Source organism: Tursiops truncatus, chromosome 3, assembly GCF_011762595.2.
Source record: "Tursiops truncatus isolate mTurTru1 chromosome 3, mTurTru1.mat.Y, whole genome shotgun sequence".
Taxonomy (NCBI): Eukaryota; Metazoa; Chordata; class Mammalia; order Artiodactyla; family Delphinidae; genus Tursiops; species Tursiops truncatus.
The window spans coordinates 132,837,173-132,981,351 of NC_047036.1; the positions used below are offsets into that span (position 1 = coordinate 132,837,173).

At 38.2% G+C, this 144,179-nt stretch overlaps 2 protein-coding genes and 1 pseudogene across 6 annotated transcripts in view; 2 read left to right on the forward strand and 1 right to left on the reverse strand.

Moving 5' to 3' along the window:
* LSM11 (LSM11, U7 small nuclear RNA associated) overlaps positions 1-3,833 on the forward strand; it is an 11,166-nt gene extending 7,333 nt beyond the window's left edge. The window contains exons 3-4 of the mRNA XM_019924830.3: positions 340-423; positions 1,113-3,833. Coding sequence (XP_019780389.1) covers positions 340-423; positions 1,113-1,523 — 495 coding nt within the window. The 3' untranslated portion in view covers positions 1,524-3,833. The remainder of the gene's footprint in view (positions 1-339; positions 424-1,112) is intronic.
* Positions 3,834-46,018: 42,185 nt separating this feature from the next.
* Positions 46,019-111,909, reverse strand: CLINT1 (clathrin interactor 1). Of its 5 annotated transcripts, XM_019924833.3 has the most exons (13): positions 111,688-111,909; positions 88,559-88,613; positions 75,335-75,439; positions 74,701-74,797; positions 73,031-73,139; positions 71,920-72,084; positions 68,903-69,080; positions 65,085-65,331; positions 62,939-63,008; positions 55,634-55,708; positions 51,572-51,864; positions 49,492-49,696; positions 46,019-48,285 (listed from the first exon to the last, which is right to left on the reverse strand). In XM_019924833.3, the coding sequence occupies exons 3-13, from the start codon at positions 75,424-75,426 to the stop codon at positions 47,939-47,941; spliced, it is 1,878 nt and encodes a 625-aa protein (XP_019780392.1). In that variant the 5' UTR covers positions 75,427-75,439; positions 88,559-88,613; positions 111,688-111,909; the 3' UTR covers positions 46,019-47,938. The 5 variants fall into 5 exon arrangements, with proteins under 5 accessions (XP_019780392.1, XP_019780391.1, XP_019780390.1 ...); XM_019924832.3 differs by lacking the exon at positions 88,559-88,613 and having other exon boundaries at positions 49,492-49,642; positions 111,688-111,908; XM_019924831.3 differs by lacking the exon at positions 88,559-88,613 and having other exon boundaries at positions 111,688-111,908.
* On the forward strand, positions 68,276-68,477 carry LOC117312001 (U6 spliceosomal RNA; annotated as a pseudogene).
* Positions 111,910-144,179: the final 32,270 nt, after the last annotated feature.

The window sequence follows — 144,179 nt, forward strand, 5'->3', positions numbered from 1 at the left end:
TCCCAGGATGAAGAATCTCTAGGAGGATAGCCTTAGATTTGTATTTTAATAAACTTCCTAGATATTCATGCTCCCTGAAATTTATGAACCTCTACCCTGCGTTGGTAAAGTCACCTTACCATAGGGGAAACCCATCTTACATGGTCATAGCCGCTTGGAATTCCTATTCAGAGGGTGCCACGTATAACCATTTGTTTCTGCCCAAGAGCTGAGTCACCTGTTAAGGTTAGTTCTGCTATAATTAGATGTTATTCTGCCTTTTAAATTTTTTCCTGAAAGCTATAAAAATAATATTTGAATGCTACCTTATTTTCCCCACTTTGGTCTGTTTTTCTCTAGGCACTTACTGATGTGGATGAGACCTACCGAAAACCTGTTCTAGGCAAAGCATATGAACGGGATTCTTCATTGACTCTCACTAGGGTAGGCGGTTTCCCCTGACTTTCTGAGTACCCAACATGCTTTCAAGCTTAGGAATTAAGATCACTGAGCCCAGGGACCAGGGTTTCCAAGTGGAAAAGCCCTATTGCTATCAACCAGGTGTGCCTGGACCACGGTCTTCATTAGTCTCTTCCCATGCATCCAGCGAATCAAAAATGAGTCTGTGCTTCTTACCTGCATATTGTTTGAACAACAAGTTACCTCTTATAAGGTTTAAAAGTCTTTCAGTTTTATACCATAGAAAAAGTGGGTGCCTTTTCTCTTGACATATTTATTGATTTATCTGAGTTACGGCTAGAAATAGAAAATTCGTTACTAACTTTCTTTTTTTTTTTTTTTTTTTTTGCGGTACATGGGCCTCTCACTGCCGTGGCCTCTCCCGTTGTAGAGCACAGGCTCCAGATGCGCAGGCTCAGCGGCCATGGCTCACGGGCCCAGCCGCTCCGCAGCATGTGGGATCTTTCCAGACGGGGGCACAAAACCGTGTCCCCTGCATTGGCAGGTGGACTGTCAACCACTGCGCCACCAGGGAAGCCCACTAAATTTTTAAAAATTGCAAAGCAAGCAGTCCACAGAGCATGATAAAGGAATCTAGTCTTTCTTCTACATATTGGAAGAGGGATGTTGTAAGCTAAAGGGAAGGCTAATACTTGTCATTGCTTTCCTTATAGCTCTTTGATCGACTAAAACTGCAGGATTCCTCCAAGAAGGAAACAGATTCCAAGTCTGCAGTTGAAGACTCCACTCTGTCCAGATACTCCCAGACATCCACCTGGAAGGTGGCTTCAGTGTGGGGACGAGGAGACACTGACCGGGGTTCACGCAAGCGTTCCCGCTCCGTCCCTTCTTCCCTGCAGGCATCGGCAAGGGAGGAGTCCAGGTCAGAGCTGTCAGGGAGGACTACACAGACAGAAGGGTCGAGTGCGGGAGGTACCTTTTCCAGGGCTACCACCCTTTCCAGGGGCCAGCCCCGTAAGAAAAAGCGAAAGCCCAAAGTGGATTACCAGCAGGTATTCACTCGACACATAAATCAGATTTTCATTCGAGGCGAGAATGTCCTGCTGGTTCATCTTGCACAGTGACCAGCTCGGCCTCACTTGAGCTTTGGTTTTTCGAAATAAGATGCATGAATCGCTGCTATGCTATATCCTAGTATCCCAGTGAAGCTATGAGTTGGAATGATTCCCTCTGGTCTGCCATGTGCAGAGCATAGAGCCAGGCTCGGGCCTTCTGGGAGATGAGGTCCCTGAAGGGGAAATAGGCCTTGAGAGGGTGGGTGGGTGTGTGCATTAATATCAAGTCAAAAGCTGTACAGAGGTACATGCATCTTATTTGGTATCTTGGTCTACTTCAGACACTCAAACCAAATACTAGATTTGAATTAGGGAGCATGGTATGAATTGAATTCACTCCACAGACACTATAGCACAGTGAAGAAAAAAAACACCTCAAAAAGAATGATCTCATTTCTAAAAGCTAGTGCCCTGAGTACTCATAAATTTGTTTCTAAGAGTAGCAGTATAAATCACCCTGAGCCCTGAACCCACATCTTGTAAATGACCTTTGAATTTTGCTCTACACCATTCTCTCTTGATCAAGAAATGTAATTTGTTATCTTTTAATATCTATAAGATATAAGAAGCCCACCAGTTTATGTAAGAGTGAAATTTGGGTAGGTGGTATGCTCAAAGCATCTAGCAATGAATGCTGTGTTTTTATGCCTCTCCACTTTATGGAAAAAAATATGGGACCTCGTTGTTGGTCTTCCTCTTGCCAGAGATAGCTTCTGCAGATGGTGTACCAGATGGGACTATGAGATGCTCTTGTCCTTCTCTTTCACTTCTGTGGCATGGTGCTAGTGCATGTACCCTGTGTATTGCCCCTCTGTATATAGTGTGACCTGTCCTGTGAGCTTTATGTCAGGAGACTGTGACCTTCATGTCTGGCTTCAAAGAGTTCTGCGTGGACTCAATAATACACACTCATCATGTGGCCGAGAGTACTCTTTCCAGGCAGGGCTGGCCCCTGTCTAGAGTATCTTTTAGGATGGTTTCCATGAAACAGGGGTGGAGTTTTATTCCCTTGTTTCAGACCAAAGAGGTTCTCACAAAGTACAGCGGTGGTGTCTGTAAGGGACACTTTACTCAGCCTGGCTTGAGTAACAGGAACACTAGACCACCTGCTACTACTTCTACTTGAACCATATGCTTTTCCAATCACCAGTGCAAAATAGGCTATATCTTGACACAGACTGTTAGGCAATGTTGACCTTTTGTTTTGTTAGTTTATACATTATTTGGTTTTATTTTAGATAACTTAGGTTCAAAGTGAGAATGATAAATAGCTAACTAGTTAAAACGTTTGAAAAGAAAAACTTCCTCTGCTGTATTTGTCGTGTTACTTAAATAAGCCTTCTGAGAAGCTGGTGAATCAAGTTCAAGGAGCTGGGACTCTGGCTCATCATGTAGTGAGAGGAGAGCAGACTAACCCCTCTGTGCCTCAGTTTTTTCCCACCAGACACCTACCTCACAGAGGCACTGAGTAAAAGAATTTGGGGAAGGCATTTTAAAGTCTTTTAACACGTGTAAGTGCCATGAGTGATTTTTACTCACCCTGTTTCATAGCTTGGTAAAAGTTCAGTGTTTCATGAGCAAGGTAGGTGCTATATAATATCAGAGAGTAATCTCCATAGGTGTCACAGTTACGATCTTGTTATCAAAAAGCAGTGATATCTTCAGGAACTGTTTTCCATATTCCGTTCCTTCCTCCTAAGGGACAATGGAAGTGTTCAGAAGAGTATCTTCAGTAAAGGAAGAGGGGCATTTCGTTGCTGCCCGCCCCCCCCCCCCCGTATCCCAGCCCCCACCCTCTGCTGGTCAGGATGAGGGGGAATTCCACTGCACTTTCTGAGGGGTTTCTATGACAGCACCGAAGGAAGGATGCGCACCTAAAAACAACGCATCCCCAAAGAGGCATCTGTGGAAGTTGTTTTGTTTTGTTTATTTGATTTTGTTTCAAAATGCATTTTAAATATACTCTTTAGAGCCAGATTAGGTGCACTAAACATTTAGAGAAGTTCTAGGTTACAAACGCTCGTGAACAATTATCTTTGGAATCTGCCAGTCTAAATCTCTTCTAAACAGTATGGCTAAAATCTCAGTTCCCCAATTAGTAGTTGTCTTGTTTAATCATCAGGCACCCCTGCCTCTACCTCTTTACCAGTCCTCCCTGTTTGGCAGTCGCCATCTGTCTGTCCTCTTGTCCCTCAGCTAGAAGGTGTAATGGTTACTAGATTTTCCCAATAAAGTGGAAATTTGGAATCAAAAGGAATATAATCAATTTCCATTCATTGTAGTGCCTGATTAAATCTAACCTGATTTATTTTAAACACATGCTCGTTTTCTAGTTTGCATTTAATTTTCATGTATCCATATAAGGATTGATTTACTGCTTTTCTGCCCAAGTTACTAATTCTGGATCTGAAAATTATTTTAAAACTGTGTGTCGGGCTTCCCTGGTGGCGCAGTGGTTGAGAGTCCGCCTGCCGATGCAGGGGACACAGGTTCGTGCTCCGGTCCGGGAAGATCCCACATGCCGCGGAGCCGCTGGGCCCGTGAGCCATGGCCGCTGAGCCTGCGCGTCCAGAGCCTGTGCTCCGCAACAGGAGTGGCCACAGCAGTGAGAGGCCCGCGTACCGCAAAAAAACAAAAAAAACAAAACTGTGTGTCATCTGTCTTATGTGCCCATATACCCCCATTTATTTGTTTGGTTTGGACAGTGATTCTGGAATGAGTATTATCTAGTAAATGTGCTGTTGTGTACAAAGCACGATAACCATATTTTTAGAGAAGTAATTTTTTTTGATTATTGCTTTTTCTTTATTATGGGAGAAATTGTTCAAAAGGAATGAAAAATATGTCCTAAAAATGTATATGCTGCTCAAAAATGTGGTCATCTAGGACATTTAAATAAGTTGCTATGGAAATAGCTGAAGTCTTCCTCAGAAGGCAAGAAAAAAAAGGGGAAAGTAAAAGCCAGAATGGTAGATTTCTGGAGGCCCCCCATCAACTCGTCGAGGGGGTCCTAAGCAGCCAAAACACAGCAAAACTGGCTTCTGGTATTCTCTAGGGATTTGGGCTTGAGACACTCGTACTTATTTTTGAACATTCTACTTTGATTCTTCAAAGTAATCTCTAGACATGGCAGTGTGTTTTCAGGGCAGTTCACAGGGCAGACCTGTACACTTGTTGAGGTCTTCTCAGGAGTATCCAGCTTTGTTAGGAAGTAACAAGGGATCGAGAAATGGAAGGTGTGGCTGCACCCCCAGAACGATTTCATGAGCCATTCTTTGTACACAGAGATGGTTCTACTGCTTCACCACTAGGAGAGACTGTACTTTTGGTTGTTTGTGCTAGTATTTGGAAAGTATTTCTGCTTCCTCTGAGAGACCATTTACAACAGGTGGGCCGTTTGTGCGATGGTTAGCTGGAGTTATCAGTGTTTAAGGCAGGTGGCCTTGGACTGGTTGGTTCCTTGCTCTCCGTGCATGGCGCATGTCAAGTCAGAAAGCCTAGAAACCATTAGCGTTAAAGTCTAGGTGCGTAGAATCCTTGCTAGAGTCGTTAGCGAATGAAGAAGGGCTTTACCTATCCTCATGGTGAAATAGTCCAGGAGTACTTTTCGAGATTGTCAGGCCATGAGCTGTGAGCTGCCCTTCATCCTCAGAAGGCTTACAGAAACCTAGGTGTACTGCTTCTATCCCTTGAGAAAAAATGGAAACCTAACTTGATGTAGAGTGGCTATTTGTATTTCTGTTTGTACTGTTTCCATAGCAGCTGACATGGGCAAAACCATGAAATAGAATCTGTTCTGTAAATTACTTCTTTAAGTTTCTCTTAATTTTGCGTTTAGGAAAAAATTAAAATTATTCAAAGACAGCTAGCTGTCACTGGTGCTGCCCCAAAGCTTTCTAAGCCTTTGTGTATTTTTTATGAAAGAAATGGTTGCTGAGGGAAGGTAAAGATTCACCTAAGAGTATCGTGGTATAAATGTAATGGTTTCCAGATGTTTTAATTTTCGTTTTCCTGTGCCAGATATAGAATGCGGTCGACCCCTTTTCAGTAGCTTCTGTTCATCAGCCTGTGTTCTTCTGGGCAATAACTCCCAGAAGGCTTTTCTTAGTGATTGTAAAGAAGGAAAATCCCATCTAGGCCTGTGTGGCAACGGTGAGTGGTCTGTCATGACTTTCTGGCAAATTGAGTTGATGGATTTAAGATAAGCCTTTGGGGTTCCTGCCACAGTTTTCTGGGCTCTGAGGAAGGGTTGGGCCTCCTTTACTGTCGGTGTTTCGAGTATTTTTCACATGTTTGTAAGTTCTTTTGCACTCCTCTAATAAAAATGAAAGCTCTCTGTCAAGAAATGGCTTTGGATGGTTTGGAGATCTGGGGGAGGGGGTGTGTGTGGAAGAAGTACACCCGAGACCTTCAGTTGGTCTTATTTATTTAGAATAAAGAGTAGTTTGATAAGCTACCAGAGTTAGTGCTTCTTTAAAAACATTCTCTGAAGAGATAGGAACTGTCCCTCAGGAAAGCCGTAAAAGCTGTTCCGAATACACTGCAATTGATTTTGATTTTTAGTCCTTCCGAGCAAATGTCTGATGTTATGTTTTTAGAGCTGTCGGTGGGGGGGGGGGGGGGATGTGTTTTAAAAAAATTTAGGGGTGATTGAAACAATGATTGTCTGGCTGAATTATGTGTGAGCTAAGTTCTAGGGCAGCAGTCCAGTTCTTGTTCTGTTGTCCTGACAGCAAAGCAGATAGTAAGCAGTGTCTTGAAAAGTGATTTGCTTATTTCATACTGACATCTAAAGGCATTAGCCTTCTGTTTGGCAACCCTGGGGATACCCCTCTGCACCGTGACTTATTAATGTTTTTTAGACAAAGCTAAACCTGGATGACTCTCTGTATTTATAGTTTCACTGTTCATATACCAGCTGCTAAAAGAAAAAACATGACTTTTATTCTTGTCTTGAAATTACTCCTCATTGTTAAATTCACCTAAACCCTTCCTCCCAGGAAGGGTTTAGGTGGGTTGCTGCTAGTAACGTCAGCTTGCAGTGTTCTTCTGCTTTAGGTATTTGTCATATGGAAGTCTGGAAACTGTAATAAATATGATTAATACAATATACTGGCTGCTTTGTGTCTGCTGATTGGAGAGGGGTGGGTGCAGAGAAGGAGGCAGAGGAGTCTGTTACTAAGGGAAGACACTGATCTAGAAAGCTGAAACATCTCAGGCTTTCTGCAGTCTTATTGTTGTAACCTTGTGCCTTCTCTTTACCAGAGCTCACACACCTACATCACTATCCTTGAGCTTGCTTTGTTGTTCCAAGTTTATTTGAAGTTCACGCTTAGAAAAGGAAATTGGCCCACGTTGTGAATTATCTCCTCTAAGCCCCAAGCAGTGGTAATTGCTCTGTGAATTTATTCTACCTAATAGCTCACTGGCATTAATCCACTCTCTTCACAACCTGCTGAGATCACCATTGACTCTGCTCACCTCGGAGGATTTTACTGCGTTTGACTCGTTGATCCTCATATGCTTCCAGGAATATCTGAATTTGCCACCAGCTCCTCTGTGCATGTACAGGAAATTGATCTGCAGAGATTTGCCACATTGATTACTTGATCTCCTCTGTGTGCTTCTAGCTCTGAGTCACCTGAGTAAGGTGGAGAAGCAAAAATGACGTTGATTCTTAGAGGGGGAAACCTCAAGTTAATTGTCAAGACCCGATTCCCTACTTTCAAAGAACACATTAAGTTGGGCGCAGCTGACATCAGGAAGTTTCTAACCACCACGGTGGAGGAAAGGGAGGCAAGACCCAGGTGCTCCAGTTCTGGCCCTTGCTTGTTTGTTTTATATCTCAAAGGCTTGTGATTAAATGAAAATGTCCTCATTAGTCAAAATAAAGTCAGAAGAGTCCGCTAGCTTGACATATAAAATGTACAGTGATGGTTAAACATTGGCAGGGAGTGGAGGCCAGTGGAATGAGATTCATCTTCTGTCACTTCTTTCCCTATGCTTCCTGGGTAGGGTGGCAGGGAAAAAACAAGTTCCTTTTTGCCCATCCCCATTCTCTTGTTGGACATAAGTGAAGCGCATTTCAGTCTGCTCAGTTACCACTAGGTGGCAGTGGTTTAAAGAGAACTGTTTAACTACAGAGTCCCAGGGGGGGATCTGAGTCTCCAGATCTCCAGGCACTGCTACAATTTATTGTTAAATGCTCACCAGTCTGGACTGAGATAATCAAGAAAAACAAACTATAGTCAACCCAAGTGGCAATATAAACATCTCTTACCACTACTGAATTTACATAATGTGAAGTTAAGGAAGCCTGACCGATGGCAATCAGCCAGCCAACGTGCCCGCGGAAGAGTGATGAAGAGAGAGACAGCCCGCTGTCCGCTATGTTAGGGAGTCTGTTGCTGTTCTCACATTGTGGGCTCCTCATTTCTTCTCAGAATACTGTCCGCTCCGCCTGGCCTCTTCCCACTGGGTAGGAGATTACTCCAGGAAAACTGTCTTGATACCCTTATTTCTTAGCCGCTGTCTCGCTTTTGGAAACAATTCAGTTTCCTCCAGTGTTGATGCCTGAGAGCCCATTTATGAGAGAGGTTGCAGTTCTCTCACAATTCTGTGACCAGAATTAAGCCTCCACTCCAAGGCTGCAAGCAAGAAAAGTTTCTAATAGACACAGAAAAGTGTGTTGTTTTAGGCTGGGCACTGGGGGCAGGAGGGGTGGGTGGGCAGTGCTGGTAAGTCTTCTAAGCACTTCACATCAAGGCCTTCAAAAGACCTTCCCCTCTCTATGTCAAGGAATAATTTCCCAGCAGCCTGTGGTGAAGAGGAATACAGTATGTGAAATAACTAGACGCTGGTCTTCAAATAAACAACTAAAAATAAGATGATAATAAGGAGTTTTATTTCATGCCTTTTTGGACCATGACAACTTGCATCACATTTCACTCAGTTGCGCTCCGTGAGGGGGCAGAGGACAGAGCATGCGATAAGAAGTACTGTCATTCTTGAGCATTAGAGCCCTGTGTGCCAAGTGTATTACACACATTGCCTTGTTGAGATACAGCCACTGTGAGGGGAAGATTTTATCCCCAGTATATATGTGAGGGAACTGAAACAGGTTAAATAACTTACCAACATCTCTCCTGCTAATAAATGTCAAATTTGGGACTCTGTCTCTATCTATTGATTAGATATCTATCTATCTGTTGATTGTTAGCCAGTTGCACCTTAAAAATATCAAATTTCTCAGACATTGAGTAGGAAGCTTTGAGGACAAGCTGAGTCATCCCCTTAGACTAATCAGAAAACAGAGGGCTGAGTTAAACTAGGGCTTTTGTTTTGTGCCAAGTGTCTCTAGTTCCTTTTGCCCTGATCTTCGGCTGGAAGTGGATACTCACATGGGCCTTCATGGCTCCCAGAAAGGACTGTGGCAGTGGGCAGCCCCAGGGCAGTGGGCCAGCTGCGACTCTGGTTAAGAGTGGCTGCCAAGTGAGGGCCACTTGGTATTTCATTTCACCCACCAGTTAGTTTGGCCCTGGAAGGGGTATCAATCCAATAGTCTTGTTAAAAAAGCAGGGGGAGTGGCTAGTGGGCTTTCCCAGGTCTTCAGAATGCATATAGAAAGGCTGCCATCCCTTTCTTTCCAGTGTTCTCCAACACCTGGGAAGAATGCTTTCCCTAGGCCTTGCCTTCTTAATCTTATTATTCATCTTATTAAAAAAAAACTTTTCTAAAGGCTACACTGTGGATGTGCTAAAGCAACAGAAAAATAAAGATTACCTGAAGGCCTACAGTCTTTACCCTGAGACCTAAAAGGGGGCACAAGCAGAAAGGTTTGGCAAGCTGTCTGTCTGGTAATATTTCCCTTCTACTTGGTGATGTATTAATTTCCACAATATGGCAATCCTAGGAGGAGTGCCTATCTTAGATGCTTACTAGTGACTTCTGAGCCTCGGTTTCCTGATCTCTAAAATAGGGATAATACCACCTACCTTATAGGGTTGGTGACAGGAAGTGCTCAGCCCAGACAGCAAGCACTTACTGTCATTTATGCTATGATAAACTTGCTGTGTGATGCTCAGCTGCTTTCTTCACTTCCCTGTGCTTGCATTTCATGTCCTGAGGCCAGGCCTTTTTCTAACACACAGATGTTTGAAAGATTGTTCCCAGGCTTCCTGAGTTCTCCGTGCCGCCTCAGTTGGTTCTCCCTAGGTTAAAACTTCAGCATGTCATCAACTTCTTCACTGCTGGGAGAGCTGTGTGCTCCCCCGGGAATGACATTAGGCTCCACGGGACATTGATTAGTTGGGGTTACGAGAGGACCACAGGGCACTGGAATGGTAATTTCCTACATGGGACCCCAGTGACCCAGAGCGAGCTAGCTCAGCTGGTCTGAGCATGTGGCTAATGAGGGAAGGGTCATGGTTTCACTCCTGTGTGGGCCAATTAGTGTCACGTGGAAAAGCACGCTCCTGGGGCATCAGGCAGCAGCTTTACGTGTGTATGGCACTGGTCTCCAGGATGAATGTGTGGCCATCATCGCTATCAGAAATGCAACCCAAAGCCTACATCTTCCTTCTTATTATTACCTAGCCCATGGTTTCCAAGACTTGGGTCATTTGCAGAGCATCTCCATGATTTTTGCCTTATCCCAAATAGACCACTGCATTTTTATTTATTTGATATGTTTTATACATTGACTCACTTTTTAGCTAACACTTAAAAAGAAGCTATGCATCACTACCATTAGTGCAAAATAGGGAAATTTGCCTTAAATTGAAAGTATACATGAAAATAAATAGGCAACTATTGAAATTAAAATGTTTATCTTCAGACTATAGGCAAAGACCTCCTGAGCCACAAGTGGTCAGTGTCCTCCTGTGTGTTATGAAATGCATGGATATAAGCTGCATGTGTTACGTAATACACACTATGTTCTGTAATAAAATGGTCACGTCAGCAAAAACAATATTCTAAAGCAGTTGCTTCCATGGGAGAAGTTGGAGTGAGTGACTAGGGAGTTTCACACTTGAAGTGATGAAATTATTCTTGCAGGAATTTCAACACTAAAGATCTTTCTAATAGCCATAAACGTGTAGCTATAAAACCTATAGTCTGGGGTTTAATTTACATCCAGCTCTTTCTCAGAAGTCATGGCTTTTGTTCACACTCTCCATCGGCACTGTCATTAACACTGTGCTTCTTACACATCCTTATCATTATCGCCCATTTTATGATAAACAAAGCACAAACGTGCAAAGCAGATGTGTTGACCGCACATCTTTGTTCCCCTCCAGTCATGAGCCAATGCACGCTAATCTCCCCAGTTGGCCAGTTCCTTATGGAGATCAAGATATAACCGTTAGTGGTGTTGGTAATAAAAATGTATTCCTTAATTAATTGAACATGTTACATCCAATCCACTTATGAAAATGTGCACTGGAGGACAAATACACATAAAAAGACACACACAGAGACACACACGGGCCTCTTCAGGGTAGAGAGAGAGCCTGGCCATTTCCATTATTTGAGGCTTGCAATACATGAAAATAGTGAAGAAATGTCAAAGAGTCATAAATGTGGTGTATTTGTAAAATTCAGGCTGAATGACGTACAACTTCCAATCCTCACTGTGTACCTGTGAGTGGGTGCATAGCCTCATTTGGAGGTAGAGCCACAGTCTGTATGTGAGGCGTTTGTGAATGTGAAGTCCAAAGAGTCCTCTCTCCCTGCTTCCAGGTCCAGAGATGAGCCCCAACCAGGAAAATTGTCTCATATAGGAATCTGGATTCAAATATACCATAAGGCAGAGTGTAACATTTTAGCGGTATGGAAACACGAAGTTGTCAGGGCCGTAGAAGTGTCAGCAGGTGAATAGCTTTTCCTTTTCTTTTCATGTCTCCCTTACCTTGTGGGTTCTTGCTGCACAAGAACAGCCCACAAGAATAACTCCTGTTGTTTCAGTGCTGCTTGGGTTATCCCACTTTTGTAGCTTTCTCATCCTTGGAAAGCCATGAATTAGTAACAAAAGGGCCAGACCATTTTATAAGTGCCAGAAGACTTACTCAGATTAGAAAATCAAAATGTTAAGAAGTGGGAATGCAGTTGTATCAGCTTTCTTCCCTTGTGTGTGGACCTGATGACTACTTTAACCACAAGAACTACTTTGAACGACTGCGTGCGCGTGCACACACACACTTTAAATATGACTCAAAAGTTGTAAAAAATTTGGAAGGATGTCAGAAGAATTTTTACTTTTATTTATATCACTTGTGTGAACAAAATTTATTGTTAGTGATGACTATCAAGAATTTGAAGAGACCGTGATTAGTAAGTATTGATTGGATTAAAACTCTTCAGGAATTGCTATTTCAAGCATAAAATCTGATATTAAAAAACTATATTCATAAAAAACAAATTTTTCATTAAAAATCAAAGATTATTTTTTAGAAATTTTACACAAATTCAGTATTTAATATCTTCCCTAAATTTTGAATTTTATTTTCTTATAATTATATAATAAAGAGTAGTGAAGGCTTTTGCCCGAGTCCCCTCGCATTTACCCCAGTGTGTGCTTTAATATTATAATTTTCTATGTGTGCTATGAAATGAAAAATGTTAGGAGCAGCAGTCTAGCCAGCAGCTTTCCCAAGGAGTCTGAAGCAAGTCATCTGCTTTTGCCCACTGGTGGCTATAGAGGATATTGGGATTTGACTTGATAAATCAAGGCATGACTGAAACAGGATTCAACCATGGTGAAAACTAATAGTACTTCATAAAGTTGTTGAACTGGTTACATGAGATGCTGCATGTAAAGTGCTCAGAATAATGCCTGGAACATAGGAAATACTCAGTGAATGGCAGTTACCATTACCTGGTACCTTGGATACTAGTAAGTTGACAAATTCTGTTGATTCTGTGTCCACAATGCCTCAGCTCTGTTCTTTTATTTTTTGATAAATTTATTTATTTATTTAGTTATTGGCTGCGTTGGGTCTTTGTTGCTGTGCGTGGGCTTTCTCTAGTTGCAGTGAGCGAGGGCTACTCTTTGTTGCGGTGCACGGGCTTGTCATTGTGTTGGCTGGCTTCTCTTTGTTGCAGAGCAAAGGCTCTAGGCACCCGGGCTGCAGTAGTGGTGGCACGTGGGCTCAGTAGTTGTGGCTCACGGGCTCTAGAGCACAGGCTCAGTAGTTGTGGTCCATGGGCTTAGCTGCTCCGTGGCATGTGGGATCTTCCCAGACTAGGGCTCGAACCCATATCCCCTGCATTGGCAGGTGGATTCTTAACCACTGTGCCACCAGGGAAGCCCCTCAACTCCATTCTTGACTTTACTTTCCATTCGTCTTGTTCCACCCTACCATGCTTAGCATTTTATCACTGCTCACCTGACAGTTATATTTGCCTCTTAATTTGCCTTTCAGCTTCCAGTATCTTCATTTTTGACTCCTCTGGTTCAGTTAAGATGCTTTAGGCAGCACGTAACAGAATATTCAACTTAAATTTATTCTTTCAGATTTTAAGACATCCAAAGTTTCTAGAGTTGGTTCAGCAATTCAACAATATTAGGCCTCAGGCTTAGGGAGTATGTTTGTGTATGTATGTGTGTGGCTTTGTTCGTTTGTTTTGTCTTCCCCCTCATGGTGTCAGTATGGCTGCTATAGCTCCAAGTAGCACCACCACTCATGCTAACATCCAAAAGCATAGAGGAAAGGAGTGTTCTCCTTGTATATTTCCTTTTCCATTCTTCAGAAAGCCTCTTTGAGTTCCTCAGAACACATCTACCTTAAACCAATCATAGACAAAGGGCAATGGGATTACAACAATTGATTTGGACTTCTCATCATTTATCCCTGGGCCTTGGCCTACTTTCCCTGAGCATAGTACTAGTGCTATACCCAAATAGAACTGGGATTCTGATAGCCAGGAAAGAGTGATGGCTGTTGGGTAAACAACCAGCATTTCCAGCCAGTCCTTCCTACATACCACTGGCAGGTTCATCAGGGATTTCCTGCTTGAACAAGAGCTCACAGCCTGCTGGGTGAAGTCCCAGCCCCTTCACCTGGAATTAAGTGTTTGATCCCTAATCTAGCTGATGAGGTCAGATTTCACCAGCAAAATCCTGTACTTTTCCTTCATAGCTCCTTATTACCTTTTGTAATTATACATGAGTTTAGGGAAGTTTATGACTAGTGTCTCTGCCCAACTAACTCCAGAATATAAACGCCATTAGGACCATGTCTGTTTTCCTCACCATTATACTCAACACCTAACAATTCTTGGACAATTCATTCTTGAGTGAATGAATGTCTGTACCTGTCAAAAGGGAGCAAGCAGCAATTTCAACAGTTAGATATTTAATCTGGCAGAAACAGGTTTCTATGCAGCTATCAACAGAAGTTGAAAGAATTTGGTACCTCAGCATCACCAACATTTTGTTAAAGGAATAATTGCCAAGCCCCATGTGCACGTGGGACCATTAGTAATTCTGTAGCTATGCAAATTAAAACAGTGATGTATGATTTATAGCTTTAATAACATTCTGAAGACTCTTAAATTTTAATCACCTGCAACATCCTTTTTAATATTCAATTACTTTATTAACTAATTAGGTCACTTGCTGAAAAAGCACATAAGGCTGGTGCTATTTTAATATCAGCTGAGCCTCACAAAATACCTTTGAAATGGTGCAAATGGTTTATTTATTTTAAACAGATCATTAAGATGTTATAATTAATAAACCAATTACTAAAAAAAGGCCAGATAGTGATAGATGCACAAGTACAATAGCAGTGTCCAATGGATTAGTCATTTTTATACACATACATCAAGGGGCAAAACTTAAATGAAAACCCACTGTAAAAAGTGCTTTCCTAAATAATTAATTTGTGCAATGACTGATAACCCTATCACAGCAAACCTGACTTGAGGCTTGTTCATTACGAAAACCTGTACTGTGTACTTTCATTTCATCCAATGACACTCACGATGGAAAACCCACAGCACACTAAGCCTGGTGTTCCTTGATTACTTATGAGGGGCTTAATTTGCAGACCAAGCTGGGCACTTCATGACTTATCAGTGTGTCAGAGTGAGCCAAGCCTCCCGGAGGAGAATCAGAAGGAGATACACGCAGGGTTGGCAGCATCCCTGCTTATTGATTTCTCAGCACCGTGTTAAGGTCTTCAAAGCAAACAGTGTGAACAAAGAAAGCTGAGGCCAAGGCTGTGGGGATTTTTCACCCAATATTCTCAAAGGAGACTGGATCGTAGCACTAAGCCTGCTTTTTTTTTTTTTTTTTTTTGGCGGTACGCGGGCCTCTCACTGTTGTGGCCTCTCCCGTCGCGGAGCACAGGCCCCGGCCGCGCAGTGAGCCTGCTTTTGAGGGCACAGAGGTGTTGGGACTATGGCTGAGGATGGGTAGGATGCAGCTCTGAGGCCTGGGGACAAATTTTATTTCTAGGATCAGGGTGAGGCAAGAGGAACCAGATTCTTTTGCTGGCCTGGGAAAGAATGTGGTCAAATCCTAGAGGCCAGGTAATTTTTCTGGCTAACAGCAGTATAATAATAAAACCATAATAACCACCATGTATTGAGTCCTTACTATCTACTTCCTAGAAACTGTTGGTTGCCCATGTCATCTGTTGGATATTTCAGGGTATTTGTTGAGTCAACATTTATTAACTGAGCGCCTCCTGGGACCAGGCACTGTTCTGGGCACTGGAGATCTTGGAATGAACTGGACAGGCAAATCCCCCGCTCTCATGGTGTTTACATTCTATTAGGGAAGAGAAATAAAAATCATACATCACGAGAAAACAAAATACAAACAACTACTTTAGACAATGCAAAGTGCTAGGGAAAAAAGTCAACCAGGAGAATGGGAGAGTGTGATGACGGTGACTGGGGCAGCTCTTTGTGACTGAGTCATCAGGGGAGGCCTCTCTGAGGAAAGTAACATGGCAAATAGACAGGGGAGTCTTGAACAACTCAGAGTTTCCACCCCCCCAGCCACCCCATTTCACCAGTTGTTCAGTTCTTTTCTGCTTTGTGTCCTGTTCATGTTAGAGCAGGAGGATGGCGAAGGCAACCAGGGAGACAGACAGGGAGGCAGGGTGGGAGTGAGAGTGGAAGGTGAGAGAGACTGAAAGAAAATGGAGATGGCATCATTACGCTGCCATCATTAGCATTACTGTTCTTTTGCAAGTGCGGGCTCTTTTTTGCAATCAGACCCCAATATGAACTTGTGTGCATTTTGTTGTTAGTGTGTGTACGTGAGAAACTGCAGAGAGAGCTATTTCTCTTCCCTTATGTCTTCCTGCCACTGTCATCCTCTGCAAGTGGTTACAGCTATGTTTTATGTATTTCCAATCTGTTTTAGCGCCTTCATGATGTGTTGATGAAACTTTAAAATATTCATAAATTTCCACATTGTCCCATGGATTCTAAGTTCTTTGGGAAAAGCGACCTAGCCCAAACAATAAATCTGATGTGTGTGCTCCTCAGATACGTGGAAAAAGTATCATCCTGCCTGGGTCCTTAAGAGAAAGCCTCAGAAAGGACCCCCATAATCTCTGTCAATTGTAAACTAAACAGTGGTCCAGTAAAGTGGAACCTTAGCTCGTGAACCATTGGGCCTTTTTTTTTTTTTTTTTAACACCCATGAAGAGCAGTATATACCCAACTCCCAACACCAGCTGAATTATCTCTGAGAGGTGTGTTGAGAACATAATATTTTAATGAGACAAGAAAAGGTTAAATATAAGCAGACCCTTATATTAATGAATAATTACTTTGGTGGGTGAAGTTCTGTCGGAGTCAAATGAATCTTTGTTCTTTCCGTCTTTACCAACCCAAGATGGATGCTAATCATGAATGTAAGTGAAAGGAGTATACTAGTGATACTCTAGTATTAAGGAAGAGAGGCTCTGTGAGTTTTGCAGTGAACTTGGACAAGAAAAAGCCAGTTCTGTGTATCTTTCATGTCCTCGAAGGAGACTAGAAGCCATTTTCCAAGTCTTCATGAAAGTCTCTATTTTTCATTCTCATGGTTTTCTCTACCTACAACATGGTTCAAAATACATTATTCAATTTTTGTTCCATTAATCACTAGTATTGTAACAGCATTATAATCTGTAAATTGTCATTGCAAATGTCTATTTCTGCCATATTGAGTATTAAATAGATCTCTTCTAAGAAAATGAATTACTATAAGCCATTTTTATAGAAAAATTAATTCTGAGTTATAGATGAATACTAAGAAGATTTGGGAACCCAGTCCATTTGTGGCTTGGGTCTTCTTTCCTTTTTGAAATTTGGAACTGGAACAAGATGGTTGGGTTTTGAGATCTCCAAAGGACTGTAAAAAACAGCATATGATCCTTCACATGTGAGGGTGACCTCTTGGACACACATCTTTTATTCAAGGGTGGCTTCTTCAGGGTCTTCTGCCCTCTCTCACTTCACCCTTCCTCAGGGATAGATAGGGGGGGAGAGAACAAGCCTGCCTAGAGAAAACAGGTCGCAAATACACCAATAGTGCAAGTCCTAGATCTAATCAACCCCTTTCTCACATCTGGTAGTAATCATACCTTTTTGATTGAATGTCCTATTTGTAAAATGGTGTTTAGTGTCCCACTCCCAAATGTGTACACTTATAAAATAGACATCTGCTCTATTGTCAGTCTGTGTATTAATCATTAGCAAATTTATTTTTCTGTATTTTATTTTATTTTTTATTTTTTTTTGCGGTACACAGGCCTGTCACTGCTGTGGCCTCTCCCATTGTGGAGCACAGGCTCCGGACGCGCAGGCTCAGCGGCCATGGCTCACGGGCCCAGCCGCTCTGCGGCATATGGGATCCTCCTGGACCGGGGCATGAACCCACGTCCCCTGCATCGGCAGGCAGACTCTCAACAACTGCGCCATCAGGGAAGCCCTGTATTTTAGATTAAAAAAATACAAATAGATATTCCAGCCTTGTCATGCCTTGCAGATCCTCTGGCATTCACCCAGGGCCTGTGTAAACCTACCTTTGAAGATCACTGCACTGAACAATTGACGTAACTTGTGGTAAATAACCAAGGGTTCTTGAAGAAATGTGCCTTATGTTGATGGGGAACAGATCTACTGCTAGGAGCACCTTAAGAAGATTCGGGGTATTTCTTGCATAAGAATCTGGATGGAAAGTGCATTAAACAGAACATTCTGGCCTTTGACCTTCCCTGGAGTTTCTTTTGGGATCACTGGTCAAAGCTTTCAGAGATATGCAGTTATTTCATATGCCAGTGTTTCCCCAAGTTCTGCCCTGCTCATATTACCATCACAATTTTTACCTTGTCAAAGTACCATGGTATTATTATTTTAGAAATACTTGTCTTTAAATTTTCTCATTTTCACTTAATATATTCAAAAAGTTTTTTATATCACTGCCATAAATGGAATGCCAACCTTACTTGCCATAAATAGGAAGAAATTTTTTAAAACAACTAAGTGTGTAATTATTAAATGTTTTAAAACCACAATGAGATGTCCCCTCACACCTATCAGAGTGGCTATTATCAAAAAGACATGAGATAACAAGTGTTGTCGAGGGTATGGAGGAAAGGGAACCCTCGTGCACTGTTGGCGGGAATATAAATTTGTGAAGCCACTGTGGAGAACAGTATGGAGGTTCCTCAGAAAATTAAGAACAGAACTACTGTATGATCCAGCAATTCTGCTTCTGGTATATATCCAAAGGAAATGAAAATAAGATGTTAAAGAGAGAGCTGCGCTCCCATGTTCACTGCAATATTATTCATAATAGCCAAGATATGAAAACAACCTAAGTGTCTATCAATGGATAAAGAAGATGTGGAATATATATACAATGGAATATTATTCAGCCACAAGAAAGAAGGAAATCCTGCCATTTTGAAAGCATGCATGGAGCTTGAGGACATTATGCTAAGTGAAGTAAGTCAGACAGAGGAAGACAAAACTGCATGGTATCACTTATATGTGGAATAAAAAAAAAAGTCAAACTCATAAAAACGAAGAGTAGAAAAGTGAGTGACAGGTGCAAGAAACAGGGAGAGATTGGTAAAAGAGTATAAACTTTCGCCTATATGGAGAATAAGGTCTGAGGATCTGATGTAAAACATGGTGTCTGTAGTTGATAACATTGTAAAATTGAAGTTGCTAAGAGAGTAGAACTTAAATGGTCTCACCAAAAAAAAAAAAAGTTAAATATGTGAGGTGATGGATGTGTTAATGAACTAGATGGGAGAGAATCCTTTCACAATGTATATGTGTATCAAATCACCATAATGAACACTTTATATAACTTACAATTTTGTCAGTTATACCTCAATAAAGCTGGGGGGAAAAGGCTTTAAAAATGCCCCCCGCAAAAAAAAAATCTTCCGTGTGCTACCCCAAATCACCAAACCAACTCAAACAAGCAAAAAACCCAAAGCACCACATGTTGGGAAAGATTGCCTTAAGCTATTTAAAAACTAACAATGTATCTGCTAGACCTTCTTTAAAGGGTTTTGCTGGCTATCTTGACACGTGTAATCAAGCAACAGATTATATCCTCAGCTCCATGAGGAGCTTTCCTCTTCCATTTGGAGGCTGTAAAATTTAGTTCTCAGGCTCCTCCTAGCTCTGCCATTGATTGACGTGCTGTGTGATGCAGGACCTCGCTTCCCCCAGCCATTCACTGATCTGAATCACTGAGAAGTCAATATTCTCAGCTCTGTCAATGCCGATGGTTCTCCTCCCATATCATAGATTTCTGTTTAAAAAAATGATCTCATTTGGTGTTAGCAGTGCTAAATATTTGAGAATTCACTTGTATATTCTCTGGAAATATTTAGTCCCAGGTTTTCTCCTAGCTCTATTAAGAACGTTATGGGACCTCAGTTTCTCCTTCTGGAAAAGGAAGTTAACTTACTAGTCAGCCTAGGGTAACAAGCATGATGGGCAGAAGAGTCCCTTTTTTAAAAAAAATGTTATTTTATTTATTTATTTTTGGCTGCGTTGGGTCTTTGTTGCTGCGTGCGGGCTTTCTCTAGTTGCGGTGAGCGGGGGCTACTCTTTGTTGCGGTGCACAGGCTTCTCATTGCAGTGGCTTCTCTTGTTGCAGAGCACGGGCTCTAGGTGCGCAGGCTTCAGTAGCTGTGGCACGCAGGCTCAGTAGTTGTGGCACACGGGCTTAGTTGCTCTGTGGCATGTGGGATCTTCCTGGACCAGGGCTCGAACCCGTGTACCTTGCATTGGCAGGCGGATTCTTAACCACTGCGCCACCAGGGAAGCCCCGTTTTTTTTTGAAAAGAAAAAAGTATGCTGCCTGGTGACGGAAGAACCAATCTACATAACACCCAAACACCCAGACAGGCATGAATTCTGGCAGCCCAGCCATCACATTTCCTCAGGGCTGTGTCCCGAGTGCCGTGGCAGGCCAAGTCAACAGGGCCTGTACGCTCCACACATTCAGTATTGTGGAGGAAAGACGATGGATAGCCACAAGTCAAGGCAGCATGTGGGAAACATACTCAAGCGCAGCTAGAAGGGGCCACACTCCACACCTTCAGCAGCCTGGTTAGCAGCGTGAGCTTGGGAGTTAGATCTGGTGCAACTGCGGGGGCTGCCAGGACCGTGAGCCATTTTCTCCAGCCCTGCTGAGCCCCAGTTTGCTCCTAATCTGGAAAATAAGGCGTACACTGTGGATTTGCATGTTACTTCAGTAGCACTTGAAAGAGTATAGGCTCTTTCAAGGCCCTTTCTTCTTCGTGCATGTTTGGCCTGGAAGGGATGATGGGAGACCCAAGTCTGCTGTTTCCTCTGCTGGGTTCAATTTCCACCTGACTCTCATGTGAACTTCGAGTGTGTCCTAGTGTTTAAAGACGTAGGGCCGGGAATTCCCAGATGGTCCAGTCGTTAGAACTCCACGCTTCCGCTGCCAGGGCCTGGTTTCAATCCATGGTCAGGATTATGCTCCACTTACATATGTTTATTATATGCTGTATATAACGCTATATGTTTATGCATATATAGTTATGTAGGTTTATGTACACAAAACCATGTACAATTTAAGGGATTTTCAAGGGCAATTCTGACCCTACCCAACATCTACCATATTCCTGCTTCTACAGTCAGACCTCCACAGGAGCTGTAACTTCATTGTAAGACCAGCTGACAGGACATCATGAGAATTCAATAGGAGAATGTATATAAACTTTTTAGCATAGTGCCTGACACATAGCTAATACTAAAGGTTAATAGAACCATGATTATAATGTTATTATTGTTTTCCATCCAGAGAGGGAAATATCAGCTGTAAGTGCCTACTGGTTATTATTAATATAATTATCTAAGGAAAGAGAGACAGAAATCACTTCCCCTGGGGTTACTCAGTCTTCTCAGAGAAGTATGGGTATTTCAACTGATAGACACTGAGTCCAGGTGAAGGCCTCTAGGGTCCTGGTTCAGGAGTGGCCTGGAGCAGCAATGGGGAGGAGAACAGGCACTGAGTGTGCCAGGACTGGGGAGCAGTTTCCTTTGGTTGGCACGTGAGAGCAGAGCCAGTGGATAAAATCTGGAAAAGTACCCTGGGGTTAGATGGCCTTGAATATCTAGACTTGATTCATTTGGGAGTGGGGAGCCACTGATGATTTATGAGCAGGGAGAGATGCATAGGATATCTGAAGTGAAGGTTAGTGAAGTTAGAAAGTGAAGGTTAGAAACGCGGAAACCAGTTAGGAAGCTGTTACAAGGTGTTTGTGAGAAGTCTTTCTGAGCTCAAACGAGAGATGGCAGAAGGAATGGAAAAGATATTAGTTGATTCAGAGCGATTATAATCCTGTATATTTCCTGAGCAGATCTTGGATTTTTTATTGTTCTTTTTTGCTATAAATAGTTATATATTCTCATATTTTCAACCAATAACAAATTTTAAAAAATCCTTTTAAAGTATAAATATGTAATTTTGAAAGCTACAATAGGAATTTAAATAATGACTTAACATTACTGAAGAATTTTACCAACCCCAGCACCGATGGCTGAATCCTGAGAATGCAAGTGGGAAGCCCATGGAAAAATCCCCAATGTGGGGACCATACTTGCCATATAACAATAAGAATATAACATATAACCTTGGCAGAGAAAAATACCATCATCTCAGATTACACTCCTAACTGAAACCAAATGAACATATTATCTGCTCCCAAATAATTTTGTAACGTGGTGAGGTAAAGGAGGAATAAAAGAATAATAAAAGGAAGTTGCCTTGCAAATATGTTACAAGGGGTGAATGAATATTATTATTTACATTGTCTAAGTCATTTATTTGTTAGTGTTTAAGATATGCAGGTGTACGTACAAGATGCAGCACAATTTTCAAAGAAATTTTTTTCTTTAAAAACAAAAATTTAATTTTTGTAAAACTTGTATTGAAAATGCTACAGGTATGATTGCATCTGCCTAATAGTGTCAACCTGAGTATGGCCTTGGAACTCCTTCAAATAAATGTCTCCCCTCCCATTCAGAGTTAGAGAATATTATTGCATATCCAAATATATGATTTCCTACTAGTTTGTGGTATAGAATATTGTCGTAGTGACATGAACAGTACAACCTGTCCTTCCCTACAAAACTACTTCCATCCAGCACTGAGCCAGTCCACCATTTGAAATTTTTGGTGTTTGGCTTTCCAACTGTAATGTGAGCATATTAAATGGGGTGGTAGTTGTGGTGTCAATTTTTATAGAGTTTTGGGGGGAAATAGATCTTACATTCCTACAAAAAATGTTATAATTTCTGTGTAGGAATTCAAGGTGATGTTTTATTTAACAAAGGAGTCACTCATACAACTGAGAGATTACAGACTTTTACATTTGTATTTGATGTATGGGTTCTTTCAAAGACAACAAAATTCTCAGCTTATAACAGAATACCACATTTGTAATAAATCATTTTCCTGTTGCGGGCAATGGGGCTGTCTTAATTCCCATTTTTAAACTTATTCCCATGGTGTGCATTTTCATTTATTTTCCAGCCATGAAATGAGAAAAAAAATCAAAGTAAAAAGAATAAAGCCTAAGGTTGTATTGGGCTTTTTCCTTGAAAAGACCAAGGGGAGAAAATGGAACCTGATTAAGGGCCCCATATCAAGGTAAGATGAACAGAAATCCAAAATAAGCCAAATGACACTTCCTAAAACATAGAATTATTACATGATCCAGCAATTTCATTTCTGAGTGTATACCTAAAAGAATTGAAAGCAGAGATTCAAACAGGTATTTGTGCACCCATGTTCACGTTCACAATAACCAGTAAGTGGAAACAGTGTACATTTAAAATAGACTAATGGATAAACCAAATGTGGTATGTACACACTATAGAATATTATTCAGCCTTAAAAGAAATGAAATTCTGACATACTCTAAACCTTGGATGAGCTTTGAGATATGCTAAGTGAAATAAGCCAGACGCAAAAGGACAAATGGGATACGAATCCATTTATATCAGGTCTTTAGAGTGGTCAAATTCAGGCAGAAAGTAGAGTGATGGTTTCCAGAGGCTGAGGGAGGGGCGAGTGGGGAGTTAGTGTTTAATGGGTACACAGTTTTGGTTGGGGGAGATGAAAACGTTCTAGAGATGGATGGTGGTAATGGTTGCATAACAATGTGAATGTATCTACCAGAACTGGACGCTTTAAAACAGGGGTCCCCAACCCCCAGGCCGGAAACGGGTACCAATCCACAGCCTGTTAGGAACCGGGCCGCACAGCAGGAGGTGAGCAGCGGGCGAGTGAGCAAAGCTTCATCTGCCGCTCCCCGCCGCTCCCCATCACTCCCCATCGCTCGCATTACTGCCTGAACCATCCCCCCACCCCCATCCATGAAAACAGTGTCTTCCATGAAACCGGTCCCTGGTGCAAAAAAGGTTGGGGACCAATGCTTTAAAATGATGAAAATAGTAATTTTTGTGTTATTTTACCACATTTATACACATAAATTCACCACATTATACACATAAAATATGTATCTTTTACCATAATTTAAAAAGAGAAGCCAAGTGAAATAGAGAAGGTAGTTGAATTGAATTTATGAGAATTAATGTCCAATTTTCCTCATTGCCCTTAACGTTCTCCCAAAATATATATGTAAGCAAGTACTTCAGTGAGAACAGAGTGATGGGTACACATTTAGTTTTGAAAGTGCAAGCTCTTTTAGGTATAATCTCCCCTCATCTAGGATATAGTCTCAAACAAGTCTTCCATGAATATGTCCCTCAAGAAATCTCATCGATAAACTGGGGAGGTATGGTCCTGATCACACAACTATTAATATTAGGTGGGTGTACCACTTACTTGAGGGTCTCATTCAGACAGCTTATCAATATCTGACTCGCTGCCTGCACGGGGAGTGAAGGGTTCCCTTAGAGGGACCCAGCAGTACCCAGGTTACCTGCAGACACACAGAATTTTCATTCTAAATAGTTTCTAATTCACTGCAAGTCCATCTTGCACCAACTTGACCCTGATATTTCCTGCCTTTCCCATTTGGAAAAGTCTCCTTTGTTTTAAAAGAGTCTTGGCAAACGTGTTGTTTAGTGGAATAAAACGGAAGACATTTTTGAAACACAGACATTGTAAGCCTCAAATCAGGTGCGCAGGAGAAAGAACTGGTACACTGGAAACGTGGCCACCAGTTTGGAGAGAGTGTTAGCACGAGTGTACAGCTACAAAGACCTGAGTAGCTAACGGTGGATTATTAACCTCCCAAACTCGATTCAATGTGACAGTGACACTTCATAGCACATTGCATCCAATCTCATTTGAAGCTGACAAAGATTGTTTCTGCTTTACATCTATTGGTTTATTAATGGTCTACAGCCTCTTAAGCAGATGCATATTCATTAGGTAGCCAGCTGTTAGGAGGTTCCCAGGTGTCGAATGTAACTCTGTCTTGGAACATTTTTTTTTTCCTTATCATGAAACAAAGTAATTGAGGCCTTATTAAAGAACCAGTTAATTACTAAAGCGATACCTTATGGCACCTTTTTATCATTCAAATTTGAGAGCTCTTGGGACATCTAAAAAATTTGGTAAAGAGACAATATTTAAGAGCCAACCTTTATTATATAATTATAAATATAGAGAGACTGATATTGTATGTGTGGAGATATACATACACACCCTTCCGTGTTGGAGAAATTAAAAGTAAGTGAAACGTTCCTAACAACTGAAAAATTTCAGCTACAATATCCTTTCCTTGGTTCATTATAGGAATTAGGTCCAAAGGACAACACTGATGAACCTAGTAAATTAATTAAAGCTACTTTAATATTTCTTTAATCTTAATCACTTTCCTATAAAAGATGACTTAAAAATGGGTTTTGTGTAACTTATGCTTCAAACTTACTTCTTTTTAATTTAATTTAATTAATTTATATTTTATACAGCAGGTTCTTATTAGTTATCTATTTTATACATATTAGTTTATATGCATCAATCCCAATCTCCAATTCATCCTACCACCACCACCATCCCCCCCACCCCCCCGCTTCCCCCCTTTGCGTCCATACGTTTGTTCTCTACATCTGTGTCTCTATTTCTGCCTTGCAAACTGGTTCATCTGTACCATTTTTCTAGATTCCACATATATGCGTTAAGGTACAATATTTATTTTTCTCTTTCTAACTTCACTCTGTATGACAGTTTCTATGTCCATCCACATCTCTACAAATAACGCAATTTCATTCCATTTTTATGGCTGAGTAATATTCCATTGTATACATGTACCACATCTTCTTTATCCATTTGTCTGTTGATGGGCATTTAGGTTGCTTCCATGACCTGGCTATTGTAAATAGTGCTGCAATGAACATTGGGGTGCATGTGGCTTTTTGAATTATGGTTTTCTCTGGGTATATGCCCAGTAGTGGGATTGTTGGATCATATGGCAATTCTATTTTTAGTTTTTTAAGGAACCTCCATACTGTTCTCCATAGTGGCTGTATCAATTTACATTCCCACCAACAGTGCAAGAGGGTTTTCTTTTCTCCACACCCTCTCCAGCATTTGTTTTTTGTAGATTTTCTGATGATGGCCATTCTGACCGGTGTGAGGTGATACCTCACTGTAGTTTTGATTTGCATTTCTCTAATAATTAGTGATGTTGAGCAGCTTTTCATGTGCCTCTTGGCCATCTGTATATCTTCTTTGTAGAAATGTCTATTTAGGTCTTCTGCTCATTTTTTGATTGGGTTGTTTGTTTTTTTTTAATATTGAGCTGCGTGAGATGTTTATATATTTTGGAGATTAATCCTTTGTCTGTTGATTCGTCTGCAAATGTTTTCTCCCATTCTGAGGGTTGTCTTTTCGTCTTGTTTATAGTTTCCTTTGCTGTGCAAAAGCTTTCAAGTTTCATTAGGTCCCATTTGTTTATTTTTGTTTTTATTGCCATTTCTCTAAGAGGTGGGTCAAAAAGGATCAAGGATCTTGCTGTGATTTTTGTCGAAGAGTGTTCTTCCTATGTTTTCCTCTAAGAGTTTTATAGTGTCCAGTCTTGGATTTAGGTCTTTAGTCTGTTTTGAGTTTAATTTTGTGTATGGTGTTAGGAAGTCTTCTAATTTCATTGTTTTACATGTAGCTGTCCAGTTTTCCCAGCACCACTTATTGAAGAGACTGTTTTCTCCATTGTATATCTTTGCCTCCTTTGTCATAGATTAGTTGACCATAGGTGCATGGGTTTATCTCTGGGCTTTCTATCCTGTTCCACTGATCTATATTTCTGTTTTTGTGCCAGTACCATATTGTCTTGATTACTGTAGCTTTGTAGTATAGTCTGAAGTCAGGGAGTCTGATTCCTCCAGCTCCGTTTTTTCCCTTCAAGATTGCTTTGGCTATTCAGGGTCTTTTGTGCTTCCATACAAATTTTAAGATATTTTGTTCTAGTTCTGTAAAAAATGCTACTGGTAATTTGATAGGGATTGCATTGAATCTGTAGATTGCTTTGGGTAGTATAGTTATTTTCACAATGTTGATTCTTCCAATCCAAGAACATGGTATATCTCTCCATTTGTTTGTGTCATCTTTGATTTCTTTCATCAGTGTCTTATAGTTTTCTGAATACAGGTCTTTTGTCTCCTTAGGTAGGTTTATTCCTGGGTATTTTATTCTTTTTGTTGCAGTGGTGAATGGGATTTTTTCCTTAATTTCCTTTGCTGATATTTTGTTGCTAGTGTATAGGAATGCAAGAGATTTCTGTGCATTAATTTTGTATCCTGCTACTTTACCAAATTCATTGATTAGCTCTAGTAGTTTTCTGGTGGCATCTTTAGGATTCTCTATGTACAGTATCATGTCATCTGCAAACAGTGACAGTTTTCCTTCTTCTTTTCCAATTTGTATTCCTTTTATTTCTTTTTCTTCTCTGATTGCTGTGGCTAAGACTTCCAAAACTATGCTGAATAATAGTAGCAAGAGTGGACATCCTTGTCTTGTTCCTGATCTTAGAGGAAATGCTTTCAGTTTTTCACCACTGAGAATGATGTTTGCTGTGGGTTTGTCATATATGGCCTTTATTATGTTGAGGTAGGTTCCCTCTATGCCTACTTTCTGGAGAGCTTTTATCATTAATGGGTGTTGAATTTTGTCAAAAGCTTTTCCTGCATCTATTGAGCTGATCATATGGTTTTCATTCCTCAATTTGTTAATATGGTGTATCACATTGATGGATTTGCATATATTGAAGAAACCTCGCATCCCTGGGATAAACCCCACTTGATCATGGTGTATGATCCTTTTAATGTGTTGTTGGATTCTGTTTGCTAGTATATTTTTGAGGATTTTTGCATCTATATCCATGAGTGATATTGATCTGTAATTTTCTTTTTTTGTCGTGTCTCTCATTTTGGTATCAGGGTGATGGTGGCCTCGTAGAATGAGTTTGGGAGTGTTCCTTCCTCTGCAATTTTGGAAGAGTTTGAGAAGGATGGGTGTTAGCTCTTCTCTAAATGTTTGATAGAATTCACCTGTGAAGCCCTCTGGTCCTGGACTTTTGTTTGTTGGAAGATTTTTAATCACATTTTCAACTTCATTACTTGTGACTGGTCTGTTCATATTTTCTATTTCTTCCTGATTCAGTCTTCGAAGGTTATTATACCTTTCTAAGAATTCGTCCATTTCTTCCAGGTTGTCCATTTTATTGGCATAGAGTTGCTTGTAGTAGTCTCTTATGATGCTTTGTATTTCTGCAGTGTCTGTTGCAACTTCCCCTTTTTCATTTCTAATTTTACTGATTTGAGTCCTTTCCCTCTTTTTCTTGATGAGTCTGGCTAAAGGTTTATCAATTTTTTTTATCTTCTCAAAGAACCAGCTTTTAGTTTTATTGATCTTTGCTATTGTTTTCTTTGTTTCTCTTTCATCTATTTCTGCTCTGATCTCTATAATTTCTTTCCTTCTACTAACTTTGGGTTTTGTTTGTTCTTCTTTCTCTAGTTCCTTTAGGTGTAAGGTTTGATTGTTTATTTGAGATGCTTCTTGTTTCTTGAGGTAGGATTGTATTGCTATAAACTTCCCTCTTAGAACTGATTTTGCTGAATCCCGTACATTTTGGATCGTCGTGTTTTCATTATCATTTGTCTCTAGGTATTTTTTGATTTCCTCCTTGATCTCTTGGTTATTTAGTAGCATATTGTTTAGCCTCCATGTGTTTGTGTTTTTTACATTTTTTTCCTTGTAATTTATTTGTAATCTCATAACGTTGTGGTCGGAAAAGATGCTTGATATGATTTCAATTTTCTTAAATTTACTGAGGCTTGATTTGTGACCCAAGATGTGATCTATCCTGGAGAATGTTCTGTGTGCACTTGAGAAGAAAGTGTAATCTGCTGTTTTGGGATGGAATGTCCTATAAATATTAATTAAATCTATCTGGTCTATTGTGTCATTTAAAGCTAGTGTTTCATTATTAATTTTCTGTCTGGATGATCTGTCCATTGGTGTAAGTCAGGTTTTAAAGTCTCCCACTATTATTGTGTTACTATCGATTTCCTCTTTTATAGCTGTTAGCATCTGCCTTATGTATTGAGGTGCTCCTATGTTGGGTGCATAGATATTTATAATTGTTATATCTTCTTCTTGTATTGATCCCTTGATCATTATGTAGTGTGCTTCCTTGTCTCTTGTAACATTCTTTATTTTAAAGTCTATTTTGTCTGATGTGAGTATTGCTACTGCAGCTTACTTTTGATTTCCATTTGCATGGAATATCTTTTTCTATCCCCTCACTTTCACTCTGTATGTGTCTCTAGGTCTGAAGTGGGTCTCTTATAGACAGCATATATATGGGTCTTGTTTTTGTATCCATTCAGCGAGCCTGTGTCTTTTGGTTGGAGCATTTAATCCATTCACATTTAAGGTAGTTATCGATACGTATTTTCCTATTACCATTTTCTTAATTGTTTTGGGTTTGTTTTTGTGGGCCTTTTTCTTTTGTGTTTCCTGCCTAGAGAAGTCTCTTTAGCATTTGTTGTAGAGCTGGTTTGGTTGTGTTGAATTCTCTTAGCTTTTGCTTGTCTGAAAAGCTTTTGATTCCAGTGTCTTCCTGTCAATGATTGTTCAGCAGTTAGTTGTGATTCCGTTGCTCTTGCAAGAGGGAGCCCAAACTTACTTTTATATTTTCATTAAAATTAGTATTTTTTTCCCTGTCAAAAATAAGATAGTTCAGGGCTTCCCTGGTGGCCCAGTGGTTGAGAGTCCGCCTGCTGATGCAGGGGACACGAGTTCATGCCCTGGTCTGGGAAGATCCCACGTGCTGTGGAGCAGCTGGGCCCGTGAGCTGTGGCCGCTGAGCCTGCGCATCCGGAACCTGTGCTCCGCAACGGGAGAGGCCACAACAGTGAGAGGCCCACGTAACGCAAAAAAAAAAAAAAAAAAAGATAGTTCAATTACTGGCAAACAAACTAGTGTTTTCAAATTGCCAAGTATTTCTAAATGCCCTTTATAGCAGTGTGTGTGGAAACAGACACTGCAGAAATACAAAGCATCATAAGAGACTCCTACAAGCAACACTATGACAATAAAATGGACAACCTGGAAGAAATGGACAAATTCTTAGAAAGGTATAATAACCTTCGAAGACTGAATCAGGAAGAAATAGAAAATATGAACAGACCAGTCACAAGTAATGAAGTTGAAAATGTGATTTTGAATGTGCCCTTTAAGAGTGAAGTCTCTATTTCCACCAGTCCTGTTGGACTCCCCAAACTAAGCGCCTCTGGCCTTCAAAGCCAAATGCTCTGGGGGCTCATCTTCTTGGTGCATGACCTCCAGTCTGGGGAGCCCGACTTGGGGCTCAGAATTCTCACTCCTGTGGGAGAACCTCTGCAATTATATTTATTCTGCAGTTTGTGGGTTGCTTACATAGAGGAATGGGACTTGATTATATTGTGAGTCTGCCACTCCTACACATCTCATTGCGGTTCCTTCTTTATGTCTTTAGTTGTAGAAGATCTTTTCTGGGAGGTTCCAGTCTTTTTTTATCGATGGCTGTTCTGCAGATAGTTGTGATATTGGTGTGCTCGTGAGAGGAGGTAAGCACACCAAGACTCAGGGTCTTTCTACTCTGCCATCTTAACCCCTGAATGTCTCTAAATGCCCTTTAAAAATCCTATTCTAAAGATGTCAATTCAAATATTCCCTTAAGAGCACCTTAAATCTACAATCTCCACTTCTACTTTTATTTGGTGACTGGGCATCTCAATTCTATTTCTCAAGTGCAAGAATCACAGGAGCAAATTAAAAATAGCCTAGAGCACATAATCTTTAGAAAACATTGCAGTACTCTTTTTAAAATGGATTTCCTAAACAAGTAATCCAAGACCATCCAACTGTACTGTGGCTTGCTCTTAATATGTCTTCCCATCCCTTGAGGAGCCATTGTATTACACTAGTCCAAATCTGCTGGAATTTTCTGCCTTTGAGATTTTTTTTTTTTTTTTTTTTTTTGCAGTACGCGGGCCTCTCGCTGCTGCGGCCTTTTGCGTTGTGGAGCACAGGCTCCGTACACGCAGGCTCAGCGGCCATGGCTCACGGGCCCAGCCGCTCCGCGGCATGTGGGATCTTCCCAGACTGGGGCACAAACCCGTGTCCCCTGCATCGGCAGGCGGACTCCCAACCACTGCACTACCAGGGAAGCCCTGCCTTTGAGATTTTTTACACATTATTTAGTTAATTTATTTTTGACTGTGTTGGGTCTTCATTGCTGCACATGGCTTTCTCTAGTTGTGGCAGGCGGGGGCTACTCTTCGTTGTGGTGCGTGGGCTTCTCATTGTGGTGCCTTCTCTTGTTGTAGAGCACGGGCTCTAGGTGCACGGGCTTCATAGTTGTGGCACGTGGACTCAGTAGTTGTGGCTCAAAGGCTCTAGAGCGCAGGCTCAGTAGTTGTGGTGCCTGGGCTTAGCTGCTCCGCAACATGTGGGATTGTCCTGGACCAGGGATTGAACCGATGTCCCCTACATTGGCAGACAGATTCTTAACCACTGCACCTCCAGGGAAATCCCTGACTTTGAGATTTGGTTAATGTCCTGTGCAAGTTATATCACCATTCCTGCAAAAGAAATCAAAGGTTTACTCTTCAGAATAGATCAGTTTTTATTCGCTCTGTGGCTCATCTCCAGCTGGTAACCTTTAGAAAATGTAAAAAGACTTCATAAACATTCAGTGCTTACTTAAAAAACATAATAGTTAACCATCTACTAATGGTCTACTATGTGTGGCATCTGGGACAGTGTGGTCAGAGATCAGGGATATGTAACAAAAAGCTGACAGTACATCTGTATGGCATGTACAGTCTTTAAATTGAAAGGTCTGAAATATTAATAGAGGAGTAATGAGGGATAGTAGAATAAAACTGGATTTGGATTCCAAAAACCTATCCTAGGAGACATGGCTTCACTGACAGCTTTGCTCTCTTGGAGCCTGTTTCCTCATCTTTAACAAGGGGATAATAACTGTTTTACCTTCTTAGCTTAGGGCTATTGTGAATATCAGGGAGGAAATGAGTGTGAATCCATTCTGTAAACTAATATGCAAAGGCAAGTTATGACTTTGAAATACTCAACTTGTCTTTATAAATGCCCCTTAGATACCAAAAATATATATTTCACATATAAATTCACTATTAATGTATTTCAGGTTCAACAATAAATATCAAACTTTTGCCATACAATTTTCCACTCAAGTTTTTAAAGTCCAAGTAAAGTTTTTAAACGGAGCCCTGTGATACTCTGTAATGACCTATATGGGAAAAGAATCTAAAAAAGAATAGATATATGTATATGTATAACTGATTCATTTTGCTGTACAGCAGAAACTAATACAACATTGTAATCAAATATACTCCAATAAAAATTTAAATATAAATAAATAAAGTGAGCCGTATGACAACCATGGCAATGAAAGCAAGCCATGCCTTTAGAACAAACCACCTCTGGTGGTCATAGTTCCCTCTGAGGAACTTTTGAGGACAGTGGAGTAATCATTTACCTCAGTCCCCAAAGCAGCGATTATTTCTTTTAAGCTTTTAAACTCTAGTACAAATTATTAAGAGTATAGGAGACCTTCAAGACGGCAGAGGAGTAAGATGTGGAGATCACCTTTCTCCCCACGAATACATCAGAGATACATCTACATGTGGAACAACTCCTACAGAACACCTGAACGCTGGCAGAAGACCTCAGACCTCCCAAAAGGCAAGAAACTCCCCACGTACCTCGGTAGGGCAAAAGAAAAAAGAAAAAACAGAGACAAAAGGATAGGGACGGGACCTGCACCAGTGGGAGAGAGCTGTGAAGGAGGAAAGGTTTCCACACACTAGGAAGCCCCTTCACTGGCAGAGACTGCAGATGGCAGGGGGTGGAAGCTTTGGAGCCACGGAGGAGAGCACAGCAACAGGGGTGTGGAGGGCAAAGCGGAGAGATTCCCGCACAGAGGATCGGTGCCAACCGGCACTCACCAGCCCAAGAGGCTTGTCTGCTCACCCGCCAGGGCGGGTGGGGGCCGGGAGCTGAGGCTCAGGCTTCAGTCCAATCCCAGGGAGAGGACTGGGGTTGGCTGCGTGAACACAGCCTGAAGGGGGCTAGTGCACTGCAGCTAGCCAGGAGGGCATTCGGGAAAAAGTCTGGAGCTGCCTAAGAGGCAATAGACCATTGTTTTGGGGTGCGCGAGGAGAGGGGATTCAGAGCACCGCCTAAACGAGCTCCAGAGACCAGTATGAGCCGTGACTATCAGCATGGACACCAGAGACAGGCACGAGATGCTAAGGCTGCTGCTGCAGCCACCAAGAAGCCTGTGTGCGAGTACAGTTCACTATCCACACCTCCCCTCCCAGGAGCCCGTGCAGCCCGCCACTGCCAGGGTCCCGTGATCCAGGGACAACTTCCCCAGGAGAACACACGGCGCACCTCAGGCTGTTGCAACATCACACTGGCCTCTGCTGCTGCAGACTCGCCCCACATTCCATACCCCTCCCTCCCCCCGGCCTGAGTGAGCCTGAGCCCCCTAATCAGCTGCTACTTTAACTCTGCCCTGTCTGGGTGAAGAACAGATGCCCTAAGGCAACCTACATGCTGAGGCGGGGCCAAATCCAAAACTGAACCCCGGGAGCTGTGCGAACAGAGAAGAGAAAGGGAAATCTCTTCCAGCAGCCTCAGGAGCAACGGATTAAATCTCCACAATCAACTTGATGTACCCTGCATCTCTGGAATACCTGAATAGACAACGAGTCATCCCAAAATTGAGGCGGTGGACTTTGGGAGCAACTGTAGACTTGGGGTTTGCTTTCTGCATCTAATTTGTTTCTGGTTTTATGTTTATCTTAGTTTAGTTTTTAGAGTTCATTATCATTGGTAGATTATTCTATTGGTTTGGTTGCTCTCTTCTTCCTTTTTTTTCTGTTTTTTATTACTTTTTAATTTTTTATTTTAATAAATTTATTTTGTTTTTTTCTTTCTTTTCTTCTCCCTTTCCTTCTGAGCCATGTGACTGACAGGGTCTTGGTGCTCCAGCTGGTGTCAGGCCTGTGCCTCTGAGGTGAGAGAGCCGAGTTTAGGACACTGGCCCACCAGAGACCTCCCGGCTCCACGTAATATCAGGTGGCGAAAGCTCTCCTAGATATCTCCATCTAAACGCTAAGACCCAGCTCCACTCAACGACCTGCAAGCTACAGTGCTGGACACCCTGTGCCAAACAACTAGCAAGACAGGAACACAACCCCACCATTAGCAGAGAGGCTACCTAAAACCATAATAAGGCCACAGACACCCCAAAACACACCACCAGACGTGGACCTGCCCATCAGAGAGATAAGATCCAGCCTCATCCACCAGAACACAGGCACTAGTCCCCTCCACCAGGAAGCCTATACAACCCACTGAACCAAGCTTAGCCACTGGGGACAGACACCAAAAACAACAGGAACTACGAATCTGCAGCCTGTGAAAAGGAGACCCCAAACACAGTAAGTTAAGCAAAATGACAAGACAGAGAAACACAGAGCAGATGAAGGAGCAAGGTAAAAACCCACCAGACCAAACAAATGAAGAGGAAATAGGCAGTCTACCTGAAAAAGAATTCAGAATAATGATAGCAAAGATGATCCAAAATCTTGGAAATAGAATGGAGAAAATACAAGAAATGTTTAACAAGGACCTAGAAGAACTAAACAGCAAACAAACAGTGATGAACACCACAATAAATGAAATTAAAAATTCTCTAGAAGGAATCAATAGCAGATTAACTGAGGCAGAAGAACAGATAAGTGACCTGGAAGACAAAATGGTTGAAATAACTACTGCAGAGCAGAATAAAGAAAAAAGAATGAAAAGAATTGAAGATAGTCTCAGAGACCTCTGGAACAACATTAAACACACCAACATTCGAATTATAGGGGTCCCAGAAGAAGAAGAGAAAAAGAAAGCGACTGAGGAAATATTTGAAGAGATTATAGTTGAAAACTTCCCTAATATGGGAAAGGAAATATTCAATAAAGTCCAGGAAGTGCAGAGAGTCCCATACAGCATAAATCCAAGGAGAAGCACGCCAAGGCACATATTAATCAAACTATCAAAAATTAAATACAAAGAAAAAATATTAAAAGCAGCAAGGGAAAAACAACAAATAACACACAAGGGAGTCCCCATAAGGTTAACAGCTGATCTCTCAGCAGAAACTCTGCAAACCAGAAGGGAGTGGCAGGACATATTTAAAGTGATGAAAGGGAAAAACCTACAACCACGATTAGTCTACCCAGCAAGGATCTCATTCAGATCTGACGGAGAAATTAAAAGTTTTACAGACAAGCAAAAGCTAAGAGAATTCAGCACCACCAAACCAGCTTTACAACAAATGCTAAAGGAACTTCTCTAGGCAGGAAACACAAGAGAAGGAAAAGACCCACAATAACAAACCCAAAGCAATTAGGAAAATGGTAATAGAAACATACATATTGATAATCACCTTAAATGTAAATAGATTAAATTCTCCAACCAAAAGACATAAACTGGCTGAATGTATACAAAAACAAGACCCTGGGCTTCCCTGGTGGCGCAGTGGTTGAGAGTCCTCCTGCCAATGCAGGGGACGCGGGTTTGTGCCCTGGTCCGGTAAGATCCCACATGCCGCGGAGCGGCTGGGCCCGTGAGCCATGGCCGCTGAGCCTGCACGTCCGGAGCCTGTGCTCCACAACGGGAGAGGCCACAAGAGTGAGAGGCCAGCATACAACAACAACAAAAAATAAATAAAATAAACCAAGACCCATATATATGCTGTCTGCAAGAGACCCACTTAAGACCTAGGAACACATAGAGATTGAAAGTCGGGATGGAAAAAGATATTCCATGCAAATGGAAATCAAAAGAAACCTGGACTAGCAATTCTCATATGAGACAAAGTAGACTTTAAAATAAAGATGATTACATGAGACAAAGAAGGACACTACATAATGATAAAGGGATCGATCCAAGAAGAAGATATAACAATTGTAAATATTTACGCACCCAACATAGGAACACCTCAATACATAAGGCAAATGCTAACAGCCATAAAAGGAGAAATCGACAGTAACACAATCATAGTAGGGGACTTTAACACCCCACTTTCACTAATTGACAGATCATCCAAAATGAAAATAAATAAGGAAACACAAGCTTTAAATGATACATTAAACAAGATGGACTTAATTGATATTTATAGGATATTCCATCCAAAAACAACAGAATAAACTTTCTTCTCAAGTGGTCGTGTAACATTCTCCAAGTTAGATCATATCTTGGGTCACAAGCCTTGGTAAATTTAAGAAAATTGAAATCGTATCAGTTATGTTTTCCGACCACAATGCTATGAGACTAGATATCAATTACAGGAAAAAATCTTTAAAAAATACAAACATATGGAGGCTAAACAATACACTATTTAATAACCAAGAGATCACTGAAGAAATCAAAGAGGAAATAAAAAAATACGTAGAAGCAAATGACAATGAAAACATGACAACCCAAAACCCATGGGATGCAGCAAAAGCAGTTCTAAAAGGGAAGTTTATAGCAATACAATCCTACCTCAAGAAACAAGAAACATCTCAAATAAACAACCTAACCTTACACCTAAAGCAATTAGAGAAAGAAGAATAAAAATAACCCCAAAGTTAGCAGAAGGAAAGAAATCATAAAGATCAGATCAGAAGTAAATGAAAAAGAAATGAAGGAAACAATAGCAGAGATCAGTAAAAGTAAAAGCTGGTTCTTTGAGAAGATAAAATTGATAAACCATTAGCCAGACTCATCAGGAAAAAAGCAGAGAAGAATTCTATTGAAATCAATAGAATTAGAAATGGAAAAGTAGAAGTAACAACTGATAGTGCAGAAATACAAAGGATCATGAGAGATTACTACAAGCAACTATATGCCAGTAAAATGGACAACCTGGAAGAAATGCACAAATTCTTAGAAACTTCCAAGGCTGAACCCAGAAGAAATAGAAAATATAAACAGACCAATCACAATCACTGAAATTGAGACTGTGATTAAAAATCTTCCAACAAACAAAAGCCCAGGACCAGATGGCTTCACAGGCGAATTCTATCAAACATTTAGAGAAGAGCTAACACCTATCCTTCTCAAACTCTTCCAAAATATAGCAGAGGGAGGAACACTCCCAAACTCATTCTATGAGGCCACCATCACCCTGATACCAAAACCAGACAAAGATGTCACAAAGAAAGAAAACTATAGGCCCATATCACTGATGAACATAGATGCAAAAATCCTCAGCAAAATACTAAGAAAGAGAATCCAGCAGCACATTAAAAGGATCATACACCATGATCAAGTGGGGTTTATCCCAGGAATGCAAGGATTCTTCAATATACGCAAATCAGTCAATGTGATAAACCATATTAACAAATTGAAGGAGAAAAACCATATAGGATCATCTCAATAGATGCAGAAAAAGCTTTTGACAAAATTCAACACCCATTTATGATAAAAACCCTCCAGAAAGTAGGCATAGAGGGAACTTACCTCAACATAATAAAGGCTAAATATGACAAACCCACAGCCACCATCGTTCTCAATGGTGAAAAACTGAAACCATTTCCACTAAGATCAGGAGCAAGGGCTTCCCTGGTGGTGCAGTGGTTGAGAGTCCACCTGCCGATGCAGGGGTTTGTGCCCTGGTCTGGGAGGGTCCCACATGCCGCAGAGCGGCTGGGCCCGTGAGCCATGGCCACTGAGCCTGCGCATCCAGAGCCTGTGCTCCGCAACGGGAGAGGCCACGGCAGTGAGAGGCCCGCATACTGCAAAAAAAAAAAAAAAAAGATCAGGAGCAAGACAAGGTTGCCCACTCTTACCACTCTTATTCAACATAGTTTTGGAAGTTTTAGCCACAGCAATCAGAGAAGAAACAGAAATAAAAGGAATCCAAATTGGAAAAGAAGGAGTAAAGCTGTCACTGTTTGCAGATGACATGATACTATACATAGAGAATCCTGAAGATGCTACCAGAAAACTACTAGAGCTAATCAATCAATTTGGTAAAGTAGCAGGATACAAAATTAATGCACAGAAATCTCTTGCATTCCCATACACTGATGATGAAAAATGTGAAAGGGAAATTAAGGAAACACTGCCATTTACCATTGCAAGCAAAAGAATAAAATACCCAGGAATAAACCTACCTAAGGAGACAAAAGACCTGTATTCAGAAAACTGTAAGACACTTATGAAAGAAATTAAAGGTGATACAAACAGATGGAGAGATATACCATGTTCTTGGATTGGAACAATCAACATTGTGAAAATGACTATACTATCCAAAGCAATCTACTGATTCAATGCAATCCCTATGAAACTACCAATGGCATCTTTCAGAAAACTAGAACAAAAAATTTCACAATTTGTATGGAAACACAAAAGACCCCAAATAGCCAAAGCAATCTTGAGAAAGAAAAACGGAGCTGTAGGAATCAGACTCCCTGACTTCAGGCTATACTACAAAGCTACAGTAATCAAGACAGTATTGTACTGGCACAAAAACAGAAATATAGATCAATGGAACAGGATAGAAAGCCCAGAGATAAACCCACGCACCTATGGTCAGCTTATTTTTTGATAAAGGAGGCAAGAATATACAGTGGAGAAAAGACAGCCTCTTCAATAAGTGGTGCTAGGAAAACTAGACAGCTACATGTAAAAGAATGAAATTAGAACACTCCCTAATACCATACACAAAAATAAACTCAAAATGGACTAAAGATCTAAATGTAAGACCAGACAGTATAAAACTCCTTAGAGGCAAACATAGGTAGAACACTATGACATAAATCACAGCAAGATCCTTTTTGACCCACCTCCTAGAAAAATGGAAATAAAAACAAAAATAAACAAATGGAACCTAATGATACTTAAAAGCTTTTGCACAGCAAAGGTAACTGTAAACAAGACAAAAAGACAACCCTCAGAATGGAAGAAAATATTTGCAAATGAAGCAACTGACAAAGAATTAGTCTTCAAAATTTACAAGCAGCTCATGCAGCTCAGTATGAAAAAAAAAAAAAAAACCCAATCCAAAAACGGGCAGAAGACCTAAATAGACATTTCTCCAAAGCAGATATACAGACTGCCAACAAACACATGAAAGGATGCTCAACATCACTAATTATTAGAGAAATGCAAATCAAAACTACAATGAGGTATCACTTCACACCAGTCAGAATGGCCATCATCAAAAAATCTACAAACAACAAATGCTGGAGAGGGTGTGGAGAAAAGGGAACACTCTTGCACTGTTGGTGGGAATGTAAGTTGATATGGCCACTATGGAGATTCCTTAAAAACCTAAAAATTAGAACTATCATAGGACCCAGCAGTCCCACTACTGGGCATATACCCTGAGAAAACCATAATTCAAAAAGAGTCATGTACCACAATGTTCTTTGCAGCTCTATTTACAATAGCCAGGACATGGAAGCAACCTAAGTGTCCATCGAGAGATGAATGGATAAAGAAGATGTGGCACATGTATACAATGGAATATTACTCAGCCATAAAAAGAAACGAAATTGAGTTATTTGTAGTGAGGTGGATGGACCTAGAGTCTGTCATACAGAGTGAAGTAAGTCAGAAAGAGAAAAACAAATACCATACGCTAACACATATATATGGAATCTACAAAAAAAAAAAAAGGTCCTGAAGAACCTAGGGACAGGACAGGAATAAAGACACAGTTGTAGGGAATGGACTTGAGGACATGGGGAGGGGGAAGGGTAAGCTGAGACGAAGTGAGAAAGTGGCATGGACATATATACACTACCAAATGTAAAATAGATAGCTAGTGAGAAGCAGCCGCATAGCATAGAGAGATCAGCTCGGGGCTTTGTGACTGCCTAGAGGGGTGGGATAGGGAGGGTGCGAGGGAGACGCTAAAGGGAGGAGATATGGGGATATATGTATATGTATAGCTGATTCACTTTGTTATAAGGCAGTAACACACCATTGTAAAGCAATTATAATCCAATAAAGATGTTAAAAAAAAGAGTATAAAGTGTTTGTGCATTTTTAAAGGGAGGGACTGTGACTCCTTTTTTAAAATTGAAGTATAGTTGATTTACAATGTTGTGTTAATTACTGCTGTACAGCAAAGTGATTCTGTTATACACATATATACATTCCTTCTTTAAAATATGTATTTTTTTCCATTATGTTTTATCATGGGATATTGAATATAGTTCTCTGTGCTATTCAGTAGGACCTTGTTGTTTATCCATTCTATATATAAAAGCTTACATCTGCTAACCCCAACCTCCTACTCCATCACTCCTCTGACCCCCTCCCCCTTGGCAACCACCAGTCTCTTCTCTATGTTAGTGATTCTGTTTCTGTTTCATAGATAAGTTCATTTGTGTCATATTTTAGATTCCACATATAAGTGGTATTATATGGTATTTGCCTTTATCTTTCTGACTTACTTCACTTAGTATGATAATCTCTAGTTGCATCCATGTTGCTACAAATGACATCATTTTGTTCTTTTTTATGGGTGAATAGTATTCCATTGTTTATAGGTACCACATCTTCTTTATCCATTCATCTGTTGATGGACATTTAGGTTATTTTCATGTCTTGGCTATTGTGAATAGTGCTGTTATGAACATAGGAGTGCGTGTATCTTTTTGAATTATATATTTATCCAGATATATGCCCAGGAGTGGGATTGCTGGATCATATGGTAATTCTAATTTTAGGTTTCTGAGGAACCTCCATACTGTTTTCTACAGTGATTGCACCAACTTACATTCTCACCAATGGTTAGGAAGTTTCCCTTTTCTCCACACCCTCTCCAGCATTTGTTGTTTGTAGACGTTTTAATAATGGCCATTATGACTGGTGTGAGGTGGTACCTCACTGTAGTTTTGATTTGCATTTCTCTAATAATTAGTGATGTTGAGCATCTTTTCTTGTGCCTGCTGGCCATCTGTATATCTTCTTTGAAGAAATGTCTGTTTATGTCACCTGTCCATTTTTGGATTGGGTTGTTTGTTTTTTTGTTGTTGAGTTGTATGAGCTGTTTATATATTTTGGAAATTAAGCCTCTGTCCGTTGCATTGTTTGCAAATATTTTATCCCATTCTGTAAGTTGTCTTTTGGTTTTGTTTATGGTTTCCTTTCCTGTGCAAAAGCGTGTAAGTTTGATTAGGTCCCATTTGTTTATTTTTGTTTTATTTTTATTGCCTTGGGAGGCTGACCTAAGAAAACATCGGTACCATTTATGTGAGAGAATGTTTTGCCTATGTTCTCTTCTAGGAGTTTTATGATGTCATGTAATATGTTTAAGTCTTTAAGCCATTTTGAGTTTATTTTTGTGTATGGTGAGAGAGTGTGCTCTCACTTCACTGATTTACAGGTAGCTGTCCAGGTTTCCCAACACCACTTGCTGAAGAGACTTTTTTCCCATTGACCCCTTTGTCGAAGATTAATTGACCATAGGTGTGTGGGTTTATCTCTGGGCTCTCTATTCTGTTCCATTGATCCATATGTCTGTTTTCTGCCAGTACCACACTGTTTTGATTACTGTAGCTTTGTAGTATTGGCTGAAGTCTGGGAGCATTATGCTTCCTGCTTTGTTCTTTTTCTTCAGGAATAGCTTTGGCATTTGTGGGTCTTTTATGGTTCCATATGAATTTTAGGACTATTTGTTCTAGTTCTGTGAAAAATGTCATGGGTAATTTGATAAGGATTGCATGAAATCTGTAGATTGCCCAAAGCACCTATTATTACCATGTCCTTGCTTATCTCCCCAGTCCCACTCCTTCTACATCAAGTTCTGGACACACCCTACTAAACTTCTGATGTTTCTTGTCCACTTGGGGTGTTCACATGTGTAGTTCACAGGGATGGCTCCTTCTCATCATTCTTCAGATCTCTGCGTGCATAAACACATGGAAGAACGTGTGGGTGGTGGTCCTCTGGTTTAGTGGCTCATTACCACGTTGTAGTCTTGTTTCGTAGCTGGGAGTGTTTGGACTTTACACTTTTATCATGACTGTTTTGTGATTGTTTTCCTAGATTTAAAATTTTGATGACGGAGAAGTGAAATATCATGAAAAAAATCTAGGAATACTGGAACTCAGTCTACTACCTAATATTTTAGCTACATTTTAGAAAATACAGTCCAATAAAACTGGTTTTTAAATTACCAGACACAAAAGATCAAATCTTCAACACTTCATTCATTAACAAAAGCTGATCTGTGACTACTGTATGCATGTTTCTAAAACAGAGCTCTTCCGATATGGGAAGGAATTCTGCCTAGGATTTCCTTCCTATTTCCATGATTAAAACTCTGCCAGGGGCTTCCCTGGTGGCGCAGTGGTTGAGGGTCCGCCTGCCGATGCAGGGGATGCAGGTTCATGCCCCGGTCCGGGAAGATCCCACATGCTGCGGAGCGGCTGGGCCCGTGAGCCATGGCCGCTGAGCCTGCGCATCCGGAACCTGTGCTCCGCAACGGGAGAGGCCACAACAGCGAGAAGCCCGCGTACCGTGAAGAAAAAAAAAAAAAAAAAAAACTCTGCCAGGCATACTTACTGAAGGCTGATCAGGGTGATCAGTTACTGGAAATCTGTTTTGGGGACCCTGCACAACAATCTTTGCAAAGCTACTTTTGGTTAATTTGTTTCTGACATGCCTGTTCTTTATTTATCAGAGGGAGGTCATTGTTCCATAGGTTATGACAATGAAGGGAGCTGATGTATATAAGGACGGAGCTAGCTACCGCCATTTCATGAAGAGGATGGAAATTTTGCTGGATTCCTCCTCTGTTAGGGATAAAATTTATCTAGGATTCATAAGGATTCACATGCATATGAATGTGGATGCACTATTTCTATAGCCATATCCTTCTGTGAAGTATTTGACAGAGAACAGTGTACAAAGTTGCCAGGCCCCCTTGCAAATAACTCAGAGGCCTTCAGGTTTGACTCATTTTACTCTCCCTTCTCAAAGGATAGAAAAGGAGGTTCAAAAAGTTTATAATTCACAAAGCACTCAACACCCAGTCTCTCAATCTAAGCTTTCCTAAAAAAACCTAAAATGGGTAAGAAACTCACTTCTTCATAATTATAAAAAGCTAGTAAATATGCACTATGTATCAGAAGAAATAATGTTGAAAACTGAGCAAGAGCTCTGGTGTCACCAACTTTTAATATTCAGGGTCCAGAGAGCAAGTTCATGACAGGCATTTTGCTTGTGACTGAAGTGAAAGGCAAAACTAAATTTTTTGTACCTCAAGCAGATCACCTTATAAACAGAATAAATCAAGTAAATGGATACCTAGTTACTAAGAAATACTTATCTGTTCTCAATTCTCAACAGACAGGAGCAGTTACCCGTGGCCTGAGGACAACTGGGGACCCCTGAGACCCATTCAGGGGACCTGCGAGGTTCCACCTTTTCCAACCACATATTTCTGAGGCCGGACTTTTTTCATGTATTTCCACCAAAACAACATGGCACAGCAGATCGAATGCAGAAGCAGGTAAGAGAATCCAGCTGTATTCTATTAAGCCAGGTAATAAAGAGATTTTCAGAAATGTAAAACAATGCCACTCTTCTCACAGATTTTTATTTTGAAAAAGTTTTTTAATAAAACTGTAATTTGGCAGGTGATGGGCTTGGTTACCATAAAACCAATTAATATTTTTAAAGTTTCTCAGCTTTTATTTCAAATTTTAAAGTTTCTCACCTTTTATTTCAGTTAGTATTAACAGATATGACCCACATAAACAAAAGTTCTTTGGGGTCCTCATTAGTTGTTAATGGCATTAAGGGCGTCCTGAGGTCAAACTGTTCCATATACCAACTCTAAGCACTCTTATCTCAAATGGAAGAAATGTGCTTGGAGCATTTAAAGAACACAGATGGACAGTTAAGAAAAATCAAATGGAAATGTAGGGTTCCATAGTCCAGAACTCAGTTATTTAAAGTAATGACATTTATGATTTTTATTTTTTTGGCTGCACTGCACAGCTTGCAGGATCTTAGTTCCCTGACCAGGGATTGAACCCCAGGCCATTGCAGTGAAAGCGCCGAGTCCTAACCACTGGACCTGCAAGGAATTCCTGACACTTGTTTTAAAGGGTAACAAATGAAAATTATGTTTGCCCATCAGGACTTTCAAATCCATTCAAAATCCCTGGGAAACTTAGCATCTGAATTGGCTGCATGCAGATTCTTCCCCCACTGGGGTAATCCAGTGCAGTGTGAAGGGGTGCTAGGAGTTACTTATTATGTCTGTGAGAGCAGTGCATTAGCAAGGCTGCCATTTTCATAGAAGGAAGACACATAAGAATTAAGGTCATAATGAGTTAAAAGTAAACATAAAATCTTCTTTTAGGGACTTCCCTGGTGGTCCAGTGGTTGGGACTCTGTGCTTCCACTGCAGGGGGTGTGGGGTTTGATCCCTGGTTGGGGAACTAAGATCCTGCAAGCAGCCAAAAAAAAAAAAAAAAAGAAAAGAAAAGAAAGAGAAAGAGAAAATAATCCTCTTTTATGTTTTTGTTCTTTTAGTTTTTATATCAGATTGCTTCTCTGGATATTAGAATAACAAGATCTTAGTCAAGAAAATTGCAAGAAGTCAATAGAAAAATTGAGATCTCTACTTCTAAAAGCTGAGAACATTCTGAGGGTTATTTGTGTGGCAAGTCAAGAGCTCACTTTCATAGTTCTCTCCCTCACATCTGCACTAATGTGGTAAGTATAAGTGACTCAATACATTCACAAAGCAGTTCGTTTACAATTTGCTTGTCGGTTAAAAAAAGAAAGTAGAATTAAATACAGGCAGATAGGAAAATCCTCAATTAGAAATCAGCTTAGTAACAGTCTCTCAGGCTTTCTTTTATTTTTAAACTTTTTTTTTTTAAATTTATTTTTGGCTGCATTGGGTCTTCGTTGCTGCGCGCAGGCTTTCTCTAGTTGCGGCGAGCAGGGGTTACTCTTCATTGCGGTGTGGCGGCTTCTCTTGTTGCAGAGCACGGGCTCTAGGCGTGCAGACTTCAGTAGTTGTGACATGCGGGCTCAGTATTTGTGCCTCGTGGGTTCTAGAGCACAGGCTCAGTAGTTGTGGCGCACGGGCTCTAGAGCGTAGGCTCAGTAGTTGTGGTTCACGGGCTTAGTTGCTGTACAGCATGTGGGATCTTCCTGGACCAGGGCTTGAACCCGTGTCCCCTGCATTGGCAGGTGGATTCTTAACCACTGCAACCAGGGAAGTCCCTCTCAGGCTTTCTTAACTACACACTCCTTTTAGGAGTATGAGGTTTGGGGGTTTGCTATGCAGATTAAATGACGTGCATGTGGAACGGTTAGCAGTGACTGGCACATAGGAAGTTCCTGATATGTAAGCACATTTGCATAAATAATAAAAATGAGAGGCAGAGAAACATTTACAGCATATATATGTCAGTGCTGCTGATCTCACTTATTTTAATTATCCAACACTTCCATATTTTAAGTTAATTTTAGAAAAAATGTATTAGGGCCCAGAAAAGTCAGGTCAATTGATCAAGGTGTCACACAGTGAGGGCTTGACATGGGATTAGATCTGTCTGCTTCCAAGTCCATGCTCTTTCCACAATGCAGTGCTATCTCCCAGGAGAGCTGAAACACAAAGCCAGTTTATTTCAGAAATCTATTTACCATAAGGTATGTTCTGTGCTTAGGACAGTTAGCTTTATTCTAGTGTTTCAAAAATATTTGAGAAGAAAAGGGTATTAAGCCTTCCCTCCAAATATAAGTAACTATAGGCCTCAACTTATTAGTGACTAGCTCCTAACCAACGGCATTATGGGGTATCATTCAGGCAATTTATTTTAAACAAAAAAGTAGACATCCCAAGTACTGTACAAGAACACTGTGTCTATTTATGGTTCCTGAAGATCATATCAGAGAAGTAAAAAACATTTTAAGAGGGAAAAAAATGAATCTGGAATGGCAGGGGAGATTCACACATTATATGTAAATTGCAAGAAGAGTAACTAATTCCTTCTCTCCACAAAATAGTAGGCAAAATGAAAAACAGATACAACAGAGAAGCTATTGAAAAAGGAAAGAGGTATAGGATGGGCAAAAGGGAGCCCAAAAGACTATTAAAGAAGAGTATTTTCTTGCCAGCTCCAAACTGTTTTGGGGTATACACACCTTTCTTTAGGTATCACTTAATAACCCCTTCAGAGACAAGTCATTAAATTGAATGGAACCCCAGTGAGGCAATTCTTGTTTTCTTTCAAGGGCTCTGAAACAAAAAACACTGGTAAGACAACAGACTGTATGTTGAGGTACAGTAATAACTAAGGTAGGGGTTCCCTTCTGTCTTCAGAATACAACATTGGAAGAAGGCATAGTAGTAAAGAAAATGCTTTAGAAATAAATCAGTTTTATTAGAAAGAAATTTTAAACACGAAAGTTTAGAAACAAAATATTTATTTCCTTTAAGAACCATACATATTCGAAAAGGTGATGCCATACCTCTCAATTTAAAGAAAAAATTCATTTAAGATTGCGGGTTTTAAATATCAGTGAAGATATTCTCCAAACTGCCACCAGAGCCTGGCTTGATTGCTCTGAAGTAACAACACTTGAAAGCTCCTATTCTTTGAAACTAATTTAAACACATTGAATTGTTGAAAGATTAAAAACCACAGTCAGCTAATTACACTCTCTCTCATCTCTTATTCAGCAAATGAATCACTTTTCATTACCACTTAGCTGAAGTACATGAATTTCTGCCTAATTAGAAATGTTGTAGATGGAACATTAGCAAGAATGGAGCAGGTCAGGATATCTTTGCTGCTTCATTTTTAATTCCTAACAGCAGTCTGATAGGAAGGAATAGAGAAGTCATTAAATAATTTTAAATTATTTATAAAAATTACTTTGCCCAAATTATAATTATTTCTTCCCCAAACGGTCTCTAATGTCTAACATAATGAAAGAAAAAGCAGTTCAACATTGATTTTAATGAACATTTTAATGTTATGTATAACAGAACTATATTATGAATACAATGGAAACAAAGTTTTATCAATAAAAAAAATTTCAACACAAAGTGGGGAGGTAATAATTTGATGCCTATATTATAGTATTTATTTTAAAAAATATTCCCAGCTTAAGGGTGAAACAATTTTGCATTCCAAACTCTAGAATCATGATTTTCATGTGACCTTAATGCAGAATTACAGCAGGAAAACAATTTAATTAATTTCCTTTATTTGCCATTAAATCGATAAAATCTTTGACTGCTACAGGTCTCCTTTAATAATATATATATTTAACTCCTCTCTATTGGAACCATATTGCTAATGCCATATTATATACACTCAAAACCAAAACAATACTGTATAAAATCTAAAAGCCAACATTGTTGAGTTCTAACATTTATATTGAAGGTCTTAATGGATTTTTACCCTTTTCAAAAATTTTTTGAAGACACCAAAAAAAAAAATAAATATTTTTCTTTTTGACTGTTCCTGACTATTACACGGTGGCTACAGGGATAAACACAGAAGGAAGCCTTGCCAAGTTATCACTGCAAAGTGTAAATAATGACTGCTAAGAACAAATAAAAATACTGGAGGTTTGTTTTTTCTTTTCTTTTAAAGGAAACCATAGAGCAGTCCTGAAAAAAATATTTTTCCGAGTTCTGCACAGGATAATTATAGCAGAAGAAATGGGAAAAGTCCCATAGCTATCACCAATTGCTTAAAGAGGTTTTGTTACAATAAAAATTTGGATAGTATAATAGCAGTATTGCTGGAACATTAGCAAAAGTATATACATTCCAGTTACCTTTGATTTAGCCATAATCACATATGTATGCCTTTTTTGGACAAAAATATATATTTTTATAAAAAACTGATCATCCAACTTTAATGATTTCATATATGGACTCAAGAGTGGTAGTAAAAGGAACAGACCCAATTGTGACAAGGCAATTCAGGGACAGAAAAATCAAGTTCTTCAGGAAAAGAAAAGTATAAAATTAGAGATTCAAACACATTTATTCAGCCCTATTCTAGTATTCCCACATATTATGATATTAAAATGGGCTCCTCAATTTATAAAGGCTTTCAGTGGTCTCACTGCCCCATTTGTGGTCTAAGTCTCACTGGGAAAAATGATTCTGACTGCCTCATCTGAAGCGCCCTTGCCTGGCCATCTGAAATACTAGATATTTTGCTTTTATAAAACAACCTTTTTGGTTCTTAATGTAGGTTTATTTTAATTAATTGATGAAAGAAAGGGGAGTTTACTAGCATTTTCCATCCCAACATCACCTATCTGCACCACTAAAAATCCTTCATTCAATCTGCTCCTTTACAATCTCTTACTTGCTAAAGTTGGCGAAATTTGCAAAGGCATCTTGCTTGGGTTGCACAGTTCCAGAAGTCATGGCTAAGTTGGGCATGCCCATTCCCATTGTGCCTGTCAGGCCCATCCCAGCAGTTGACATCCCTATGTTCATGTTCATGCCCATCATGCTCTGGTTCATCATTGGACTATTTCCAAGAGGGGCCATTCCCATGGTGCCAGTCATCAAACTGGGCATGCTCATAGGCATGGGTCCCCCCATCAGAGGGTTAGTTTGGGGCCGGACAGGAAGCATGTTCGATGGAGAACTGAGGTTTACAGCTCCGAAACTTTGGGTCATCACATTCATAGGCTGTTGCATATCTAACAGCAGAAAAGAGACAAAAGAACTTTATCACACTGAATTCTTAGATTCACAGAGCAGAAAAATAATACAATCTTCCTGACCATCAATACTTGTAAGCTCCAATAAAATTACTTTATAGTGATTTTTTTACAAGAGAAGTCAATTAACTTGTATTGTTTACTCTTGAGAAATATTCAGTGGCTGTTAGCTCTGATTTCCCCAAGATGTAGAAACAGTAAGAGTGGGCTGGCAGAAAACATCAGGCAATTTAAAACCATTCCTATAAAATCTATTACTGAATCCGACCTAACAAGTTGTCAAGAGCTACTGTGTATCAAAAACCTTAAAAAGTTTATATCCTTTGACTCCCTCTATTTTTAGAACATTATATTAAGGGAAAAAAATCACAAGTAAAAAGATTTATACAAAACCATGGAGTTATTTATAATAGGAAAAAAGCTGGAAACAACTGAAATAACCAGCAAGAGAGGAAATGCACACTAATATGATGGATAACTATAAAGATCCAAAAATCACGCTTTCTTTTTTTTTTTTTTTTTGCGGTATGCAGGCCTCTCACTGTTGCGGCCTCTCCCGTTGCGGAGCACAGGCTCCGGACGCGCAGGCTCAGCGGCCATGGCTCACGGGCCTAGCTGCTCCGCGGCATGTGGGATCTTCCCGGACCGGGGCACGAACCCGCATCCCCTGCATCGGCAGGCGGACTCTCCATCACTGTGCCACCAGGGAAGCCCCATGCTTTCTTTCTTTAAGAATATTCAACACAGAAAAAACAATAATGTTGAATATGAACTGCAAGAAACAAAAATATAGACAGAATGATCTCAAGTATTAAAAATGTGGTTAGAAAAGATGGACTGTGAAGAAATATGAATTAATGGTGATTATCCCTGGATTATGGAGTTCAGATGATTTTTGTTTCTTGACATATCTGCCTATATTAAAAATTTTTTCTCAACAAATACTTTTATTTTAGTGATCAGGCTCCCAAAACTCACCACCATACAATAAATGTTAACATGTCAAGAGCAGAATACAAAGCAATTCAATGTGCCAGGAGGGATACCAGGTATTATGTGAAAACAATCTTAAGTGAATACACAGTTGCTTTCAGTACAGTTTTATTTCATGGCTTGAAGTAGTCCTGGCATAAGGGCAAAGGATTACAAATACACAAAGAAATGGGATGTCTTGCAGTAACTTACTCTGTTGTTGAATCATTGTATTGAGTGATGGCTGCTGGGGTTTGGAAGGCTGCATACCAGGTAGTAAGTTGTCTAGGCTGATGTTTACGCTGGGGTCAGACCATGTAGAGGGCAGGGTTTTGCTGACTGACTTCTGGACCATATCTGTATTCTGATTATAGAGAGGATTAGGCTTCTGCAGCACTGTGCTAACATTTTGCAAAGGCTGGAAAATAGAAAAATGCTCTAAAAATTAAGCATCTGCTCTATAAAGATTACCAGACGGCAATTTAATCATAGTAACTTGAAATATATACTAAACTTTGTAATAAACTCTTGAAACCAATAAGAACAACAAATGTTCTACATTAAGGTCTTCAATATCCTGAATCACCAGCTTCCCATAATATTCCTCTGAAGTCCAAATCATGTTTGGGGTGGGGAAAAAACATATGTACACTAACAGTTATCCTCCCATCACCCCAAGTCTAGAAGCCACAATCCTGGGGCAACTATTAACTTTGGGTTAGTACAACTTTAAGGAAATATACAAGTGGAAATTTATTTGTACAAAATGGAATTTGGGGTATGATTTCTCATGTTAAAAAAACAAAACCATCAAAACAGCAAATTACATTCCACATAACCTGACTGACATATCCCTGCTCCATGTATATTTCTATTGCCTAAAGCAAGCAACACTAGTGGAATTTGGTACAGTATGGACCAATACAGAAGAAAGGAGAAATTCAGGAAAAAGCAGCAGAGGTGCCTGGTAGTTACTACCAGAATAATTGTAACAAGGACAGAAAAAGGGAAATAAATACAAATAGGAAGAATAATTTAAAATGGACCAATGCAAAGACTCACAACACAGTTGCAATTAAGATTGAAAATTAGTAGATTGGCTTTATGCTTAGACCATATGAAAGAAACAGTGAACTGGCTTGAGTTTGTTCAGTTCAATTTAATGGTACTGGTATGGCTTTCATGTCCTTTTTCTTAATGTTAGGTCTAATATCTGTTATACAGATCAGTCACCTTTCTGCTTCTTTCTTCTCTTCCTTCATCCTAACACCCAAAATAGGAGATTCTACATATTAAAATGAATAATTAGCATCATAAACAAATATTCAGAATAGCCTGAGTCAAAAATAGCAAGTTTCTGATACAACTCAGACACATATATTCTGCACTTGTTTGAATTCTAAGCTAGTATTAGGTAATTTAGATTTAATTTTAAAAAGTGAATTTAAAAGTTCCTGTTTAGTTACTTTCCTTTATGAAAATAAGAGTTGAAAAAAGAGCCTATATAAACATTATATAATGTAGAGCAGGTCCAGAATAGGGAAGAACATTCATTATTTTAGAGAATAATTTTCTATATTAGCAATATATCTCTATTCCTTCTTCTTCTTGTTTTTTTTTTTTGTTTTTTTTTTTTGCGGTACGCAGGCCTCTCACTGTTGTGGCCTCTCCCATTGCGAAGCACAGGCTCCAGACGCGCAGGCTCGGCGGCCATGGCTCACGGGTCCAGCCGCTCCTTGGCATGTGGGATCTTCCCGGACTGGGGCACAAACCCGTGTCCCCTGCATCGGCAGGTGGACTCTCAACCGCTGCGCCACCAGGGAAGCCCCTCTTCTCTTGTTTTTAATGTCTTTAATTTTTTATTTTTAGGCCGTGCAGCACGCACACGGGATCTTGGTTCCCCAACCAGGAATCGAACCCACATGCCCTGCAGTGGAAACGCAGAGTCTTAACCACTGGGCCACCAGGGAACTCCTCTATTCCTTAATCTTAAAAACAATTTTTTAAACTATTAAATTCCAACTTGTTTATTAGTTCAATAAATTTTCAACAAATGCCTCCTCTGTGCAAGGCATCACACTTGGCTTTGCATGGACAGCAAGAAGAGTGAGAAGGCCTTGCCCTGGAGAACCCAAATGACTATTCCAGGGTAGGGACACAAGGTAAACGCAATGTACAAAAGTAATCTATGTGTCACTTGCTTATTTTTCTGTTTTATGCTAATCTGCCATTAGATAGTTAGAGCATCTCAAAGATTATGAATCACAGTTTCCAAGGGAGGCAGACAACTTACCTGTGATCTTGACACGGGCAAACCCAGACCTACAGTATTAGTGCTCATCATAGAGAAATTCATACTCTGGGAAGATGTCATTGTTGCCTGCGATGAGCCCATAAGATCAAATAGGTCTGAAGAATTTGAGGCAGCTGGAGGTGGGCCTAAAGCTGGTTGTGAGCTACTGACAAGCTCTACAGCTGGCTGTGAGGCACTGCTGAAGAGCTCACCACTGGCAGCAACAGGGCCTGACGGGGCTTGGTTGAAGGCACTCCAGTCACCAAAGTCTCCATTCCCACTTGCTGCTGTTACTGAGAAAGAAAAAAAGGGTAAGAAAGTTTCTGAAATCCACAGACAATCTTCCAACTGAAACAAATTAGAGCTGATCTGTGTCCATCCAGATTAACATCTGCAGGTACCATCTCCATCTGGACATTATTCTTTCTCATGAATATTCCACCAGTGTTAACAAGGTGGCAAAGAAAAAAAACTTCCACATATCAAGTAAAATCCATCTCTTGGCATTGGCAGGTCTGAGGTGACACAAAGAAATTACAGAAACTAAAACTTTCCTTCAACCTAAGTTTGCATATCAAATACGTTTCTAGCTAAACAAATATGAACTAGCCTGAGATCCCCCAAAAACAAGAAAAAAACCTCTAAACTGGTTAAACTCTTTGCTGGGAGCTCCAGAATCTTCATGCAAGGAGTAACTCAGTAAAATCAGACAGTTCAGCTCATTTTGTTCTATCATTATTTGGAAAGGTTCAAAGAGAAATCAGACTGTGATTTATACCATCTCATGTAAATAAAACCCCAAATTCATTAAAAAGAAAAACCCAAAAACTCAATAAAATTAAGACTAGGATTACTAAATTTCTGTAAGAAGTTCTCACCCATTTGGCCATGCTTCCACTGACAACACAAAGGCTACAGAGAGCCATGATATATAACCTTAGTACATTGTTTACTTCTAATGGGACTGTTCAATCTATTTAAGTAAAAAGTGGGGTATAGTCTTAAGAGGGGAACTCATGCTAATATTTAAAAAAAGAAACAAAACTATCACTATGCTTCAAAGTATAATTGTAACAAGTTTAAGATTTAATGCATAGAAAAGATTTAATGCATTTAATAATATAAAAATTAATAGGTTAGGGCTTCCCTGGTGGCGCAATGGTTGGGAGTCTGCCTGCAGATATGCGGGACGTGGGTTCGTGCCCCGGTCCGGGAAGATCCCACATGCCGTGGAGCGGCTGGGCCCCTGAGCCATGGCCGCTGAGCCTGCGTGTCCGGAGCCTGTGCTCCGCAACGGGAGAGGCCATGGCAGTGAGAGGCCCGTATACCGTGGAAAAAAAAAAAAAATTAATAGGTTAATTAATAGACTGAAATATTTAAGAGAACGGATTTTGTATTTTACTGGCTGTGTGACCTTACTGAACCTTCTCTGTGCCTTTGTATTTTTATTTTATTTAAAGGAGAGCTTTTATTTATTTATGTGGCCACACCGTGAGGCATGCGGGATCTTAGTTCCCCAACCAGGGATCGAACCCATGCCCCTGCAGTGGAAGCATGGAGTCTTACCCACTGGACTTCCAGAGAAGTCCCCCGTGCCATACTTTTTAAAAAATCTAAGTTGCGAAGACTGAATAACTTAATATATAGTAAGTGCCATTTGAGGTTTATTGTTACTTTGGATTAATTGTGAAAAGACAGAGGAGAGGCAAAGCATCACACTTTCTTTCCTTTAGGTATGCCATATAAAAGTATAAGTCAAGCTTCTATAAATTCTGCATACATAATACTATTTGGAACACAATAAATATAAAGGCAAGTGATACTTGCAAAAAATTTTTTTTAAACTAGGCTATACTAAGTAAACAAACCTTGCTTTAAGAAAGGGACAAACAGATAAATATGAATTAATGGAAGTTGAAAAAAGCAAAGGTGAAGAAAGAGCTACATATAAACTGTCATCTGAAAGCGAACAGTATGTAGCTCAAGTTAATTTCTTTGCACTATATGTTCACTTACAACTAGGTAATACATTTTGTCTAGCCTAAAAGGTAACCACCCACTATGATAATTGTGTCTCATTATGCTAAATATCAAGAGAACAATAACATTAAGTCTTTAAAATTATATGTTCTATTACCATTTTGTAATGTAAGCACCCTCAAAAGAGAAAATAATTCACTTAGAAACCCCAAGTTCTACCAACAATTTAATATAAGAACTGGGCTGATATTCATTACTTCCGGGTTTTGCTAAAATATGTCTTTGATCTTCTTTACAAAAAGACTGAATTAAGAGTTTTACAATTAGTTCTATGTATTAAACAATTTAAACTAATTTAAGGAAGACTGCTGGATAAAGGTAAACTTTATGCTGATTTTCTATCTGCTTGATCTAGAAAACAGAATAAGAATGGAAACTGGGGCAAAATGTGTTACCCCATCTGAAAACTTTATCTGAGATGATTAATCATGGGAGGAAGAGATTTCTAGTGAGGCATATATTGTTCAGCAATCATTAATCATTGTTGCAACAGTTTCAGCCCCTTGCGTAATGGTGATCAGGTTATGTTAATCACATAAGATGAAGAGATGTTATCACTTAGCAACATTAACATATTTGAATTATTTGCATAGTAGCCAACTTTATATACATAAAAACTTTGAGAATTACACAGGCAGTCTGTAAAATTAGGGCAATGTTCATTTTCCACTTTGATTTGCCTATAGCAAGGTATTAACCCTTACAAGGTATAACCACACTTCTAAAATGAAGCAGTTCATTACTCCACAATCCTGGTTTCTGGGAAATACTTGGAATTTACACAAGTGGTCCAAATAACCCAAATCACATTAAAACCTATGCGTCTTTCTTCCTAAATCCTCACTAACCTAAACTAGGCAGTACTAAATATAAATTTTAATCCAATTAATGGGGATAGATGACTCTACTTGAAATGAATAATAAAACTAATTCAGTTAAATATTTCCTCCTTGCCTCACCTCATGTTTATGATTTTTATAGCTAAATTTTTTATATTATCTCTCAAACTTCAGACTGACCAAATTTTATGGAAAAAAACATTAGAACCAACCCCTTTACAACCTAAAAGACACTTAATAATGAACTCAGACCCTATTCTACACGTCTCTACAGACGTTACTCTATCCTTATAAAGAACCATGACAAGTAGCATTATTCCCAATTTTAGAAAGGTGGAGGCTCAGAGGCTTTCATAAAGTTAAATAGCTACCAAAGTATATGGCAGAGGTAGTAAGATAAAAATATTAATAATAAGGGGGAAAAATACAAGCCCTTCACCTCAGTCCATTATGTTAAAGCCTATATTCTGCTTGGATGTTAGCTTTTTTTTTTGCCATTTTAAAAAAACTGAGGGTGTTAATTGACACATAACATTGTATTAGTTTCAGGTGGACAACATAATGATTTGATCTTTACAAATATTGTGAAATGATCACAACAAATCTAGAGTATTTTAAAATTTCTAATTTAACATGGAATGAGGAATTCTTTTTTGCCTGAGGTTCAACTGCTCACATTTAAGGATATGCCAAAATGAAATTCAGTTATTTTTCACAGAAATTCTTTTAAGATGTCTAAATTATAAAGAAATGAATTTTGGTAAGATGGTCTGCCCAACTCCAACGTCCCTGAATTTCATTCAAGAAAATCATATAAGCTAAACATAAACCATAATATTCTTGCTGCTAAAACGAGATTTATACTTATTCACACTCCCTACGCACCTACTCCCTGCCCCCCCCCGCCCCCCAAAATAAAACAAGAGTCACTTATGAGTGAGGGCAATTTTATTTAGGTGTACCTGAGTAGTCTGCAACCAGATTAATTTGTCTGGCACATTTAGGATACTGGCCCAATAAAGTACCTTTGTGAATAAATTCTTTGGGAATTGGGAATTATAAATACTACTACAAGTAGAAAATGGCCAAAAGAAGCAGATGGGGGTGGGGTGGTGAAGGGTTGTTTTGTTTTGGTAACATTTCCACTGCCCCTAGATTTCTGGCCAATCAAATCATATCGTACCTTGGGAAGGGAAATTGCTTGATGCAGCGGCTGAGCCAAAGTCAGCAAAGCCTCCAAATAAATCAGCTGATCCTCCTAGAAATTAAGTATGAGGAAAAAAAACTGTCAGAACCACAGCACAACTGATAGCACTTTTAGGAAGCCATTTTAGCACTGCACTCAAAAAATACCCAATACTAGAGCCCCAAGACCCATCATAACAGCTAGTTAGTTGATCCAGCTTTTCATGTCACCATGTTCCCTTTAAGCTACCACAGGACAGACTCTCTTACAGTATCCCTCAGTTCTATAACTAGTAATATAATAGATACTACAACTGTGGTTACAGTTACCCCTTACTCACATTTCACGAACATAATGTAGGCATGCAGTTTATCTGGCCAATTATGCTCTTTATAAGAATCTTCAATGGATGCTAAAACCTGGGTAAAATGTTGCTGGGTAATCAAATCATCACTCCACAGATTACAAATAAAAAGAGATTAAGCTACTTTTACAGTGCAGAAATCAGACAGATACCACCTTAAACAAGTGCTCAAACTTAATGTCACTAATAATCGGACAAAATAGCACTCATGGGTCTTCTAATATAAAGGGACTAAAAAAGAAATCATCACCCAAATTCTTCCCAAAAATATTTAACCTGACTCCAGTCATGAAGAATGAATCAGACAAATGCAAATTGAGGGACATTCTGCAAAACAGCTCTCAAGACTCTTCAGAAAATGTCATCATAAAAGAAAAAGACTAGGACCACTCCAGATTAAAGAAGCCTAAAGAAACATGGCAAGTAAATGAAATGGGTGATCCTTGACTGGACTCTGGATATTTAAGTAAGTGCTATACTGAAATGACGTAATTGAGACACCAGGGAAATGTGAATATGGTCTATTATACAACAGTACTGTTTTACTGTTAAATTCCCCAAGTATGATAATTATATTATGATTGTGAAGGAGAATGTCTTTGTTGTAAGGAGATATACGCTGAAGTATCTTAGGGGCAAAATGTCATGATGTTTGCAATTCTCTCAAACGGTGCACAATAAATAAACAAAACCAAAAAAGAACTAGAGAGAGACAAAGAAAATGTGACAAATTTTCTGCAGTTTGACTTTTTTTTAAATAAAAGGGGGAAAAAAAAACCCCCAAAAACCCTTGAAGTTGATCTGCATAGTAATCAGTTTTAATAGCTATAGGAAGAAAAATGAATGCAATGATTTACGTGGACTATTTTTTCCTATTGTTTACTTGCAAATATTTGCAAAATACTTGCATTTTTAATCCTTGAAAAAAAACCAGTAGCTTTTTGCTACTTCCAGACTGGTGTTTTTAAAGGTGTGAGATTCAAATCATAAGGCTGCAGATCAATCTGCATGCATAACATCACATTCTCATACAAATTTTCATTTGTAAACACTAAATAGGTACGAATATTTACTTTTATCTATAATTTGAACAGTAACATTGTTAAATTTTATATTCCACTTCTCCTCAATTCAGTTATCAATGAAACAGCAATAGTCAAAGGATCTAAAACCTTAAATAGTTGTCCTTATTTTTGTCCTTAAAGATTTCACCTCTTAAGAGTCACAACCTTAGAAATTTAGAGCGGCAGTTCAATTATAGTGCTTTTACTGTTATGTGAACATTATATAGGTTACATCACAGCTGCTTAGCCTGCAGTGCTTAGAAACTAGCCAGGTGGGACTGGAACATCTGGGCTGCACTCAAATACCACCAGGGACAGCTTCCAACATCTGGTGCCATTTCTGAATTGTCTTATCGCTGCAAGACATTCTGTCCCATCTGCTACACTCAACTGGGTTAATTAAACTAGAACCATCTCCCCTTCTTAATAAATAGCCAGCAGTAATAAAAGGAACAAATCAGTTTCTGACACAGGTGAACTTGGTATTTCTTTTTAATGCACATTTACTGTAGTCAACTATCAGCAGGCCTAACAAATTCCTTATTCCTTCACCTCATTACAGATGCACATATTCACATATATACTCACTCACCGTGAACTAACTTTCACCAAGGCCAAGGTTCTCTACTCCTAGCAACAACTACAGCTCATATGTCTGCTTTTGCTTTATCCAAAGGAAAATATCACAGTGATTTTTCTCTTCTTTAAAGGTACATATGTCATAATAAATGTGACAATAGGTACAAAAGATCAATGAGCTATATTTTTAAACTATATAAACAAGCACATATATTAATAAAATCTAGCAGGGAAATCAATGGTGTGAACAGTTGCTGCTTAATATTCATAAGTATGTCTTCTGTAATATTCCTTCATGTTAAAAATATTGATCAAAGTATACTGTTAGGTAACAGAATGATAGTTCATCTTTTATTATAACACTAAGGGATTTGAAAATAGGGGATTATTTTCATCTTCTTCATCCAAGCAGTGAATAAACATCAATATGTAATTTATTATGCCAAATGAGTTCGGAATTTTCAAATCTTATCCAGTCTGGGCTACAAAGAAAATTCATGCTGTGGAGTATAGCACTGAATACTGTGAATCACATCTTCAAACTGGGTGACATATTTTATTTTTGTCCTATCCTGAATTTAACATTTCAAATAATTATTTTGTTATTCTATTGCTCTACATTCTAACACCTAAGCTAAAATTATACTATGTTCATAACTTGTCTATAGCAAATATTATTCTTTCCATCCACACTACAGGGAGTTTAATTTCAAACATGACTAATTTAAGAACACTGGAGGTAAAAGAGTGGAAACGCACATAAGAATTTAACAAATAGAAGCCACCTTTCCTTGAAAAGGATTTAACTTTTCTCCATCTTCTGAAGTGCCACAGATTATACTTCTACTGTGTTTTACATAATGTGATCCTCAACTTTGGAAACTATCTCAGAAATTAAAAATCTCTTATTTCATTTAGGAAAAGTTTCTCCCTCCTAGGAGGGACTATCCAAACCTATATGCATGATGTTATTCATACCAATGCCTTAAATTTAACAGACATTTTCTATACTTAAGCATTTTTCCCAGATAACTTCTATCTAAGGGAATTTAAATAAGAGTCTACCAAAAATTGCTGCATGTGGAAGACTGCTAAATTTCACAATAAGAGCTATCCTTCAAGATTCCCACATGAGAGGTGTCATTATAAATGAACCATTTCCATCTGCCTTTTCAGGGAAGCAAGGAGGTTATTTACAATCACCAGCTGGGAACATGTATTTTCCAAAGCAACACTGTGAACAGGAAAAATATAGTTGAACTAGACAGTGCTTTAACTATAAATGGAAATATTCTTTAATGAAGAATTTAATCTAGATTACGTTATAAAAACTTTTGCACAAGTTCTAATAAATACAAAATTAATAGAAATGACAAAAAATTGTAAATATATGATGAACTAATATAAATAAGTTTTTAAAAAATCGATACGGATAAACAACCCCAATTTTAAAAAAAAGGACAAAGGACATGAATAGACAAGTTACAACTAGCAATATAAAACCATGAAAAGTTTCAAAGTCAGTCATCAAACACATGCAAAATAGAATGAAATATTATTTTCTCCTTACCAAAATGGAAGATTTTGAAAGATGCTACTTCACTACTTTATAACAGAGAGAAGTTTGGAAACAAATCAAAACCTAATGTCCAAAAAATAAGAGGCTGACTGGTCAAGTAAATTACAGCATACTTACATAATGTTAAGATTATAAAGCAATTAAAAGGTCTGTAAAATACCAACTATAATAAGGAAATGGTCATGAGATTTTAGATGAAAAAGAGTTTACAAAAAAATATAATAACAATAAAATCTTTATCTAGAAGCCTGAAAAAGATTTGCAACATAATAAATGCTTAATTTACAATGCTTGGTGTCAGTTTATTTATCTCTTGTAAAAATAAAATACAGTGTGTGTGAGTTGTGAAAAATAAATAAATAAATAAATGCTTAAATAAATATACTGACTGATTATATAGAAAATGTTTAAAGAAAGACTATTCACCAAAATTATTAATAGTTAACTTTATGCACCTAAGTTACGGTGAATTACTTTCCATAAAATTTCTAAAATGAGCACATACTACTTTTATATTAGTGAAAACAGAATATGGTAAAACATTTTATTCTTAGTAAACTTAGGTTAAACTAGAGACAACGCCCATGAAAATTCTAATATGTAAGTTGGGTTGTAATAACCAGTAACTTGGCTATAACAAGGTGGTTCACATCCATGTAAATATCCTCAACTAACTTTAGCGATAACGGAGTACAAGGCAACAGGTTCAAATGTAAATGTAATGAACATTTTGGATTTTATACACGTTAATCTTAAAAGATATTTTTTAACAACCAAAAAATCAAACGATATTGCAAGCCTTGTAAAGTCTTTATATTTTCTCTTCAACCTCATTCATTGTACTAGAAACAACTTATGTAGTAGTATGTTAATCAAGATCTAAATTCCTTAATTACAAAAGGGACAAAAGGAGACAACGAAAACTCTGAAGACGAGATATACTAAAAATGAAATGGAATGGTTCTTGGCATTATATTTGTAACTGGCTTATTTTCTAAATACATTATTATTCATTTAAAAAATGTTTACTTAGAAACATACTATGTATAAATGTCACCAAAATATCATTTGAGTACAGATTTTAAAAGAACATCACCAGAGTGGGACATTTATCATCAGAGTCTCAAGAAAATCTTGATGAATGGGTTTCACATGTGTACTTTTAAACTTGGTTGATATTCCACAATGATTTTATCACATATACTTCTGAAGATGCTAACAAAAAGGATGAAATAACACATAAAAAAAGAAAATCTGAGCATTTTCTCCAAGGAGACATTTATCTGGTGAATGGTACAGAAGCTGTATCTGCTTAGGTTTACAGTTCATGTCCATATTACTTGCATGACAGCAGTATTATACATATAGGCACATATCGGAAATGACACCCAAATGGCATACCAAATAGCAATGCTGATATGGTAGATTCTTAGACTTTCTTACATGTAGGTGCTAAAGATTTAACATCCAATTTTTTTTTCCACTGCTGAATTCAATTTAAAATATATTACTACTAAAATATTTAAATAGAAATTCATAGTAATGAAATTCATCTTACTGATTGGAGGGGGTTCTACACAAAGTGGTTAAACTGTTTCAAACAGGAGTGAACTTTAAAAAATAATTATGGGGACTTCCCTGGTGGCGCAGTGGTTAAGAATTCTCCTGCCAATGCAGGGGACACGGGTTCGAGCCCTGGTCCAGAAGGATCCCACATGCCACGGAGCAACTAAGCCCATGTGCCACAACTACTGAGCCTGCACTCTAGAGCCCACAAGCCACAACTACTGAGCCCTGTGCCACAACTGCTAAAGCCCACACGTCCAGAGTCCGTGTGCCCCGCAACAAGAGAAGCCACCTTAACGAGAATGCAACGAGAAGCCCGTACACCTCAACAAAAAGCAGCCCCCGCTCGTGGCAACAAGAGAAAGCCCGCGCGCAGCAACGAAGACCCAACGCAGCCAAAAAAAAAAAAAAAAAATTAATTAAAAAAAAAGAGTGACCGTAATAATAAACAGTGAACAATTAAAAAAAAATTATGATGTCAACCCATTTTCGGTTGGTTTTTAGAAATTATTAAGATAAAAACATTAAGGCAAGAAATATTCCAAATTTCATTCAGACTTTGTCTCAATTACTGTATTAATATTAATTACTACTTGTATTTAATTAGCCAATCTACTGCTTGCACTAGAGAAGAAAAACCACTCAAAGGTTTCTTGCCAAGCAAAGGAAGCATGCTGGTATTTAATAATTCTCTCTGTTCAAAGCAATCTGGCTAACACCAAGGAAAAAAGTTAGATTCACTCATCTGACCTTCCTAGTTAATTCTTCTCTGATTGCTCCATTAAAAATTTTCACAGATGCATGAAAAGGGCTCTTTAATATTTCATACCAGGAAATCCAAAATAGTTGATATTCTGTGACACTAAGTCTGTATTATATGACTACATGCTAACTACCAGTTAATACTACTATGAAAATCTTCAATGTACAAAAAGACAGCACATAAACTGTTAAACAACTAATGTAGTTGTTTGCAAACTTGGGCATGACAGTTCAATAGAGTTTAAGGAATAATTTTACGAAGTTACATTTACAGAAAAAAGGGACTGGGAACTGAAGAATCTCAGAAATTGGATTGAACCAGACACCCTAGTAAGTTCACACCTAGTCTAAGAATTAATTTTATGATAGTAGGCATGGACAGGGAGAAAATAACAGGAGACTTTAAATTAATCATATGTACTAAACTATCAGTGAGAAGTAATTTTCATCATAAACACTAATGTAAATTTTAAAACAATTCAGTTTTGAAAAATTATTACACACAACTAGAAACAACAGATTTACTTTGACATTATTTCTATGGCAATCTCGCCAGTTACATTTTAATGTGAAATGAACTTTAAACATAAGTTTTATTTCTTAAGCTGTTTTGACTTGCAGTACAGTTTATTACGACTCCATAATCATCAAATGCAACCTAAAATAATCAATTTTCTTGAAAACAATTTATAGGGAATTACTCAAAACAATCTAGCACATACTGGACATCAAACTGAAGAAACCATTAATCTTCTCTGTGAGAAAATCTTGGTAAATGGACTATTCTTTTGCTGCAGCCCTTTTTAAAATATGTCACACTTTCACAGAATGCCCCTTTCCTCCAAAGCACTCTGTATGTTTGTAACTAGGTAACTATTTGTGACTCTTTGGTTAATGATTACTTCCTCCACTTGACCTTACCGTGAGGGCAAGAACTGTTTTACTAAGCATTATACTGCAAGCACCCAGGCCAGTGTCTGGTTCGATAAATGTTTAGTGAATAAATGAATGAAAAGTTTAAATGAACTCTAGGCGTGGGTAGTTTGACAGCCAGAATTAAGATTTATGGAAAGACAGTGAAATGGGCAGAGAAGTCCATTTTGCTTATAGAAAAAGCAAAGGGACCCCAAATACTCAGTGCTAAAGAAATTGAGAGAGATTACTGAATTACCAGTCAAATATTTAAGTGCTCACCTTCCTTATTTAAGGCAATTAAACACTTCCTCCCAAATAATGCTCAAAGTGAATTAATTTCACATTAAAAATAAATCTAATGCAAAAAATTTTTTTTTTAAATTTTCATTCCATCTTTTATTTGCCATTAAAAAAAATTACTCTGAAACCAAGAATACTATTGATAAAAAGAAAAAGCCAATATGGAAGCTTACCTGTTGATTGGCTGGTGCCATCAAACAGATCAACAAGGTCACCTGATGACTTACTGCTAGGCACTGAAGTCTGAAAACACACACAGAACTAAATAAGCTTAGAAAACATATTTCTACTATTTTTTTTAAAAAAATCTGCTCTACTCATCTTTAATTCCCAACTGAGACACAAATACCTGTAATTATCTTAATAAAGGTAGATTTCCTTTTCTGAAAAAAGAGAAGTGACCTTGAATCCTTATGGAGAGATAGTATTTTTAAATGCCTACCATTGTAAAAGTCCCTAACATCCACACTCCTCTTTTCCCTAACTCACTTCTTTTCGGAGATCAGACAAGATTAGGCATGTCCACTACTCCTGGGTTACTTTCTCATTTCTTACTGCATTTCACTCTGAAAAAACATACCTTCCAGATCCCACTCAAATGTTAACACAGAATCACTTGCGAAGCATTAAAGAAATATATACGCCCAGCTCCATGACAACATACTGAATCATAATTGCCCAGGTTGGGATCTTGGTCTGTACAGTCTTAGAAAGCTCCTTTAAGTAATTCCAATGCATAAGAAGGTATGAGATCTACTGGACTGGAGGCCAACATCCTATCTAGCTCCTATCTAGCTCAGGTCAGTATAATTCTATGTTGGTCTGATATACCTTGACATCTGTTTTATATTTAGTTCCCAAACTAAACTGTGGGGCTGGAGTTGTAATATGATTTTTCTCCTATACATAGTTCTAAGCACCCTAATGCATAGGTCCTCAATGTTCAATACATACATGTTAAATTAGAACAGAAGTGCTAGGCAACAGGAAAACACTGTAAATTCCTAGGCATGTTAATTTGAGCTTTGAAGATTAAAACACTATATACTGTGGTTCAAAAAGGCCTTGAGGTTGAAAGAGATCTGAAGCAGCTGAGTAACTTGCTGAGAACTTCAGAGTTCTATGCATTTTTTTTGGTAATAAAAACAAAGTCAAAAAGCTTACACTATAAATTTAAAGTATTTATGGCAGGGACATACATTCAGGCTGTACTACATATTGATACTTAAAATTCTTTTAAGATATAAAAGTCTCAGTTTACCGTTAAAAAAAATTATACAGGTTGGATGATTTTCCCCATGCAACCATAAATGAACTCTTCATATAACAGCCATCATGTATTATTTGGGTTTTAATTATGACTATCTACCAGATCTTAGACAGTCATCAGTAAGCAACTGTATCCACAGCAGGGGAAAACTAAGACCACAAGGAAATAACACATCCATTTCCCCCTTTTAACTACAACTAAAGTTGAGTTGTAATTTTGAGGTTTTCCTCAAAACTAAAAAGAGCACAATATGGGTGAAATTATACACCAGAAGATATGTGGGAAAACTTGACACAGTTCTTGACACTAAGTAGGACTAGCTTTATTTTTAGAGTCACCTGCAATTTGCAAGATACATTAGAAAAATATTTTCCCTAGCTTTCAGCTACATTTGATGCAAAGATATAAGCTGGGTGAATACTAGTGGGGGGAGAGTAACAAAACAACTATTGAGGCTTTCAGGGCAAACCTCCCTCTTAGGCAGATTTCTGTCCAAAAGACTAGCTTGCAGCCAGGTATCTATCAATCAGGTGGATTTCATTTCTGTGCGGAATAAAAAGTGAAGACAGTTACAAGAATTAGTGCTGCTACTAATCAATACTGACCACAGGGCAAATAAACCTCCTTTTCAGAGGAACGATCTCTGTATTAAACAAGACCAGTTCCGCTATATAACTACTTGTCATATATACAAGTGGTCATTTCTTACAATTTCCAAATACTACCATGTTTTCCTTAGTGAATCTCACACTTGGTACCAGTGGTGGTGTCTAGAAGGAAACAGATGCACTACATTCTGATTCACAGCCTTTCCCAAATGAACCAAGAGTGTTATTACTATTTTCATAGAAAGTACATAGATAATCATTCAGCAATTGGACAGGTTTCTTCCTCCAAAGAGATTTCTTATTATTAATGACTAATACATGCCAGATGATCTATAATTAATATGATTACCTAGAAATGCCTGAGACTACTAATGCAGTAATTCTAAAAGTAATTTATAAGAATAAAACTGTGTATAATGTGTAAACTCGTGCCATTCCCACCTTAACTGAAGACTGAGGTGTATGAGCTGAAGCATTCTGATCTGGACTTGCTTTGTCCCCTGTGTAATGTGCTGCTGCTCCAAGATCAATGGTTTTGGAAGGATTTGCTGTGCGCTTGTGTCTTGTGGTGGTGGTCTCTGTGGCCTGTGTGATATGGATATGTTTTGTCGTCACAGTCTCCTCTTCATCTTTGAATTCACCTTTGGGAGATCTGCCTCTTCTTGCTTTCTTTTCCTCATCACTGTCACTAAAAGATATTAAAAAAGAAGGAAAATAATAAGACTAGGGATTACTTTAAAATGGAGCCCTCAGTGATTTGAGCTAAAGAATTTCAAATGCAGTAACTCCAAAATTCCATACTTTGACTATTTGACAGGGATCAAGAGAATGTTATCTAAGCTATCTGAATAATCATATGTATGCACTGGGGAGCGGAAGTGGGAACCCATCAAATTCCCCAGGTAAGTCTAAAATACTGCTACAAAAAAGTATTTACATAAATGTGTACAAATAAAAAAGCCTGAAATAATTCAAATGCTTATTTATTATAGATTTAAAGCTTAATTAAAAAATAAAATAGCAGGGTTATTCTCATATCAGAATCAACTGATTAGAGTCTAGGAGCTCAAATAGCTGCATTTGATAACCATTTTCTTGAAATGGACTGTGCAACAACTACAGTTCCATTTATATAACATGATTCTGTCACTGACTCTCATATACTAATACAAATATATAATAAAATACTATAATTTCGATGGATATCTTTTAAATATTATCCTATCTGCATTCAAATGATTAAACTCTCATCTGTAAATGCAGAAAAATGAGGTAATGCACTTTACAAGAACTGTGCTCTATTTTACTATATAGAATCGCGAGATCAAACTTCCACAAAACTAAGAAAACTGCTTTACAGAAAATTTAAATATATTTAAAATATTTTAAAAGAATTCCTTTTCAGGCACATTCAAAGATTTTTTCTTCTTCTTAACATGTGAAAGGAAAAAAATACAGAACGAGTAAAAGAACTGTGTTTTTCATATGCCCCAAATTAAATATGTCAGTACTAGTGTGCTCTCCAGTAATGACGCATTGGGGTTTTTTTTCTGGTGCAAGTAGGACAGAGAGAGAAATTGCCTGAAATACGTTCCATTACCTATTATTTCTTAATTTCAGAGTAGGTGGTTTAAATTATAAATATTCTGAAGTAAAATACTTAAAATTCTCCTTAAACCTATGACTATTATTACTGATCAATTTAACTCGGACTAATCTAAAGCAATTTCTACTTAAATATAAATCAATTTGGAACCTGTATAAATCAAGAATCAAGAAGAATGGCTTCCCACACTGAGCAAAGGGGTTAAATGTATTTTTATCTATAAACATTTTAGGGAATCTACAAGTTCTGATCAAGTGTTCAAAACCCCTTGTCACTTACTAATTTCTCAGCAACAAATGACCTAAAAATTACCACCATCAGTCCTATATCTAAGACTGAAACTTCTTACCTTTCTGATGTCCAGTTTGATTATAGTGCAAGGTAATTTCTTTACAAGGTGAGAATATAAACCTTACTAGCACACAATGAAATGAAAGCTTCAGATATGATCAGTGTTCAAGAATTCCTGAATCTAATAATGAGCTATTAAGTCTAAAATTCTGATACCATGCCAGATAGGTCCCATGCAACTTTGTCTAAAAATCTATTCTTCTCTCACATATACTCCAAGATGTAAGTCCCTGGTTTGCTCTTTAGTTACTAAAACAAATAACATACACTACATTTTCACTCTTTTAAACCTGAATATATAAAAGATTTAGGAACTCTAGCAGATCCTGTCTTAGAGGCAAATGTAGAAAAGAAAAAATCAAGGAAGAAACAAAAAAAAAGAATAGGAAGACAAAGCAAGTAAAGAAAAATTGTGGGTGGAGGGCAAAGAAGAGAAAACAAAACAAGAAGGTACATAGTTAGATTTCTAACCAGCCTACCTACCTGATTCCCATACTTCTTCAGGAAATAGCAACAGAATATGTGGCCACTATGTTTTCTAAGTCAAACCAAAAGTGTGAACACAAAGGCCACAAGAACATTAAAGAGGGAAAAACAGCACAGAGTATTTGAGGTAGGCATCGTTTTCCATAGTTTAGTTATTTATTATTACCATATGCATACACCTTCAGTATAAAAGAGCTAGAAATATAGTTGTAAAATATATTCAAAGTATTAAAAATAAATTCTGGTTCTTCAAAGGTCATATTCCAGAAACAGACAGGAATTCCACAGATTTAATAAATATGGAAACGTAATGAGAAGGCACTAAAATATTTTAGAATCTGAATAGTTTCAAAATTATTATTTTTATTTCTTTTTAATGACCCCTAAATCTGAACTGTTAAGATTTTTTTATAAGAGAAAAAGAGATGGTACTTAGTTACAAGAACTCACTTGAAGTTTTGGTTGCATCTCTGCGTTACTTTAGGCAAGTTCCACACAGCCTGACTGGGCTTCAGTTCTTACTCCCCAAAAATAATGGTAAAATCCTTGCTCTAGACTATCTAATAGAGATACAGTGAGGCACAAATGACAAAGATCTTATAAAACTTGCTTTGCAAATTAAGTGCTACATATATTGCCCTTATAACTGGCAGAAAAACTAGTTAATAGCTATATTGGTAGGTAAGAAAAAGTGAATGCTAAAAGGTTCCTAGTACTGTTCTATGTAAAACTAAATACAAATACCCCACCATTAGAAAATGTAATCTATGAAAATATAGGTCATACTCGAAAACATTTTAGTCCAAATATCCATCTGGAGTTTTTTTTTTCTGGTATAAACTGACACAGAATCTTAATGAAATGTCACAGGAAGAATTTTCAAACCCCTAACTTTTGTTTAAATCTAATAAAATAATAAACTTCATTATCCCTCAGCAATACCTTAGATCCCTGGATCATCAGATGCCCAATTGCAAAATAAGCTATCAAAGTTCTTACTGGGAAAAAAAATTCCAATAAATGGCCTGAATAAACATACAGGAAATGTGATCAATTTTAGAAATAAATGGACACAGACAAGGAAAGTGTGTCAATACTAAATGCAAATGTCTGACACAGCATCTTATAAACAGCTGCACTGTATATATGTGTGTGTAAATACACACACACACACACACACTATATATATATGTATAAATCAGCAGCAAATATACTAAAAATGGAACAATACAGTGAAAATTCGCATGACCTGGGAATTCCCTGGCGGTCCAGTGGTTAGGACTTGGCACTTTCACTGCCATGGTCTCGGTTCAATCCCTCGTCAGGGAACTAGATTAGCCTGCCCCCCATGCAAGGCTGACATGCAAATTCATGAATTTTTCCATATTTTTGCACAAGGCATTTTTAGGGGAGTGAAACTACTCTGTATGGTTCTGTAATGGTGGATACTATGCATTTGTCAACTATACAACACAGTAAACCCTAATGCAAACTGAAGAGTTTAGTTAATAATATTGGTTATCAATTGTTAATAAATGTACCACACTAATGCAAGATGTTAATAACAGGAGAAACCGTGTGTGTGTGCATGCATTCTTGCACTCGGAGAGGTGGGGTTATGCAGCAACTCCCTGTACTTTATGCACAATTTTTCTGTGAAGCTAAAATTGCTCTAAAATATAAATTAAAGAAACAAACAAATAAAGCTGAATTTCAGATAATGCCAACACCCAAAACAAATAAAAAAACCCAAGACCCAGCTGTGTCAATTTAGTTCCCTTTCCAAGAGACCCAGGAGACAAAGTGTTAATAATACCTGCATCTTTCTGGAGAGTCTTCTCTATCTTTCCTCCGGAACTTGCTGATGGTGTCGTCAATTGTGCTTCCAATTTTATCACTCAGTTCACCTAATTTATCACTGAATGGAAAAGCACTCTTGCTTTTATCCCAGTCCTCATCCCATTTTGATTTAGGCTCAGGATCATATCGTTCACCTATATAAAGCATTAAAAAAAGAAGCAACTCTAAGGACATTAAATTCAAAAGGTGTCTATAGTCCTTATTTCTGAAACTTTTCCTCATAATAAAATAGTTTTCAAAGGAAAACAGAAAGCTCCCACAGTGCTGAATCAACACAACTGCAGCAAGGCACAGCATGTAGTGCCAGTCATTAAGTGGCAGGAATGCAGATTCAAAAGCTTTTGTTTATGAAAACTAACACAACCTTAATGCACAGCACAGCATATCAGGAAGTTCTTAAGGGCTGCTGAAAGGAGTAGAGGAAAACACAAAAACCAACACGAGCTATATAAGCAAAAGAGAAATGGAAATCTTTTGTTTTCACAAAAGTCACTTAATGCATTATATTTCATTCCCATTTCTTAATGGTTTTTCAATTATTAGAAAAGCACTGGACAGCAACAATCTCTTACAAAACACAAACTACAGGAAACACTACTCTGAATGCTACATATCCCAATATACTGTAAAGACTCATAACTGTCATTCTTTACCATCAAACTAGAAAAATAAATGTAATTCATGGCATGGGAAAGCATCCTTCAATTATTTTAAAAAGAAAAGAATATTCTAACTACCAAAAACTATACAGACTAGAATCATGAAATATGCTCAAGCAGTTCAGAACAGTGATGATCTATTCAAACACCAAGTCCAAACATTATGCTGGGACTGGCAAAACCTAGGGAGCCTCTGTGTGAATTTGATAATGGAGATAGTAGATCACTGGCAGTGAAAACAAGCCCCAAAATGTCAAGATTTGTTTTAGTCCTTGACTTTGAGGGCCTAAAGAAGAGACAGGAATTACAGGCGCTAAATGGACCCTTTTCCATTTTCATGTCCAAACTCAACAAAAGAGGCAAGAGTACAAGGTGCAGAAAAATCACGCGTGGTTAAAAAGAAGACCGAAAATTAAGGCAGGGTGCGGAGAAAAAGGAAGACCAATGAGAAACAGCAAAATAATCAAAAGGTGGATAACTGAGCTTTTGTTTAAACTTTGGTTAACAAGTTCTGATGGCATACATGCCCTTTGGAGATCGAACAAAACCATTTTGCTGAATTACTCAGTAAAACTGCAAAGCCAAAATTTTCTGTGAGAGTTTGAGGATTTAAAAATATGTCTACTAAATCTGAAAGTGACCACCAACTTAAAGAGAACATGAAAAAAATGTTTTCTAGACAAAATTTAAGCCAGGATGGTATTATAAAAATGAATGGCTCTCCAACAATGTATATGTACACTTCAATAACAATGTGATGAACTAGACTTTGAAAAGAAACAAATTTACAGGATAAATGAAAGCAGGTGAAAACTAAATTAGCACGGTGGACATCATACTAAATGAGTGCCAGAGATACTGGATATTGGCAAAACATTATCTAATGTCAAAATAAAAAGCATGTAAAATAGTTAAAGTTGATTAAGTCTCTGAATAATATATATAACATTAAAAATAATTTATAAAAGGCGGCAATGCACAGGACATTCAACTCTATCTCTAATGCAGATGATGTAATTAGTTCACTCTAAGTCTAAAAACTTATTCAATTGTCTAAATTTATCTAATTATATATTGTGCTGATTAAAAAAAGGACTACTAGCAAGTAGAATGAGGAAAGGAGTGGCGAACAGCTCTTTCTACTCAAAAACACATTAAACTGCTAAAGCTACTTAGAAAAATCTAAAGAATAAAATATTTACTTGGGTAAATAATTGAAAGACTTCTTACTCCCCTAAACAAATAAAAACTCCAAAACATATTTATGTGATTTATTTAAGAGAAACATTTTTGCCCAATTCAAGAACTGACTTAAATGTGATATGGGACATTAAAAAAAGGAATTTTTCTGCTGTTAGAAACATTAACCAATTAAGTGCAGTATTTTTAATTTGAGGGCAAGAAAGCAGAGGAGAAAAGGAGCGAAGACATTTTATAGATACTCGCAAGGTAAGAAATAGAACATTTTTACACAGTTACAATGAAGGAGTTACTAGATCTCAGTATAATTCAAATATAAACAAACTTAGATATGGTTGGGGGGCAGTTAGAGATCCCCAATATGCAGCTGCTAAGTATACGTGGCACTGGCCTGTCTGTGTATATACAAAATGACAAGGGACTGTCAGTGTTCAGAGAAGACAGAACGAGTCCAAAGGAACATGAAAGAGAGTTCTTATTTTCTGTATCTGCTTCAAGCACCTGCCTAGTGATCTATTTTAGGAAAGCCATATTATTACATTAAAAATAAACATGAGAGATGAATGTTCTAGCTGTTCTTAAATATGTTAGGAACAATACAGTGTAGGCCTAGATGAAAAACTGATGGTATTGTCAGTTACCTTTTTCTACATCAAATTAACGCAGTGCTTAATTAAGGGAACAGACTCAGGATGGACTAAACTGTAGCTCTATTTTTGGCCAAAAATAGAACTAAACTGGTTTTGAATTAGGAGGATGAATCTCTTCATCAAAACTTTTTTTTTAATGCTCTACATGGTAAGTTACAGAAATCCTTTTTTTTCTTAGAATGGGAACCCCAAGAGGAAAGGGCATATATCTATTTTATTCTCTGTATGTCAACTCAAAGTTTCGTCATTCAATAATGCTTAATGGTTAAAATCATATTCTTGAAACACAAAAGTAAAAAATAGAAAGATTCCTAAGATCCACAGGAGCCAAAATAAGTATTACATATATCTCAGTATTGTATGTATTCAAAATAGCATTTTTGTCTCCTGTATTTCAATGATTCTTAAAATACACCCAAGAAGCTAAACTGATGCTTAGGTGCCAGTCTGTCTTTGATACTCACTGTATCTGAATCCTCCAACACTGTCTGAGGAAACCCCAACATATTTGTCTTTGTTCTTCTTTGCTTTCTTTCGCTCTTCACGAAGCCTGTCATCATCCTGGGCAAATTCAACCAATTCTTTCACCTTCTGGCGAATATTTATACCTTGATCCTTGCCATGCTCATCTGTGAGGATGGTAAGGGAGAAACAAAACCTTAAGAATTCAGTTAATATGTATCAAACTCTTTAACACACACAAAAAAGACATGAAAATTTCGACACAAGAAACCAACTTCAATATTTTAAAGTGAATAAGAAGAGGCAAATTGTGTTACTGAATTTTGTCATTTCCTCATCAAATCCTAAGTCTTGAGATGCAATTTTGGCTTATAAGAGTGCAAAGATGAACTAAAAAGGACCACAGATAACAGTTCTCTGCAAAATCAATTAAAGATCCACTAAAAAGGATTACTAACAATAACCATACAAAATGGACTAATATCCAAAAATGTTTTCTTTTTCTATGGTATTTTAACAAAACAAAACAAAACGTACATTTTAATGACTGAAAAGCACCCAAACGCCTTCGTCTCCCCAATACAAGTTTGGAAACACTAATTACCAGGATTTAGTGTAGCTGAAAAACTGAATTTTTAAAATGCTTTCAACTGGGGTATGCTACAAAATGAAATGTGGTTCATTCTGTATCCGCTTTCACATTCAAAACACACTCTGGCCTTGCTGCCTTTGCACAGTAAATATTATTTGGTGGGAGGAAAAAAAACCCCCAGCTTCAAACAGATGTGTGTGTTTTGGAGCTCTAACCTTTTCTTCCCATATGATTAAAGCTATTCCTTTATGGACACCACAGGGGACCAGTCTCCAGTGCATATTTTAATATAAACCCGAACACTCATGTTGTGTTGGTTCTGTTGTTATTAGCCAGTATTTTCTGCAAGTTCTTGTCTTCACTAATTAATACTCTAGGGCCCCACGTCTTGGATTCTGCACTCGTCACACAACCAGCAACAGTCACATTCTAATTAGAGCGGAGAAGCTTCTAAGCTGGTTCAGGTGACTGACAACTCCAACTACTGTTTTAATTTGCTTATAGGTTTTTCCATTGCTCACCTACAAAGTGGTAATTTTCCAGGGATCGCAAATCATAAATGTGTTCTCTGGCACTTGTAACAACACGCTCTGATCCATTCCTTATGAGGTAAGCTAGGAGCAGCAATGACTGTAAAAATACAAAGCACCAAATGAGATTTAATGAAATAAATTCTGGTAGAGCTCTGGTAAATGGCTAAAAAAAAAAAATTCTAACATTAGCAAATAAATAATCTTTGTGTGCATATGTGTATGTGGGTTCTTTACCTTACATTAGACTTTAAAAGTACCTTTAAAAACTCTTATTATCAATTTAAAGTTCCTCTTATACCAAGCGTACTAAGTAATTATAAACTGTCCACTGGATACACGTGTCAAAAGATTAAAAAAAAAACTTAGATGTTAAATATCTGAATGTATGATATAAATGAACACTAAGCTTTTTAGAAAGCTGGTTCAGTTTTAGTGTTAGAAGCATCAGTTTAAAGAGAACAATTATTTGGTAATTATATGACCTCACAGCATTTTTCCCCAGATAAAATTTAATTTGGGAGGTTTATGATGTGGCTTTTGTTTAAAAAACTTGCTGCTTGCTTTGGAAAATATAGATATTTTCTGCTAAAAAGGTGATTTATGCTGACACGTAAAAAAAAAAAGAATCAAAGGAAAAAAAAAACTCACTGCCAACAAATATGAGAAAAGAATGTTTACGGGATTTCTTTTTGAAGTGATGAAAATTAGACATTAGTAACTACTACACAACTTTGTGAATGCACTAAAAACCAATGAATTATGAATTCTGAACTTAACTTTGTTTGGAACAAACCTCACATAAAGATGATTAGATCTATGAAAATCTAGTTAGGTTGAAGAAACTGAGGGGCAAAAAACCCTCATTCTACCAGGAGTTTATTCATTAAAAAAGTAGTTTACCCAAGAATTATTAAAACAAACAAAAAGCTCTAATTTAAAAAAATTAATTTATAGAAATTTAAACTATTTCATCACCACTACTGTATAAGCTAAAGGAATGACAGTCAATGTTTTCAGAGACAAACAACATCAAAAACATGGGACTAAATAAAGCATTGATTTTCAATACTGAAAGCCAGTATTGCTTTCAAAGTTTCAAATATAAATATAATAACACCATTTTGGAAAGCACAGAAAAACTTTCTGAGCAGCAAGAAAATATCGTGGGGATGGAAGAACAGATTACTATCTTGTTTTAGAATTCTACATTATATGATGAGATCAGTATTAAATGAAAGGAATCTAACAAAAGAGTACATATTTGCAAATTTTAAAAAGTTAGAATTTTAATGCTTTAGAATCTCCTGTTATACTTAAATTTAACACATATTTTTGGTGTACAATACTGTAATAATACTGGCAAATTTTTATGTAGAGATGACAAAGCATATTAGAGGGTGGTTTTCATCTTAATTGCTCATACACTAAACATGCATACTACTATAGATTCATTACTTTCGATATGGACAAATATATGAAGAGTGGTTTATGGTGACTAGAAAACAGAACACAAACAGCAAATCTACTTCTTTTACCTGTTTTAGAATATTCTATTCTAGGATTCAACATCCTTCATAATCACTTATGTATGTACACCTTAAAACTTCAAGCATTTGTCTTCAACATGTCAAATAATAAATACAGACTAAAACCCATACCTTATAAACTCTTCTCCAATTTTTTTTGTTGTCTTTTAACATTCGTGACCAAAGCATGTTCATAAGTTCTGGAAATTGTTCGTACATAAATGTAGCCCTGAAAAAAGAATAATTTTCCTTAAGAGTTTGCAGTGTGTTAATTCTGACAGTAGATGGCAGGCTTGTTCTGTGTTTTCCTAAAGAGCTTTAAAAAATTAATAAGCTTAATTCAAAAAACTTTAGATATGCTTCCTTAAAAATGTCTTTCTTATATTTTATACAATATTGAGCACATTCATAAGTCCCACTAATTAATATCATATTTTACAAGCCCTTCATTCACTGGCGTAATCGTCCAGATGTTCATCAGGAAAAAATTTTCCTAGCTTTATTTTAAGTCATTTTATATGCATTTGTCAAAATTTTAACAAAGTCTGTCTAAACTTCATTGAAAAAGAAAAATTTTGTTTTACTTTTCTGAGCTAATATCTAAGGGGAATGGATCCTCTGTAAAACTTCCCCCACTAATATATGAATGATTATATGCAAAATTTATATCTGGCAGTTAAACAGTTTAAAACTGAAAGCAAATTTCACATTTCTGGGTGAAGATAGCTGCATTCTTTCTGCACTGCTGAGTCAAATTATCACTTACTTGGCAATCTCTCCCATGAGTTGCCCAGAAGGTCCCCAAGGATCGTCATTCGTTGCTTCTCGAACCTTAGACTCTATCTCTGAATAATTCATAACCACATTGGTGCTGCAGAGAAAAAAAATGCATGCACATACGCACAAAGATTAGCATCAAAACTGAGAAACACATGAAAACTTAATAATGACACTACTGGGTGTCCTAATGAGATACCTCTACAGGGTGGGAAAGAAAACATCTTTTGTGCACAAGCTACCCTGAGGACACTATATAACACATTTAAGTTATCTTTAAGAAGATTTCACTATTCCATTAGGCTTCAAGAATACAGATGAGAGATTACATTAGAGCTGGCATAAGTCCAGTAAAAAATGGCTTTAGGTCAAATTAAAAAGGAAATTGAACATGCTACAGTCTATTATAAAGCTAAGTTGTCATTTTGCTGACCAGACCTGGTTTACATGCAGTCTTAGGTTTCCTGTTCACAGAAATTCTTTAATGAGCAAAATTATATAAAAGCTAAATGTTATTTATACTGTATAAAAAAAGCAATGAAAAATCAAAGATAAGTCTAAAGATGTTTAGAACCACTATGAACATTTAACTGTAGTCCTTGTCTTCTTTCACTTACTGTACCACATGTGTTTTCTATGTCACTGTGTACTCACTGTAACCCTCAGTGGTTGTTTCTTTTAAAATTAATTAATTTATATTTTGGCTGTGCTGCACAGCATGTGGGATCTTAGTTCCCCAACCAGGGACCGAACCCGTGCCCCTGCGGTGGTAGAAGCGCAGAGTCTTAACCACTGGACCGCCAGGGAAGTCTCAGCCCTCATTTCTAATGGCTACATAATATTCCATCTGGAGACTGTATGATAATGTATTTAACTTTCACTTAAGACTTCAGCAGTGGTCAAGAACATGGATTCTAGGAGTCAGAAAGATCTGACTCCAATTAACTTACATTGTGATCTTTGGCAAAATTATTTTGTGGGTTGGCCAAAAAATTCGTTCGGGTTTTTCCCATGAGATCTTGCAGAAAAATCTGAACGAACTTTTTGGCCAACCCAATACTTCTCTTAATGTTTCCTCAAATGTAAAATGGGAATAAGGAAGAAAACTACTACTATCTCAAAGGGTAACATATCAAATGATACACAATGGTACAGTGTCTGACATATATAGGAAGTGCTCAATAAAAGTTAGCTATTATTATTAGAGATAATATCACCTATTAGAATTTAAAAATATCAATATTAAGTAATATTTTTATAAGAAAGAACTAACTTTGAAAGGAATACCTTACAATTAAGAGATGAGATGGCAAATGTGTGGTTGTTAAAAAAGAATTTCTCATGCTTATATGGATTGAAGAATTCAAAGACATTCTGAGGAATACATACTGTGGAAATGTGACATATTATAGTAGTACTCATTTGACATGTAACACTCCAATTATTACTGAACAATTGTTATAACAGATGCCTGTAAATATGGTAATTCAAATCTTCCACTTAAAATTGAGTTTCAGAAATAGTGAAAAAATAAGAATTTGGTAACTCTTATTAGTTATATCTACCCCACTTTTGCTGTACGGTTCTTCAGTCATCAAAAAGTTGTTTTAAATAAGGAAGGTTTGATTATAATTGGCACTCGAATCTCTCAAATATAAATTTCATATTTATTACAAATACTTCAATTAATAAACAGTTCAAATTTTAAAGGAACCATTATGCATATATATGACTTGACAAATCACAGAATAAATATGGCTTCTAGATTTACATTCAGAATACTGTTCTATTAAGGTAGAAAAGCGAAATCCTATTACTTTCTTTCTCCTAAAATATCAACTGTTTGATAACAAATACAAATTATTTCCATGGCACTAAAATAAATCCCTGGTCTCCACTGCCTCCTTCAAAATTTAAGACTATTAATGAATGGATTTTTATAAAAACCCCATAATCATTCTATTAAAAATTTTATGTATAAATATAAAGAAATAGTAACTTTTTTTCTAATTTTGTTAACAACTGAATCAAAATAAAATTAAGGCGGGCAATGACACATTTGCAATTTAAGATGCCACAAAATAATGGATTTCAAAATGCTGTTGTTTATCTTACTGGCTGAAGAATGCACGGCTTAGGCAGTTAAAAGTGTAGCTGTGGGAATGAACAATAGCAATTAGAATTATAATTCATCCAAGCATTTCATGACCAAGAATGCACTTGAAATTGTTTGCACTGTTTAATTTGTTGGAGAACAAGATGAAGAGTTAATCTCTAGCTCATGTACATGAAATATTTTTACTAGAGCCTTCATAAATGCTGTAGCTTTCCGAACACTACTTTCCTTGTTCAAGCTACAAAAACCCATGGGTCAAATGAGAAAGGTCCTGTTTCCCTAACCCTTCGCAAGATTCTTAGCTGAAGGCCTATATGTGTTTGAGTGCTGTGTGTTTAAGAGGAAGAGGTGGCAGAGAGCCAATAGCTTAAGAATCTCCCTATTTCCTTGGTTAAGAAACAATGGGAACTATGTAGAAGGACAACTTGCCATTAAACACACAACATAAAATATAAAATGGCAACACCATGGAAAACTATGGCAACAATAGTAACAAAAGGTAACAAAGTTAGAACACCTCCATGAAGAGTATCAGGCTCTATTTTAAAACCATTTTCTAACAATACCGCTGCTTTCCAGAAACTGGAATACTCAAGATGAGATCCGATGGCATAAAGAATTCCAAAACAAAGTATTTTTAAGCTGCACTTAATTCAGAAACAAATATAAACTAAAACAAAACAACACTGTATAGTTTGGCCTTATTCCAGGTCATTTAAAAATAACTGTTTCTAAAAAGGTAGAAATGGCATTTTGATCCTTCCTTTCCCATGTTTTCTACTGCCCTCAATCCACACCCTACCCATAATTCCAGTGCCCTTTTTAAGAAAGGAAAATAACTCCTCCCCTCTCCCCCAAAAAAGAAAAGTTAAAAAAAAAAAGTTATGTCCAGATGTGAAAGGAAAAAACATTCAGCTTAATTCCTAAAACTTCTTATGATTGACACAAATGTTTTAAAATGGATAATTCAGACACTAGAGGGGGATCTCTCATCAGTTTTTTAAAACACACAAAATTCAGACAAAGGTCAAGGATCTGTTCTGCAAACAAAATTAAAGGAAATTACCAGGGAGTGACCAGAGTGAAAAATATAAGAAGCTGCTCATGTTCTGAAGATTTTTACCTTAAAGTAATATTGAACCACTGCTTTTTTTTTTTTTTTTGCGGTACGCAGGCCTCTCACTGTTGTGGCCTCTCCCATTGCAGAGCACAGGCTCCGGACGCGCAGGCTCAGCAGCCATGGCTCACGGGCCCAGCCGCTCCGCGGCATGTGGGATCCTCCCGGACCAGGGCACGAACCCGTGTCCCCTGCATCGATCGGCAGGTGGACTCTCAACCACTGTGCCACCAGGGAAGCCCGAACCACTGCTTTTTTATAAGGATAAAATCCACAATTAAAATCAAACCATAGTGTTTTCACACACTTCACGTGTGCTCCTCACAGCACCCCAGCAACAGGCAGGTAGGACAGGACTAAGAGTCCCCAAAGAGAGTACTTAACTCTGCACTACCCAGCACTACGCACTCAGTTGGATTTTTAATGCTAACTACTAAAAGTTACCATCCTCAAGTCCTGTACACATGCTTCTATGGCTATATGAACACAGCCAATATAATAAGTCAAGGGTTGATTATTCAATTTGTTAATGATTAGTGTTCATTTGGGCCCTCCTCTTTATTCCCCATTTTCTGCTTGTATCACTGGTCACTACTGATAAATATCAAGTTATTTTACTCAGTAACAGTTTGGGTCCAGGTTTTAGAGGCAAAATTGGTTGAAAGTAAAAGCTAAAATGGAGCTTTACCTACAGATGGTCAGTGATTCTTCTAATCTGCATTAAGAATAATCAGTAAAATGACTGACAAGAAAAAACTTGAATAGTCTTATGGTATTTTTTTCCTGCCAAAAGTTCAAGAATATGCTTTGCTAAACAAAACGACAGACCAGGAGAAAAGGTAAAGTACAGGTATAATCCAGTCTTAACTGCTAACAAAGGAATACGAAAATTGAAACAGATTTAGTAAGAAGCCTTTTTCCTAGCCTGCCTTTTAAATTTTACTTCTTTCTAAACAAAATGGAATCAAATGGGTCTGTATTTTTAATATGGTTTCTTTTTGTTTGTTTGGTTTTATTTTTGCGATATTTGGGCCTCTCACTTGTTGTGGCCTCTCCCGTTGGGGAGCACAGGCTCCGGACGCGCAGGCTCAACGGGCATGGCTCAAGGGCCCAGCCGCTCCACAGCATGTGGGATCTTCCCGGACCGGGGTACGAACCCGTGTCCCCTGCATCGGCAGGCGGACTCTCAACCACTGCGCCACCAGGGAAGCCCCTTCTTTTTGTTTTAAAGTTATTGTAAAGACTTTATTCATTCCGAGCTCAGGAAAAAATATTCAGCAGTATTTTCTATTAGATGGTTAAACTTGTGTTTTTTCATACGACCATCCACACTTACAAACACAGGAGAGTCAGAAAAACAGAGGCAGCAAGAGACAGAGACAAATACAGCATTCAAAGTAATGGCTTTAAATAATGTATTTTTTTTTCTTCAAACTGTGTTTTCTTTTTTTCTATATTTTCCAAAATTTCCCCTATGAACATTATATTGTAACCAAGGGAAAAGTATTAAAATGCCATTAAGAATACAAATCGAGTACTATAGCAACACTTTAACTATTTATAGGCAAATAAGCATCATGGTAGACCAAATTAGTATTATTTGTACTTCCAATGTCTTGTTATCAGGCTAGTAAGTGTAGCAAACTAGTAACTAAAATATATGTATACAAACTAAAATATGTATACCAAATGCTATGTGTGTAAAACCACAGGGACAACTTAGGTACATAATATTGAAATTAATGTGATTAAAAAAAAAAACTGTATTAGGGAAGAATAATTCCCAACATTAAAATCTATATTTAAAAGTGACCTCTTGATCTTAATGCCACAGATTTCAGAAGATACTTTTACGATATAGGTAAAACTATTACGCTCCCTCTAAAAATATCCATCTTTAAGAAGCTTTTTAAAAACAATAAAACACCCTTAAAATGAACAGTGAAAAAGACAGTTTTCTCAGGTAACAAATTACTTATGCCAGAAAAATCTGTTCCTTTTTAAAAATGTTTCTAACCAAAAGAGCAGAGAAACAGTTTTAAGAATACTTGCTCTAAAAGCTAGATAATGGACCATGTGACATTCATTTTTCATCAGGGGATGATGGTCTTCACCACATTACCCTTATCTGCAAGGTGAACATTTACAGGTTCAATACTCATACTGCTACCCATCCAAAAAAAAAAGCTTTTTCTTGATCTGAAAATGAAACACAAAGCAATGAATTATGTCTTAACACAAGCAATGGTTCAGTAGAAGAATTAATGTTGCTAAAGCAGATGTTATCATATTTGATTATACAGTAACATAGTTATATAGCTACAGTGCTAAAGCAAGGAAAAAACTACAGTACTCCATCCATATCATAAAAAGAAAACTAATGAAATATTGATAAGTACAGAAGAAACAAATAACAAATCTGATGCTTGCCACTTTCTCTCTAGTGCTACCACGCTGCCATTACTAGCAAAAGCCCCCCTACCAAAAAATAAATAATTTAAAAATTTGAGTGAGGAGAGAGGGAAAAATATTTAATAGCATCTCCTTAGTAGAGAACTTTAAATAAACTTACACTCAGGATCACATGACTAGTAAATAGCAATAGATGTCCGAATTTTGTTAGGCTTTCTAATTCTAATTAAATGTAGCCCATTTTCTATTATGCCATAATGCTCTAAAATCAGAGAATTAGTAGTATCATCTGAGCTAAAAGTCTACTAATTAATATATAAGATGACATCACAAATTGTGCTACTAAAAGAACTAAATGCTGAATTAATGTTTAAAAAGATATATTCTCGGTCATGGAAATTACATTTTCTTTGGTTTTAGTAAAATTAAAAACAAACTATCCAGTTGAAAAGAAGGAAATCAATGTACCCCCTCTTAAACATACATATTCTTAAAAGCAAGGTAAAGAAAACAGTTTAAATAGGAAAGAACTGAAATTGAAGACATCTAAAACCTGAGGCTCTCAACCATTCTTCTGCAGTAACAAGATTTCAGAAAAGAATAACCTGCTTACTTAAAAGAAAATACCCTATTTCAATCCACTTATAGGTATGTAGTATGCTCATGTGCATATTATTTATGACTTCACCTATTTACACGGAGGGCTGTGCTGGATTATGTACCTTCTGTTTTCTTCTTCACTTTTCAAGAGGGAACATTAAAATGCTAAATGCTACAATATTTAATTGCTACTTCTAAAAATAATCAACAAGAATATGCACTGAAATACTACACCTCTTCCTTTAGCTATCACAGTAAAAAAATAAATAAATAAACCCAAATAAATATTAAAGAGCAATCTGCTGCCAGGTTTTATTGAGGGAGGAAGGGGGTCCCATAGTCCTTTTTAAAGCTTCTAACTTTTAAAATATGACATTAAAACCACAGAAAATGTATTAATGTTCAAAACACCATTTTAATTGTTCCCTCCCCACATATTATTATGAAAAGTACTCCTAACTGACATAACTATTTTTGAAATTCTAATTGTTTTAAGTTGTAAGAAAATTAAGGACTTTATACTCTTTTCTTAATCAAAAGCTATTCTCACATCAATTCTACTACCAAATTCTTTGATCCATTCTGAGTGATGCTGGCCTTCAATTTCAATAAATAGTTCAGACCAGTATTATCATGGGGTGGAGAAATGAACTATAGAATTTTAATCACCTGTGATGTTTTACTATTACTGAACACTGTTGATAGATATGGCTCAATATTCTCGTAATCTTAACTCAAAATTTTACACTGCATTTGTACTACTTACAGATAAAGTGGAAAGATAAATTGTACAAAACTGTTTTCTATAAAAGTATTTTTCATTCCGGGGGGCGGCAAGGCAAACAGAGAGCAAAATAAACACTAAACACTACTCTGCAGGTAGAAGGAACTATAATAAACCCCTAGCATTCTTGAAAGATGAGCTGAAGACCTTTGTGTATCTTTAAAATTGTGAAAATAAAAATGTTAATGTAGACTCCTGACAATCTCCCAGATTCAATAAAAAATTAAAGTATCCTGTGCATATTATACTTCCTTAACACAGGGTAACCAATATTTAGATTCACTAAATTTTATTTCTTAGGTGAGAAACTTTTGCATGGCAGAACACTTTCCATACATTTCTTTTACTGATTCCATATGGATTTGATTGTGTCATCAGTCCAAGGTACTACCAAACCCTTAAATGTGTTCCTCTTTAAATACGCGTAAAACTTGTTTTCTGCCTGTGAATCATCATTTTCTTAGGCTCTGCCACATTCAATACCAGTACCAGAGGTTGGCTTTCTTTTGAGTCGTTTTTCACACACAAAAAGTTAAGGTGTTACCACAGCCCCAGAACTGGAGCACAACAGGGCTGAGCTGCAAGGTGGATGCCAGTGACTGGCTTATTAGCTAAGTGACTAATTCCCATACTGCAAGTCAGATTTGGATCATGACAAAATTATACATTATTTTCTGTTAACAAATCTTCTAAGATCTGTTATAAAAAGTCAAAACTCTGAACAGAAAAATCTATCAAGACTCTACTGTAATTTAGAAAGGAGAACGGTTACACAGTAGGAAATGTAATGTAAAAAAATTTTATCTAAGAACTTTTATCAGTAACTGACACCGGTTTATAACGTACTTTCTCTTCCCGTCTCTAAAAACAGCCATTACAGATTATCAGTATTCTAAATGATATCTTTATCTAAAGATTTCAAGCTTAAAAACCAGCATTCCAAATCTACACAATTTCACAATGTGCATTAAAAAAATACTTGGGCCCTTGCTTATGTAACAGTTTACCAAACATTCCATGAAAATTTCCAGTATTGATTCCGTATCAGTTTGCACAAGCCAAAATTAACCAGACCCACATCTAAAATTTCTGAGATTCCTAACTGACTTGTTCATCATTTAAGTATAAAGTAGTCCTAACATGTAACTAGCAGACATAATAAATCTTATGAATTTTTCCCCCCAAAAACCCCCCCAGAAAAATCATTATTTTATGGTTTATGTAGAATTCAAGGTAAGGGTACATAAGATGAATAATCATTAAAGAAGTCAATACTCCAAATTTAATTTCAAATGGCAAACTTTGTACCAGACTAGAATGTATACATAAATTGATCACTGGAAAGATAATTTACAGAAGCAGTAACTAAAATGCCTCATTTTATATGAAAGATCATTAAATATTTATAGTCCAACATAAAGTCTTTTGGGAAACACTAGAAACCACATATAATTATTTCAATTTTCAAAAAATACAGGAATTGATCCAAAACAAAAAAATACTTAAATTGGGATAGTAGTTGGATTTCTGCCCCTCCAAGTCTGTCATTTAATTCATTTTTCCAAAAGGTACCAACCCCTTGATCACTATTAAGTGTGACTTAAACTGGCAACTTTTCAAGAAAATAGTTTAGTAATTTATGTAACAGATGTGCAAAGGAAAACTACATGGATGAGATAAGCCAAGAAAAACATCCTGATGTCCACAACTAAATTATGACCTGTGGGAGAAACTATAAAACTATTTCCCTTTCCTTACAACTTCAGTGGTTAGCAATAGCAAATTACATAACCCATTTTATAGCAGCCCTTATTCAGACATTAAAATGAGCCTTGACTCCAGGAACTGTTCCAAAACACAAGGGCCACACTAGAGGAAAACATTGCACATCTATGTATTTTCATGATCTGATTCATCTTTTATGGTTATTTTGTAGAAAAGCAAAGTAATATGTATATTAATTGATCAATAATTTATTAGAAATGAATAGGGCCCATATTTTGTCTCTGATCCCTGGACAAATCAACCACTGATGTGTCTCAGTTTCCTCATCTGAAAGGTAGTTCCTGTGTATTACAGAGATTAAATGAAATGACATGTAAAGCATTTAGCACACATCGTTACTTTTCTGCCAGTATTTATCATTTTTAGTTTGAAGATATTCTTTATATGGCTCCTTAGAGTACACTGGTATTCATACTTATTACTTACCCATCTCATTCACTGCTCTGGGACTTTACAGTCATGGTAACTGGCAGCCTATCTGACCCCGGTGTGCACACTGAAATGAAGATTATTGTAACTATACAACAAGGCAGGATGGCTATTATTTAAAAACGGCCAAAGATCTGGAAATGAGTTTCACTAAGAGACAGGACAAGTATCAATACAAGCCCTAGCACAGAACTGCCATTTTATGCTTAACAGTTTGTATTTTGAAGTTCACTCTCCTTAATCTTGGTACACCACCAACCATGAGCTAGGTTTTTATTTTTACATTAAGCAGCAATTTCTCCTGTAGTGGTAATCTGACATCATCTGATAATGTCTCTAATTTTTTTGGATTCACTAAACTAACTCATAAACATCAGCTACTGAAGCCACACATCCCAAAGCAAATTACACAAAAAACAAAGACTTTTAAGCTATTATAAGAAGAAACATATTTAGCATGAAGTTTATATCTACAATTTGGGGATACTGAAAAAGTTGCAGAATTCTGAGCTTCAAAGTACCAAAAATAAGGCCCTTGTAACTCACTCCATGAGGTGTCTAGCTGAACAAAGGATGTTAGAAAAGCCATGACACCCAGTTTCTCTATCCTGTTTCCTCTGTAACAGCAAAATCATTATACTAGGAAATGTCTGGATGTTCACAGGTCTTGATGGTTTATATGGAAGCCCTTCTAATGTCTCTCTAGCATAAGCGCTGCTAACATGACCTGGGCAGCAGACGATAGGCTTAGAAAAAAGCTGTCCCAACATAGGCTTGTCCCACAATGCTAAGGAGTTATTATTTTCCAGAGAGGCACTCTGGCAGCAGTAAGGTTTGGGAAGGCTGGAAAAAGGGAAGACTTTTTGAGTGGCTCAGGGAAGCAGAATGAAAAGCTGCTCCCAAGATGTTGCAGAAATGGTGCTTGGAACAATGTAGCAACAGAACAGGCAGAGGCAGCCACCACTAGGAAATTCTTCCTTTCATGGCCATAGGAAAAAAGCTCTCACAACACAAAATTGTATGAACATTAACCACTACCAACTATATAAAAACACATGTGCATGTGGACAAAGCATAAAGGAAAAAAGCCCATAAGAAGTGTTGGGGTGGAGGCACATTTGTTTAAAATTTCACTTACACAATGAAAAAACATGATCTTTTTTTAAAGAAAAGAAAAACAGTACTTGTATATAAAACTTCTTTTCACTTGCTAGGTAAGTGTCCACTGGCTGGAGGAGGATCAGCTTGCACTCCCCTGCCTCAGCAGCCTGTGTGTTATAGCAGTGCTCTGTCTGCACAGATAAAAAGCTTTCTAAGAAAACAGCTATGGATGGAGGGCCAGAAGGTAAAGGTATCAGGTTGCTCTCTGCCCCCTGGCTCCTGCAGAACACTGCTGCCTCAACAGGAGACATACCCAAGGAATGAATGCCAGTCCCAACCCAAAACCATTTTCTTATTTCCAGCTGACTTTTTTTTATCACATAACTCTGTAACTGTTAAGATTTTCATTTTTTATTTTCTTTTGAAACAGTACTCTAGTGTTTTGTGAAAAATACTCTGGGAGACATTAATAGGTGTGTGAGAAATGTGTTACATGGTAAGGTTTAGGAAATGTTATGTAAAACAAAGGCAACTTTATTACTGCAACACTTGTTGGAGGCTTTACTATTCTCAAGTGTATTATGAATCTCCAACAGGGACTATATTAAACATTTCTAAAACTTTGGGGACAAGACACCTTTTCCCTTGGGACATTTTGAAAGTGTCCCAAGAAACCCACTTTGATGTATTTTTTTTAAAAGGCCCTTTTTTCCAAACTTCCAAAAATATTGTCAGTTGATACCTTTTACCTTACCATTATTTTTAGTATCTGTTATTTCTCATTTTTAACCTAATGAAAACTTTTATGTTTTTAAACTCTTATCTGTTGACTGGCTTTCAGCCTTTTACCTTGCTTTATTTCTTATTTTTATCACACTTAAAAAAAACTCCTGATTGAACTTTATTGTTGATCTAAGTTATACATATACTTTTTCTTTTTTTTAATTTGGCTGTGCCATGCAACTTGCAGGATCTTAGTTACCTGACCAGGGATCGAACCCAGGCCCTGGCAGTGAAAGCACTGAGTCCTAATCACTGCACCGCCAGGGAATTCCCTCAATATTATTTTAAGACTCATCTGTTTTACTCTTTTTGTAAAGTCCTTTCTGCATTGGGTTTTAAAAAACTTTAAAACTTTATTCCAACCCCTTCAAAGTTCTCACTTTATTTCAGCTTCAAGTTTTAATTTCTTAATCCTCATTTAATAACCATATGTTAAACATCTTTATTTCCTATATATTTTACTTATTTTATGATATTTTATAATGCACAGCTGAACAAGAAGAACCACAGCAAAGAGCTCAGGAAAAGCGATGGATGGCCTCTCCCCATGGCCCCTTACTCTCACACTGGTAGCTGCTTTTCTAGGTTCCCTCATGCAGAGCTAACATTTTTCACAAGGATCAATTAAATACATATATGAGATACCCCAAAAGAAAGTCCCAAGAGCGGGAAAAAAATGATTATTCTTACAAATTAGTGCTGCTTTTTAACAATAAAATGTTAGTTCCTATGTATTTGAGAGGTAGCAACATGAAGGTAGCTTCACTGTTTTGCATCCTGATATATAATCTCAGGGCACATCATAAAGCTGGGCAGGCTGGGTGCAGTTGTTGGGATGTCTGGAGTCATCTTCAGGAGTCTTTTCCCTCAATGTCTACTTCCCATTAATTTCCAAAACCTGTTCAATCTGCATTAAAAATACAGGCACTACCTCTAGCCTAGACTCCTACAAAAGCATTTAACAATCTCTCCATTTCAGGTGTATTCTCCTTTTATTCATCCTCCAAAGCACAATCAGATTCATCTTCCTAATATTTAGTGTTGGTCATGTTAGTCTACCACAAACTCATTACCACCTTCCCCTTGAAACATCTTCCTCCTCCTGTACAGTGAACAGTACCATCCTGGGTTATGGCTTGAACATCACTATTGATTACTTCTCTCCCGCCTTCTAGCTAGCATCCAATCCATTCCCAGGTCTTTTCAACCCCATTTTCTAAGTATCTCTCAAATATGTCCATCCACTTCTAGCTACACACACTGCCACTACCTTGGTCCAGGGTGACCACCATTTCTCACAGGGATTCCTGCCAACAACCTTGTAACCAGGCTCTCTGCTTCCCCTCTATCTTCCAGCAGGCTAGAAACAAAGTGAACTCTTGCTGAAATACAAATCCTATCTATCTCAGCTCCCATTTTAAATCCAGCAAAGTCTTCTTTATTACCTTCAAGATGAAGTCCACATTCCTTCATATGAGATACCAATTTATTTCTTCAGTCCCATCACTGTTATTTTCTCCAGGTCTCTGCACATGCTATCCCTCTGTTTCTAAATCCTCTGCCCAAACATCCCATCCCCCCCACCTAATCCCACCTTATCATCAGATTTTAGCTTAAATGCTACTTCTTCCAAGAAATCTTCCTTCAACTCTGGGGATCTGCCTATGTGCTCTACACAGCAAAGCACATTATGTGCTTTCTATTACCTTGAACTAAAACTAAAACCAGTGCACTATATAATGGACGTCTTTGTTTACTTGCCTGTCTCCCCTTCTAGACTGAAAACATCCAGAGGACACAAATTTTCTAACTCACTTAAAATCCCCAGTACCAGGAACAGGCTTGGTGACAGCAGATGTTTAATAAATATTTATTGACTAATTAAACAAAAGGATTAAAATCCTTATAGCTTCTTTCCTCTGACTAAACAAAGTCCTTGTTGATCATGCAGGTGATCAGGACCTACATAATCTGAACTCAACCTATCTGTCTAGCCTTTTCTCCCACTACTTCTGTTTCATTTACTTTACAGGATAATCATACTGTATTACTAGTTGGAATTTAAACATGCCCTTTACTTTCTTACCTGAGTAACTGTTCACTCCTGGAATCCCCACCTCTTCTTTCAGTTAAAATCAAGCCTAGTATTAAACAAAGATGCAAAAATGAAGACTTCCTGACTCTTTCCAGCCCATAGTCTCCCTTTCCTATGAAGAAATAAACATTATGAATTATATTCTGCCCGTACAATGGCTATGTATGAATTTATCTTAATTCCCTTAATAAAATATAAGTTTTTAAAAAGCAAGTAGAGTTGATTATTTGAGGACTCTGTATTTGTTAGTTTATATTTGCTCACTGAAATGTATTTTTAACACCAAAATCAATATTCACAGTGCTTTTGTGGTCATTTGTGAAGAGTGTAGCAAAACATTTGAGTCATCTGTCATGCATTCCCAGATGAGGTCAAAAAGTTGATGCTCTGTCGTCTTGTTTGAGTTCTTGTACTGTAAACAAACGTCCTTTCTCTGGTCTATTCAGTATTGCTTTTTCACATCTTTATGATTTTTCTTGATTTCATTGTTTAATATGGCCCCCAAGCTGACTGCTGAAGAGCTGTCTAGTGTTTCTAAAAGTAAGAGGCTTATGATGTGCCTTACAGAGAATATACCTATGTTAAATAAGACATGAAGTATAGTGTACTTGGCCCTGAGTTCAATGTTAATGAATCAACAATATTAGAGAAGGTGACTTTAAACAGAAACACACATAAAAGAAGGTTACTAATTGGTTGATGAAAATGTGACCAGAGGCCTACAAGGAAACTAACCCTGTACTTCCCCTATGAACAAAGGTTCAGTGTTCGCAGTGACTTTTTAAAACATAACTACCTCAAATAATCAGAATTGACTGTACTCCATGTTATGCATTTTTGTTTCCCTCTCAGTGCCTAACAATGAACGCCTCACATAAAACGGGTATTTAATAACTGACCGGTGAATACATAAATGAAATCTATGATCTCCTGGTAACAGAGAGGGGCGGATGGAAGATAAGGAAGCTGAGATTAAGATATGAATAGAGAGGACTAAAATAAACACCCACTGACCAACAAATACACAAAAGAGAATGACATAAGAAATACTACCCTCACAAAATTTCTTTTTTAAAAAGCTGACATAGAATGTTTCAATCTCAGGCTTTTTGGAATCACAGCAAGAAAGACTTGTTAATTTACTATATCCCTTAAAATTAGCTTACTGATCCCTAGCAAAGACTTAAAAAGTTAAGATACCTTGGCAAAGGACTTCTGTGTCCCACAGAAACATGTAAAGAGCTAAATATGAAATTGAAGGCTAAAAAAACCCCCAAAAAAACTTCAAACACTTTAAACTTCCTACTCATGCTCAGTATCAACTATGAATTTGAGAGCATCATGAATTTCACTTCTCTAGATGCTGGAATTCTAATATACAAGCAGCCCTCCCTTTGCATGGCACCTTGTTAACTGAAACTCATACATACTGGACCAGGCCCTCACTTGGCACAATCTATTACCACAGAAGAACTGAGCAAAGCAAAGACTGCATAGCAGTAATTCTTGTGTGTTCCTTCCAAAGTAACACAAATGGCAGAGGTAAATGAGGACATTTTATTGCCTGCTTCACATTCTATTCCATAAGATGGCCATATATATTTGTTTATTGGTTCTTAAACACTTATGTAACTCTACAGGCCAGGCAATGTCTAAGCCCTTTAAAAACAATTCATCTAATTCTCCTAACAACTCTATGAGACAGTATTATTATCCCCATTTTACAGATGAGGAAACTGAGGTACAAAGAGGTTATCTCACTCTAGGCCACACAACCATTAGTGACCTCAGTATTTGAACCTAGATGATCTGACTCCGGAGATAAAGGTCCAGAGCTTACACTCCTAACTGCTATGCTATAATCATGACTTTAACCAGTGCCCCCCTTCTACTCTTGTCCCCACCCTCAATCTATTATTCAACTCAGTACCAAGAGTAAGGTACATAAGTGAGATCATTTCACTCCTTTGCTTATCAAAATTCCTCACTGGCTTTATACACTTAAAATAAATCCAAACTCCATGCAATGGCCTACAAGTCCCTGAGCCTATCACTTCTCTTCCACATGCTCTTACCATATTGTTCTCTAACTTTCTCACCAGCTCCTTCCCCACTCTGGGTCTTTGCTCACTCCATAATGCCCTCTCTCTGGAACACTCCTCCTTTACTCTGTGTGCTCTAAATTCTTTAAGTCTTAATGTAGATACCATATTCTCAGGTCTCATCTCACCACCCTAATTAAAACAGCCCCATTCATCATTCTCTACTTCAGCCCCTTTTCTTCATAACACTCAAAAAATACGTAACTATTTTGCTTACTTCTTTTGATCTCTCCCCACCAAAACTTGCTTACAACTATACTTCAAGTATCTGAAAGAGTTCCAGATGATCAGTAAATATTCATTAAGTGAATACGCCAGGTTGTCCTGTGGCTTCCTGCAATCCTTAGTACAACACCTCATTCTCTTTGTTGTATGGGTATCTGACATGAGAAGCATACCTATAATTTGAGTTTTCTCTATCAGAGATTATCTAAGCATTAAGAATATAGCTCATTCATTAAAAGATGATCATCACCATTTATTCTAAAAAACTCATCTGAAAAATATTATCAGTCTAAAGGGAATGTTAATTATGTAGTTATTATTTTCAAATTATTCCTTATAAATCTCAACATGACCAAAGGGATATTACCTACGTTAAATTCAAACACCAGTGTTGTATCTCCAGCAAATTTCTCAAGCTCTTCTAACTCTTAATGTTCAAATTACTTTTATTTAATTATTTAAAATTGTGTAATTTTGCTGCGTTTTAACATTTATGCATATATAGTTATTTTTTTAATTGTTCAGAAAATGAGACTCTCAACATATGGCCAGTTTTTTCCAATTTAGGTCAAAAGTATTTCATATTCCAAATGAGTTATCTATTTGGTTTGGGGGTAAAGTAGGCATAAGTCTACACTTAAGCTATACATCCTAAGATTATCTACAGGAAATTAATCTTCAATACTTATTTCTACAAATATCACAAACGTTAAGTATTTTACATTTGCTAGCTAAATAAAGCACCAACATCCAGCATTCTAATTAGAACAGTACTGCCATAATTAAGTGAGACTTAAATTACTCAGTAATCAGCTGCTAGTATAAACAATTCAAAAGCCAAACAGGAGATATAATAAAAAGTATGTGAAGTACAGGTAGATGGTTGTAACATGAAATGCCATTAGGAAAAGTGTACTCTGTGACAGCATTTTATTGACATAATCAGATTATCTACAATGTATATACTTGTATAGCAAGTGCTTTGATTTTTGTCTTTTCATACTTAATTGATTCACTGAAAGCAAATTACATTGCTGGATGTGGGAATAGCAGGAGAGAATAGCAATGCAGCATCCTTCACAAATCTTATTCTCTTAAGGTTTAAAAATACGAAAACAAAATGTTAAACTTTAATTATCCAAAAGAAAAATACCACCACCACATTTCCAAAGAGGTCTTTATCCCATGTGCCACCTCTCTGTACTGTAGGTGTTCCTACATGTAAGAAGTTCTAGCAACATCTTAATTATGACAAAAATCTCTCTAATCTACCAAAAAATCTCTTTTTAAAATCTGTCCCACTGCTAAAAAGAACCAAAGCCAGGGGTCCTTGCAGAAATGGCTGACTCCAGGGCTGAAGCAGTGAAAATACAGGACAAGCTTGAAACACCTTGTGCCAGAAAGGGCGAAAAAAAATAAAACGGCATGACGAAAGGATACAGGCCAGCTTCACGGGGCTCTCACTGGCTACATCAGTGACAATTTGAGTCCTGAAATAAGTGGCAGACAGTAATGGATTACAATCCACTGAATAAAATGAAAATCCATGAGAGAGGGATGGAGGAAAGAAAAAAAATAACAGCTCTTGCTTAAAGTAAACTAATAACTCTGAAGAGAAGGGGAGGGATGAGCATCACTATTTTTAACCATTATAGTAAAGACTGGCTCAAGCAATCATCTGTAGATGCTAAATCCAGGGGGGAGTCTGATGAGGAGGGGGTCTCAGAGTATCTCCCCACAGATTGCTTATTACTTGCAATTAGATAAATAGTGACTATATGGTAGAGGAGTCAGACAACACCTTGACTGAGTGACCAAAATTAACATCGCTATTGAGCAACATACAGAAATTGTTTTCCCCCTGAAAAGGACACAGCATCACTTAATGTAATTTTCCAGCTCAGAAAACATAACCCGAGGAAGTATCAGCTAAACTTAAATTGAGGAATATTTTATAAAATAACTGGTCTATAACCTTCAAAAGTGCCAGTGTCATTTTTGTTAGGAAAGAAAGGTTAAGGAACTCTTCATTAAAGGAGAGTAAAGAGTCATGACAATTAAATACATGATCCCGGATAGAATCCTGTACTGGAGTGGGATAACTGGCAATATTGGAATATGGGCTACAGGGAGATAAAATTATTGTTTCAACGTTAAATCTTCTGAATCTGCTAACTATATCATAGCCATATGGAGAATAAACCTTGTTCTTAGAAAATACACACTTGAGGCAAAGGGGTCATGTAACCTACTTTCAAATGGATCAGATGAGTGAGTGAGTGAGTGAGTGAGTGAGTGAGAGAGAAAGAAAGAGAGAGAGAGAGAGAGAGAGAGAGAGAGAGAGAGAGAGCGTGCGCACGCAGAGAAATAGAGAGTAGAAGAGGTGGGAAATGACAAGTAATTATGGCAAAATCTTAAAAATTGGTGAATATGGATAAAGGGTATACAGGTATTCTCTTTACTATTCTTAAAACTTTGATTTCAAAATAAAAAGTTATTTAAAAATCTGCCTCACTGCACAACACTGTGAATGTGCTAAATGCTACTGGATTCAACACTTTAAAATGGTTAATTTCATGCTATGTGAATCTTAACAGCAATAAAAAACATTTTTTTCCCTAAAACTACCCCTCTAAGTAACACAAATAACTTGGAACAAAGTCAAACTTCATGAAAGGATTGATTGGTTTATTTCTTTTTCATTTCAAGCTGTCATTTTCTTGATTCTATAATTTGGAGAACATTTATTTCAGTGTCAAATTAGGCAGTAACTAGCTTTTTCAAGTGCAATCATTCCTCCATTAAAGCATCGAAGAGTTTTGATACAGTGAACACTATACATTATGCTTTTAGATATAGAATGCATCAGTTTTAACGTAAAGGAGGTTTATCACAGTTAAAATGCATTATGAAATTTAGGCTCACCTGACTTTTTATAATTAGTATCATTCTATTTTATAATTAAATTATAGTAAAAAAGAACAATTAGTAGCATAGCATATGCAAATCATTCTTTTGGTACACCAGCTACCACACCCCCCCCCCAAACCACGTTAACATGTCAAGCAATGTTAAGTACTTACATGAGTAAAAAATCCTCAAGGTTAAACATTTCACACAACTTATAAATAGGCCAATCACACCCTCAAGGACTCTCTTAGGATTATTCTAGTTACAAAGTTCTCATGAAAAACAGTAATCTATTACCATTTTTTTTAATAACAATAGTTAATAAAAGCTAGCTAAATGTTATATTTAGATACAACAGTAATGTTCTATTTATGACTCTAAATAACTAGGACACCCATTCCCACTTGCTAGAAAAACTTTTAGTTAAATATTTAGCATAACGTATTTATTTGAAAATTGTTCTGGAAATACCAGTCATTTCAAATTCAACTGTATATCTTATGACACACGTTAACAATTCAAGCACAAGTTCCTCAAATGCAACTTCTAATAAATTTTGAAAGTGTAAGCTCCTGAGGTCCATATTTTTTTTAAAGTATGGGAATATTATTCCTATTCAACAACCAGAAACAGTCCTTCTCTACTTTAAGCAGCTTCAGACTTGCATTGTTTTGTGTGTAAGTTTAATTGCGAAACAATCTTTCCTATTGCTGACAGTTGCTTAAGGTCACTTGCTCAGGTTACTTAGTAAATCAATTTTTTTTTTCCAAAAAAGAAAGGACAGTGTGATGTTTTTCTTATCAAGAGATGTCATATGTTAAACTGGTTTCAGAAGCAAATCAAATAACCCAGTGTATTAAAAAAAGAGTATAGCATAAGAATTGTTAGCATTATAAATCCCAATTCTAGTTTTTACAGGTATAATAAAAGAGTAGCTACTAAAATAACAGTAAAAATTTTACTGTTAAAGGGGTTTAAAGTTTATTAAAATTATTTGCCAACTTTTAAATTCCTACTCTTTAGAACTAATCTAAGGAATGACAGTTTTTGTTCACCTATATCTTTTAATTTTAGGTTACACCTTTTTAAAGCTATCTCATAATGACCAAACAAAACAAAAGAACAAGAATTTACTGAGAACACAATGGTAAACCTTTTCACAATATATTAACTCATTTAATTCTCTCAACATTCCTGGAAGGTAGACCTTATGCCCATTTCATACAGAAATGCACAAAAAGTCTCTTGACTTATGATGTCTTCCCTCAAATTACTCCTCCCACCCCTCATTTAAAAATAAAACTGAAACCCAAAGAAGTTTGCTCAGCTTGGACATACTCATAACAAATTATCTTTTAAAATATGTGGCACCCTATTTAAAATACCCTATTAAGGTAAGTTTATTAACTGTATTATGAGATTCCTTCAGGAAAAAAATCTAAAAGAAAGTACTAAAATTACTTAAGCTTAAAAAAAAGCATAAAACCCTTCTAAGAGAATGAGAAAATTATGAAACATCCTGCACTGGGACAATATGTGAAAACTACATCTTTGTAGACACAAATGCTTGACGTTGTAGTTTGATCACATCACTTATAGATGTTTTCACTTCTATGTGATTAAGTTCAGATGCACTGCCAAATATCAAACACTAACTGAAAGTATATAACTAAGAAATCCTATCAATAGAATAATAAAATGAGAAATCGTGCACCTCAGCAGTGATAAGTTTGTAAAACTACCTGTAAGTGAACTCAAATAATTAAAAAATTTTAAATAAAATTTAATACTTAAAAATATTGTCAGCAATAGTTTTTTCCCCCATTTTCATCCACGATCGATTAAACTTAGATTTACTCAAATGCATTTCCAAATCCCAAAAACTAGGCTCAATTTTTCTGACATGAAGGAAATTGTTTCCAGAACCTCACTACTAAAATTTTGAAGCCTATATAATTTATTTCCCCTCAAACTCAAACAAACACAAACCACCAAACATCTACACTTTAAATTATTTAATCTGGACTATGTGATTGGGGTAGAAGGGGGACCTCCCTTTGCAACAGAACAGCTTCTTAGACAGTATTCAGTAATGTCATCCTCTGCTTGGAACCATTTAGGAGTAGGTTCTTATCAGTGAGCCCACATCATTTGACCTGTGTTTAAGATTTTTCACTCCATGTTTGATTCCTTATTTGGCCTTATCCTCCTTTCAGCAAACACATATTTTGAAATACCAGGATCTATCTTTTTCATTAAGCCTTTGCTCTGTCTTAATTGTTCTTTCCATTCTCTGAATTTCTACAGTATATATACCTATACCCCAAATTCAGATATCATATCATCTTATATTATTCTGTCTTTTTCATGTGCTTGTCATGTGCATCCACTTCACAGAATCATAAGCTGCTATTGGAACCATAAGGTCTGTCAGTCGGTTTACAGTACTGTACAGTGCTTGTTGTAGATAGTTAATAAGCACTCACTAAAAGATCCTTATAAGATATGGCGAAGATTAGTAAGGGTATCAGTAATGTATTTTCAGTTATTATATACCATTTAAACACAACCTATGCCAAAAACATACTCTTTGGATAGGTACATAACGAACTAAGGAAAATTATTCCCAAATTATTCAATCTGAGCATAAGAAAAATTGGGAAAAGTTGTACATAAATCAGGGTAATAAGACATAGCACTACAGGCACAGTTAACTGACCACAATATAAAGATCAAAAAATTGTGTGAAACTTATTAAAGTTGTGGAAGCTGGCTACAGGGGACTAATTCTGAAACACATACTACAGCTCATGACTGTCATGACATTTTCTTTTAGGATTAATTACAGTGAGCAAGTTCATTACAAGAAAAAAAAGATTTCCTTTTTCACCTACAACTGTTTGCTTCTCGATCGTTGAGGGGCATCCTACTTACATTATTCAGAGTATTAAAAGAGGCCAGAAAAATTTTCTTTTATGACTGGTACATATACGGAAGAAAGGAATAAATACTCATTGAATTTGGTTCAGAAGCTTATTATAAACTTTTTTCAAGTAATTTTTAACTTGCTTAAGGCATACACTAGTAATTCACCTCTATTACAGTGAATAATGTCTTGTACAAGTTAGCAAAAACTGTTAAATATATGTTCTGAAAGCAGACACTAGATTTAAATCTAGACTCTATTTTCTAGATGTGTTACTTCGGGCAAGTTTCTGGACTTCTCTGTGGTCATTTTCCTCAACCACAAATTCAGAATAATAATAATGTTGTCACTATTGTTCTTGGCACATGACAAACGCTCAATAACTATTTGTTTTTATTAGAAATATCTGTACTTAAAAGATTTCCTCAGTAATATAAAACAACTTACCAAATTTAACATACTCATTCAAAAAAATATTTATTGAACACCTACTGTACGTCACACACTGTACTTGGAGTAAGTAATGTAGCAGTAAACAAAACGAAGTCCCCCGCCCTCAACGAGCTTATATCCCAGAGGCAGCAGTCGGAACAGATTATAGGATTAAAATTTTTATTTGGCTTCATGAGAAATGAGCCACACTTCAGAAACCCATTCAGTACCAAACTTATAACTATAAACCAAACATATCAAACTAAGGATATTATTTTTAACCATTATGGTTTAACTTCAAGTAAAAAGTTTTAATCATACAATCTTAAGTCACTTTTAAAAATTACAAGTGATGAATATGCACTGTTCTTTAATGATTTGCTAAAACTGCTAAAACTGCATAGAAACAAATAGCAAGAAAAATAAGAAATTGAATTTTAAATATATGTCTTCTTTCTATTATAAAAATAAAAGCTACCTAAGGGAATTCCCTGGCAGGCTAGTGATTAGGACTCCATGCTTTCACTGAGAGGGTCCCATTCAAGCCCTGGTCGGGGAACTAAGATTGCATAAGTCATGTGGCATGGCCAAAAAAAAAACCCTATCTGGACGAGAATTTTTTTGAGTGAAACATTTTTAAATGCATACATACACGTTTATCACATAATGGTGAGTTTGTGTGGAAGTTATAAAAAAATTATTTATATTAGAATTAGGTAGAACTTATTCTCCTAAGAATTTCTAAACTAAATACAATTCATAAGTCAAGAGAAGACACTCCAAAATAATTGGCTAACTAGACTTCTCTTAAGTACAAAACACTCTTGGCTATTGTTGCACATTAACAAAATCACTCATATTTACTATAGTCATAGTCATGAGGAGCTATCAATACATGGGAATGCATTATGTTATTTTACCTGTATGAAATTACCTGGCTAAAGGGCTCTGGTAAGCCAAAAGAATTTCTTGCCAGTTTGGGAGAGTGTACTGAAAAACTGGAAAGCACAATGCAATGTGCTTTCCTTATATATACTGCTCATCCATTATCAGAGATTATGAATTGGATATCACATTTTAGAGGATTCTTTTTCTTGATTTTGTTCAGTTTCTTTAAGGATAGACTGTCAACTTCAAATTGCCCTCACAAAATATATCTTTTTATATTTTAGAAGAAATATTTTAGATGAGCAGCATCTTTAAAATCTTGAGAAAATACAAAACAAGCTGAATAAAAATTAGCAGATGGAAATGCAATATGTCCTTCCAAAGACTTTATTCCTTACCTATGTCTTTTGAAAGAGTTATTTCTGTAATATGCTTTACAATATTAAAGGCATTTGTGATTTGGTGAACACAACATAAGGCACATATTACAGATATTTTTATAAGTTCTCCTATACATTGCTTAACATGTCTATTGAGGTGAATATACATTGAAAATGATGATTTATGGATTAAGACACAGCTCTTATATACTTGTAAATAATCTACTTTGACATTTTCTTTACTCCTTCAAACACTATATTCCTTTCACTTCTTTCTACATGTTATAAATTGTTATAAATTACTTTTTTAATTATACAATAATGACAGTGTTTCAAGACTTTATTTTATGTCAAGTGCTATGCTAAGTGTTTCACATAAATATAATCCTCACAAGAACCCTGTAAGATAAATACCATACTATTTTATAGATGGGAAAGTTTGGAGATACTGTCCCAATCCCCAAGATCACTATTTCTTAGTGGTGGACCTAAGATTTCAATCCAGTTCCGATCTCTGAACCACACTTCTTCCCAGATCCAGTAAACATCACATGGAGGTGTCTAAATATAAAAGTGTGTATAGGACTTCCCTGGTGGCGCAGTGGTTAAGAATCCGCCAGCCAATGCAAGAGACATGGGTTCGAGCCCTGGTCCGGGAAGATCCCACATGCCGCAGAGCAACTAAGCCTGTGTGCCACAACTACTGAGCCTGCAAGCCACAACTACTGAGCCCGCCTGCCACAACTACTGAAGCCCACGGGACTAGAGCCCATGCTCTGCAACAAGAGAAGCCACCACAATGAGAAGGCTGTGCACCACAATGAAGAGTAGCTCCCGCTCACCACAACTAGAGAAAGCCTGCATGCAGCAACAAAGACCCAAAGCAGCCAAAAAAAATTTAATAAAAAAAGTGTGGACAGCTAGCAAATTACTATAAAAATATATAGATGGGACTTTCCTGGTGGCACAGTCGTTAAGAATCCACCTGCCCCATTGCATCATCATGCCAGCCTTGGCCGCCAGAGGCTCGCCCCGCATTCTGTACCCCTCCCTCCCCGCAGCTTCAATGAGCCACAGCCCCCTAATTAGCTGATCCTTTAACCCCGTCCTGTCTGAGCGAAGAACAGACACCCTCAGGCGACCTACAGACAGAGGCAGGGCCAAAACCAAAGCTGAACCCCAGGAGCTGTGCGAACTAAGAAGAGAAAGAGAAATTTCTCCCAGCACCCTCAGGAGCAGCGGATTAAATCTCCACAATCAACTTGATGTACCCTGCATCTGTGGAATACATCAATAGACAACGAATCATCCATAATTGAGGAGGTGGACTTTGGGAAAAAGATATATATATATTTTTTCCTTATTCTCTTTCTGTGAGTGTGTATGTGTATGCTTCTTTGTGTGATTTTTGTCTGTATAGCTTTGCTTTTACCATTTGTCCTAGGGTTCTGTCTGTCCATTTTTAAAAATTACTTTTAAATTCTTTTATTTTTAATAATTCTTTTTTATTTTAATAACTTTATTTTATTTATTTTCTTTCTTTTTTCTCCCTTTTCTTCGGAGCCATGTGACTGACAGGGTCTTGGTGCTCCAGCCGGGTGTCAGGCCTGTGTCTCTGAGGTGGAAGGCCAAGTTCAGGACATTGGTCCACCAGAGACCTCCTGGATCCACGTAATATCAAACGGCCAAAGCTCTCCCAGAGATCTCCATCTCAATGCTAAGACCAAGCTGCACTCAACGACAGCAAGCTACAGTGCTGGACACCCTATGCCAAACAACTAGCAAGACAGGAACACAACCCCATCCATTAGCACAGAGGCTGCCTAAAATCATAATAAGGCCACAGACACCCCAAAACACACCACCAAACATAGACCTGCCCACCAGAAAGACAAGATCCAGCCTCATCCACCAGAACACAGGCACTAGTCCCCTCCACCAGGAAGCCTATACAACCCACTGAACCAACCTTAGCCACTGGGGATAGAAACCAAAAACAACGGGAAGTATGAACCTGCAGCCTGTGAAAAGGAGACACCAAACACAGTAAGTTAAGCAAAATGAGAAGACAGAAAATCACACAGCAGATGAAGGAGCAAGGTAAAAACTCACCAGACCTGACAAATGAAGAGAAAATAGGCAGTCTACCTGAAAAAGAATTCAGAATAATGATAGTAAAGATGATCCAAAATATTGGAAATAGAATAGAGAAAATACAAGAAACATTTAACAAGAACCTAGAAGAACTAAAGATGAAACAAACAACGATGAACAACACAATAAATGAAATTAAAAATTCTCTAGAAGGGATCAATAGCAGAATAACTGAGGCAGAAGAACGGATAAGTGACCTGGAAGATAAAATAGTAGAAATAACTACTGCAGAGCAGAATAAAGAAAAAAGAATGAAAAGAACTGAGGACAGTCTCAGAGACCTCTGGGACAACATTAAACGCACCAACATTTGAATTATAGGGATCCCAGAAGAAGAAGAGAAAAAGAAACGGACTGAGAAAATATTTGAAGAGATTATAGTTGAAAACTTCCCTAGTATGGGAAAGGAAATAGTCAATAAAGTCCAGGAAGCGCAGAGAGTCCCATACAGCATAAATCCAAGGAGAAGCATGCCAAGGCACATATTAATCAAACTATCAAACTAAAAAATTAAATACTAAGAAAAAATATTAAAAGCAGCAAGGGAAAAGCAAAAAATAACATACAAGGGAATCCCCATAAGGTTAACAGCTGATCTTTCAGCAGAAACTCTGCAAGCCAGAAGGGAATGGCAGGACATATTTAAAGGGATGAAAGTAGAAAACTACAACCAAGATTACTCTACCCAGCAAGGATCTCATTCAGATTTGATGGAGAAATTAAAACTTTTAAAGACAAGCAAAAGCTAAGAGAATTCAGCACCACCAAACCAGCTTTACAACAAATGTCAAAGGAACTTCTCTAGGCAAGAAACACAAGAGAAGGAAAAGACCTACGATAACAAACCCAAAACAATTAAGAAAATGGTAATAAGAACACACATATCAATAACTACCTTAAATGTAAATGGATTAAATACTCCAACCAAAAGACACAGACTGGCTGAATGGATACAAAAACAAGACCCGTATATATGCTATCTACAAGAGACCCACTTCAGACCTAGTGATACATACAGACTGAAAGTGAGGGGATGCAAAAAGATATTCCATGCAAATGGAAATCAAAAGAAAGCTGCAGTAGCAATTCTCATATCAGACAAAACAGACTTTAAAATAAAGACTATTAGAAGAGACAAAGAAGGACACTACATAATGATCAAGGGATCGATCCAAGAAGAAGATATAACAACTGTAAATATTTATGCACCCAACATAGGAGCACCTCAATACATAAGGCAAATGCTAACAGCCATAGAAGGGGAAATCAACAGTAACACAATCATAGTAGGGGACTTTAACACCCCACCTTCACCAATGGACAGATCATCCAAAATGAAAATAAATAAGGACACACAAGGTTTAAATGATACATTAAACAAGACAGACTTATTTGATGTGTATAGGACATACCATCCAAAAACAAGAGAATACACTTTCTTCTCAAGTGCTCGTGGAACATTCTCAAGGATAGACCATATCCTGGGTCACAAATCAAGCCTTGGTAAATTTCAGAAAACTACAATAGTATCAATTATCTTTTCTGACCACAATGCTATGAGATTAAATATCAATTACAGGAAAATATCTTTAAAAAATACAAATATATGGAGGCTAAACAATACACTACTTAATAACCAAGGGATCACTGAGGAAATCAAAAAATACCTAGAAATAAATGATAACGAGAACACAACGACCCAAAATCTATAGGATGCAGCAAATGCAGTACTAAGAGGGAAGTTTATATCAATACATCCTTCCTCAAGAAACAAGAAACATCTCAAATAACCTTACCCCTAAAGCAATTAGAGAAAGAAAAAGTAAAAAAACCCAAAGTTAGCAGAAGGAAAGAAATCATAAAGATCAGATCAGAAATAAAAATGAAAAATAAATGAAAGAAGCAATAGCAAAGATCAACAAAGCTAAAAGCCGGTTCTTTGAGAAGATAAACAAAATTGATAAACCATTAGCCAGAGTCATCAAGAAAAACAGGAAAAAGACTCAAGTCAATAGAATTAGAAATGTAAAAGGAGAAGTAACAACTGACACTGCAGAAATACAAAGGATCATGAGAGATTACTACAAGCAACTATGCCAATAAAATGGACAACCTGGAAGAAATGCACAAATTCTTACAAAAGCACAACCTTCCAAGACTGAACCAGGAAGAAATAGAAAATATAAACAGACCAATCACAAGCACTGAAACTGAGACTCTGATTAAAAATCTTGCAACTAACAAAAGCCCAGGACCAGATGGCTTCACAGGCAAATTATATCAAACATTCAGAGAAGAGCTATCATGTATCGCTTTCAAACTCTTCCAAAATATAACAGAGGGAGGAACACTCCCAAACTCATTCTGTGAGGTCACCATCATCCTGATACCAAAACCAGACAAAGATGTCACAGAGAAAGAAAACTACAGGCCAATATCACTGATGAACATAGATGCAAAAAATCTCAATAAAATACTGAGAAAGAGAATCCAGCAGCACATTAAAAGGATCATACACCACGATCAAGTGGGGTTTATCCCAGGAATGCAAGGATTCTTCAATATACGCAAATCAATGTGATACACCATATTAACAAATTGAAGGAGAAAAACCATATGATCATCTCAATAGCTGCAGAAAAAGCTTGTAACAAAATTCAACACCCATTTATGATAAAAACCCTCCAGAAAGTAGGCATAGAGGGAACTTTCCTCAACATATTAAAGGCCATATAAGATAAACTCACGCCAACATCATTCTCAATGGTGAAAAACTGAAACCATTTCCACTAAGATCAGGAACAAGACAAGGTTATCCACTCTCACCACTATTATACAACGTAGTTTTGGAAGTTTTAGGCACAGCAATCAGAGAAGAAAAGGAAATAAAAGGAATCCCAAGCAGAAAAGAAAAAGTAAGTCTGTCACTGTTTGCAGATGACATGATACTATACATAGAGAATCCTAAAGATGCTACCAGAAAACTACTGGAGCTAATCAGTGAATTTGGGAAAGTAGCAGGATACAAAATTAATGCACAGAAATCTCTTGCATTCCTGTACTCTAATGATGAAAAATCTGAAAGAGATATCAAGGAAACACTCCCATTTACCACTGCAACAAAAAGAATAAGATACCTAGGAATAAACTGACCTAGGGAGACAAAAGACCTGTATGCAGAAAACTATAAGACACTGATGAAAGAAATTAATGATGATACAAACAGATGGAGAGATATACCATGTTCTTGGATTGAAAGAATCAACATTGTGAAAATGACTATACTACCCAAAGCAATCTACAGATTCAATGCAATCCCTATCAAACTACCACTGGTATTTTTCACAGAACTAGAACAGAAAATTTCATAATTTGTATGGAAACACAAAAGACTCCGAATAGTCAAAGCAATCTTGAGAAAGAAAAACGGAGCTGGAGGAATCAGACTCCTTGACTTCAGACTATACTACAAAGCTACAGTAATCAAGACAGTATGGTACTGGCACATAAACAGAAATATAGATCAATGGAACAGGACAGAAAGCCCAGAGATAAACTCACACACATATAGTCACCTTATTTTTGATAAAGGAGGCAAGAACATATAATGCAGAAAAAGCGTCTTCAATAAGTGGTGCTGGGAAAACTGGACAGCTACATGTAAAAGAATGAAATAAGAACACTCCCTAGTACCATACACAATAGTAAACTCAAAATGGATTAAAGACTAAATGTAAGGCCAGACACTAACAAACTCTTAGAGGAAAACATAGGCAGAACACTCTATGACATAAATCACAGCAAGATCCTTTCGGACCCACCTCCTAGAGAAATGGAAATAAAACCAAAAATAAACAAATGGAACCTAATGAAACTTAAAAACTTTTGCACAGCAAAGGAAACCATAAACAAGACCAAAAGACAACTCTCAGAATGGGAGAAAATATTTGGAAATGAAGCAACTGACAAAGGATTAATCTCCAAAATTTACAAGCAGCTCATGCAGTTCAATGTCAAAAAAACAACCAACCCAATCCAAAAATGGGCAGAAGAGCCAAACAGACATTTCTCCAAAGCAGATGTACAGATTGCCAACAAACATATGAAAGAATGCTCAATATCGCTAATCATTAGAGAAATGCAAATCAAAACTACAATGAGGTATCACCTCACACCAGTCAGAATGGCCATCATCAAAAAATCTAGAAACAATAAATGCTGGAGAGGGTGTGGAGAAAAGGGAACCATCCTGCACTGTTGGTGGGAATGTAAATTGATACAGCCACTATGGAGAACAGTATGTAGGTTCCTCAAAAAACTAAAAATAGAACTACCATAGGACCCAGCAATCCCACTACTGGGCATATACCCTGAGAAAACCATAATTCAAAAAGAGTCATGTACCACAATGTTCACTGCAGCTCTGTTTACAACAGCCAGGACATGGAAGTAACCTAAGTGTCCATCGACAGATGAATGGATAAAGAAGATATGGCACATATATACAATGGAATATTACTCAGCCATAAAAAGAAACAAAATTGAGTTTTTTGTAGTGAGGTGGATGGACCTAAAGTCTGTCATACAGAGTGAAGTCAGTCAGAAAGAGAAAAACAAATACCGTATGCTAACACATATATATGGAATCTAAGAAAAAAAAGGTAATGAAGAACCCAGAGGCAGGACAGGAATAAAGACGCAGACGTTGAGGATGGACTTGAGGACACGGGGAGAGGGAAGGGTAAGCTGGGACAAAGTGAGAGAGTGGCATGGACTTACAAATACTACCAAATGTAAAACAGATAGCTAGTGGGAAGCAGCTGCATAGCACAGGGAGATCAGCTGGGCACTTTGTGACCACCTAGAGGGGTGGTATAGGGAGGGTGGGAAGGAGACGCAAGAGGGAGGAGATATGGGGATATATGTATAGGTGATTCACTTTGTTATAAAGCAGAAACTAACACACCATTGTAAAGCAATTATACTCCAATAAAGATGTTAAAAAAAAAAATTAGTAGAGGGCTTCCCTGGTGGCGCAGTGGTAGAGAGTCCTCCTGCCGATGCAGGGGACACGGGTTCGTGCCCAGTCTGGGAGGATCCCACATGCTGCGGAGTGGCTGGGCCTGTGAGCCATGGCCGCTGAGCCTGCGCATCCGGAGCCTGTGCTCTGCAATGGGAGAGGCCACAACAGTGAGAGGCCCGCGTACCGCAAAAAAAAAAAAAAAAAAAATTAGTAGAAAAGAAGGAAAAGAATAAAGAACACTGTCACCAGTCAGGAAAAAAAAAAAAGAATCCACCTGCCAATGCGGGCCACACGGGTTCAAGCCCTGGTCCGAGAAGATTCCACATGCTGCAGAACAACTAAGCCCCAGTGCCACAACTCCTGAGCCTGTGCTCTAGAGCCCACAAGCCACAACTACTGAGCCTGTGTGCCACAACTACTGAAGCTCGCGCGTCTAGAGCCCGTGCTCTGTAATATGAGAATCCACTGCAATGAGAAGCCCGCGCGCAGCAAAAAAGCCCCAATTCAGCAAAAAATAAATAAATAAGTATATTTAAAAATATATATATATATATGCACACATTCACATAATTAGACTAAACAATGAAAGCTCATATGCAGTGACACGTTAGAAAAAAAAAGAATAAACAGTTAAATACATTGTCCCAGAATGTTAAGTAATGTCAGCTGAGACTAAAGAGAGCTAAATCTTTATACATAAGACCCATTACAAGTACTAAAAATGTACTTTGAATCTATGAAGTAGTCTTGCTGCCCCCCAAATTGGAACTTGAATTTATCAAGTGAGTAGATAAAATTACCAAATTGCAGGAAATACAGAGGTTAGAAAAACACTTAAACAACCCTATGGGATCCAATTAGCAAAAACCAAACTGAGGAAAGTACAAAAAACTCAGTTTCTTTAACACGTAAACCTTAAGAGGGAAAAAAAGAAGACAGAGATTGAGCCTACACATTAAAAGAATCAAGAGATATACCCACCAACTCAGAAACATCAAAGAGGAATCATGAGGCAAATGAGAAACAAATGCTGACTGGGCATTTGATATTAAGTAATCATCCTTTTTAAAAGGTGTGATAATGGTATTATGGTTATGATAAAAAAAGTTGACTCTTTACTTTTTGTAGATTGATATACTTATAGATGAAATGATACAGTGTGAGGAATTTGCTTCAAAATAATACGGAGTGGGGGTGGGAGGCAGAGGCACAGATAAAGCAAGACTAGTCAGACTGTTGAAGTTAGGTCTGTGTACACAGAGGTTCATTACAACAGTCCCTCCAGTTTTGGATATATTTGAAATCTTCCATAATAAAAGCCAAAAAGTAATTTCCAACCAGACAGATCTAAATATTAAACAATAAAATTTCTTCAAAACTAAAAAAAGTTATTTAAGCTGCCTATACTCTTCCTTTTTTTCTTAAAGGAAATATTAAATAAACATTGGAAATAAGTAAGAAAATAATACAAGAGCATAGAAAAAGGTTCAACTGTGGAGTCATACTGTAAAACCTAGGAGTGAGTACTATTAAGTGGTACTTAAAATTAAAAAGGCCAAATACTTTGAGTGGATGCATAGTAAACAAATGAAAAACTACTTGAAAACAGGAAGGGCACAGGAAAATGTAAGAGGCAGCTAAGAGCTTTTTAAAAGCACCTTGGCAATGGTACTAAACAGACTAATTTGAACTACAGAAAATCACTCCTAAGAAATGCTGGCAAAGATAAAATCATCTTTCTTTGCAATTAAATTCTTAATATCTACTTGTGTCCAGTTACTAGAAGAGAGGAAGGAAGGATAATGAATTTACTGTTTCAGCAATAACAACTGGTTTAAAGAAAAGCTGATAGGGGGAAACTAGAAAGCTGAAAATCACCTTTGTTTTCAAGTTCTAAGAAGCAAACTGAACAGAGATTTACTGGTAAGATACGGAAATAGGGGGAACACATCCGAGGACTGAAGTGGAAAACCAATGATAAGTTCAAGTGCACCAATTTGCAGTGGCAAATTTCTTGAAGGCAGGTATTGTATTTTTCAAGTTCAGAAAATACAGTACTATTCCAAGAAATAATAAATGTATTATCTGTTGAAATAACTGAATGAAATATTTTCTGTAAAAGCAAAGGGTTCTCCCTCTGGAGTCAGCTAGACTAGATCAGTAGTTTCCACAATTCTATTACATTATGTGACCATTTAGAAACTAAAATCATGCAAATAACACCAAAAAAATCAACTTATGGGGAGAAAAAATGCAAGCTATGCTTAAGAGAATAACTTAAAATGAAGTATCTATAGCAGTTGCCTTAGGACCTTGGCCAGCCCTGTTTGAATCACTATCATAAAAAAAAACAGGGGCCACTGATGAAATAGATTTACTGTTAATACTACTCCCTGCATGAAAGAGAAGGATTGGCTGGGCTTGAACAGTAAGTAGCAGTTTGATTGACCACTACCAGGTTACCTTCACTGCATTTCCAAAATTTGAAGAAAAAAGACAACAGAACTGTAGCAATTTATACGACAAATTTATACGATAAACAGGATAACAATTACAATATACAAAATTGTATATTGTATACAATATACAATATATATATAGTATATGTATATATATACAATATGCAATAAATGTATATATATACAATATACAAAAACAGGATAACAAAATATAAAAGTGTTCAATTTTATTACAGCCTCAAATAAAGGGAGGCAGGTCAAAGGATGACAATGGTCAAGCTTTTCCCAGTTGGTGGGAGTGGTGCCACTTATCCTCTCCTGCCACAGCTCTCTTTAATGCAACTCGAGTACAAGTGGGAGGAAACTGGCACTCCAAGCTCTGGCTGGCCTATGGTTTTATCTGCTTTTCCTCAGTTCCACAATGTTCTGCAAAACAGAGCCATTTAATACCACCAGCAGGTGCAACAACTGTGGAAAATACCTCCCCAACCTTCCATAAAATCTCAAAAGCCAGTATTTGAAATATATCATTATACTTAAGAACTGCCACCATGCTGGATCTAACAGTAGCTCCAGAGGACACATTTTGAAAGACCACATTTTTCTTTCTGAAGTAAACCTTAATGGGTAGGGATATATGCTAAATGAAAGTCCTAATTTTCCAGAGTCATGGGTTGCACTTATTAACTGCATAAAGCATTTAAATATAACATTTATTGATTGCCACATTTAAACAAAATTCCTTTTTCAGCTGAAACTGTCTCTGGAGGATAATGACTTCCTAAAATTTATCTACTCTTATGAAATATCTGCTGTTTCTTTGCCCCCTGATAGAAATTCATGCCTCCAATATGCCAGTTGGCATATTGGCATATTGTTGGCAAAAGTCTTACTCTAGCCCAATCCCATCAATTTAAAGATAAGGAATCCAAGGTCTAGAGAGTCATATGAGTCTGCCTCAGATCAGACATACGGCTAATTTAAAAGGCAGTATCAGAATCTGAACCCAGGTCTCCTAAACCTCTAGCCAGTGCTCTATCATATAAAGCCTCATTTCTATTCAACAAAGCTCTCAGAGCAGTCCTTAGTCACTTCATTGTTTCCTCATTTGCAAGTTTCCTCATCACCTTATCCCCTTGATAATCAGAACAGCGGTTCTATGGATCTGCTTCACCTTCATTATGGCAATTTAAGGTGAAGAGTCTAAATGCACACAGTACCACAGGTACTGGTTCTGTAAAATGCTTTCATTTGGGGGGAACAATTTCTTCTCTCCTGCCAGTGAAAGATGAAAATTAAATTCTGAGTATTCATCAGTAAAATAACCTCATGTTGTAATCCTAATATCATGTGTCAGACACCCACGAAATCTTTAAAAAGTCCTTGGTGGCAACGTTCTTACATGTTCTTGAATAACTTGGTTCAAGTCTCCATTCTAAATTGGGTAGTAAAAAGGAAGAGAGAAGTTATTTTTCAACAGCAGCTCTTCCATTAGATTGACTTGCTAACTATTTATGTGACAAATTTAACCTGAAGCACTTGAAAATTAGTAACAAAGGTGTTAAAAACAATATGAAATGAACAATTAAAGCAGAAATATTGCCTTGATTTGTCTCCTGAAAAATGTACAGTCTCTTCAAATTTTTGAGTACTACAGATTTAGTCCCCTAAGATAAGAACGTGTTTTTTTAGTGGTTTTTCTTCCACTGTCCTCTGGCTAAGAAATAAAGAGATAGTTTTGTAGAGGCTTTTGGATTTTTAAAGACTATTTAAGCTGGTATCCTAGACTTACACCAAATATTAAAAAACCAACGAACCTGGATCTGAAAAAATAAGCAACATGATTTTATTTTATCTTTGGAAAGCAAAGGTTATATAAATAGCAAAACAAACCTAAAATAAAGGACTGAGAACTTAACGGTCAAATAAATAGTTGATAAAGCAAAATCACCAAATCACTTTCCAAACGTGGAGCTTCTCTCTTAATGAAGTTTAATCTTACTCTTGATGCAGAACATCTGCTATAGTTATCAAAAGCATACTGATCTAAACCTACTGTATTAAGGGCTTTATATGCTATCTAAGTCCTTAGCCCTTAATTCTCACAACAACACTCTAAGTATCTATCATTATTTTCATACTGCACCTGAGAAAACTGGGGCACTTCAAGGTTAAGTAATCTGCCAAGGTTACAGAGCTTGAATCCAGCTCTGCAGGTTCACAAACCTGTGCTCCTTAGGCACTCTACTGCCTTCTTGGTAGCACAGAAAACTTGAAAATATGGTCAGACTCTAAATTCTATCTGACGTATTACCCAAGCCACTGTGAATTTTTTTCTTATTGAAGTATAGTTGATTTATAATATTAGCTTCGGGTGTACAACAGCAATTAGATATTTTCATATATTATACTCTGCTGAAAGTTACTATAAAATATTGGCTATATTCCCTGTGCTGTACATTACATCCTTGGATCTAATTTATTTTATACCTAGTAGTTTGTATCTCAATGAATTATTTTTTAATAATTCATGAATTATTAATTATTAATGAATTATTTTTTCTGGGGTCAAGAAAGCCTCAAGAATTTGCCATCTACACTTCCTGATTTTAGGTTGGGTGAGTGGCACAAATGAAATGTTTTTGTCACCACACGTTGCATCGTCACTAAAACCCGAGAGGAAGGGGAAAATTCTTAAACTTTATTTCCTGCTGGCCTAGCAGACCTTACTTAACCACTGTTATATCTATCTGATACACTCAATTAAGTGTAAGATACTAAAGTTACGACTTAAATCTTAAAGAAAATCAACTATATATTAGTCATTTTACCTGTCAGGGAAGTTAAAAGTAGATCAACAGGATATAAACCTGGGTTGTTTCCTTCTTTAGGGGAAATTTCTTGTTAATTCAATGACTTCTTAATTAAACCAAATGGAACAAGTGGCCCTCCAAAAATGAAGTGTAGTGGAAAAGGAAACAGAGGAAAAGAATCACAGTAAGCTATGTGGTGATCTACTCTCACTGATGTTAGAAAAGCGAAGGATGAGTCTCCTCTTGAGCAACTTCACTCTGACCACAGTGGCCACTTGTTACACCTACCACCCACTCCAACACTTCAGGTTCATTAGGAATTAAAAGAAACCCAGCAAGGTAAAGAACACCTCCCGACCAGGCCTAAGGTCTCTGCACCACACTCTGAGGTGCACAGAGAGCCAGTGAAGTGAGTCCTCCACCCACAAGCTTTCGCTGCTGCCCAGGTGTCAAAGCCCAAAGCCTGGGGCCAAGACAGCTCTCCGGCCAGGGCACTGACCCATCTCTAGACAACCCCGCCCCCTCCCCGACCAAAGTGTGCCTAGAAGGGTGGGGGTAGGGGCAGGGTGAGGACGGCCTGCATAGGAGAGAAGGGGGCTAAGAGGATGTTTCGAACGAGGAAGGGTCCCTTCCCAGACTGGCGGTTCGGGACGCGGCCCGGGGCCGAGGAGACAGCCGGACGCCGCCATGATGGGGCCGGCCGAGACGGGGGGCGTGACGCGGGAGGCCCCGCGCGCAGACCCGGCTCCCCTTTCCCCCCGCCCCTCCCCCGCGTGGGCCTCGGCCACAACTGACCCCAGATACTCACGCTTTGTCCACCAGCTCCCGCACCTTCCACATGTTCAACATCGTGCCCCGAGCGGGCTGAGCCGCCACCTCCCTTTCCTGTTCCCCACGGACCCCAGAACCCTTCCGCGCCGGGACAGATCCAGGCCGGGGTCGCCGCCGCCTCAAACTCCCCCAGTCAGCGCCTTATCGTGCCACAGCCGCGGCGCCGCCAGTGACACGTCGAGACGCGGGGACAGAGGCTCTGCGTGGAGCGGAAGTGCCCGACTTTCCTCCCGCTGCGCGCGGGGCACGCTGGGACTTGTAGTTCTTTCACCGCGCCAAGCGGGCCAGTCAAGCTGAGAGAGTTCCTGAGGTAAGATTAGTAGGGCTCCTCTTAAACTCTCGGGGTTCTCCGCACCCCTCCCCAGCCCCCGACCCACAGAACCGGAAACTTTAGGGGTGAGGTCGGCAGTCTGTGCCTTAACAAATCCTCCATGCTCACATTTCAGAACCACCGGTATAGAATCTCGTCACACAAACTTGTTTTTCCAATATAAAGCATTATTATGTTATTAATAATGATTACATATAAGGAAGTGTGATTGGTATATGTATTCCTCATTGACAGAAGCAACGCTGAATTTGGTTCCAAATGTCCAAATATACTTCCTTCCCAGGGCTTTAGTTTACATCCTTGTAAATTGAAGAGATTGTATTTTAAAACCTATCCCACTCTAATTCTGTGTTACGGGGCTCTTATATTTAGACAGCTATTTGATATCCTTGTTAAATACTGTATTATAAAGCTCGGAAATTCAGTTCATACTCCCTGGGAAACTGTATAAAAACAGCAGTACAACACTATGACAGGCCCAAGAACTTGGCAGGTGTATATTCTTAAAGCGTAAGTATACATCCACACTGCATTCATTGTTTTATTTAAATGGTTGTTGTCATTTTATTTTTAACTTACTCATTTTTGACAGTGTTCATGTTAAAGCCACAAGCAACCTTAAAGTTCATTTGGTCCAACTGCTTAAATTTTATAGTTTTTTTCATTCTACAAATTTTTACAGAGCATTTTCTATGTGCCAGGAGTGAGGAATACAGCTGGGAAGAAGACAGACAAGGCCTCAGCTCTCTTGGATCTTAAAGGTCCTCTGGAGGAAAACATAGTAATCAAGGGAACATTTACGATAATTGCAGATAGAAAGTGCTTGAAGAAAACAGAAGATAATGTTATGAAGAATGATGTTAGAGGAAAATAACATTAGGGAGTATTTAGGGCCTCTTTGAGGACTTTTTTTTTTTTTTTTTGGCATGAAGGATCTTAGTTCCCCAACCTGGGATTGAACCCGTGCCCTCTGCAGTGGAAGCCTGGAGTCATAACCACTGGACGGCCAGGGAATTTCCCTGATGACATTTTATTTAAGCTGAAACTTGAATGATAAAAAGGAGCTGGCAAAAAACAAACAAACAAACAAAACAAACAACTGCAAGAAAAGAATTCCTGGTGAAGGGAACAGATGATGACTCTGATTCACAAAGGAGACCTGAAATTGATTGCTGCTAGTCATGAAGCTAGGTAACAATGATCTCAAATCAAGAATCTAGAACATGTGACCCCTTAGTTAGTTCTTCAGGTCAAATCACCCCTTCATATTGCATCCACTTAATAACTGGAAGCAGCTCTGAAAAAGGGTTTCAGTAAGACTTCCGGGATTTCAACAAGACAAGCAAGTTGAAAGAATTGCCAGGCAGAAAAGTATAAAAAGCAGAAATCAGGACAAAGCTATCTGAGAGCTTTGTCAAGATAGGATTGCTCAGGCAGACAGAAGTAAAGTGAGTTGGAGAGTGGGTGGGGAGGGGCAGGTAAAGAGATAGGCAGAGAAATGGGGCTTTCGAATGAGAAGTTTGTCTTTCGTGTTGAAAGGACTGTCCAGCTCAAGATTCAAAGGGTGGAATGTGGCCTGGGGAGATAAGAAAGGGAAACTGCTTCCCATAAATAAGAGCTCAGCAAGTTAACTTTCAAACAAGCGGGTTCAGGGTACACCAGCAGAATGGGCCTGGCATAAAAATAACCACCTTCCCTGCCCTCGGCCTGTTTGCACATTCATAGTAATTCATAGTCAGCTTCACCAGAGTTACCCAGAGAGTACAATACTGTTATCTACTTTGCCTGATCCAACAAGTTTGAAAGTGTCTAGATTTATTCCAGAGTCGTCACCTGTGGTGTTTTCACAGTTGACCAATGCCATCTAGAATATAACACAAAAAACCTGCCTGTCTACCTTTGATTTAAGAGAGCCCTTAATGGACTCAGAAGAGCCAGACAAGGAGAGTTTGTTAAAAAGTGCTCTGGTCTCTAAAGACTAATCATTTGCATTTTAACAAAGTGTTCCATTTTTACCCTTTATCTTGCAAGTTTGGGAGCAGTTTCCATAGTAACTTCTTTGTGGCAATTTAAATGTGTCCACAGAAAAATAAACAAGAAAAAGTCCCACCTACCCCTCTTCAGGAAAACATATTTTTCACTAAATGGGCTTTTAGTAAGGCCAAACCAACACAAGGTTTGAAAGCAAATGTACTCAGCAGTGTTATTTATGTGACAGGAGCAATTGTAAACACTGCTTCTCTCCTATGACTGGCTCCTTGGTGTTTCCTCCAGAGGAGTTTGATTCCTAGTACAGGGCTGTGGCAGCCATGGGAAGGCTCCGGCCAGATCTATCTTTAAGAGAACCAGTTGAGAGGAGTGTGGATGACCAGCAGCTCCGACAGCCACTTCTTGGGGATCAGCCACAGCATTTATGCCAAGGCTGTGCTGTCACTGGGCTGCTCCCAAGCAATGACTGAGCAAGGTGTTCTGGAGTGAGGCTGTTTCTGCCCAAAGCAGGACTCCTCTGCTGGGCCAGCATTGCCTTGGGCTCCCCACTGACCTGGCCCACATTTCCTCGGAGCTTTGCTGCAACTGGACAGATTCTCTTCCAACCCAATCTTCCTTCTCCTTTCTCTCTTGACAGAACTTCCTTGTAGTCTGAAACTCTTCCCACATACTCCTGTTCCTTCTTCCATTTATCCTTCAATAAATCTCTTATACTTCTAATTCCATCTTGGCTTTTGCTTCTTGCAGTATCCAAACTGACACAAGAGGCAAACAGTTGTACCTTGGTTTCAGTATTTGGCCCAGCGAGGGCTGTTTCTGATCACACCTAACTATTCCTCTCTAGAAGTCAGGATACTTGGTTTCGAATCATATTATGAGGGTCGCCACAAGAGCTATGCAGATTGTATATTGCACGACCCCAGGACCATTTATGTGGACTACCATGAACTGTCAGACAATTAACCACAGGCAGGAAGTATAAAGTAGTGGTTAAAAAGTGCAGATTTTGGACTCAGACAAACCTAGACCCAAATTCTGTATCTGCTATTCAGTAGCTTGGCCATTCTGAATAAGTTAATTAAACCAGTATAGCATAGTGGTTGTGAACTGGGACGCTGGAGCCAGATTGCCTGGGTTTGAATCTTAGTGTTGCTGCTTACTAGCTATGTGACCTTGGGGAAATTATTTGACATCTCGGTGACTCAGTTTTCTTATCATAATGGGGATAACAGAAACCTACCTTAAAAGCTTTTTCAGACAATTAAGCTAATGTTTAAAAAGAACTTAGAATAGAATCTAACACAAAATAAACACTCAGTAAATGTTAGTAACCTTGCTGCTACTACTGCTGCTGCTAGTAATTGTATTAATCTGTAAAATGTATTCAATATTGCAAATATTTAGTAAGATCCTACTATGTTGCAGGCACTGTGCTAGGTGGTAAGGAGGTAGATGTATAATTGTAGATAAAACAGACACAGTAAACAAGCAAATAGATATGGTAAATATACTAAATTCAAAGTGATGTGCTGAGGATTGAATGAAGTAATACATATAACTCATTTCACATTGAGTCCTGCATGTAGTAAGTGCTCACTAAATTCTACCTCATCATTATTATCAAATCCCTTATGTGGATCTCAGCTTTTATCCTTATAAGGTGAGGGGTTGGTCTATCAGAATATCCTAAACCTAGCCATACATCAGAAATCCCTGCACATCTTTCAAAATTTCAGATTCTCTTTCTTAACCTTTGAGTTATTGACTCAGTAGATGTATTAATCCCTATACTTTCGGTCACAGATGATAGAAACTCTCAAAACTAGCTTAAGCAAAGCAAGAGAATTTGTTGACCCAGGAGACAGAGGAGTTCGGAGATAGAACTTGCCTCAGGAACTTAGCAGATATGGTCAGAACTCTCTCTGATTTTCATTTTCCTTCATTGCAGATAAGTTTCTTCTAGTTGGCAGGAAATAGGGCTACTACTGTGTGGAGAGTGGGTTGCATTTTTTTCGATTAGGCAACCAGTGGGAAAGGGACACTTTAATCTTTCCTCCACTGAGTCTGATAGCACTGGGAATGACTGAGTAGCCCAGTTTGGATCATGTACCTATCTTGGGGCCATGCATTATGGAATTGCTAGTCCTAGGAGAACCATGTAGACTGGGGAAAGAAAAGTTCTCTGAAGAAACGCTGAAGAAAGCCATGCCTCGACAGACAAAAGCAATAGTTATTTACTACTGCAGGTCTAAGGTACGGTCTAGAAATCTGTATTTTAAAAAACCTCTTAAGTGATTTTGCCAGGACTTGGGATGCCTTGGGTTAGATGACACAAGATTCTTTCTAGCTCTGACTTTTTTTTTTTTTTTTTTTTTTTTGGTCCACATCACACAGAAGTTGGGTTGTGGAGAGCAAAAGAGAAAAGAGTGCCATGGGGATAATTGAAAAGAAAAAGAAGCGATGAAGAAGTAAGGAGTTAAGTGGAGCCGCAGCACTGTGCAGCAGGTAAGCTGGTAGGAGGGCATGCCCTCCCTAACTCTCTGTTCTGCTGACAGTTGGGCTCTTCTTGGCTGAAATTCAGTCTCCTTTCAGGGCTGTTAGAGGGCTTGGGTGAACCTATTCAGAGAGCCTGGTAGCTTCTCTAAAGGGCTAACACATTCCAAGTCCTTCTGCAAGAATGCGCAGGTGCTGGCAGTAGGTGAGATGGAGGCAGAAGTGCTCTTGGAATCATTTTTCTGCCTCCTGGAATGCTCTCTCTCCTTCTGTCCCCTGACCACAGGGGAGCCCAGAGTAGATGTGCTGCTCCCAGTGGCTGGGCCTCTGAAAGCTCTATTCACAGGAATCCAAGTTGCCGTCAGTGAAGCAACTAGGCAGCCTGTGACTGTGGGAACTGATCCTGCTTTGTCAAGTGAGATTCAGGGCTGAATTGGGTGGATGTCAGAAAGGATGGGCTGGCTGGTTTCTGAGGCAAGGTCTTTCTGCATAAGGGCAAGCGTCCTGGGAAAGCCCCCAGGTGTTCAGAGTTCACAAGAGGCTTTGCTGGTCCTTGAACTCTTTATCAGTTCATTAAAAGAATTGTGCTGTAGTGGAAGAGCTCACTGCAGTGGACATCAAAAGAGTCTGACTGAGAGACCACTGTTCTTTAATAAACAGAATGAATGTGGGTAAAGACTGGAGGTGAGGGGAGAGGTCAGTCAGCGCAAGACATGCTTTTCTGGTAGGAAAGAGTTGACGTTCAGTGTTTATAGAGCATCTGCAATGTGCAGTGGGGTTAAATAGTTGACTAAAACCTGTTGTTACCCAAGGGGCTTATAGTCTAATATGGAAGATAGACTTATAAACAAACAAGCAAAAACCAGAGGGAGATGTTTAATGTGGGGGTGGTGGGGGGAGGAAGGTCAGAGCACCGGCTGTGATATCAGTGGGATTTGGTTCACAACCCATAGCTGTGTAACCTTGACTGAATTCCTTGACCTCTCATGCCTTGGCACCCTTTCTGGGTAAATGGGGCTGAAAAGAGTCCCTGACTCTTAGGACTTTGCTGTGGGTGGTGAATGAGATGACATATATTAAATTTCTAGCACACTGATTGACATGTAACAAGGACGGATTAAATAAGATCTGTTATCATTGCTAAACCGTTTGTGTTCAGAGATCATGGGTGACGTGGAGAGGGTATTATAACAGGTTCATTAAGTCTTTAAATAAATATGTGTTTGGGCATTTACCCCATTGCCAAAATCATCCTGTGAAAACAGACACTAATTCCTGTTCTCATGATGTTTAGTCTGAGGGAGTAGGTGGATGTTAAACAAATAACGCTGCGGTAAAGCTATCATTGCACACGATGAAGAATGCTGTAGAAGAAAAAGAACAGGGTGCTATGAGAGAATGTAACAGTGGTGTTTCCTGAAGATGAGATAGGAACAAGGGCAGGGAAAGGCCTCTCTGAGAAAGTGACATCTAAAGTGAAGGTGGAAAGATAATTTTGAGCTAACAAGGTGGAGAGAGGAATAGTATTCCAGATAGAAAGAACAGCCTGTACCCAGGCCCAAGGTAGCATGCAGCTCAGCATGTTCCTGCATGTGAAAGAAGGCTCAGTGTGGGGGTGAGGGGAGGGAAACTGGTCAGAGATGAGCTGGGGAGGTGAGCAAGGGTGTACTGGTGAATCAACTGCTCAATCAACTTCCCAGGGATTTCTCTGCCTTTCTCTGTGCCCTCCTGACCTCTGTGCAGTACATCATCTGCATTCTCATGGCTTCTGGTTTCCAGTTGGGTTCAATGTTGTGAGGGTGGATCAGAAAACAGGGGGAGAGATATTTCTTTCTCCTTCCTTCCTGCTTTAGCAACAGGGTTCTGGCCCTCTGTGGCCACTGCTGGTGTCAGGTGGCCCCCCTTCCATGGCTCCAGCTCTAAGTTTCCTTCCCTTTTCTCTTCAGGCTTTGTGTGGCAATGTTTTCACCCTGAAGCTAACACCTGGGTGCTTCCCCAAATGATGTGTTTCCTCACCCTGCCTGCACGGCTGTAAATTGTCCCATTACGGTGTTCTCTTCAGCTAAACTCTGAGTGTGCCAGTGTCTGCTACTGGGAACCTGACTGATAAAAGTAGTTACGCTACGGAGGGACTTGTATGGCAAGTTAAGAACATGGCCTTTTAGATTTCTATCTGCAGTGCAAAAGAAGCTACAAACATGCTTTAGTCACTTCCTTGTCACTTTATCTTCTTCCTGCTACCGCCCCGTTTCTCTGCTCCTTTTAACAGAAGGCTGTCTTCTTCACAAACAGGCTCCTCGTCATTACTTCTGAAGCTACAGTTGATCACTTCTTCCTTCTCAAAAACTCCCTCTCTCTTAGCTTTCATGACCCCACAGTCTTTTAGGTCTACATGTGGACTCCTTCAGAAACCCTTTGTTCCTCTCCCTGGCTTGTAGATGTTGAGGGGCTGCCTAGGACTTCTCTCCTTCTCCACTGCCATCGTCAACCATAATCATTTCTCATCTGAACTACTGCAAATGCTTGCTAATTTATTCTTCCAAGATCTTTTTGAATCATAAATCAGACCATGTTACTACTTGCACAGAATACTTTATTGGCTTCCCATGGCACTTCGAATCCAAACTTGAACTGTCTGAGGTCCATCCCTGGTCTAAACAGCTGTATCCTGGAGGATATACTGAAACTGTGACCCTCTTATGGGTTAAGACTCAAGGCTGGTTCTGAGAAAAAGGGTGCTAAAATCTGTCATTGACAGTGTGGCAGTACCCCTTTTTTTAACACTTAAAAAATATGTTTATTCCAGCCAATCCTTCCTAGAATAGGTCTTCATGGTATTGACTGGATTTTTATAGCATCTTGGACTGTCAGTTTAAGTTTGGAAAGTTGCCAAGGTTTGGTTCACAATTTGTTTGTAAACCCTCCCTTGCAGTAGGGTTACTTCTGCTACTCTTGTTGATGTATTGATTTGACTCATTTCTTCTTTTTCGTGCTAAGTATCTATTCTGGTGACAACTTGTTATTATAGAAAAGGAGTGTCATGAGTTTTGTTTGGTTTGCAATAGGTTTCCGACTATAGAAGCCGCTTTTCCTGTGTGTTAGCAGTTCTCTTGAATTATCATTTGAGTCTTAAGGCTTCTGGTGGGCGTTATCTAAACCTAGTTCCTGTTGGGCAGGTATAACATTAGAATTTCCCCATCTTTGATGATTCATCCTGAAAAGTAGTGGGTCACTGATCTGGCCTGGGAAGCCTAAGAACTGACAGATGCAAACACCTATTGGGAGGGGAAGGATGGAGAAAAAGATAGCAAGGATTATTATCTTTTTGAAGTACAGATTCATCCTCTTCCTTCAAAATTTTTTTTTTTTTTTTTTTTGCGGTACGCGGGCCTCTCACTGTTGTGGCCTCTCCCATTGCGGAGCACAGGCTCCGGACGTGCAGGCTCAGCAGCCATGGCTCACAGGCCCAGCCGCTCCGGGACATGAACCCGCATCCCCTGCATCAGCAGGCAGACTCTCAACCACTGCGCCACCAGGGAAGCCCGTTTTTTTTTTTTTTTAATTACCAAAAGTAAAATATGTTCATACATCCTCATATATCTACCCTTTGACCCAACAATTCAAATCCTAGGTATCTATCCAAGAGAAATAGAAATCTATGTCAAAATTCTTGTGCAACAGAGAACTATATTCAGTATCCTTTGATAAACCATAATGGAAAAGAATATAAAAAAGGAGGTATGTATATGTATAACTGAATCACTTTGCTGTACAGCAGACATTAACACACTGTAAATCAACTATACTTCAATTAAAAAAAAAATTCTCATGCAAGAATGTTCACTGCAGCTTTGTTCACAATAGCCAAAATCTGGAAACAACCCAAATGTCCATCAGCAGGATATGGACAAATTGTGATACACCATTTGAATGGAATACAACTTAGCAATGAAAAAGGAATGAACTGCCAATGTATACAACAACCTGGATGAATCTCACAGGCACAACAGTGAACAAAAGAAGACAGACACAAAAAATTATGAATCCATTTATATAAAATTCTAGAACAGTTAAAATTAATCTAAGGTGAAGTAAGTCAGAACTGGTTGCCTGAGGTGGAAAGAAGGGTGGGGACAGCAGAATTAAAAATGAAAGTGATATACACTCATTTCAATAAATGAAGCAGTCCAAAAATATGTAAAGAAAAGTTGATCCTTTTCCATTTATTTTCACCCCTCTACGGTAATCCTGTTAAAAGCATATGTATTTTTCCACACTGTCTTCATGTTCCTATAAATATAAACAAATATATGTGCACATATGTAACTTTTGCTTTAGGATCATACTATACATGATGCTTGCTTTTTAAAATACCTGCTTAATAATATATTATGGCTATCCCTCCAGTTCAATAAATATAGATCTAATTCATTCTTTTTAGTACTGGTGTGATTCCTTAATATGAATGTACCGTAATTTATTGAACCATTTTCTTATTGATGGATAATCAGGTTGTTCCTACTTTTTATTTTTGCCACTGTGAACAATATTGCAATAAAATAGATCTTTGCACATCTATCTTTACATATGGTATTTAGAGTAGATTCTCAAAAGTGGGACCAGGGAAAGATATGTTATATGTTTTTTTATTTAAGGATGTTGGCAAATTGTATACCAAAGAGAGGATAGCAGTTCTTTCTCTCACCAAGCAACATATTGAAAAGCCCATTTTGTCACATCCTCACCAGCACTAGATGCTATTGCTCTTTAGAATTTTTGCCAATTGTATTGGTAAAAATATGTTGCCTTAATTTCAAATTACTCCTAACTGTGGGAAAAAAATATGTTTTCATACCTTATGTAAAAGTCCTTTTTAACATCCCTCCCATTTTTTAGTCCTGGTTCTTCTTAGGCATTATGGCTCACACCCTTCAAACTTGTATTTTCAGGTATGTTGGGAGATGAGAGGCAAGCATGGCAGGGAAGGAGCCATTCCCATTCTTTTTGTTTGTCTTTCCTCTAGTTCAAATATTCAGCCTAATGGGATGAATGAAATGAGTGATATACCCAGAGATATGAAAGCAGTTGCAAGCCTTAGCTCTGTGGCATAGGACAGAGACACCAGAAAAAGTGACTTGAACCTGAAGTGTATTCCTCAGCTGAGTTTGTCACCAACCTTGCTTCCACTAGCACTGCATTTCCTTCAGCCTCTTTGCTGCAGATGTTAGCTGGCTTAAGCAGAGTTAGTTAGAAAGGCCTTCTCTGAATACCCTGCCTGAAGTTGGTTCTGTCATTGCCTATCGTGCAGCCTGCTTATTTTCATCCTGGTACCAACAAAGATCTGTGATTGTCTTATTCATTTATTTACTTGTTGTGTTGGGCAGTGTCTCAGAACTCAAAACAGAACATAAAACAGAACTCAAGAGGGTTTAATTGAAGAGAATGAAGCCAGTGGACCCTTCATGGAGCCAAGGTCAGGGTTAAGGGTATTAATAAGGATGTCGAGGCATCTGGGACTAAGCAGCATTGAGGACCCATTACCATCAGTTTAAGGTCTCTATTGCTATGTAACAAGGTGCCCACAACTTAGTGACTTAAAAAAAGCAACCACCATTTATTTGCTCACGATTATTCAGTTTGAGCAGGGCTTGGTAGAAATGGCTCATCTCCGCTCTGTACTTGGTAGAGTTGGCTGGGAAAATTCCACTGGAGCTGAGTGAGGGTCCAAGATAGGTACATTCATACATCTGGTACCTCTGTGCTGGGGTGGCTGGACTGGTGAGTGGTGGGCTAGACTTGTCTCTCTTTCCATGTGATCTCTCCCTGTTTAATAATTTAGCCTGAGCGCTTATTAGGTGGCTGGGTCCCGGGAAAGTCAAAGTGGAAGCTGCTGGGCCTCTTAAGGACTTGTCCCAGAACAGGCAGAGCATCACATTTGCCACATTTTTCTGGTCAAAGCAAGTCACAAGGCAAGTCCAGATTCAAGGGGAGGTGAACTAGATACTACTTTTTAAGGGGAGGATCAGCTTGAACATATAGGTTGAAATGAATCATTAGTAGCTGTCTTTTCAGATAATCTGCCACACATGCTTCAGTATGAAAAGACAGAGGAAGAACGTAAAATTTCCAGTGAGATCTGGTGCTATAGAGGAAGTCTATCCTACAGGAGATGTAGTAGTTGAAATTTACTGCCAGAACTGAGAGGCTGAGGCAGGGAGAAGAAATACCCTCATCTCTCTCTTCCTGCTGCCTAATTTCTTGCTAGTAAAAGGGAGCCTGGTTTACACAGTTCTCAGAGGTGAACCCTACCTCCCCAGAAGCAGGTCAGAAAAGGCCATTGAATAGGTTGGGGATGGGAGAGCCATTGAAGAGAAGCAGCATATATTTTATTATCCATTTTTCATATTAGAATATGTTTCATCAAGGGAAGGGAGCATTTATCCTGATCACATCTGATTCCCTGCGTATAGCAAGTGCCTGGCACTTTCCAGGTACTCAATAAAATGTGTTGAATGAATTGAGTTCAGTTATCTGAGAGTCATAAACTTGACGGTCCTTGTTTCTGATACTGCAGAGGAAACACCTGAAAGATGGCAAGATAGAGGTTAATGAGAAATGAAACCAGCTTGGTCCTAAGGCCATAGCTTCACTTTGGGGCTAGTCATCGTATAAAGCATGATGCAAATTTCCTAGAGACTGACATGGAGTGCTACTAGAATACTTTTAGGGTCATAACAACCAATCTGACCTCCCTGGTGATTTTCTGAGCATTATTCTTTCCTCACTGGGTTCCCTGATGATGGGCTTAGATGCCCTGAATTGATTTATCTGTTTTCCTTAATGTAGCACCTGTAAGAAGCTGGAATTTATTTTTTTAATTGAGATATAATTCACATATCATAATAGTCTTTTAAAGTGTGAATTCAGTGATTTTTAGCATATTCACATCGCACTAATTCCTGAACATTATCATTAAACCTGTATTTGTTAGCAGTCACTTACCATCTCCCTGTCTTCTCAGTCCCTGGCAACCACTAATGTACTTTCTGTCTCTGTAGATTTGCCTACTGTGGACAATATATTTAAATGGAATCATGTAATATGTGACATTTTGTGTCTGGCTTCTTACACTAAGCATGATGTTTTCAAGGTTCATTCATTTGTGGCATACATCAGTGCTTCATTTCTCTTTCATGGCTGAATATTACTCTTTTGTATGAATATACCATATTTTGTATATCCGTGCATCAGTTGATGCACATTCATTCTGCTTTTCAGTTACCTTGAATAAATAGTGCTATGAACATTTGTGTACAAACTTGTGTGTGGACATATGTTAATTCTTCTGGGTATAAACCTAGGAGTGGCATTGCTGGGTCATATGATACTTCTATGCTTACTTTTTTTTTTTTATGTTTACCTTTTTGAGAAACTGCCAGAGAGTTTTCCAAAGTGGCTGCACCACTATACATTCCTAACAGCAATGTATGAGGGTTCCAGTTTCTTCACATCCTCTTTAGAGCTTGATAATGGCCATTCTAGTAGGTGTGAGTGCTACCTCATTGCGGTTTTGATTTGTGTTTCCCTGGTGGATAATGATGTTGAACATCTTTTTATGTGCTTATTTGCCATTTGTATATCTTTTTTGAAGAATTATATATTCAAGTCCTTTGCCCATATTCTAATTGAATTTTTTGTCTTTGTTGTTAAGTTGTAAGACTTCTTTATATATTCTAGATACAAGTCCCTTATTAGATATATGATTTGCAAGTACTTTCTCTCATTTTTTTTCCCTTTAAAAATGGTTAATTTTATGGTAATTTCTTCACAATAAAATAAATAAATAAAGTTGTAAGGAAAAGATGTGGAGACATATCAACAAAAACAAACAAAAAAAATTCTATAATTTCAAAAAAGGGGTGGGGAGGTGGGAAGGGAGCAGGTTTATGTTAAGAATCCTTACCACATTCACAGCAAGCTATCTAAGCCTAGTGAAGCCACACTTCTCTACTCTATGGTTACACCTGCCAACTGGAAAGGTTACTGCAAGGGTTCTAAATATCTCACAAAGACTGGAATTCTAGAATTGCCTGGTATTTCCCCTTCCTGGCCATTTCATCATAAATTGGGGTCTCAAATTCAAGGGCCATAAATGAACCCAAATCTAGGATATATACTCTGGTTAAGTACCAAAAGTACCAAGTATACTCCCAGGGACAATGGATTTTGCTCAAAAATCCAGGACATTTTTAGCTGTTAAAAACTACAGCTCTCTGAATGATTCTAACACTCAAGGGATTTAAAGAACTCATACTACGCTAAGGCTGCTGCTGCTGCCGCCAAGAAGCCTGTGTGCGAGCACAGGTCACTATCCACACCCCCCTTCCGCGGAGCCTGTGCAGCCCGCCACTGCCAGGGTCCCGGGATCCAGGGACAACTCCCCCGGGAGAACGCACGGCGCGCCTCAGGCTGGTACAAAGTCACGCTGGCCTCTGCCGCCGCAGGCCCGCCCCGCACACAGTGCCCCTCCCTCCCCGCCGGCCTGAGTGCGCCAGAGCCCCCGAATCAGCGGCTCCTTTAACCCCGTCCTGTCTGAGCGAAGAACAGACGCCCTCCGGCGACCTACACTTAGAGGCGGGACCAAATCCAAAGCCGAGCCCCTGAGAGCTGTGAGAACAAAGAAGAGAAAGGGAAATCTCTCCCAGCAGCCTCAGAAGCAGAGGATTAAAGCTCCACAATCAACTTGATGTACCCTGCATCTGTGGAATTCATGAATAGACAATGAATCATCCCAAATTGAGGAGGTGGACTTTGAGAGCAAGATTTATGACTTTTTCCTCTTTTCCTCTTTTTGTGAGTGTGTATGTGTATGCTTCTGTGTGAGATTTTGTCTGTATAGCTTTGCTTCCACCATTTGTCCTAGGGTTCTATCCGTCCGTTTGTTTTTTGTTTGTTTTTAAAAATTTTTTTTCTTAATAATTATTTTTTATTTTAATACCTTTATTTTATTTTACTTTGTCTTCTTTCTTTCTTTCCTTCCTTCCCTCCTTTAGACAACGAATCATCCCAAATTGAGGAGGGGGACTTTGAGAGCAAGATTTATGATTTTTTCCCCTGTTCCTCTTTTTCTGAGTGTGTATGTGTATGCTTCTGTGTGAGATTTTGTCTCTATAGCTTTGCTTCCACCACTTGTCCTAGGGTTCTATCCGTCGGTTTTTTTGTTTTCATTTTTTTAAAATTTTTTCTTAATAATTATTTTTTATTTTAATAACTATTATATTTTTTCTTTATTTTATTTTACTTTATCTTCTTTCTTTCTTTTTTCCTTCCTTCCCTCCTTCCTTCCTTCCTTCCTCCCTCCCTCCCTCCCTCGCTCCCTAACTCCTTTCTTTCATTATTTCTACTTTTTCTTCCTTTTATTCTGAGCTGTGTGGATGAAAGGCTCTTGGTGCTGCAGCCAGGAGTCAGTGCTGTGCCTCTGAGGTGGGAGAGCCAACTTCAGGACACTGGTCCACAAGAGACCTCCCAGCTCCACATAATATCAAATGGAGAAAATCTCCCAGAGATCTCTATCGCAACACCAGCACCCAGCTTCACTCAACGACCAGCAAGCTACAGTGCTGGGCACCCTATGCCAAACAACTAGCAAGACAGGAACACAACCCCACCCATTAGCAGAGAGGCTGCCTAAAATCATAATAAGTCTACAGACACCCCAAAACACTCCACCAAACCTGGACCTGCCCACCAGAAAAACAAGATCCAGCCTCATCCACCAGAACACAGGCACTAGTCCCCTCCACCAGGAAGCCAACACAACCCACTGAACCAACCTTAGCCACTGGGGACAGACACCAAAAACAACGGGAACTACGAGCCTGCAGCCTGCAAAAAGGAGACCCCAAACACAGTAAGATAAGCAAAATGAGAAGACAGAAGAACACAGCAGATGAAGGAGCAAGATAAAAACCCACCAGACCTAACAAATGAAGAGGAAATAGGCAGTCTACCTGAAAAAGAATTCAGAATAATGATAGTAAACATGATCCAAAACCTTGGAAATAGAATAGAGAAAATATAGGAAACATTTAACAAGGACCTAGAAGAACTAAAGATAAAACAAACAACGATGAACAACACAATAAATGAAATTAAAAATACTCTAGATGGGAACAATAGGAGAATAACTGAGGCAGAAGAACGGATAAGTGACCTGGAAGATAAAATAGTGGAAATAACTACTGCAGAGCAGAATAAAGAAAAAAGAATGAAAAGAACTGAGGACAGTCTCAGAGACCTCTGGGACAACATTAAACGCACCAACATTTGAATTATAGGGATCCCAGAAGAAGAAGAGAAAAAGAAACGGACTGAGAAAATATTTGAAGAGATTATAGTTGAAAACTTCCCTAATATGGGAAAGGAAATAGTTAATCAAGTCCAGGAAGCACAGAGGGTCCCATAGAGGATAAATCCAAGGAGAAATATGCCAAGACACGTATTAATCAAACTGTCAAAAATTAAATACAAAGAAAACATATTAAAAGCAGCAAGGGAAAAACAACAAATAACACACAACGGAATCCCCATAAGGTTAACAGCTGATCTTTCAGCAGAAACTCTGCAAGCCAGAAGGGACTGGCAGGACATATTTAAAGTGATGAAGGAGAAAAACCTACAACCAAGATTACTCTACCCAGCAAGGATCTCATTCAGATTGATGGAGAAATTAAAACCTTTACAGACAAGCAAAAGCTGAGAGAGTTCAGCACCACCAAACCAGCTTTACAACAAATGCTAAAGGACCTTCTCTATGCAAGAAGCACAAGAGAAGGAAAAGACCTACAATAACGAACCCAAAACAATTAAGAAAATGGGAATAGGAACATACATATCGATAATTACCTTAAATGTAAATGGACTAAATGTTCCCACCAAAAGACACAGATTAGCTGAATGGATACAAATACAAGACCCATATATTTGCTGTCTACAAGAGACCCACTTCAGACCTAGAGGCACATACAGACTGAAAGTAAGGGGAGGGAAAAAGATATTTCATGCAAATGGAAAACAAAAGAAAGCTGGAGTAGCAATTCTCATATCAGACAAAATAGACTTTAAAATAAAGACTATTACAAGAGACAAAGAACGACACTACATAATGATCAAGGGATCAATCCAAGAAGAAGATATAACATTGTAAATTTTTATGCACCCAACATAAGAGCACCTCAATACATAAGGCAAATACTAACAGCCATAAAAGGGGAAATCGACAGTAACACATTCATAGTAGGGGACGTTAACACCCCATTTTCACCAATGGACAGATCATCCAAAATGAAAATAAATACGGAAACACAAGCTTTAAATGATACATTAAACAAGATGGACTTAAATGATATTTATAGGACATTCCATCCAAAAACAACAGAATACACATTCTTCTCAAGTGCTCATGGAACATTCTCCAGGATAGATCATATCTTGGGTCACAAGTCAAGCCTTGGTAAATTTAAGAAAATTGAAATTGTTTCAAGTATCTTTTCCGACCACGATGCTATGAGACAAAATATCAATTACAGGAAAAGATCTGTAAAAAATACAAACACATGGAGGCTAAACAATACACTACTTAATAACGAAGTGATCACTGAAGAAATCAAAGAGGAAATAAAAAAATACCTAGAAACAAATGACAATGGAGACACAACGACCCAAAATCTATGGGATGCAGCAAAAGCAGTTCTAAGAGGGAAGTTTACAGCAATACAATCCTACCTTAAGAAACAGGAAACATCTCGAATAAACAACCTAACATTGCACCTAAAGCAATTAGAGAAAGAAGAACAAAAAACCCCCAAAGTTAGCAGAATGAAAGAAATCATAAAAATCAGATCAGAAATAAATGAAAAAGAAATGAAGGAAATGATAGCAAAGATAAATAAAATTAAAAGCTGGTTCTTTGAGAAGATAAACAAAATTGATAAACCATTAGCCAGACTCATCAACAAAAAAAGGGAGAAGACTCAAATCAATAGAATTAGAAATGTAAAAGGAGAAGTAACAACTGACACTGCAGAAATACAAAAGCTCATGAGAGATTACTACAAGCAACTCTATGCCAATAAAATGCACAACCTGGAAGAAATGGACAAATTCTTAGAAATGCACAACCTGCCAAGACTGAATCAGGAAGAAATGGAAAATATGAACAGACCAATCACAAGCACTGAAATTGAAACTGTGATTAAAAATCTTCCAACAAACAAAAGCCCAGGACAAGATGGCTTCACAGGCGAATTCTATCAAACATTCAGAGAAGAGTTAACACCTATCATTCTCAAACTCTTCCAAAATATAGCAGAGGGAGGAACACTCCCAAACTCATTTTCCGAGGCCAACATCACCTTGATACCAAAACCAGACAAGGGTGTCACAAAGAAAGAAAATACAGGCCAATATCACTGATGAACATAGATGCAAAAATCCTCAACAAAATACTAGCAAACAGAATCCAACAGCACATTAAAAGGATCCTACACCATGATCAAGTGGGGTTTATTCCAAGAATGCAAGGATTCTTTAATATATGCAAATCAATCAATGTGATAAACCTTATTAACAAACTGCAGGAGGAAAACCATATGATCATCTCAATAGATGCAGAGAAAGCTTTCAACAAAATTCAACACCCATTTATGATAAAAACTCTCCAGAAAGTAGGCATAGAGGGAACTTTCCTCAACATAATAAAGGCCATATATGACAAACCCACAGCCAACATCGTCCTCAATGGTGAAAAAATGAAAGCATTTCCACTAAGATCAGCAACAAGAAAAGGTTGCCCACTCTCACCACTCTTATTCAACATAGTTTTGGCAGTTTTAGCCACAGCAGTCAGAGAAGAAAAGGAAATAAAAGGAATCCAAATTGGAAAAGAAGAAGTAAAGCTGTCACTGTTTGCAGATGACATGATACTATACATAGAGAATCCTAAAGATGCTACCAGAAAACTACTAGAGCTAATCAATGAATTTAGTAAAGTAGCAGGATACAAAATTAATGCACAGAAATCTCTGTCACTCCTATACACTAATGATGAAAAATCTGAAAGTGAAATGAAGGAAACACTCCCATTTACCATTGCAACAAAAAGAATAAAATATCTAGGAATAAACCTACCTACGGAGACAAAAGACCTGTATGCAGAAAATTATAAGACAGTGATGAGAGAAATTAAAGATGATACAATTAGATGGAGAGATATACCATGTTCTTGATTGGAAGAATCAATATTGTGAAAATGACTCTATTACCCAAAGCAATCTACAGATTCAATTTAATCCCTGTCAAACTACCATTGGCATTTTTCACAGAAGTAGAACAAAAAATTTCACAATTTGTATGGAAACACAAAAGACCCCGAATAGCCAAAGCAATCTTGAGAAAGAAACATGGAGCTGGAGGAATCAGGCTCCCTGACTTCAGACTATATTACAAACCTACAGTAATTAAGACAGTATGGTACTGGCACAAAAACAGAAAGATAGATCAATGGAACAGGATAGAAAGCCCAGACATAAACCCATGCACATATGGACACCTTATCTTTGATAAAGGTGGCAGGAATGTACAGTGGAGAAAGGACAGCCTCTTCAATAAGTGGTGCTGGGAAAACTGGACAGGTACATGTAAAAGTATGAGATTAGATCACTCTGTAACACCATACACAAAAATAAGCTCAAAATGGATTAAAGACCTAAATGTAAGGCCAGAAACTATCAAACTCTTAGAGGAAAACATAGGCAGAACACTCTATGACATAAATCACAGCAAGATTCTTTCTGACCCACCTCCTAGAGTAATGGAAATAAAAACAAAAATAAACAAGTGGGACCTAATGAAACTTCAAAGCTTTTGCACAGCAAAGGAAACCATAAACAAGACCAAAAGGCAACCCTCAGAATGGGAGAAAATATTTGCAAATGAAGCAACTGACAAAGGATTAATCTCCAAAATTTACAAGCAGCTCATGCAGCTCAATAACAAAAAAACAAACAACCCAATCCAAAAATGGGCAGAAGACCTAAATAGACATTTCTCCAAAGAAGATATACAGACTGCCAACAAACACATGAAAGAATGCTCAACATCACTAATCATTAGAGAAATGCAAATCAAAACTACAATGAGATATCACTCACACCAGTCAGAACGGCCATCATCAAAAAATCTAGAAACAATAAATGCTGGAGAGGGTGTGGAGAAAAGGGAACCCTCTTGCACTGTTGGTGGGAATGTAAATTGATACAGCCACTGTGGAGAACAGTATGGAGTTTCCTTAAAAAACTACAAATAGAACTACCATAGGACCTAGCAATCCCACTACTGGGCATGTACTGTGATAAAACCATAATTCAGAAAGAGTCATGTACCAAAATGTTCATTGCAGCTCTATTTACAATAGCGTGGAGATGGAAACAACCTAAGTGTCCATCATCGGATGAATGGATAAAGAAGATGTGGCACATATATACAATGGAATATTACTCGGCCATAAAAGGAAACGAAATTGAGCTATTTGTAATGAGGTGGATAGACCTAGAGTCTGTCATACAGAGTGAAGTAAGTCAGAAAGAGAGAGACAAATACTGTATGCTAACACATATATATGGAATTTGAGAAAAAAAAATGTCATGAAGAACCTAGGGATAAGGCAGGAATAAAGACGCAGACCTCCTAGAGAACGGACTTGAGGTTATGGGGAGGGGGAAGGGTGAGCTGTGACAGGGCGAGAGAGAGTCATGGACATATACACACTAAAAAGCGTAGTAAGGTAGATAGCTAGTGGGAAGCAGCCGCATGGCACAGGGATATTGGCTCGGTGCTTTGTGACCGCCTGGAGGGGTGGGATAGGGAGGGTGGGAGGGAGGGAGACGCAAGAGGGAAGACATATGGGAACATATGTATATGTATAACTGATTCACTTTGTTATAAAGCAGAAACTAACACACCATTGTAAAGCCATTATACCCCAATAAAGATGTTAAAAAACAAAACATAAATAAAAGTTAAAAATCAAAAAAAAAAAATTTAAAGAAAAACCTATTTATTTATTTGTTTATTTATAATAATGATTTAAGACCAGTCAATTGAGTCCTTTTTTTTTTTTTTTTTTTTTGTGGTATGCGGGCCTCTCACTGTCGTGGCCTCTCCCGTTGAAGAGCACAGGCTCCGGACGCGCAGGCTCAGCGGCCATGGCTCACGGGCCTAGTCGCTCCGCGGCATGTGGGATCTTCCCAGGCCGGGACATGAACCCGTGTCCCCTGCATCGGCAGGCGGACTCTCAACCACTGCGCCACTGGGGAAGCCCTGAGTCCTTTTTTTTAACTTTATTTATTTTTGGCTGCGTTGGGTCTTCATTGCTGCACGCAGGCTATCTCTACTTGCGGCAAGCAGGGGCTGCTCTTGGTTGCGGTGCATGGGCCCTAGGCCCATGGGCTTCAGTAGTTGAAGCATGTGGGCTCAGTAGTTGTGGCTCGCAGGCCCTAGAGCACGCAGGCTTCAGTAGTTGTGGTGTGTGGGCTCAGTAGTTGCAGCGCAGGGGCTCTAGGGTGTGTGGGCTTCCATAGTTGTGGCTCATGGTCTCTAGAGCACAGGCTCAGTAGTTGTGGCACATGGGCTTAGTTGCTCTGTGGCATATGGGATCTTCCCGGACCAGGGATCGAACCCATGTCTCCTGCATCGGCAGGCAGATTCTTAACCACTGCGCCACCAGGGAAGTCCGTATTTATTTATTTATTTAAGCTGCACCGAGTCTTAGTTCTGTCACGTGGGATCTTCATTGAGGCATGCCGGATCTTCGCTGAGGCATGGGGGATCCTTAGTTGTGGCATGCAGGGTCTTTTAGTTGTGTCATGCGGACTTCTTAGTTTTGGCATGCAGACTAATTAGTTTTGGCATGCAGATTCTTAGCTGCGGCATGCAAACTCTTCATTTGTGGTGTGCATGTGGGATCTAGTCCCCTGACCAGGGATTGAACCTGGGCCCCCTGCATTGGGAACTCAGAGTCTTACCCACTGGACCACCAGAGAAGTCCTTCACTTTCTTGATAATGTCCTCTGAAGCACACATTTTAAAATTTTGATCAAGTCCAATTTATTAATTTTTTTTCTTTGGTTACTTGTCCTTTTGGTGCCGTACCTAAATACTGCATATTCCAAGGTCACAGAGATCTACCTCTATATTTTCTTCTAAGAGTTTTGTAGTTTTAGTTCTTAGATTCAGGTCCTTGATCCATTTTGAGTTAATTTTTGTATATGGTGTGAATTTCATTCTTTGCTTGTGAATATCCAGTTGTCCCAGCACCATTTGTTGAAAAGATTATTCTTTTCCCAATGAATTATTTTAGTTGATTGATGATAACTGTCAGAAGTTATTCCTAATGTCAATAATAATGACTAGAATTATTGCTGGCTCTTAGTTTCCATGAAGAATTTTTGTCTCCTTCAATTTGGGTACTTTTGTTTCAGAGGTCATTCCAGGATCTCAGACTTGTATTCTTTTTTTCCCCCCCATATCTACCTTATAATTTTTATTTTGTTTTATTTATTTATTTTTAATTTATTTATTTATTCTTGGCTGCATTGGGTCTTCTTTGCTGCACACGGGCTTTCTCTAGTTGTGGCAAGTGGGGGCTGCTCTTCATTGCGGTTCGCTGGCTTCTCATTGCAGTGGTTTCTCTTGTTGCAGAGCACAGGCACTAGGCACACGGGCTTCAGTAGTTGTGGCACGCAAGCTTCAGTAGTTGTGGTGCATGGGCTCAGTAGTTGTGGCTCACAGGTTCTAGAGCACAGGCTCAGTAGTTGTGGCGCATGGGCTTAGTTGCTCTGTGGCACATGGAATCTTCCAGGACCAGGGCTTGAACCTGTATCCCCTGCATTGGCAGGCAGATTCTTAACCACTGCACCACCAGGGAAGTCCCAGACTTGTATTCTTGATTAACACAATGCTGAACCCACTAAGGGAGGTGGCTGAGGGAGGACAATGGTGTAAGTCCCAGTCCAAGTTTGAAAGCCCAAGAACCAGGAGTTATAATGTCAAGGGCAGGAGAAGACAGATGTCCCAGCTCACAGGGAGAGAGTGAATTCACCCTTCCTCTACCTTTTTGTTTTATTCAGGCCCTCAACAGATTGGATAATGTCCACCCACATTGAGGAGGGCCATCTGCTCTACTCGTTTCACCAATTCAAATGCTAACCGCTTCTGAAACACCCTCAGAAACATACCCAGAAACACTGTTTTACCAGCGATCTGGGCATTCCTTAGCCAAGACAAGTTGATGCATAAAATTAACCATCACAAGGATTAAATGAGTTTTAATCCTGTGAAATGCATTACAGATATAAAGAAGGCAAATGTCAATGCTTTGGCAAAAGTTGGACTAGGTTGTCCGAAAGCAAGCTTTGCACTTTGATTAATTAACTGGGTGACCTTGCCCAATCACTTAAACTCTCAATTTCCTGTTCTATGAACGCAGGTAATAATGACAAGTTTAAGGACCTTTCTGAGTTATCGTTGAGACTGAAACAATGCAGTAGGTGTAAAAGTGCTTTGGAAAACTTCTTATTCTAGGCATTGCTTTCATTCTAAAAACTACCCTTGAATTGTTTATAGTACCAATTTATCCCTGTGCTTGGGGCCAGCCCCAACTGATGTTTACAATAATAAAACATTAATATGAGATTTCTTACAACTTAGCTCGGTAAGGGCCAGGCCCTGGTACTTGCCTCACAGAAAGTAGTTATACAGCATTTATTAACAACCAAGCTCTCAGGGAACTCTCAATGAATACTTTTGGTGCTGGGGTAAAATGTGACTGAATAATATCAACTATAGTCTTTTATTGATGACTTAGAATATGGAGGAAGTATGTTTTAAAAAAAAAGTCTCAGATGACCTTATTTACATTGTGGTGCAGCTGGAAGACCTAAGTCTTCATACCCTCGTCCACGCACCTCCCATCCACCCCAAGTAGTTATGGGGAGGAAGATAGTTTGCTCAAGGGAACCCTATTTGAGGGGAGGGGGACAGTGAACCAAATAAAGGAACTGTAGTAATCCAGAGCACTAACTCCAGTGTTGAGAAAGATACATTTGCAAATTATGAAGCATTTAGGTATGATTCTCTATATCCCTGTGGATTGGTTTAGATTTAACTGCCTTTGATGATTAATGTTAAGTTTTGGAAGATACAAGTAGGTCCAAAAGTTATTGACAGGCCAAGATAGAAGATCTTTGTCACCTACCATGTCAAGAGAGACACCAAAAGAGGACTGGACACCTGGAGTATCAACAACCCCCTCCCCTACAGCGCACCTCCTCGACAAATATCTGAGTGTTATGTCAGACTGAGTAACTCAGAATTTGAGATATTTTCCCTAGGGGAAACACCTCCCCTGGTTGGGGAAGAGATATGGCGCTGGGGCAAAAACAGTCCTTGTGAGAAAGGGTGGAATTTTCCAGAGATTAGAGAGGAGGGTGGTGCTTTCATATGAGAATATGAGGGTCCAGAGGAGGGTGGTGCTTTCATATGAGAATATGAGGGTCCAGAAACAAGGTTAGGATCTGGGGGGATTCCAGGAAGGAAATTCCCTTTATGGAGGGTTTAACCTCTTAGGTGCTTTTCCTTTTAACCACGAAAAGTTATACTTAGTATTTAGTTGTATACTATTTCCCTCATACTCTGTAATTGCCTTTGGCTTCTTCCAACCCTTCAGTAAAGTTTGATACACAGCTTCTTATTAGCTGTGCCTCAATTTCCTTATCTGTAAAATGGAGATAATATCTACCTCTTAGGTGAGGATTAAATTAATACATGTTAATTAATCTGCTAATTAGGGCTTCCCTCGTGGCGCAGTGGTTAAGAATCCACCTGCCAATGCAGGGGACACAGGTTCGAGCCCTGGTCTGGGCAGATCCCACATGCTGTGGCGCAACTAAGCCCGTGCGCCACAACTACTGAGCCTGCACTCTAGAGCCTGCGAGCCACAACTACTGAGCCCACATGCCACAACTACTGAAGCCCGTGATCCCAGAGCCTGTGCTCCACAACAAGAGAAGCCACCACAATGAGAAGCCCACATACCGCAACAAAGAGTAGCCCCTGCTCGCCACAACTGGAGAAAGCCCACATGCAGCAACGAAGACCCAGCACAGCCAAAAAAAAAAAACAAATTTATTTTTTTTTAAAAAGTGCTAATTAACGAGTTAAATTAGGATACCCAGAAGCACTTGGCCCATAAAAATGCTCAGTATATGTTCACTGTTGTGCCTATTGTTACCATACCTTCTCCTCTTCCTCTTCTCAAGGCCTTTCTTGTTTTTTTTTAATTTGGCCACACCATGTGGCATGTGGGATCTTAGTTGCCCGACCAGGGATCGAACCTGAGGCCCCTGCATCGGAAGCACAGAGCCTTAACCACTGGAGTACCAGGGAAGTCCCTCTTAAGGCCTTTCAGACAGCGAAAGGAGCCAGAGCTACTTCCATTTTTTGAGGCTACCAGTGTATTAACAAATAAGGAAATTACAAAATATGATTGCAAAATATTGGTATGCTTTAAACATTTATATATGACAAATTAATGCTTTGCAACACACACACGAAAAATACAAGCAGTAAAACTGCGCTCTTTATGCGGTAATTACAGTGGTATACAAATTACGTACTGTGGACACTGTAGCTCAGGGATAGGATACAAGCCTAAAGCTGAAAGGCAAGGCAAACATCAGTATCTTCCAGTCCTGTCACCTTATCTTCCTATCTTTATTTATAAGCCCGTTGAGAAAAATCTTTACAGGAGAACTTTAGTCCGTTCATGAATGGGAGGCCAGACCAAAAGTCCCCTCTGCACCCCTCTACTCCCAATCCTTGTGCTCAAGGCAGATTCATAAAGGGAAGTAAGGGCCCTCTCTCCCCAGACCCCTCCCACCACCTTTGCAGAGAGAAGTGGCCAAAGACCAAGTAGCCTGAAGGAGCAGTCAAGCAGATGATTCTGGAAGGGACAAATCATTAACGTCCACTTCCACCTCAACTCTTCCCCTAACATTCATGAGGAAGATAAAAATCTAAGGGGAGAGAGAAGCTGACATTCTAGTAGCTTGAGTAATGGCTGGTTGTATAGAATCACAGGTGAGCCAGGCTTCAGCTTCATGGGCTGATCCTTTCACTGTCATCTGTCTTGATGGAAATCTTTCTAAAATGGAGTCTACTTCCCCACGTTATTAAAAAGAGTGTACCGAAAATAAAAAACAGAACCAAAACATAGTCTACAAATGAAAAAGATGGATGACATTTTATTTGAGATACCATGTGCTTGTGAATCATGTCTGAAGAGTTTTATTTTGGCAGAGAGGAATACCTAGAAACTCATAGCAGAAGATAAAAAATGCGCACATATTTTCCACACTATCTCTGTTTTCTTTATATTTCCACGTTGGTGTCATAGCTCTCCATATATCATCATGGGGGTGAAGAAAAGGCTTTGTATTCATTACTGTAAAAGTGAACCTGCAGAGAAATGTGACTGCAAGCATTTCTGTTGGATGAGGACCATTTAAAGTACTTTTTTTTTTTCTGGAAAAAAAAAATGAAGAGTACTAATAGAGGACAAAGCTAAGAAAGCTCTTAAAACTAATTTCCTTAAGAACAAAGAAAGAAAACAAAGTTTTATTTCCAGATTGAGGCCACTCCCTCTTGACTCAAGTTTTGGCCATTATTTCATTCCCTTTTGAACCCCCAAGGTACAGTGGGATAAGGGAAAGGGGATACACATTGTAGACCAAAGTCTTGGGTGCTGGTTTATCTCAGGTCCTTACCAGTGTATGGTTTCAGGCATCTCTGAATCTTGGATTTTCTATTTGTAAAATGACCCAGTTTCTCCCCTGCTCCAGGAACATTATAAAGATGAAAAGCAGTAGAGATTTGTGACTATACGTGTAGATGTATGATGTTGCCTAGTGCTTGTCCTGGAATCTACCTGTTGCTCAACAAAGGGCAGTTGCTATTATGTGTTAGTTACATTTTATTCCCCATTGCTTCCCTTAGTATGTTAATCTTCCCTGTTTTCATCTCAGTTGTTTTGCTCTTGCCCAGTGGGATGCGTGGTATGACCACCCATTTGTTCATTCATTTATTGATTTATAAGCTTTTTATTATGGAAAACTTCAAACATACCCAAAAGTAGAGAGCGTGGTATAAGCAAGCCCAATGTACCCATCACCTAGTTGTGAGCATTAACTCATTGCCACTCTTTTTTTCATCTGCACTCTGTCTGCCTCCTTCCCCACTGGATTATTTTTAAATAGATCCCTGACATCATATCACCCATACGTAAATATTTTAGTATGTTATCTCTAAAAGATAAGGACTGTTTTAAAAACACAACCTACATTAGTACACCTAAAAACAATTCCTTAATAATGTAAAAAATCTCAGAATCAGTTAATGTTCAAATTTCCCAATTGTCTCACAGCTATGTCTTTTAAAAAATTGCTTGGTTTCATTAGGATCCATGAGGCACATAGATAGCATTTGATCCATGTATTTCTTAGGTCTCTGATAATCTGTGGGTACCTTTTCTTTTGTCCTTGCAATTTATCTGTTGCAGAAGCAGGTCACTTGGAAGTTTGGAGTTTTCCAAATTCTGAATTTTGCGGACTGCATTCCCATTGTGTTGTTTAACATGTTTCTCACCCCCACAACACTGCCACCCTCCCCCCGCCCCGGATTCCCTGTAAACTGGTGTTTAATTGTGATCTAATTCAGATTCTAGTTTTTGGCAAGAATATGTCATGGATGTTGTTATGGACTGAACTGTGTCTCCCCAAAATTTGTATGTTGATGTCATAATCCCCGGTACCTAAGAATGTGAACTGTTCTTGGAGACAGGATCTTTAAAGAGGTAATTCAGTTAAAATCATATCATTAGGGTGGGCCCTAATCCAGTATGGCTGGTGTCCTTATAAGAAGAGGAAATTTGGACACAGACAGTTACAGAGTGAAAACCCAAGAAGATGGACCATCTGCAAGGCAAGGTGAGAGGCCTTAGAAGAAATCAACCCTACTGACACCTTGATTTCAGCCTTTTAGCCTCTGTGAGAAAATGAATTTCTTTTGTTTCAGCCACCCAGGCTAGAAAACGAACACAGGTGGTGTTGGGAATTTCTATCACGAGGCACATAGTGAGAGGTCGTCTCCCTCTATGGCAATATAAGCTATCATTGAGGATTTTTTTTTTTTTTTTGCGGTACGCAGGCCTCGCACTCACTGTTGTGGCCTCTCCCGTTGCGGAGCACAGGCTCTGGACGCACAGGCTCAGCGGCCATGGCTCACGGGCCCAGCTGCTCCGCGACATGTGGGATCTTCCCGGACCGGGGCACGAACCCACATCCCCTGCATCGGCAGGCGGACTCTCAACCACTGTGCCACCAGGGAAGCCCCATTGAGGATTATTGACTAGATCCATTATTTCATTCAGGGTTTGCAAAAATGGTCACATTCTAATTCTATCATTACTTTTTCATTCAACTGGGATTTATTTGTTTTTCTAAAGAGAAATGTTTCCTTCACCAATTGTTTGGAAACTCTGAGAACAAAAATAAATGCTTGATTTTCTCTGTATTCACCAGTATTCAGAATAGTGAGTTGGTTCCCTAGCATCTTTCAGAAACGCTTCTTTTTTAAAATGAACTCATGAAGTTTAGTACATTTGACTTGTTTGAATTAATTACAGTTGTTATTCTATTTAATGTTCAGATTATTCCAACTTTGGCCAAGGGGAACTTTTTCACTATGGCTCCTGAGTCCTTTTGACGCAACACCAGACTTCTTTAACTGCTTCCTCGCTTTTTATTATCACACGATATCCAGACTTGTCTTTTACATTTTCTGCTTCAACCTCAAGTCAACTATTTTACCAAGGAAATGGTATTTGGAGGCCATGATCTGAAGATTACCAGTGCTCATTTCTATTGGGTTTATTATTGTTTTTATGACATTGCAGTGGAGAGATCTTGGCAATACTTTTTTTATTTTAAAAAGGAAAGACATCATGAGTTCATAATAATACAAATTTATTATTACAGGGTATTATGTAATATCTTTGATTTTCATAGTATTTGTATCTATTTTCTCCTAATCTGAAAATCTTGGTTCCTAACAACATTAACAATTACTTATTTGCTTTATTCTACCATGAATATAATAGTTTCAGAATAATAACAGCAATATTGTTACTAACAATATGATTACTAAACATACTTTAAGATAGTTTTGCAGTTCCTTTTCTTTACTAGGGATACATAGCCAAAGTACTATGTTTTAAAACCATGTGAAGTAATTCCTTTCAATATACTGTTAGTTTTTGTTTTATTTTGTTTTTATTTCTTAGGAAGTGCCTTTATTTTTGTTAGTTAATCATGTAGACATTTAGGTGGTTAAAAGTCAAATCTATAAAACACATTATATGCAGAGTCTAGTTTCTCATCTTATTCCCTCTATCTTGTTCACTCTCTCCCCAGCAGGTAACATTTTGTTTTAAATATATGTAATCTCTTTTATATATATGCAAATATATATATAATATGTGTGTGTGTATATACATACCATAGATATCATGTATGTATAAGCCTATATGTATTTAAACAGGAGCTTACTGCAATAACTTTTCTCTGTCTTGTTTTCTCACTCATTGTTATACCTTGGAAATCACTTCATAGCATATTTATAGCTTGGAGAACTCCACTGTGAGCATGGACTATTATTTATGCAGACAGCTTCCTACCGATGAACACTTAAGTTGTAGCCAGTCTTTTTCTGTTCCAAGTAATGCAATTTGCACTTGGCACAGCATACACAGAAATTTTCCTATTTTTGTAAGTGTATTTTTGGGATCAAAACTTGGAAGTGGAATTTCTGAGTCAAAGAGAAAATGAAAATTTTGTAGATATTGCCAACTAACCTCCACAGAGGTTGTACCATTTTGCCTTCCCACCATAAAGGAATGAAAAGTTCTGTTTCCCCAAAGTAACATCACAGAATATGTGGTCAATCTTTTGGACTTTTTGCCATCTGATAGGTAAGAAGTGGTATCTCAGCATGGTTTTAATTTACATTTCTCTCTCTATGAGCAAGATGGGACATCTTTTCATATGTTTAAGAGTCATTTGCATTTCCTTGTTTTTATGAAAGAATTCTTTCTGATTCCTCCCTTTCTATGATCTCCCTGTAGTTTCCAGGTTCCTGGTGTTCCCCCGTTCAGTCCTCAGGCCTTTAGGTACAACACTCAGCCTTGGATTTCCTACAGCTGTGCCTGCATCAGTGGTGGGAGAACAGTAAGAAAGAAAAAAGCAATAGGTGTTCTCCCCAACTCCTTAGGCTCAAAGTCCCTCTAATGAGAGAGAAAGGCTCCCCTCCTCAGAAAGTAGACACCTGTAGGCCCTGGCTGCTGTTACTGTTGCTGTCGTGGCTGCTGTTACTGTTGCTGTGGTTGCTACTGTGGGATTGCCTGCGGGCTGGTGCTTGAGAGCACAGAGAAAAGGACCACCCCCAAGAAATTTCCATTCTCCCTTAGCATTAGCCCAGCTCTAGAAGGCTTCTCCTGGACCTCTCTTTCTCTGCCTCCTGACAAGCTCTGGATATCAGGATGTCTAGAAACCAGGTTGGGGATACCAGGGAAAAAAGGGGAAATTCACAGCTGGTTTGGTGGTACTTCAAATTCTGATCTTCTCTAATTTGCCTTCTATGGTTTAAGTTAAGAAAACTTCAGGCTTTCTAGCCATATCTACTGGGAGAGAATGTGCTTACATCATCTTACCTGGAACTGGCACTCCTGCCTCAGGGATTTTCCACTTACTTTCTTCCCTGCTTGAAATGCTTTTCACCCAGATCTTTGATTGACCAACTCCTACTCATATTTCAGGTTTTAACTCAATTGTCACCTGCTCAGATAAGCCTTCTCTGACTACTCTCTATAAAGTAGCCTCTTCCAATCCTAGACACCCTTTGCCACAGTATTATGTTGTCTTCATAGCATTTATCATGACCTGAAATTATCTTCTTTACTTGCTCCTCGTCTGTATCCCCCTAAATCTGTGAAGGCAAGGACACATCTTGCTGCTTACTTTCTCACCTGCATTTAGAACATTGACATCTAGAAAGTGTTCAGTAAATAGGTGTTGAATAAAAGAATGCAAAGGAATTAAGCAGTATTGGGGTAAAATAAAATTTGTTGGCTGATGGTCTGAGGAAGTGTAATATCATTACACTGAGGCCACAAGCATGGAGTAGTGGCCATGTGGTATGGGAATAGAAATCAAAATTGTGGCCCTCATCTTGGCTGTGACTAATTTGCTCTGTGGTATTGGAAGTTTCTTCGTCTCTTTAGGTTTTAATTTTCTCATCTGAGAAATGCTAGACTGAGATTTGTTGAACATGAAAGTCCTTCCAACTTCAGCATCTTAAGCTTTTTAAATATTTAAGCCAACAGTATGCCTTTAAAATTTAGTTACATGATCCAAAAGGATCAGTTATACCAGAAGAACCTGTCTCTCCACAGTACGAAATTTTACTTTGGCAAGAAAGTATGAATGAGATAATGATGGGAAACGAGGTCTCGGTAGGTTCTGACACTGAAATGACTGACTCACTCCTGGCAGTATACATCTATTTCAATCATTATTTTTTCTTCTCCAATCCTCCAGTTAAATCTGGGTTAGTAGAGTTGCATCTCCCCTTCCCACTGTAACAGGTGTGGACCCAGAGATCCTATTATTACTAGCTTGCAGCAGACATCCTGGGCTTAAATATTTTGGTTTCCCTCAAGTTCCTTGGGAGTTTGGATTTGAGAAACCTCAGGCCAAATCCAAACACATCGAGGCCCTAGAAGTCTGCACCAGGAATGTGGTGGTATGTAAATGAATCACTTTGCTATTTATATTTCTCTCTAGTGTTGGTGTATGAATCATATCCAAATTATTTGCCACAATGGAATCAAGAGCCTTTTACAGAGAAGTCTGGAAAAAGGGCCTATTTTCTCCTTTTCTCTAGTTTCTCTCATGTTTTCATCTACTTACTGGTATTAGATGGATACTCATTCACAAAACATTTGCTACGTTCTACACACTGTCTAGCCTTTGGGATGAATCTAGATGCAAGGAGAGCTTTTATTTTCCTTCATAAATATTTTGACCTTTTATTGCTATTCAGTTCTTCCTTTACTGCATCTGTGAATCTCTGAAGATAGTGCCTGTGGTTTCCTTAATATAAAGCTAATAAAATTGTCACTCAGAGTATTTTTAAATGACATGTACAATTATTAGATAGTCTTGCTGCTGGGCAGTGGGGCATAATTAGATTTTGCTGTCATAAAGTATTAAAGTGAGAAAGTTTATGGACTGTATGTTCTGTTTGGATAGAGTTATTTTTCTTTATTTATGTGGGCCCATGTTTAAGAGTGATTCGAGGACTTCCCTGTTGGTCTAGTGGGAAGGAATCTGCCTTCCAATGCAGGGGACACAGGTTCAATCCCTGGTCCGGGAACTAAGATCTCACATGCCACGGGGCAGCTAAGCCCACGCACCACAACTACTGAGCCCATATGCCTCAACTAGAGAGAAGCCTCCACACCACAACAAAGATTCTGCAACTAAGACCGACACAGCCCAAAATAAATAAAATAAAATAAATAAATAAAGAAGAGTGATTCAGAGATTCAAAACTGAAGTGCACGATTGTCACACTTTAAGTTCAGAGATATTCATTACCGTGTTACCATACAAAACACTGGATATGATCTGATTGTTCAATATAGAGAACTGATTAAATAAATTAGAAGAGAATTCAGTACAGCCATTACAATTATTGTAGAGTTGTAGTAATATTGGAATGTGTATACAATATATTATTAAATAAAATAATTAGGTATAGCAGCACATGACCCAGTTTTATTTATTTATATATTTTTTAACATCTTTATTGGGGTATAATGGCTTTACAATGGTGTGTTAGTTTCTGCTTTATAACAAAGTGAATCAGTTATACATATACATATGTTCCCATATCTCTTCCCTCTTCTGTCTCCCTCCCTCCCACCCTCCCTAGCCCACCCCTCCAGGCGGTCACAAAGCACCGAGCTGATCTCCCTGTGCTATGCGGCTGCTTCCCACTAGCTATCTACCTTACATTTGTTAGTGTATATATGTCCATGCCTCTCTCTCGCTTTGTCACAGCTCACCCTTCCCCCTCCCCATATCCTCAAGTCTGTTCTCCAGTAGGTCTGTGTCTTTATTCCTGTCTTACCCCTACGTTCTTCATGACATTTTGTTTTCTTAAATTCCATATATATGTGTTAGCATATGGTATTTGTCTTTCTCTTTCTGACTTACTTCACTCTGTATGACAGACTCTAGGTCTATCCACCTCATTACAAAAGCTCAATTTCATTTCTTTTTATGGCTGAGTAATATTCCATTGTATATATGTGCCACATCTTCTTTATCCATTCATCCGATGATGGGCACTTAGGTTGTTTCCATCTCTGGGCTATTGTAAATAGAGCTGCAATGAACATTTTGGTACATGACTCTTTTTGA

What these genes read in the sequence shown, in the direction of transcription:
- CLINT1 (XM_019924831.3), bottom strand. Translation starts at nt 111,728, where the DNA reads ATGTTGAACATGTGGAAGGTGCGGGAGCTGGTGGACAAAGC. An exon ending in CACCTCAGTCTTCAGTTAAG is followed by an intron (nt 63,009 to 65,084) that starts GTGGGAATGGCA and finishes GTGTGTTTTCAG; the next exon opens with ACTTCAGTGCCTAGCAGTAA. An exon ending in AAGCAATTTCCCTTCCCAAG is followed by an intron (nt 51,865 to 55,633) that starts GTACGATATGAT and finishes TTTCTTTCTCAG; the next exon opens with TAACAGCAGCAAGTGGGAAT.